Source organism: Mus musculus, chromosome 2 (assembly GCF_000001635.26).
Source record: "Mus musculus strain C57BL/6J chromosome 2, GRCm38.p6 C57BL/6J".
Classification (NCBI taxonomy): Eukaryota; Metazoa; Chordata; class Mammalia; order Rodentia; family Muridae; genus Mus; species Mus musculus.
The window spans coordinates 163,651,454-163,791,289 of NC_000068.7; the positions used below are offsets into that span (position 1 = coordinate 163,651,454).

General features: G+C 47.7%; 2 protein-coding genes and 1 long non-coding RNA gene across 15 annotated transcripts, besides 23 other annotated features; 1 reads left to right on the forward strand and 2 right to left on the reverse strand.

Moving 5' to 3' along the window:
* Positions 1-6,757: 6,757 nt before the first annotated feature.
* Positions 6,758-74,705, forward strand: Pkig (protein kinase inhibitor, gamma). 12 transcript variants are annotated; one of them, XM_006498926.4, is made up of 5 exons: positions 6,911-7,206; positions 7,697-7,782; positions 52,033-52,102; positions 69,675-69,848; positions 74,004-74,700. In XM_006498926.4, the coding sequence occupies exons 4-5, from the start codon at positions 69,698-69,700 to the stop codon at positions 74,081-74,083; spliced, it is 231 nt and encodes a 76-aa protein (XP_006498989.1). In that variant the 5' UTR covers positions 6,911-7,206; positions 7,697-7,782; positions 52,033-52,102; positions 69,675-69,697; the 3' UTR covers positions 74,084-74,700. The 12 variants fall into 12 exon arrangements, 11 of the variants coding, with proteins under 11 accessions (XP_006498989.1, XP_030104342.1, NP_001034479.1 ...); NM_001039390.2 differs by having other exon boundaries at positions 6,933-7,039; positions 74,004-74,705; XM_030248482.1 differs by lacking the exon at positions 52,033-52,102 and having other exon boundaries at positions 6,911-7,039.
* On the reverse strand, positions 34,263-40,654 carry Gm16316 (predicted gene 16316). The gene is made up of 2 exons (NR_166168.1): positions 38,994-40,654; positions 34,263-35,110 (listed from the first exon to the last, which is right to left on the reverse strand). It is a non-coding gene; the product is annotated as a predicted gene 16316 (long non-coding RNA).
* A 412-nt stretch (positions 74,706-75,117) lies between the features above and the next one.
* Positions 75,118-98,786, reverse strand: Ada (adenosine deaminase). 2 transcript variants are annotated; one of them, NM_007398.4, is made up of 12 exons: positions 98,606-98,786; positions 86,710-86,771; positions 83,896-84,018; positions 81,401-81,544; positions 80,804-80,919; positions 79,652-79,779; positions 79,028-79,099; positions 78,845-78,946; positions 78,559-78,623; positions 76,664-76,793; positions 76,091-76,190; positions 75,118-75,595 (listed from the first exon to the last, which is right to left on the reverse strand). In NM_007398.4, exons 1-11 carry the CDS (start codon positions 98,636-98,638, stop codon positions 76,107-76,109), a joined length of 1,059 nt encoding a protein of 352 aa, NP_031424.1. In that variant the 5' UTR covers positions 98,639-98,786; the 3' UTR covers positions 75,118-75,595; positions 76,091-76,106. The 2 variants fall into 2 exon arrangements, with proteins under 2 accessions (NP_031424.1, NP_001258981.1); NM_001272052.1 differs by having other exon boundaries at positions 75,118-75,598.
* Positions 84,386-84,885: a DNAseI hypersensitive site, noted in NCBI's record as "intron 2 weak 1.0 kb subband in decidua; the nucleotide coordinates are approximate for this feature". NCBI's record gives the evidence for it as "EXISTENCE:in vivo cleavage assay evidence [ECO:0001075][PMID:9000171]".
* Positions 84,386-94,826: a biological region, named in NCBI's record as "adenosine deaminase intronic regulatory elements". NCBI's record gives its function as "regulatory_interactions: Ada".
* Positions 84,986-85,485: a DNAseI hypersensitive site, noted in NCBI's record as "intron 2 strong 1.6 kb subband in decidua; the nucleotide coordinates are approximate for this feature". NCBI's record gives the evidence for it as "EXISTENCE:in vivo cleavage assay evidence [ECO:0001075][PMID:9000171]".
* Positions 85,715-86,123: a conserved region, noted in NCBI's record as "conserved region; region orthologous to the human ADA duodenal enhancer". NCBI's record gives the evidence for it as "COORDINATES:sequence alignment evidence [ECO:0000200][PMID:12213778]".
* Positions 91,483-94,826: an enhancer, noted in NCBI's record as "3.3 kb EcoRI (3.3EE) fragment". NCBI's record gives its function as "enhancer in thymus and produces ubiquitous Ada expression" and the evidence as "EXISTENCE:transgenic organism evidence [ECO:0001131][PMID:9000171]".
* Positions 92,752-93,078: a conserved region, noted in NCBI's record as "conserved region; CR4 corresponding to human HS IV". NCBI's record gives the evidence for it as "COORDINATES:sequence alignment evidence [ECO:0000200][PMID:9922386]".
* Positions 93,098-94,826: an enhancer, noted in NCBI's record as "1.8 kb ME fragment". NCBI's record gives its function as "weak activator of the Ada promoter" and the evidence as "EXISTENCE:reporter gene assay evidence [ECO:0000049][PMID:8566789]".
* Positions 93,236-93,735: a DNAseI hypersensitive site, noted in NCBI's record as "intron 1 weak 2.0 kb subband in thymus; the nucleotide coordinates are approximate for this feature". NCBI's record gives the evidence for it as "EXISTENCE:in vivo cleavage assay evidence [ECO:0001075][PMID:9000171]".
* Positions 93,360-94,074: a transcriptional cis regulatory region, noted in NCBI's record as "deltaNN0.7 region". NCBI's record gives its function as "necessary for thymic enhancer activity but not for ubiquitous expression of Ada" and the evidence as "EXISTENCE:transgenic organism evidence [ECO:0001131][PMID:9000171]".
* Positions 93,708-93,980: a conserved region, noted in NCBI's record as "conserved region; CR3 corresponding to human HS III (thymic enhancer)". NCBI's record gives the evidence for it as "COORDINATES:sequence alignment evidence [ECO:0000200][PMID:9922386]".
* Positions 93,719-93,954: a conserved region, noted in NCBI's record as "conserved region; 236 bp mouse enhancer (ME) region conserved with the human enhancer (HE) region". NCBI's record gives the evidence for it as "COORDINATES:sequence alignment evidence [ECO:0000200][PMID:8566789]".
* Positions 93,818-93,862: a transcriptional cis regulatory region, noted in NCBI's record as "deltaT region corresponding to the human ADA-NF2 binding site". NCBI's record gives its function as "necessary for thymic enhancer activity but not for ubiquitous expression of Ada" and the evidence as "EXISTENCE:transgenic organism evidence [ECO:0001131][PMID:9000171]".
* Positions 93,830-93,857: a conserved region, noted in NCBI's record as "conserved region; 28 bp sequence corresponding to the HE critical core region". NCBI's record gives the evidence for it as "COORDINATES:sequence alignment evidence [ECO:0000200][PMID:8566789]".
* Positions 93,937-94,436: a DNAseI hypersensitive site, noted in NCBI's record as "intron 1 strong 2.7 kb subband in thymus; the nucleotide coordinates are approximate for this feature". NCBI's record gives the evidence for it as "EXISTENCE:in vivo cleavage assay evidence [ECO:0001075][PMID:9000171]".
* Positions 94,333-94,420: a conserved region, noted in NCBI's record as "conserved region; CR2 corresponding to human HS II". NCBI's record gives the evidence for it as "COORDINATES:sequence alignment evidence [ECO:0000200][PMID:9922386]".
* Positions 101,963-104,854: a biological region, named in NCBI's record as "adenosine deaminase upstream regulatory elements". NCBI's record gives its function as "regulatory_interactions: Ada".
* Positions 101,964-103,098: an enhancer, noted in NCBI's record as "1.1 kb HindIII-EagI enhancer fragment". NCBI's record gives its function as "developmental regulation of Ada expression in forestomach in a copy number-dependent manner" and the evidence as "EXISTENCE:transgenic organism evidence [ECO:0001131][PMID:10187819]".
* Positions 102,003-102,014: a transcriptional cis regulatory region, noted in NCBI's record as "putative AP-2-binding site". NCBI's record gives its function as "necessary for forestomach enhancer activity" and the evidence as "EXISTENCE:transgenic organism evidence [ECO:0001131][PMID:10187819]".
* Positions 102,904-103,103: a transcriptional cis regulatory region, noted in NCBI's record as "200 bp region of the 1.1 kb forestomach element containing a cluster of putative transcription factor binding motifs". NCBI's record gives its function as "necessary for forestomach enhancer activity" and the evidence as "EXISTENCE:transgenic organism evidence [ECO:0001131][PMID:10187819]".
* Positions 104,083-104,854: an enhancer, noted in NCBI's record as "770 bp PstI-XbaI fragment". NCBI's record gives its function as "developmental regulation of Ada expression in placenta" and the evidence as "EXISTENCE:transgenic organism evidence [ECO:0001131][PMID:8999942]".
* Positions 104,096-104,120: a protein binding site, noted in NCBI's record as "FP3 RUNX1-binding site". NCBI's record gives its function as "necessary for placental enhancer activity" and the evidence as "EXISTENCE:protein binding evidence [ECO:0000024][PMID:16338472, PMID:8999942]".
* Positions 104,460-104,478: a transcriptional cis regulatory region, noted in NCBI's record as "contains two consensus GATA motifs located 7 bp apart". NCBI's record gives its function as "necessary for placental enhancer activity" and the evidence as "EXISTENCE:transgenic organism evidence [ECO:0001131][PMID:8999942]".
* Positions 104,583-104,614: a protein binding site, noted in NCBI's record as "FP1 AP-2gamma-binding site". NCBI's record gives its function as "necessary for placental enhancer activity" and the evidence as "EXISTENCE:protein binding evidence [ECO:0000024][PMID:9765260, PMID:8999942]".

Genomic DNA, 139,836 nt, shown 5'->3' on the forward strand with positions numbered 1-139,836 from the left:
CCGTAAGTATAGCTTTACAAGGTAAGTCTGGCCTTGAACTTTCTAACGAGATTCAAGACAGTCTATCAGAAGTAAAGTGTAAAATAGCTTTACAAGGTAAGTCTGGCCTTAAACTTTCTAAGGAAATTCAAGACAGTCTATCAGAAGTAAAGTGGAAAATAGCTTTACAAGGTAAGTCTGGTCTTGAACTTTCTAAGGAAAGTCAAGACAGTCTATCAGAAGTAAAGTGGGAAATGGCTTTACAAGGTATGTTTGGCCTTGAATTTTTTCTAGTGTTAGGAGCCCTTTTGTTCCTTTTCACATGTTATCAAGTGATTAAGATAGGGCTAAAAATTCTAGAGGAAATTCAGGACAATCTATCAGAAGTAAAGTGGGGAGAGAGAGTAAGAATAAAGAGAAAATATGGTACACAAAATAAGTATACAGGCCTTTCCAAGGGTCTTGAACCCAAGGAAAAGTTTAGGTCAGGTAAGAATACCTGGGGAGAGATTAGAAGGAAGGAGAAGGAAAAAGAAAAGAAAAAAGATCAATCAGCGGAGGTCTCTAGGAGAAGGAGCCTATACTCATCACTAGGTGAGCTCAGGGAGCCAGTTCTTAGTAGTTCTGAATCAGATGAAAAGGCTATTAGGGCCTGGAAGGCGCTCTCCCGAGCAGGTGAAGCCACTGCACAACTTAATAAAGATCATCCAGGGACCTCAGGAGTCCTTCTCAGATTTTGTGGCCAGAATGACAGAGGCAGGCTCTTGCAGCCTACAAGGTCTTATTGTCCACCCTGGAGTTGTAGATCAGGATTATAAAGGGGAACTTCAGGTTCTCTGTTCTTGTCCTCAAGTTGTCTTTTCTATATCACAAGGGGATAGAATAGCTCAACTAATAATTTTGCCAAGCCTACATGGCTGTTTTTTCCTTCCTCTGGTATTCCTTGAGCTGCCAGAGGGATTGGTTCTACTGAAAATGATTCTGATTACTTAATAATGCCTTTAGATTGTTGTCAAATTTTATCTACTCACGTAGGGGTAAACCCTCGTGGCGTCAGGCCATTACAGGTCTGACAAATAGATGTCACGCATATTTCCTCCTTTGAGAGAAATCAATATTTACATGTTTAGATAAGAAGAGATCACCTCCATACCTTAAATGATTTTCAAAAGCTGTTGGGAGATATTAATTGGCTCAGACCTTTTTTAAAGATTCCTTCCGCTGAGTTAAGGCCTTTGTTTGGTATTTTAGAAGGAGATCCTCATATCTCCTCCCCTAGGGCTCTTACTCTAGCTGCTAACCAGGCCTTACAAAAAGTGGAAAAAGCCTTACAGAATGCACAATTACAACGTATTGAGGATTCGCAGCCTTTCAGTTTGTGTGTCTTTAAGACAGCACAATTGCCAACCGCAGTTTTGTGGCAGAATGGGCCATTGTTGTGGATCCATCCAAACGTATCCCCAGCTAAAATAATAGATTGGTATCCTGATGCAATTGCACAGCTTGCCCTTAAAGGCCTAAAAGCAGCAATCACCCACTTTGGGCGAAGTCCATATCTTTTAATTGTACCTTATACCGCTACACAGGTTCAAACCTTGGCAGCCACATCTAATGATTGGGCAGTTTTAGTTACCTCCTTTTCAGGAAAAATAGATAACCATTATCCAAAGCATCCAATTTTACAGTTTGCCCAAAATCAATCTGTTGTGTTTCCACAAATAACAGTAAGAAACCCACTTAAAAATGGGATTGTGGTATATACTGATGGATCAAAAACTGGCATAGGTGCCTATGTGGCTAATGGTAAAGTGGTATCCAAACAATATAATGAAAATTCACCTCAAGTGGTAGAATGTTTAGTGGTTTTAGAAGTTTTAAAAACCTTTTTAGAACCCCTTAATATTGTGTCAGATTCCTGTTATGTGGTTAATGCAGTAAATCTTTTAGAAGTGGCTGGAGTGATTAAGCCTTCCAGTAGAGTTGCCAATATTTTTCAGCAGATACAATTAGTTTTGTTATCTAGAAGATCTCCTGTTTATATTACTCATGTTAGAGCCCATTCAGGCCTACCTGGCCCCATGGCTCTGGGAAACGATTTGGCAGATAAGGCCACTAAAGTGGTGGCTGCTGCCCTATCATCCCCGGTAGAGGCTGCAAGAAATTTTCATAATAATTTTCATGTGACGGCTGAAACATTACGCAGTCGTTTCTCCCTGACAAGAAAAGAAGCCCGTGACATTGTTACTCAATGTCAAAGCTGCTGTGAGTTCTTGCCAGTTCCTCATGTGGGAATTAACCCACGCGGTATTCGACCTCTACAGGTCTGGCAAATGGATGTTACACATGTTTCTTCCTTTGGAAAACTTCAATATCTCCATGTGTCCATTGACACATGTTCTGGCATCATGTTTGCTTCTCCTTTAACCGGAGAAAAAGCCTCACATGTGATTCAACATTGCCTTGAGGCATGGAGTGCTTGGGGGAAACCTAAACTCCTTAAGACTGATAATGGACCAGCTTACACATCTCAAAAATTCCAGCAGTTCTGCCGTCAGATGGACGTAACCCACCTGACTGGACTTCCATACAACCCTCAAGGACAGGGTATTGTTGAGCGTGCGCATCGCACCCTCAAATCCTATCTATTAAAACAGAAAGGGGGAATCGAGACTCTACCCCGAGTACCAAGAGTGTCTGTGTCTATGGCACTCTTTACACTCAATTTTTTAAATATTGATGCTCATGGCCATACTGCGGCTGAACGTCATTGTTCAGAGCCAGATAGGCCCAATGAGATGGTTAAATGGAAAAATGTCCTTGATAATAAATGGTATGGCCCGGATCCTATCTTGATAAGATCCAGGGGAGCTGTCTGTGTTTTCCCACAGAATGAAGACAACCCATTTTGGATACCAGAAAGACTCACCCGAAAAATCCAGACTGACCAAGGGAATACTGATGTCCCTCGTCTTGGTGATGTCCAGGGCGTCAATAATAAAGAGAGAGCAGCGTTGGGGGATAATGTCGACATTTCCACTCCCAATGACGGTGATGTATAATGCTCAAGTATTCCCCTGCTTTTTTACCACTAACTAGGAACTGGGTTTGGCCTTGATTCAGACAGCCTTGGCTCTGTCTGGACAGGTCCAGACGACTGACACCATTAACACTTTGTCAGCCTCAGTGACTACAGTCATAGATAAACAGGCCTCAGCTAATGTCAAGATACAGGGTGGCCTCATGCTGGTTAATCAACTCATAGATCTTGTCCAGAAACAACTAGATGTATTATGGCAAATAGCTCAGCTGGGATGTGAACAAAAGTTTCCGGGATTGTGTGTTACTTCCATTCAGTATGAGAAATTTACTAGGGCAGCTAATTTGTCAAAAAGTCTTTTTCAGTATATGTTACAGAATTGGACGGCTGAATTTGAACAGATCCTTCGGGAATTGAGACTTCAGGTCAACTCCACGCGCTTGGACCTGTCCCTGACCAAAGGATTACCCAATTGGATCTCCTCAGCATTTTCCTTCTTTAAAGAATGGGTGGGATTGATATTATTTGGAGATACACTTTGCTGTGGATTAGTGTTGCTTCTTTGGTTGGACTGTAAGCTTAAGGCCCAAACTAGGAGAGACAAGGTGGTTATTGCCCAGGCACTTGCAGTACTAGAACATGGTGCTTCCCCTGATTTTATATGCTTAGGCAATAGGTCGCTGGCCACTCAGCTCTTGCACCACCACGAGGCTAGTCTCATTGCACGGAATAGAGTGAGTGTGCTTCAGCAGCCCGAGAGAGTTGCACGGCTAAGCACTGCAGTAGAAGGGCTCTGCGGCATATGAGCCTATTCTAGGGAGACATGTCATCTTTCAAGAAGGTTGAGTGTCCAAGTGTCCTTCTCTCCAGGCAAAACGACACGGGAGCAGGTCAGGGTTGCTCTGGGTAAAAGCCTGTGAGCCTAAGAGCTAATCCTGTACATGGCTCCTTTACCTGCACACTGGGGATTTGACCTCTATCTCCACTCTCATTAATATGGGTGGCCTATTGCTCTTATTAAAAGGAAAGGGGGAATTGTTGGGAGCCACCCCACATTCGCTGTCACAAGATGGCGCTGACATCCTGTGTTCTAAGTGGTAAACAAATAATCTGCGCATGTGCCAGGGTAGGTCTCCGCCCCATGTACTCTGCCTTTCCCGTGATGTCAACTCGGCCATGGGCTGCAGCCAATCAGGGAGTGATGCGTCTGAGGCAAAAAAAGATAACTCTCCGAAATAAGGACAGGGGTTTCGCTTTCGTTTTGGGGATGATGAGGGGCTTTCGTTCTTGGGGCTTGGGGCTTGCGCTCCGGCTCCTGAAGATGTAAGCAATAAAGTTTTGCCGCAGAAGATTCTGGTTGTTGTGTTCTTCCTGGCCGGGCGTGAGAACGCGTTTTTAAGAGTCAACCATTCTCCAAAATGGCGACCTCAGACAAAGGCAGGCAGGCCTTCTCATAGGGGACTGAGAGAACTGTCTAGAAGGATTAAGTCATCTAACATTTCATTGGTGGGTGCTAGGGGATCACAAGAGGTCAGTGGTCTGCATTCCCATGTCATGCATGTTTAATCACAGGATGAACTAGGGCTGCCCAGTGCAGGTGGCCCATTCTGAGATAAGATATTTCCCCATCTTAGTGGCTGTCCCTAGGCTGTTCTTTGGGAGGGGGTTTTATGATCTTGTTCTGGATTTTATGGTCTGTTCCTGGAGCTGGTGTCTTAGGGCTTAGTTTCTGGGATTTATGGTCTGTTCCCGGAGCTGGTGCCTTACAGTCATTTTTGAAGTCATGCCTGGTCCTTACATGGAGACAAATGGGGTCTATGTCGTCCTTTCAAACCTTGGTTGCCATTTCTCAGGAACCAACCATCTTGTCTTTTGAGACAGGGTCTGCTAATGGGATCTGGGGCTCTCAGCATTTAAGCTAGGCTGGCTGGCCTGCACTGAGAGCCCCTGGTCTCTCTCTTCCCTGCACTGGGATTATAAGCAGATGACATCACACTCAGCTTTTTATATGAATGCTGGAGATCTGAACTCAGGTCCTCATGTTTGCACTTTACCAACTGAGCTATCCCCTCAGAAAAAAATCTTATCCCAAGCTTTCGATCACAGTTTCAGTGTCCAAGTGAGCATGCTCAGATCAGAGTCTGATCTCTGTTTTTTTTTAAAAAGATATTTAAAAAATTCTTTTTATTTCATTTCATTTCTTTTTCATTAATTTATTTATTCACTTTACATCCTGGTAATAGCCCTCTCCCTCCTCTCTTCCCAGTCTCACCCTCCTCTTCCTCTCCCCATTATCTTCTCTTCCCTTCTCTTCAGAGAAGGGAAAGCCCTCTTTGTATACCAACCAGCCCTGGAACACCAAGTCACAGCAGGTGCTAAGTATATCCTCTCCCGCCGCGTGTGGGAAGCCCCACCAGGCAATCCAGCTAGGGGAAGGAGATCCAATGGCAGGCAGCAGAGTCAGAGACAGCCCATGCTCCAGTTGTTTGGGGACCCACATGATGACCAAGCTGCACATCTGCGACAAATGTGTAGGGGAATTTTATTTTATGTGTATGAATGTTTCGTCTACATGCATGTCTGTGCACCATGTATGTGCCTGGTGCCCACAGAGGCCAGAGGACATAAAAATCCCCTGAAACTGGAGCTACAGACAGCTGTTAGGTATCATGCAGTTGCTGGGAATTGAAACAGGGTTTTCTGGGAGTGTGATAGGTCCTCTTAACCACATAGCCCCAAGTTAGTGATATGTTTGTTTGTTTGTTTGTTTGTTTCGAGACCGGGTTTCTCTGTGTAGCCCTGGCTGTCCTGGAAGAAACCACTCTCTCAGTCATTAATGACACTTTCCATTTCCCCTGAGTGGTCTAGCTTGTGTGACAATTTATATGTGACTCTCCTATAATAACTAAGGAACTTAAGGTGTACCAAGAACTCCTTAAATAGCTTAAGAAGCCATTCTGACCTAAAATGCAGGAGAATCCTAGGGGCCTACAGGCCTTCCCTATGTGAGACAAGAAGAGGAAACAGGACATTGCTTCTGTGAGGTAGTCAACCCCTTTGCTCTGGCTTCTGTAAACCTGCTTATGGCTCTGGGACTGGGATGAGGCGGACCCTTTCCCTCTGTACAGTGGGATGAGAAACAACTGAGAGGAGGAAAGCCAGTTCTTCCCCCAGCTGTGGGTTCCACCAAGCATGAGATAACTGTGATGCCCACTGCTGATGTCCATCTTTGTAAACCCTTCCTTTAGCCACTCCTTGGCAAGGCAATCTTTTGATTTGGCTCTAAGGCTGCCATCCAAGGCTGTGATTCTGTTAGTGGTAGCAATCAACTGATTTAATCTGAATTCAGATTTAGTCTAATTCATAGTTTTTCCCCCAAGTGGATACGAGCTCCACACCAGCTAGGAGCACCCTTTGAACTTAGGGTCCCTTATATTTGCAGGATTTCCCCCAGGAAACCTAATTGCTGAATATGAATTAATTATTTCCCATGCTGAAATTAATTCTGGTGTTTAAATTTTCGTGCCCCCCCCCCCAAAAAAAAACAAAAACAAAAAACTTTTACTTTTTTGCCACACCCCTTCGTTTCAGAGATTATGACAGAGGAATTTGTCACTCCACATCAATTTTTCTAGTCTTTATTTTCAGTCAGAGGGCTGGGCTTGTAGCTCAGTAATAGAGCATGTGTACCACCATCAAAAAAGTAATTAAAAAAAAAAAAGCTACATCTGGTGGCATAAACATCCGAGGGACAAGCCCTCACCTAGAGCCTCGATGGCCTCCATGCTCATCTTTCACTGGCCACCTCTCTGGAGAGCTAAGACCCCAGCCTCAGGACCGCTTTCCTTCCTCCGCCCATTGCTCCCAGTCGCGTCCCTTCCCGGCCGCCGTAGAGCAAGCGACGCGGGAGTTCGGCAGTCGCGTCGCCTAGGCAACGGCTCGGCGGCGGGCTGCGGGCGCCAGGCGGCCCCGGGGAGGCGCTCGCGCCGGCGGCCGGGGCTCTACGAGGCGACAAGGCGGCAGGTAAGCGGCGGTAGAGCGGGTGAACGTGACCCGGAGAGGAGCGGTCCGCCGGGCGACCGGCGAGGAACGGGTCGCGGGGACGCCAGGCAAGGACAGAGGGCCGGACCTTTGTCCCTTGGGCCCGCGAGCTGGCGCCTGCGACGCCCTCTGACCCCGGCCGAGTTCGGGTGGGTGCGCTTTCCGCTTTTATTCCTATGTATCTCTGGAGCCTCACTCGAAAGTTTTCCTTTTAAATAGTAATTTTTAAAAAGCTCCTATTTTATGAGGGTTGGTCGCGGAGTAGCTAGGAACTGAAGAGAACGTCTGCGTGTGTCGCTCTTCGTTGGTGGTGGTGGTGGGAGGTCGGCGAGATCGGACTTATTTCTGAGTCAGTTTTCTCACCTGCACAATGGGGATAATAATACCTGTCTTATAAGATGATCAAAACGTGTTTTTATATTTAAAATCCTCACTACATGGGCGCTTTTCTTGTTACTACTACGAGGAGCATCATTGAGTATTTATTGAGAACCAGGGCCTGGGCTGATCGCCAGCGGTTTAAAAAAAAAAAAAAGTGAATGAGACGTCTTGTCCTTAGGGAACTCCACTCCTGCCCGTAGGAAACTGACCTATGGACTGGTTTTTGGTGTAATTTGAGCTATGGTTTTACACGTACAGGAAGCTGAATGCAGTGGAGGCTGTTGTAGACCTTCAGAGGTGATCAGAGAGAGAGGATTACACTAGAAGGTTACTTCCAAAAGGAGGTATGTAGCTTGCCTTTTGTCTTGGCCAGAAGACTAGTCTGGTGTGTGTGCCTAGTGTTAGGAAAACGGTGCCTTGAGGAGACAGCCAAACTTCTAGAGACTCTCCCAAGAATTTCAGGCTGGAAGGGAGTCCAAAAGGTAGCAAGAGTGTCTACTTGATGTTTGAAGGATAAGCCTCGGCTCTTCTTGACAGACTTTTTTTAGGGTCGGAGGTGGCGTTATGGGTAAAGTTTTAGGATGTTTGCTTTTTATTTTTTGTGAACCCTCAAGGGATTTGTTTGTTTTAATACAGGATTTTGTGGCCTACAGTCTGGTCTTGATTAATGCTGCTGTGTAGCTGAGGCTTTGCCTTGAACTCCTGACTCTCATGTCTCTGCTCCTGAGTTTGTGAGCTTGCAGAGGCGTCTAATTAGAAGCGGGTGAGCGTGTGCGCATGCGCTTCCGCGATTCTATGCGCGCCCTTGATCAGAAGTAGACCTCTCACCCTCTTTGGTCTCCTTGCTATTATTTTTTGCTTTGCAGCCAGTTCTTTATGGCGATTCAAAACAAAAAAAAAAACAGATATTGACAATTATCTTAGACCTTTTTTTCATTATTAAAACTACATACTCGCTTTAGCAAGATTAGAGGTTTCGGGGCAGGCGAGATGGCTCAGTGGTTAAGAGCACCGACTGATCTTCTGAAGGTTCTGAGTTCAAATCCCAGCAATCATCTGTAATGAGATACGATGCCCTCTTCTGGTGTGTCTGAAGACAGCTACAGTGTACTTACATATAACAATAAATCTTTAAAAAGAGAGAGAGAGAAGAGGTTTCTTTAGCTTACAGTTCTGGAGATTCTTGGAGCCCACTTCTGACCATGTTCTTTTTATGGCAGAGTCCTGAGAGGGCTCAGCTTGTTGAGCATATCACAAGATGGGGAGTTCAAGGGTTCCTCTTTTTGTGATGTGGGGGTCGAAGAGACCCTTGTCCACAGCAGGCAGGGGTACTGCCTCAGAGCTGTTTACCCATGACCTTCTCTCAGGCAGTTCCAGGATCCAGTTACAACCTCTGACCTTATCTGATGCTGCCTTCTTCCTCTGGACACTATGTCAGTGTGGTTTCCCCTGTCTTCACTCACCATCTGAAGCAGAAATGTCAGCATGTGAACCCTTGGGACGTGCACACAAACTACATCTAACCCATAGGAAGTGTGAGGTGCCAGGCACTGGGCAGAGCTGGATGAGAAAGCTGGTTCTTATCGTGGAGATCAGGGCCTAGTTGGGAAATTAGGCTGGCAGTGGCAGTGTAATGGGAGGTGTTGCTGGGTGTTTCTGATCAGGTGAATACAATCTAGTCTGGAGGTTGGGGGAGGGAGTAGTGAGAATTAGCTCTATCTGGAGAGATGGTGAGAATGGAAAAAGACAGTATTTTACAATATTGAAAAGCAATGTCAAGCCGGGCATGGTGGCACACGCCTTTCATCCCAGCACTCGGGAGGCAGAGGCAGAGGCAGGTGGATTTCTGAGTTCGAGACCAGCCTGGTCTACAAAGTGAGTTCCAGGACATCCAGGGCTATACAGAGAAACCCTGTCTCAAAACAAAACAAAACAAAACAAAAGCAATGTCACTGAGCCCAGCGTGGCACCTGCCTGTCTTTCCAGCAGTTGGAGGTGGAGGCAGGAGGACCAAGAGTTTAAGCCCTGGCTCCAGAACAAGTTCAAGGCTAGGCTGGGCTGAATGAGACCTCATCTCAGCATGCACATGCACACACAAGTTTATTTGTGAATTTGTTTATTTTGAGACCTTGTTTTGTAGGTCAAGCTGGCCTAAAACGTACAGTGGCTCCTCTGCCTCTGCCTCCAGAGTACTAGAATTAAAGGTGTGCTACCACACTGGGCAGTATTAGTGTGTTTATGGAGGTGAAAGCAGTTCACTTCAGCTCCAAGAGGAATGTCAGTGCTGAGCAGCTGTGGTGCTTCACACCTGCAATCCAGAACTCAGAGGCTGAAGCAGGAGGGTCAGGAGTACGGGGCCAGCCTGGACTCCATAGCCAGGCCCTGTGTCAACGAAACAACCCGCTCTCTTCCCCCAAACCCCAATAATACTGGAAGATAATGAGAGATTTTTAAAGGCCCAGGCTGCTGCTTTGCAGTCTTGGAAGAACCATTCATTTAGGTGACACCAAGAAGAAATGGCTCTGGAAGTAAGAGGAAACCAAGAATGTGTGGTCAGGTGGCCAGCAGCTGCAATTAAAGTCAGAAGGTTCCATCTGAATAAATCAGTTCCAAGGTCACTAGAGCCCTGACTGAGCAGATGTGGCGAAATGGCGGGGGTGGAATCTCTAATGTCCCAGCTTCCAAAGCTTCAGTGTAATGGATCAGTGGGAAGAGGTAAGAGTGGGATGTGAGAAGACAGAGCGGAGGCAGCTCCCTGCAGGGTGGCTGTGGAGGGAGGGGGAGGCTGGAGCCCGACTGAGAGTAAGGGAAGGGTTTTCTTTAAAGCATGGGAGACAACTTAACTGCAGTTGGCACAGAGCTGGTGGGAGGAAAGGCTGAGAAGACCTGGGAGTGGAAGGGAAATGCGATAGCACAGCCGTCTCAGGAAGGCAGGAGTGGAGAGGCTCAGGCAGAGAGGTTGGTTATTGCCAACAGAAGTGCACCAGTGGCAGGCACCAACCACAGACAAAAGGTGTTCGTGTGGAGCGCAAACGATGCTCTCGTTATTGGCAGGTAGCAGGATATTTCAAACTAGTCTATGAAGTGCTTGTCATGCACTAATCTCAATATAACCTTGTCGTATGGGGCAGGTTTCTAGGGGTTGAACTGAGTGCCTTGTGGGTTCTAGGCAAGCACTCTATAATCCCTCAATGATATAATCATTATAAAACCTTTATGAGACAGGTTCTGTTATGATCATCGGTTTATGGATGAAACTATGGTAAAATGCTTACCCCAGATCAGGGTATATTTGGGTTCTGTGTTTTAGTTTGCTGAGGAGTCCAGACTCATTGTGTGTGTGGTGCGTGCACCTGTGTGTGCAGGTGTGACGTTCTACTCCATCACTCTCTGTCTTTCACTGAACCTAGAGTTAGGTTGGCAGCAGCAAGCCCCAGGGATCCCCTTTCCTCCATCCTCCATAGTGCTGGGGCTACAGGCACGCACAGCCATGCTTATTTCATGTACGTGTATATGTATGTATGTAGGTATGTATGTGTGTGTGTATGTGTATATATACCTGTATATGTAGCTGGACTTGTGGGCACCATGTGGCTGCTGAGACTGAAACCTGGGTCCTGAGTAGAGTAGCGGCTGCTGTAACCTGAGCATCCCTCAGCCCTGTGGTCTACTTTCCTGTGGATGCTGGAGGTTCCAAGCTCAGGTCCTCCTGCTTGGGCAGCTCCCCACTCAGCTTTTACTCTTGGTCACAACCTGGATGCTGTCAGTTTATACTTTTTATATTATGTGCTGAGATAATTTGAGAAATAATTTAAAAATACTGGTGGTACATGGAAGGCAAAAGCAGGCAGATCTCCAAGTTAGAAGTCAGCCTGATCTACAGAACAAATTCCAGCATACCCAGGGCCACAGAGAGAAACCCCAGTCTTAAAATCCACACCCCCCCACCCCCACAAAAGAGGAAGAAAAGCAATTGTTGCTTCCCCAGAGGACCCAGTTTCAGTTTCCAGTACTCACGTGGTGGCTCACAACCATCTGTGACTCCAGTCCCAGGGGATCTGACATTCTCTTCTGACCTTTGTAAGTACCAGGTGTACCCATGGTCCACAGACATATATTTAGGCAAAACACTTATATACTTTTTTTTCTTCAAGACAGCAATTCTCTGTGTAGCCCTGTATGTCCTGTAACTTGTTCTGTAGACCAGGCTGGCTTTGAACTCGAGATCTGCCTATCTCTGCCTCCTGAGTGCTGGGATTAAAGCTGTAACAAGCAAGTGCTTCTAACTGCTAAGCCATCATTCCAGCCTTCCCCCATAACTCAAATTTATACTTACTAAACAATCTCCATTTCCCCTCCCCCTCAGTTCTGACAGCTTGCTTGATTTTTTCCCTCCCTCCCTCCCTTCTCTCTTCCTTCCTTCCTTCCTTCCTTCCTTCCTTCCTTTCAGATATCTCAATAATGAAGTCACACATTCACACATTCACTTTGTTTTCAGTGATCAGTTATTTCACTTAACATAGAGCCCTCAAAGTTCAGCCTTGTTGTATATAACGTACCAAATTTTCCTCTTCAGTCTTACTATGTAGCCCCAGCTAGTCACAAACTCAAGGCAGTCCTCCTGTCTCAGCCTCTTGTATTCTGAGCTTACAGGTATATGCCACTGTAGTGGCTAGTCCTGTTTGTCAAGTTGACTATATCTGGAATAAACTACAATTCAGAATTGGAAGGCTCACCAGTGATCCTGATCTGGAGGCTGGGAGATACAAGTTTCTGACCTGGATCTTGGCATGGAGATCTTGAGGCATAGTGGCTATGAATTCCAGAAGATTAAGATAGGGAGATTTCTGAGTTTAAGGTCATATGGGACAAAGCAAGTCCCAGTTCCAGGCTTGGTGGCACACACCTTTAATCTGGGCCATACCTTCTACTGGAGACCTACAGAAGGACATTGGAAGAAGGAAGATTCTCTCTTCTTTGCCTGCTTGCCTTGTGGGACTGAGTAACTGCTAGATCCTTGGACTTCCATTCACAGCTGCTGCTGACCATTGTTGGGGAGTTGGACCATAGACTGTAAGCCATCAACAAATTCCCTTACTTTATAGAGACTATCATAAATTCTGTAACTCTAGAGAACCCTGACTAATACAGCCACGAAGCCTGGTTCCTTTTTTTTAAGGTTGAATAATGCTTCATTGTGTGCTTCTAGCGCTTGGCTTATCCATCTCTCCATGGGGGAGTCTTGGGTTGCTTCGTTGTTTTGGCTCTGATGACTAATGCTGCTGTGAAACATGAGTGTGTGAGGAAGAGAAGCACTTTATGTCTGTGTTGTAGGTTCCTGGGGGAAAGTGCCCTGTACTCAGTGCCTCATCATCATCATCCTCATCCTCCTCATCCTCAAGACAGTCTAACTATGCAGCCTTGGCTGGCCTGAATTCACTATATAGACCAGGCTGGTCTTGAACTCAGAGAGCCACCTGCCTCTGCTTCTGGAGTACTGGGCTTAAAGGTTTATACACCAGGCCATGCTACCATATTATCTCCCTACCCCACACCCTGTCACCCAATTTTTGGAACAGAGTATTATGTGGCTCAAACTGGCCTAGGACTCTCTTTGTACCCAGGAATGACCTTGAACTCTCCTTATCTTCCTGGTTCTGCTTACCAAGTGCTGGGCATTTCAAGGAAACAAAACTTCTCAGGATCTGGGCTGGAAAAAGGGCTGGGGTTAAGAATGGATGGTGCTCTTCCAGAGAATCTCTCCCTGATTCCCGGTGCCTGCATCAGGAGACTCCTAACAGCTTGAAACTCCAGAGGGGCTGCAGTCATTCTTACACACACAAAACCATAATTAAAAATATACATAAATCTTAGCAGGGTGTAGTGGCACACGCCTTTAATCCTAGCACTTTCAGGGCAGAGGTAAGGGGGATCTCTGTGAGTTTGAGGATAGCCTGGTTTACACAATGAATTCCAGGACAGCTAGAACTACATAGTGAGACCCTGTCTCCCAAAAGCAAAACAGAAACATTTTTAAAAATCTAAAACATAAATCTTAAAATGAATGAATAAAGAAAAAAGAATTCACAGGGTCTGGATGACCTTAGCCCATCCCCTCCTCTAGACCTATATCCTTGAGATCTGCTTCAGAGCATCTTGGAGGGAGCCAGGTGTTAAACTGACATTTGTAAATAGCTCAACACTTCAAATTTCTGAAAGATGCAAGCCCATAATCTCATGTCCCCTAGGCAGCAGCTCTGTGAGGTGGGGAAGATCCTCCCAGTTTTCAGAGGGGAAAACCTTAGGTGAGAGGATTCTGGAGACTCTTGGAAGCTGTGACCTCTAAGTCCTAGGGTTTAAAATTTCAGCTTTCCTCCTATGCCTTTCTATATTTTTCTTCTCCCTTCCTCCCTCCCGTTCACCTTTCCTTCTCAACTGGAGATTGAAGGAGCCCAGGGCTAGGCAATGATAGAATGCTGAGTAATAAATCCCTCAGCCCTAGCCCAATGCTGCTTTTGAGACAATCTCTAGCCCTGGCCGGTAGTGAATTCCCACTAAGTAGGGGGAAATGTCCTTGAACTTCTGAACCTAGAGGGATGCTCCACCACGCACAGGTTTCTGTAGTGCTGCGACTCACACTCAGGGCTTCCTGCATGCTAGGCAAGCACTCTACCAATTGAGCCACACCCTGAGCCCCTATTCTTCAAGTACTTTTTTGGAGAGATTGCAAATACCTTTTAGAAAAAGGTACCTTGGCATTACAGTGATCTTGTCTTGCTTCATTTGATGGTTACAGCTTTTCCCCAAGCTGCCCAGCTTTTCTGTTCACAATGATTCACTCTGGGAGAAACTGTTCAAAGATGGCAGCATCCATGATTCTGTGTTCTACAGAGTAGGTACAGTCAAGTGTATATCCTGTCCTTAACTATCCCTTCCCCAGTCTCCTAATGTCCCCAGCACACCTCCTCCTACCTTCCTGTCCTTTCTGTGGTGTGAGTGTGTATGTGTAGGGGGGGTCAGAGTCTGAGACGAGTGGTGCTGCCTGGTGCAGATTGGTGGGGATGTTGTTGACTGAGCTTGTTGCCGGGATCGTATGCAGGGTTGTGTGTGTATCCACAGCTGGAGTGAGTTCATGACAGCCATGTTCTGTCCAGAAGACAGCACTCACATGACACTTCTCCCCTCCAGTAGTAGCTCTTACACTCTTTCCCCCTCTCTTCTGCAGTGTTCTTGAGCCTTGGGCATAGGGAGTATGATACAGATGTCCCCTTTAGTGCTCAGTGCTCCTGGTCGCTTATTCTCAGCATTCAGACAGTTAGGACTCTCTCCATTAGCCACTGCCTACGACAGAAAGAAGCTTCCCTGACTAAGCTAAGAGCAGCACAGATGGACAGATGGAAACATTTAGAAGGCAGTTTGGCAACATGAAAAATTTAGCAAAAATAACAAAAGTAGGTTCCCCTGTAGAACCTACAATCTCTCTACCATGGCTTTTGACCAGGTTTATAATATCAGACATCAACTTCCTCCTGTGGAGCAGGCCTCAGATTCAGTCAGAAAGTGGCTGGTCACCTCCTTGACAATCATGCCACTATTGTACTAGGTTGATATTGTAGCATCCAGGGTCTGGTGCTGGGTGAAATCCTTTCTTCTCCAGCAGCCTGAATAGCACTGTCTGGTACTAGAAAGCTAGAAAGTCAAAGAATAGCAGGCACTCTTTTTTTTTTTTTTTTAAATATTTATTTATTATATGTAAGTACACTGTAGCTGTCCTCAGACACTCCAGAAGAGGGAGTCAGATCACATTACGGATGGTTGTGAGCCACCATGTGGTTGCTGGGATTTGAACTCCGGACCTTCGGAAGAGCAGTCGGTTGCTCTTACCCACTGAGCCATCTCACCAGCCCATAGCAGGCACTCTTAACTTAGCATCTCTAGCCCCTTAAAGATCTTAAAGAAAAATGTCAGCTGAGAGATGGCTCAGTGAGTAAAGTGCTTGCCTGGTAAGACTGAGGACCTGAGTGCAATCCCCAGCACCCATGTAAAAGCTGACCACGTATGCCGGTGATCTCAGCTCTAAGGACATGGACACAGGAGAATCTCTGGGGCTTGCTGGCTACAGGTGTAGCTGAATCGGCATGTTCCAATTCAGTGAAAAACCCTGTCTTAAACACACGCACTCACAACTGCTAGGTTGTGAATGTGTGAGCACCTATATGTGCACACACACACATACACACATCTTCTCTAATCTCTGTTTTGTCTGGAGACTGCAGAAGAATTTACACACCTCCAACCCCTCTCTGCAAGCCACCACAATGGCATAAAAGAGAGGATGTGGCTTTCCAGATCTGGTTTTGTGTTTGGCACTCATCCTTCTGTGAGCCACTTACTGAATTGAAATAATACTTGTCAAAAGTTTGGACTGCCCTGGAGAGTTCTGTATAATGGAATTTCCTTCTTTACTCCTGTAGCACTTTGAACTCTTTTTATAGCATTTCTCATGAAGACTAGTTCCTTCCATAGTTACTTTTGCTGTGTGTGCAAGTGTGTGTGTGTGTGTGTGTGTGTTCAGTTCTTAGCTTGGTGAGAATAAGAATTCCTCCATGGACCTTTACCTAGCCTTACACATAATTGGGGATCAGGTCTTTGTTCTCAGAACTAGTGAGTGAGTCAACACCCCTTTCTTTTACTGCAGGGCCCTCTTTAGAAACACTGTCTTTGGTTTTTGTTTTGTTTTGTTTTTTTTGGTTTTTGTTTTTTTGAGACAGGGTTTCTCTGTATAGCCCTGGCTGTCCTGGAACTCACTTTGTAGACCAGGCTGTCCTCAAATTCAGTAATCCGCCTGCCTCTGCCTCCCAAGTGCTGGGATTAAAGGCGTGTGCCACCATCCCCCGGCGAAACACTGTCTTTGAATTCACTCTTAGTGGAGGCTAGTCATCGGGCTTCTTCAGTGGGTCAGATTTTATGTTAAGGGAAAACCATAAATGTTTATAAGGTAATTTCTAAACTAAATAAAATAAGAGCAGATAGTAAAAAGCAGTCCTCATTACCCACCATCCAGCTTTAATAATTAGTAATATTTTAGAATGAGTTATGATTGGAGATGAAAGTGGAGAAAACATTGGGGTTCTAGGGTGGCCATTTTGATTTTCTGGGTGGAGATGCAGAGCATCTAAGATGAGCAGAGTAGACAGAGAGGAGGCTGGTGGCCCACAGATAGGCCAGCTTGCCTTTAGTGAAAGACTATCATACACACTACCTGAGTTGGCATACACAAGTGCAGAGAACAAAGCCCACCTCGTGGCGAGTGAGACTCAGGTGCCACTGCTGCTGGTGCCGGTGGTCAGCACTGCCCGGCAGCAGACAGAAAGGCAGGTGTGGTAGTCGAGGCACTAATTAGACTAAAAATGACCTTAGGTGCCACCTTTCCAAGCTAGAGTTTCTTCACATGAGAATGGGGCTAAGAGTATCTAAGCCATCTAAGCCATCAGAACATCACAAGTAATAAATGTAAATGCATTCTGAGTTAACATTAAGGACAATTTCCCAGGGTGTTCTGATCTCGAGGGGATCAGACCCTTGGGACATCAGGGCTGGGGTGTATGGTTTTCAATTTGGAGACCTCATGAGCTTTCTCAGAGCTCCATTTGTCAGTCCAGCAAATAAACTCTATAACATAATAAGTTCTCTTTTTCATTCGCAAAAAAAAAAAAAGGTATGTTTTGTTGTTTATCTGTGAGGTAGAGTCACTCTATAGATTTTTGATTGGTCTCAATTTGCTATGTAGACCAGGCTGGTCTCAATTTGTGGTAGTCTTCCTGCCTTAGTTGCCTGGGTACTGCAATTATGGGCATGCACTATCGTGCCTGGTCAAATGTTTGTTTTTCCTTCCTTCTTTCCTCCCCAACCCCTCTCTCTCTCTCGTGTTTTCTTATTATGTATTTATTTATCTAAATTATTTTTATTAGATATTTTCTTCATTTACATTTCATATGCTATCCCCAAAGCCCCCTATACCCTCCCCCTCCCTGCTTCCTAACCCACCCACTCCTGGTTTCTGGCCCTGGCATTCTCCTGTACTGGGGCATGTGATCTTTGCAAGACCAAGGGCCTCTCCTCCAATTGATGACCCACTAGGCCATCCTCTGCTGCATATGCAACTAGAGACTCAACTCTAGGGGGGGTACTGGTTAGTTCATATTGTTGTTCCTCCTATAGGGCTGTCGACCCCTTCAGCTCCTTCCTTACTTTCTCTAGCTCCTTCATTGGGGCTCTGTGTTCCATCCAATAGATGACTGTGAGCATCCACTTCTGTATTTGCCAGTCGCTGGCATAACCTCACAAGAGAGAGCTATATCAGGGTCCTGTCAACAATATGCACATTGTTGCAATATGCAATAGTGTCTGGGTTTGGTGGTTGCATATGGGATGAATCCCCGGGTGGGGCAGTCTCTGGATGGTCCTTCCTTCCATCTCAGCTCCTTCCATGGGTGTTTTGTTCCCCATTCTAAGAAGGAGGGAAGTGCCGGGCAGTGGTGGCTCACGCCTTTAGTCCCAGCACTTGGGAGGCAGAGGCAGGCAGATTTCTGAGTTCAAGGCCAGCCTGGTCTACAGAGTGAGTTCCAGGACAGCCAGGGCTACACAGAGAAACCCTGTCTCGAAAAACCAGCCCCCCCCCCTGCAAAAAAAAAGGAGGAGCAAAATATCCACACTTTGGTCTTCCTTCTTCTTGAGTTTCATGTGTTTTACAAATTGTATCTTGAATATTCTAAGTTTTTGGGCTAATATCCGATTATCAGTGAGTGCATACCATGTGTGTTCTTTTGTGATTGGGTTACCTCACTCAGGATGATATCCTCCTGATGCATCCATTTGCCTAAGAATTTCATAAATTCATTGTTTTTAATTGCTGAGTACCACATTTTCTGTATCCATTCCTTTGTTTAGGGACATCTGGGTTCTTTCCAGCTTCTGGCTATTATAAATAAGGCTGCTATGAACATAGTGGAACATGTGTCCTTATTACAAGTTGGAACATCTGGGTATATATGCCCAGGAGAGGAATTGCTGGATCTTCCGGTAGTACGATGTCCAATTTTCTGAGGAACCGCCAGACTGATTTCCAGCTTGCAATCCCATCAACAATGGAGAAGTGTTCCTCTTTCTCCACATCCTTGTCAGCATTTGCTGTCACCTGAATTTTTGATCTTAGCCATTCTGACTGGTGTGAGGTGGAATCTCAGTGTTGTTTTAATTTGCATTTCCCTGATCATTAAGGATGCTGGATGTTTTTTCAGGTGCTTCTCTGCCATTCGGTATTCCTCAGTTGAAAATTCTTTGTTTAGCTCTGTACTCCATTTTTTAATAGGGTTATTTGATTTTCTGGAGTCCATCTTCTTGAGTTCTTTATATATATTGGATATTAGTCCCCTATCTGATTTAGGATTGGTAAAGATCCTTTCTCAATCTGTTGGTGGCCTCTTTGTCTTATTGACAACTGTCTTTTGCCTTACAGAAGCTTTGCAATTTTATGAGGTCCCATTTGTCGATTCTTGACCTTACAGCACAAACCATTGCTGTTCTATTCAGGAATTTTCCCCCTGTGCCCATATCTTTGAGGCTTTTCCCCACTTTTTCCTCAGTAAGTTTCAGTGTCTCTGGTTTTATGTGGAGTTCCTTGATCCACTTAGACTTGAGCTTAGTACAAGGAGTTTATTTGTCTATTTATTTAGTATAGAGTCTTTCTTCCTGTGTAGCCCTGGTTGGCCTCCAACTCAGAGTTCCATTTACCTGGCTCTGCTGGCAAGTGCTGAGATGAGAGCTGTGTGCCACAAAGCTCTGCTCCGATGTTTCTTTCTTTCTTTTTCTTTTTCTTTTTTTTTGGTTTTTCAAGACAGGGTTTCTCTGTGTAGCCCTGGCTGTCCTGGAACTCACTCTGTAGACCAGTCTGGCCTTGAATTTAGAAATCCTCCTGCCTCTGCCTCCTGAGTGCTGGGATTAAAGGCGTGCGCCACCACGCCTGGCCACAATGTTTATTTCTAAAGGATGAAAACACTTTCACTTTTCAGCTTGTCCATATAAGCACTGGAGTTGGAATTCTTCTCAACCAAGTTGATAAAGGAATAAAAATAATTTTCCTACATCGTACTTGGCTAAGGAGCAGTGTTGGGAAATTTTTGTAGCAGCATCTGATTCACTATCTTTGAAATATAAATAGTATCCTTATTTGTCCACATTTCTCACGGTCATTAGTCAACCCCTAATTAAAGATAACTCCATAAGCCACATACTACTGTGTTACTCTCCCCAAAGCCAGGGTTTCTGTAGGAAAGTCAGTCTTTTATTTTTCTCTTAAATGAAAATTGAGTTTTAAACCAATTGCCTTCTCCTCAGCGCTACAAAGAATTCTGATCATGCAGAACATTCTTCCAAGCTCGCACAGACTTCTCTGTCCCAGATAAGCACTTCATTCTGTGGGAAGAGAAATGGACTACTCCTCGTGTTCTAATAAACGTCTGCAGTGTTTGTTTGGACAGGACAGTCAGCGGTCACATCCCTGGGTCACAGAAACCCAGGCCAGAAGGCCAGTGTACGAGACCCAAATTCTCAGGAAGTCTGAAAATTTTCTCTTTTTTTATTATTTCTTTTTTTTTTTTTTAACTTGCTATTTAGGCTTAACTTTTAAAATATTTGGTTGTTTTTGATAGTATAAGTTTGGCTTTTTAGCATTTGTCATTCATACCATCTTGTAATTTATGAACTTCAAGGAGATTAAACCCCAACAAACAAGAAGCGCAGTGTCCCATGGCCACTGTTTAGCCACACTGGCATGTAGATGTCTTCGTTTCCCACCACAGACTTGTGTCTCCCGTGACTTCCGTGTACTTTGTGGATACTTGTTGATCGTCTCTGGTCCTCTTCTCGTGGTGTCTTCCCGGAAGGTGATTACCTGTAGTTCAGTCTTCCTTTCCAGGAGGTTGGTTGATTTGCTCTGACACAGGGTCTTTCTGCATAGCCCACACTGCTTTGGAACTCATTCTTCTTTTTCCCTTCCCATGTATTGGCGTTTCAGGTCTTTCGAACCTCTTGCCTGTGTCCATGAGTGCTAGGTTACAGGTCTATAGTACTTGTTATGGACTGCTGGAAGTTGAACCCATGGCCTCATGCAGGCTAGGCAAACACTATACCAAGTGGTGAGCTACATCCCTACACCTTTTTGTTTTGTTACTGAGACAGTCTCAGTCTGTGGACTTCTGCATCTGAGTTTGTACTTCCAGGAACTTGAACTGGAATCATTTTTACTGACTCTGTCTCTCAAAGCTGATTACAGCAATGAGCCACCATACTTGGCTTCTTACCCTTATAGGATTTGCATGTATGCATACTGTACATATAGAAAAATCTGTTCTTTCCATAGCCGGGGTAAACTTTTTTAAAAGTCTGTTTAACTGTATACTCACATGCAGTTTAAGAAGTGACACAGAGGGGATCATGTGTCCCCTTTGTTAGTCTCCTTTAATAAGAGCATCTTCATGATCAGGATGTAGCACAGCTGTGGTTTTTACTTCTCTTGTTGCTGTGACAAAACGCCTGGCAGGAACAAGGGCAGAGCAGTTCCTTTTGGATCACAGTCCCAGAGAGTTGCAGTCTGTCACATGGGGAAATCCTGGCAGAGCTCATGGTTATGGGAAGTGTATAGTGGGCCTCCTCACATGGAGGGACCAGCCAGCAAACACAAGATAGAACCTGGGTGGCCGGCCCACCAAATGACTCTCTCTCTCTCTCTCTCTCTCTCTCTCTCTCTCTCTGGCTTTTTGAGACAGGGTTTCTCTGTGTAGCCCTGGCTGTCCTGGAACTCTCTCTGTAGACCAGGCTGGCCTCGAACTCAGAAATCCACCTGCCTCTGCCTCCCAAGTTCTGGGATTAAAGGCATGCGCCTCCACTTTTTAAAGCAGAGCTACTTTTTAAAATAAGAGTTGAATCCAAGTTACATACAAGCATGCTGTGGTAAATTAAGATTACTTATGTATAATTTTTAAAAGCTACCAACCTGTTTTTCTTTTTACAAGTTTTAAGATAACTTTTTGTTAAAGATTGTACAGATTTTAACTTTACCCAGTGAACTTAAAAATCCAGAGGTACAGAAGGTTTATACTTTAGCAAACGTTTTAGAGATGTGGGGAAGTGTCAGAGAGTTAAACATACCCAGGAAGAGGGCTTTGGGACAAGCAGCAGCAGTGTCCCTTAGGGAGTAGTTTACTTCTTAGTTGTTTTAAAGCACGTAGTGTCTTTGTGAGGGGGGGGGGAAGGGGGGTGTTGTTGTTCTGTTTCATTCTTCTCTGTCACAGAATCAGGTGACCTGCCTGATCCAGGACAGAGATTTTGGAGGAAACTTTTTAAAGAAGCATGCTTGGGTCTGGAGAGGGAGGACCATAACCCAACTCTAGAGCTAGGGTTTTTTTTTTTTTTTCTTAAAGATTTATTTATTATATGTAAGTACACTGTAGCTGTCTTCAGACACACCAGAAGAGGGCATCAGATCTCATTACAGATGGCTGTGAGCCACCATGTGGTTGCTGGGATTTGAACTCAGGACCTTCGGAAGAGCAGTCGGTGCTCTTAACCGCTGAGCCATCTTGCCAGCCCTAGAGCTAGGTTTTTTTGTTTGTTTGTTTTTGTTTTTGTTTTTTAAATAAAGTAGAACACCGTGTGACAATCTTTAATATTATCCATCCCCAGGAGACATTTGAAACCTTGCAAAACTGGAGTTAGGATCAGAGAGAGCAACTAGAGTGAGCAGAGCAAAGACTGCTCAGAGAGAAGACAAGAGCAGCGAGCAGAGAAGGCTTAGAGAGGAATTGTGGGGTTGTTTGCATGTGCAACAGCAGTAGCTACAGTTGTCTAGAATTTGGAAGTCACGGGTGCCATTTTCTGGTGTTGAGCTGTACTGGGGCCAAGCCTTTTGCAGAAGCACAGTGAGGCTTTAATGGAATCCCTATGTTTGAAGAGGAAAGACTTTAGAGGAGGCAGGTGAGGAGTGGGCGACTCTAATTCTGAATGAGAGAGCTCATGGATAGAGAGCAAGCAGGAAAGAAGGCAATCTTTAGACTGTAGAGCAAAGGGGAGGTGGGAATCCATCAGGATTCCAGTAGAGGGGTCAGGGGTCCGTGCCTTAGCAGAGAGATGCTCTGAGCCATAGTGGAGAATCAAACAGCAGACTCCAGTGACCCAACAGTAGACATGGCCTTTCTATATGGTCGGTGCCCAGCATATCGGAGTGGCTCCAGGAGCCAGAGACCAAGAAGATTCTGAGTAGGAGAAACAAGTGGTTGGAGCAGATACGAGAGAAGAGGCTGAAGAGGCAGGCCGACTTTAGAATTTGGAGTCAATTATGATATGGTGGGTGGCAGAAGCCAGCAGAAACAAATGATCCATACCTTAGGAGAGTCAAATCCGGGGTTCCCACACCATATGTGTATGAAGGGGCACAATAAAGAAGCTGCTAACATGACCAGATCATAGTTTAGAGACAGAGAATAGCCAGACACACCTGGGAGAAAGAGACTGGACATGCCCAGAGCTGTCTGTGAGAGAAGGGAGACTAGCAAGAGAGGCAGAGAGAGATGGCAAAGGGTAGCAGAGGGCGGGGAGGAGGAACAGATGTTATAAAGAGAGCAAATGGGTATCTGGGAGGAGGGAAGCCTGGGGAGGCAAGGTGGACGTTGAAATATCCACTGCTGATTTCACCAGACTGATCCTTCGAGTAAGGAGTGCAGGCTGAGTGATGGGTTTACTGGAAAGGAAAAGAAGGCAGCATGTGTTGGGCTTTGGCTAGGTTTGGGAGGCACCGTGTGGCGCCCTGATCTGTCAGCATGCCCTGATGATCCTATAGTTTTTGGGATTTATTGGGTCTACCCTGTCCTTTATCTTGGTACAGGAGTTGCTAGGGGTGAAGCATCCTGTTTGGGGTGAACCCTTTATATGCCTGCAATCCTAGCATTGGGAGGCTATGGCAGGAGGAATTGGCCGGTTAAAGGTTAAAGTGGTTAAAGGTGCTCATCACATAAGCCTGAGAAACTGAATCTCAGTCCTCAGAGCTCACATTAAGATGGGAGGCAAGAACCAGCTGCAGAGTTGTTCTCAAAATTGACATCCAGAATGCACCCTATGACACATGCCTCCCCCAGTAACAATAAATGAAAACAGGCAAAAAGGAGAGGGCATGGCAGCAGGGTTGCTTGAATGGGAGTTCTAGGCTGTGTGGGCTTCCTGGTGAGGCCCTGCCTCCCAGCTGGGGGTATGTCTAGCTCTGGCGGGGATAGCCTGGGTTCCTTCCACAGTGGGAGGGAGCAAGTGCAGAGGCAAGTGTAGGAGCCTCTGGCTGTGAAGAGTTAAAGCTGGAGGACAGAGCAGTGGGGCGCTGAGGGGCCTCATCCTCCCTTCAGTGGAGACATTTGCTCATTCCTGGGGCTTCTCCAAGAGTCAGGCCTGGCTGACTCTTATTAACTGTTCTCTTTTTAGAGTCAGTGGCCAAGGCTCTGTTTTGGAAGCACTTATATAATGTATACCACCTGTTATCTGTGTATTTTTAGCAGCGGGGTTTGGGTAAATCCTAATCCTGTCTGGAAAAGAGCAACTGTTTACCAGAAGCGCTTTCTCTGCGCTTTGACTCAGGCTGAGTCACCCTCATTTTCCTTCCCACTGCTTCATGAGGATCTTGCCTGGGACGGAATTTTTTTTAGGGAATTCAGTTAGCTTTTTTCTTTTTTAAAAAACTCGACAAGGTTGAAAGCTATCACCAATTTCATCTCAAGGGAGTCTAAAGTTTATGCCACCCTGGTATAGTCAGTGTAGTTACGTAGCTAAACATATTCCATAGAATTTTGCCTAGATGAGTTGGCTGAGTGATTGGACAAGTGGCAGAAGTGTACGTGGGAACAGCCTCTCACTCATAACTGCCGCCGCCGTAATTTCTGTTGGACTTGGGATTTTCTTCCTCTAAGATAGGAACAAGAAGCAGAAGTGGAGCCAGGGCTTTGATGTCCTCATGATGGGCTTAAGGCTGCAGAGCAGACTTCTGACAGCCTATCAGAGGAAAAAATTCCTGAGCAGAATGGCTAATTTCCTTATGTCTTCATTTACCATTTATTAAATGTGTTCTGCTGAGCATCTGAGACACACTAAACCCCAGGGATGCCTGCTGTCATGCCTGACAAGCGAGAATGCCTGTCTCCTTTTCTACTGCCCATACCTTGAGCTAATTACTGGTACAGTGTTGTGAAGATAGGACCCAGGACTTCTTGCATGCTAGGACTGCATTCTACCATTGGGCTACAACCCCAGTCCACAGGTTTTATAAACATAAAGGGGAGCATAGAGTCATTTTGGCCTGCACATGTGCTTTCTATGTGGCTGAAGTGAAGGGTTAAGGCTTCCTGGAGGAGAAGGCACAGAAGCTGAGACCGATGGGCCAATAGGCGGTTAACTAGGAAAAAGGGTGAAGGTAGGGCTAAGATGGCTGAAGAAGGTTCAAGGGTTTAAAAGAGCTATAACTGTGACAGCCTTGAAGTAGAGGAGGGGAAGAGCTTGTTTTGGGAGGAACTGAAAGGAGGTGAAGTGACAGAAGGACAGTGAGTGTTAAGCGGAACACAGATATATACACAGACACTAGCAAGATCAGGCCACAAAGAGAACCAAGGCCAGGTAGTAAGTGGGAAATTTTATTAACCTGAGTAAACCTTACTTATGACAGAAAGCTCATGGCAAATACACAAGCACCCACAGAGCCAGCAGCCCCGACTTAACCTGCTGCAAGGCCATTGGGAAGGAGCTCTGCCTTACTACTAACTGCTGGTTACAAGCTGGGAACACAGCCACAGGGGACAGGGCTGAGCTGGAGGGGCCCATTGCTTCTGGGTAGGCAGGGATTCTTGCTTAGGAACACACCAGCCTCTTGGCTCTTGGGCAGTGTTTTGAGGGCAAACCCCTCAATGCTTTGTAGGAGCCCAAGTGTCGTACAGAGCACTGCAGACTAGTTCCTCAAGGTGTCCCTGAAAAGCCTCCACAGAGTCTGCATTTTGAAGAATGTCTCATAAATGAGGAAGCTGTTGAGATATTCAGTGGCCAAAAGCACTTCCTGTGCTTGGCTGAAGAGCTGAGTTCAATCTCAACATCCACAGTAGAAGGCTGGAACCAACCCCTCAAGTTACCTTCACACGTGTACCATAATACACACATGGACACGCACAGGACACGCGCACACACACTGAAACAGAGTTGCCCAGGCTGATCTGGAACTCCTTGATTTCCTATGTGGCCAAGACTAGCCTTGAACTTCTTATCCTATTCCATCTTCCAATAGCTAGGATTATAAGTGTGCATCACTATTCCTGGTTTAGGAAGTATTTCAATTTCTGTTAAAATTAAATTAACAAACATTTAAATGCATTGAGAGGGGTATAGGACTGTTCAACTTCCCAAAAAACAACAACAACAACAAAAACAAAAACTTATAGAAACAGTATTTTTTTTAAAGATTTATTTATTTATTATATGTAAGTACACTGTAGCTGTCTTCAGACACTCCAGAAGAGGGAGCCAGATCTCGTTACAGATGGTTGTGAGCCACCATGTGGTTGCTGGGATTTGAACTCTGGAACTTTGGAAGAGCAGTCAGGTGCTCTTACCCACTGAGCCATCTCACCAGCCCCTAGAAACAGTATTTTTAAAACACTACAAAATAACTGAATTCTAAGAAGTTCCTGTGTCTCCAAAGACTGACAGACTCCTTAGGCTTTTATGTCTCTGTAGAACTGGTTATATATGCAAGCCTTGAATCTAAGTGTGTAAAGTGCCTCTCACCTTGGCTCAGTACTCCTTAGGGTGTGTCTCAGGCTCAGAAGCCCACTGGCTGATTCCTGCTCACCCTCTACTGTTTCTACCTCGCCTTTCTAGACATCCTTTTTTCTTTTCTTTCTCCAGCACCTACTCTGCCTTTCCCCTTCTTTCCCCTCGTGGGACTGGGTCCTTCCCTCCAGGGCAGCCTGAGTTAGAGTTGGAGTCAAGGACTCTTGCCTCTTCTTCATTCTGTCTGCCTTGGGTTTCCTTTCTGTCTCAAATCTGACATCCTCCTGCCTCAGCCTCCCAGGAGCTGGGTTTATGGTTGTGGGTCACTATGCCCAACTCAGTTTGTTTCTTGTTTATATGCAGTGCTAGGCACAGGCTGGGCAGAGCAAACTGGGCCAGGGGAGTGTTGAGTCTAGGCGTACCATCCAGAAATGGGTTAGAGGATACTGTGGCGTGTGTCTCTCCATAGTTAGAGTAGCCACATGGGTTTCCATTTTATTGTATCACAAATAACTCTAATAAAATTTGCATTTATGTCAGAGAATGCACATGCTTGTAACACACAGGCATATACTGCCTGCCCTAAGGAACATAAAAACAACTTTATATACGTATGGCTTTAATTCTAGCGCTAAGGAAATAGTGGCAGGTGAATCTCTGTGGGGTTTTTGTTTGTTTGTTTTTTGAGACAGGGTTTCTCTGTGTAGCCCTGGCTGTCCTGAAACTCACTCTGTAGACCAGGCTGGCCTTGAGCTCAGAAATCTACCTGCCTCTGCCTCCAAAGGGCTGGGTTTAAAGGCGTGCGCCACCACCGCCCAGCATTTCTGTGAGTTCAAGGCTAGTTTGGTCTACAAAGTGTTCCAGGCCAACCAGGGCCAAATAATGAGCACATGTGTAGTGGTTGGAATAAGAATGGGCCCCACAGGGCTGGAGAGATGGCTCAGTGGTTCACCCCCCTCTGCCCTCCACAGCCCATGCCCATGGATTAGGATGGAGAGCTCTGAGCACCTTCTCTAGCACCATGTCTGCCTGCCTGCTGCCATGCTCCCCACCATGATGGTAATGGACTAGCCTCTGACTGTAAGCCAGCCCCAATTAGATGCTTTCTTTATAAGAGTTGCCATGGTCATGATGACTTTTCATAGCAATAGAATAGTGACTAAGACACCATGTCTCAAAAGATAAATAAAAGAAAAATAACCCTATGAATATTTAAGTTTTGTTTACTGTGTGCATGTTTATATATGTGATGTATATAGGGGCACATGTGTGCCACAGTGTAGAAATTAGAGGGCAACTTGCAAGAGTCAGTTCCCTTTTTTTGCCATCTGGGTCCTAGGGATCAAACTAAGGTTTTCATTCTTGTGGCAAGCACTTTTACCTGTTATGCCGTCTCACCAACCGGTTTAGTTTTTCTTTGAGATGGTATCTTACACTGTTGCCCTGGCTGCTCGGGAACTCACTGTGTAGTCCAAGTTGGCATGGAACCCTGTGATCTGCCTTCCTTCCTCCATGCCCTATGTGCTGGGATTACAGGTGTATGTCACTTTAACCAGCTGATACCATATGTGTGTATTCATATGTGTGTGAATATAGGCACAGTGCCACAGAGTCTGTGGAGGTTAGAGGACTGTTCCAGTTAGGACAAGTGTCTGTCTTTACCTTCTGTCCTGTTTGAGACTGGGGTCTCATGTTCATTGCCTCATAGACAAGGCTAGCTGGATTATAGATGCACATGACCAGACCCAGCTTTACGGCACTTAGGAGGTAGAAGCAGGAAAATCTCTAACTGAAGGCCAGTGTTGGCCACAAAGGGAGTTGGAGGCTACCTTGGGCTCTGTAGTGAGTCAATCTGGGCTATAGGACAAGACCCTGCCTCAGCAGGCCAAGAAAAAGGTTTATCTTTTTTGTTGCTGTTTGTTGGTTTTGAGACAAGGCCTCATTCTTTTTCTTCTTCTTCTTTGTTTTTTTTTTTTTTTAATAATTATTCATTTTTATTTTATGTGCATTGGTGTTCTGCCTGCATGTATGTCTGTGTAAGGGTGTCAGGTCGTGGAGTTACAGACAATTGTGAGCTGCCTTGTGGGTGCTGGGAATTGAGCCCAAGTCTTCTGGAAGAGCAGCCAGTGCTCTTAACCACTGAGCCATCTGTCCAGCCCCAAGGCCTCATTCTTTAGCCTAGGTTAGCTTCAGGCCGATGGCAGTATGTCTGCTTCAACCTCAGGTATGTTGTAGCTACAGTCATGAATTATGATGTCTGGCTTTTTTCCATTTGACTTCTATTTTCCATGTCTTCACAACACCAGGAATTATTATTAAAAAGAAATCTTTGATAGTGCACATTCAAAGCAGAACACCCACTCTAGTCAACAAAAGGCCGAATTTTCATCCTCTAGAAGTGTGCATTTGTAGTTCATTCATTATAATGTATTGTAATGATGGCTCTTCCCCTCTCTTTGACAGCTCAACAAAACAATAAAAGAAGTCTAAGTACACAGAAATAAACATGAGATAGAGTGAGAGTTGCCAGGCCTGGAACCCCATGATAAAATTGATCAACTTAGTGACCCTCTCCAAATAAATACATATTTTAAAGGTTTTATTATGATATATATAATATTTTTGACAGGGGTTGTGAGCCAGCTCTGCCAGCTTCGGTCTCCCTAGTGTTAGGATGAAAGGCATGTGTCACCACTGCCAGCTTAATTTAAAATGTGTGTCTGTGTGTGTGTCTGTGTGTGTGTGTGTGTGTGTGTGTGTGTGTACATGTAGGTAAGTGCTCATGCAATTCAGAAGTGACAGATTGCCTGGAGCTGGAGTTAGAGATGGTTGTGAGCAACCTGGTGTGGCCACTGGAATTGAACTCCAGTCCTCTGCAAGAGTAGCAAGCACCTCTAAGCAATGAATTATCTCTTCAGCCCCATGTGCAATTATTTTTTAAAGTGTTCTCTTGAGCAGGTGAGGTGACTCAGTAGGTAAAGGTGCTTGTTGACAATCTCTGATATCCACATGGTGGAAAGAGAAAACTAACTCTCAAAAGTTGTCCTCTGGCTTCCACACATATATATGTCTGCACACACATACATAAACACCCACACAGTAGGTGATATATTATTAAAACTTCAAAAGATAGGGACAGGAGAGATGGCTCAGTGGTTAAGAGTACTAACTGGAGCTGGTCAGGTTCCATTCCTAGCCCTAACATGGTACCTAATTCCAGGGGATCTGACATCCACTTCTAGCCTCCCTCGGAGATTGTCACACAGATTGTCATACATGCAGGCAAAACACCAAAACATATTAAAATCTCTAAAGAAATTTCCCTTTAGACAGCTGCTAACTTGGTTTCTTTGGCTTGAAGGACGTGCAGCTTTATACATATACTGTGGATGCCTTGTACCCAGGGAAGCCAGAAAGTGTCAGATCCCCAGGAACTGGAGCTCTGGACAGTTGTGAGCCACTATGAGGGTGCTGAGAACTGAACCTGGGTCCTTGACAAGAGCAGCAAGTCCTCTTAACTTGAGCCATCTCTCCAGCCCCAAATTCCTATTTCCTGAAGTACCACTTAACAGAACATGTGAATCTGAGTGTGTTAGCACATGCCTTTGATCCTAGCACTGAGGCAGAAGCAGAAGGGTTGCTGTGTGTTCAAGGCCAGCCTCCATCAACCCCAGCGCTGGGATTGCAATCACTTGTACCCCTGGCTTTTTCTTTTAATCGTGGTTTAGACCCCTTTGCTTGTGCAGCAAGCACTTTATGGACTGATTCAGCCTGTCATCACCAAGAAACCTATTCTTATTCTTGTTTTGAGATATTCTTAAATAGACACAGGCAGAGCAGCCTGGGTATTTAACAGTGGCACCATAGTGTCTGGACTAGTTACTGCTTTCTTTTCTGTTCAGTATTCCTGTCAATCATTTCTACCTGTTGTTTCATAGCTAGTAAGTTCGGGAGCCAAAGAGGAAAGTGAGGGGTGAGGCCACGTGGATGAGGTGCTCTGATACATCCTGCCTATTATTTGCTGTTGTGTGTTTGCTCTGCTGGTCCCCTCAGTCCCTCGTTAGCCCTCTAAGGGTCACACTGCATGTATCTGATGTCCTTGTGATCCGGTATACGTAGCCCAGCACACATTTATAAATGAATGAATGGAGATTGGCAGTACTGTGGTGCCTTTTGTATACACTGCAAGTGGCTTGATATCCATTACCAACAACAATCAATGAATGTTCATCTTAACTGTTATAGTTTTCCTAAGGATCTGAGAGTTCTCGGATGTGATCTCTGACAAACCTAAAGATGATTGTCAGATTTCATTGATCCCTTGAAAGAAAAATTGTTTGAAAATATACATTTTCTGTAGATTCCCAAAGGGACACATACTATACAATAAGTAGGGAACACTTCAAAGTACAAAAGTGTTTCACCGGTGAGGAGGAGTCTCATTAGTGTATTTTTGCACATTCGTGCATAGTAGTTACTTTTATGTCATAGGATTAAATAACTGACATGAACAATTAGTCATAAGGGAAGAAGGATTTCAGAGTTTCAGGAGCTTGCTCAGTCCACGGTCACTTGGCCCTTTGCACTTGGGCAGAACCTGGTGATGGTAGGAGTGTGTGGCAGAGGTTCTCAGCACACAGAAAACAGGAGAATACAGGAACTGGCCAGGGCAAGATACAGCCTCAAGGTCATGCTTCCATTGACCTACTTCTAACTAGCTCCACCCTCTACCTTTCACCAACTCCCAGTAATGCTATCACACTAGAATCCATCAAAAGATTAAACCATTCATGAGGTCAGAGTCCTCAAGATCTAATTGTCTGACACACACACTGAGAGAGAGAGAGAGGGAGAGAGAAGAGAAGAGGGAGAGGAGAGAGGAGAGAGAGCGCCAAGGGCCAGGATATAGAGTACTTGCCTAACTTGCACAAAGTTCTGGACTAAATTCCTAACACTGAATAAATGGACTATGGCAGGCCACACCTGCAATCCTGGCGTTAGAAGTACAAGGCCATCTTTAGGTATGTAACAAGTTTAAGGCCATTCTGGACTATATGAGACCCTATCTCAAAACTAAACAAATAACTGAAAAAAAGTCTTATGATCCAGGTACCTCAGCACTTTGAGATCTATACTCTTGGTTTCATGCCTTGCAGAAGCCAAAAGCTTCCCCAGGATTCTATAGATTTCCTGGAGAAAATGTGGCATGTACTTCTTTAGGTCACCTCAGTCCCTTCCCTTCTTTCTCCACCCTTCCCCTCCCCCTTCTTTCTCTTCCCTTCTTGTCAGTTTTGGGGGTTGAAGCTGCAGGGTAAGTAAGCATTCCAAATGAGCTATGCTCCCCACTACCTTTCTCTCTTTCTTAGTTTGTCAGCTCTGAGTTGAAGCTATCTTCCTCCCCTTATTTTCATCAAGAACAGAGAACACACTCATTGTAAGCATTGAAAGGATAGTTGGCTGGTAATTTTGAGGCCCCTAAGTTTCTGCCACAGTATGGCTCCTGTTCATAGTCTTGTTTATAACCCACAGATTGACCCTGGAACCCTAGTTTTTCCTTCTGGGTCCTGCAGAGCTACTTTGAAACCTGCAGCTTTTATTTCTATTACATTTTGCAGAGCTGAACTCAAATGGTGCTTAGCCATGAGATCCATCTATTTGACAGAAGCCTTTTTAGCAGACAGATTGATTATAAAGAGCTTCTTTCTTGTATATATGTTATAATATCTTCTTGAATTTTATGAGACCATGCTAATAAATCTCCTATGTGGTTTTGTTTGTTTTAAAAGTAATGTTCTGCTGGGCGGTGGTGGCGCACGCCTTTAATCCCAGCCCTTGGGAGGCAGAGGCAGGCGAATTTCTGAGTTCAAGGCCAGCCTGGTCTACAAAGTGAGTTCCGGGACAGCCAGGGCTACACAGAGAAACCCTGTCTCAAAAAAAAAAAAAAAAGAAAGAAAGAAAGAAAGAAAAAGAAAAAACAAACGAACAAACAAAACAAAACAACAACAAAAAAGCAATGTTCTTTGTTACTGTGTTAGCCCTCACAGTGAATAGGAGCAATAAATACTTCCGAGATCTTGTTTTTACCTAGAACAAAAGAATTAACCTCTGTGACCAGCTGCTCTCTCAAATCCCAGGAGGAACTGTGTGATGTGGGTTTCTTTGTTGTTTGTTTGTTTGTTTTTGTGTCAGGGTTTCTCTGTGTAGCCCTGGCTGCCCTGGAACTCACTATATAGACAAATGTATCATCAAACCCAGAGATCTGCCTGGTTTTGACTCCCAAGTGCTGTGATTAAAGATGTGCACCACTACCCTCTGGCTAGGAACTGGGTTATGTTTTGAGATCTCCTAAGCCAGTTCCCATTATTGTGCCCAAGTGGTTTCTCCTCTGCTTAAGTTCCTTTAGTTTTAGTCTCTCCATCCTTTCTTTGTGTTTCTTTTTGTGATGCTAGAAGTTGAACCCAGAACCTTGTGGATGCTGGGCAACTGTTCTGCCCCCAAGTTCCCCCTCCACCCACCCTCTTGTCCTAAAGAGAAATGCCTTATTTTTTTCATGGCTATAGCCTTAATATGCACTTTATAAGAATTAAGGTCTTGTGGAAATACATAATTTAGTGAATGCCTCGTGCAGCCAGCTGTCTAAGAGATATTGTGTGTGGATGGATGGAATTTCTCTCTCCCTCTCTCTCTCATTCATACACACACACACACACACACACACACACACACACACACACACACACACACACACACCATCCTTTTACAGAGGTGAATGGCCCTGGGAACCATAACTATGAACTGGGTACTTCGACTTGCCTCAGTTAATCTTGACTCTGGTATGAGGCTCCTATTTTACCAGTCAGTAGACTTGAGGTTTCTGGATAGCTGGTGATATGTCACCGATGCTTGCTTTGTAAACACTGATGGATGCACCTACTTCAGGTTCTTGTCTGGTTATCTTTGTGTGATAAATGTCCACATTGAGAATCACTTGGCCAAGAAGTGCTCATTGAAAGCTGGGGTTGCAAATGATAGAACATTTACCTAGCATGCTTGAGGTCCTGGGTACCGTCCTCTGCATTATCATAAGTATAAGCTGGTCATGGGGGCACATACCTTGATCTCAGCACCCTGGAGGAGGCTGAGGCAGGAGGAGTGCCACAGATCTGAAGCCCACTGTTCTGCACAATCAGCTTCAGGTTAGCCAGGGCTATGTAGTAAGATTCTATTTCAAAGCAAAAAGTAACAAAAATTCAAGATTTGCTTGAACCTTTCATTTATCTTCTAGTAAGTGTTATTAGCAAGAGGAACGATTTAGGAAACAGGACAGTCCTTTCAAAGACAAGCCGTGTTCCCTCTCCATACACTGCTGGTCCAGCACCACTCCTCTTACTGATCAGCTGTTTACGTTTGAATGCAGCCATCCTGCATATGGACCTAACAACCACCATTTTTCTTGCTTCAGAGTGAGACAATGCCTAGTTCTAAAAACAAAGCAGCTTTTAGAGGTAGCTAGTTTTCCCAAATGGACTCATTGGCTATGCTGTTGGTGAGTTAAAGCTGCAGAAGTTTCTGCATGCCTTTTGTTGCAGCCCACCTTTCTCCCATGTGGCATGCGGTGAGCTCCAGGGGCCTCTGTAATCCTGCACTGACTGCTTCTGCTCTGCAGTCGGTGGGGAATGCTTCTGCTGTGTGTTTGGCACGGCTGTATGGTTACATATTTGTAGATCACTTCTGAAAACCTTTATCCTCCTACACAACTGTGTCATAAGAAATGTTCTTTGTGTAGGTCTTGAGCTGGGCACGACAGCATTATAGCAGTGCAGAATATGCTGATTATAGTCATTCAGATACTGTTGGCAGTTTATGGGATCTTTGGAAACTATTAAAGAATGTGCATGGATTGAGATTCATGATCCAAGCCTTAAAGGAAATATTATGTATTTCAAACCCATAGATAAATGAATTAAAAGTCACATGCTCTTGAAATGTGATTTCTTTTTATAATCTTTAGAAGCTCGGCAACTCAAGTTAGACATCCTGAGGGCAACACGTGTTGGGGGACCTGGGGGTGGCGTGGGGAGGGAATGTGTTTGTTGAAATTGTCCAGGAGCAAAGCTCGGCTCACTTGAAACCCAGAGATTTGTCATCCAAATATGTGCAGATTGCTGATGCTATAAATAGTTTGAACTCAAGTAAACAGCCTCTTCCCCTAGCTGCTGTTTGGCTATTATTCACATGCCAGAACAGGCTGGGAGCAGTCTGTACCTCGGTGCTTTGCACCCAAATCCTGCCCTGTCTGCTGGTGGAGTCTCCAGCTTCTGTGAGCTTTAAGTGACTGGATCAGGTGTTTGCCCATTTACCTGCACTCATGGGACTTGACTCCGGGCCCTCCGGTTGTGAGGCTCTGTCACCCTACTCAACTGCTCTAGACCAGCCCTAGCCAAGATTATTGGCAGAATTTAAAAGCCCTGGACCGCGTGGCTGGAATAAAGCAGATTTGGGAGGCGCAGGTGGTGTCTTTCAGAGCAGAGACATGCATGTTTCTTTTAGAACCCAACAAAAGTGGCATCAGTTATGAGAAGAACTCTGAGCTCTCTGTACCAGCTGTCTGAGCTGGGTCAGGTTCTGGCTGCTGGCATTTCCAGAGCCCCTTGAAGACTCATACAGAATGCTGACAGAGCAACCGAGGACATTCCATGCTTGATTACTCTGCTTCCTTTGTGGTGGGCTCTCTTCTCCATAGTCTCTGCCTGCTCTTATCTCTCTTCAGCGGTATTCATTTACTGCGGCTGCCAGTCAAAGGCTTGTGGCAGATGAGAAGGTCTGGTAGAAAGAGCGATAGATAGGGGTCAGGAATCTGAATTTTTGAGCAAATACATTACTTACCTTTTTACTCTTCATTTTTCAAATGAGGATAGTCCTGGACACCCCACCCCCTTCCATTTTCATGGATATGATGAGAAAATTTACATGAAATTGCTTTCTGGTTTCTACCCAAGTAGCAGAATGTGAAGGAGAGTATGACTGGGTCCTGGGGGTCGTCGAGACAGTTAGGACTAAGAATGCACACAGTGAGGTGTCAGGGACAGCAGCGGGTTCATTACTGTCCCTTAGGTGATTGAGGGTTCCAACCTTGGAGTTACATTGGGCGTAGAGATGGTGACCTTAACACAAGGACCAGCTGAAATGAAAGCTGATGTAAATGCTCTTGAAATGCTAAAAGGTAAAAATTTAAAGTACAGGTAAGACACAACTGAGAGAATGGGTGAGTTGTTGCTTTTGAAACAGAGGCTCATTATGTAGCCTTGGCTAGCCTAGAACTTGTTGTGAGCTGGCCTTGAGCTCCAAATTGCTCATATTAAACCTTTGTGCCTTTGTGCCTGGCCAAGACCAATTTAAAAGACAAAACAAAATACGAGGCCAAAACGGCCTCATTCTCCTGTGTCCTCTCACTCTGAGTCAACTATTTATGTTAGTGTCACTGGCCTTTAATTTTATGTAGTCTCCTATAGTGTAGGCTGGGCCCAAACTCACTATACAGCTAAAGACTGACATAAATTTCTTTTCTTTTCTTTCTTTCTTTCTTTCTTTCTTTCTTTCTTTCTTTCTTTCTTTCTTTCTTTCTTTTTTTTTTTTTTGGTTTTGTTTTGTTTGTTTTTGGTTTTTGAAGACAGGGCTTCTCTGTGTAGCCCTGGCTGACCTGGAACTCACTCTGTAGACGAGGCTGGCCTCAAACTCACAAATCCACCTGCCTCTGCCTACGAAGTACTAGAATTAAAGGCGTGTGCCACCACTGCCTGGCTGACTTAAATTTCTGATCCTCCTGCCTTTATCATAGTGCTTAGATGGCAACTATGTTCTACCATGCATGGCCTGTTTGTTTATATCTGATGCCTGGATTAAAGCCAGGGCCTCACAGCAGCTAGGCAAGCCTTCTATCAATCACTGAGCTACCACACACCAAATAACCCCACAAACAACAAAAACACACAGTTTTTTTATGTTTAGTATCTCACATGCAATAATTAACAAAGATCTCCCCTTCACTTACATATTCACTTTTCTAGTCAGAGTTAAACAAGACCTTATATTTCTATATTACTCTTTATCAAAAACGCTTCACTATATAGCCCAAGTTGTCCTTGAACTCAACATCCTTCTGCCTCACCTTCCCAAGTGTTGGGATTTCAGACCCGGGCAAGATTAAGTGGCTGTCAACCATGCACTCTACTCTCTTCTTGAGCTTGAAGACTGTCTTCCTCCATCTCTTGAATCTTCTAAAATTTTTTTTTTTTTTTTTTTTGTGGTTTTTCGAGACAGGGTTTTCTCTGTGTAGCCCTGGCTGTCCTGGAACTCACTTTGTAGACCAGGCTGACCTCGAACTCAGAAATCCGCCTGCCTCTGCCTCCCAAGGGCTGGGATTAAAGGAATGCGCTACCGCCGCCCAGCCTCAATTTTTAAGGATACTTTCCTATCTTCTCCTTTTTTGCCCTTTCTTTCCTGGAATTCCTAATTAGTGGCATGTTGAACTTCTGGGATTGTTCTAAAATCAAGATCCCTTTTGCCTTGTGTCTCCCTCTCCATTGTCTTTTCCTGTGTGTGGTGTGTGTGTGTGTGTGTAGTGAGAGTTGTTTGAGGCACTTGGAATGACTATATCAGAGATGTTTTGGTCTTTCCACTCTGGTAGGAGAACACAGCAGGCATCTGCTAAGAGGAATGAACTAACCTAGACACTAGTGTGGATGCCAAGAATTGCATGCTGAAAGGAGCCTGATATGGCTGTCTCCTGAGAGGCCCTGCCAGAGCCTTACAAATATAGAGGCAGATGCTTGCAGCCAACCAATGGACTGAGTGCAGGGTCACCAATAGCGGAGTTAGAGAAAGGACTGAAGGAGCTGAAGGGGTTTGCAATCCAATAGGAAGAACAACAATATCAACCAACCAGACCCCCCAGAGCTCCCAGGGAGTAAGCCATCAACCAAGGAGTACTCATGGCTCCAGCTGCATATGGAGCAGAGGATGGCCTTGTCAGCCATCAATGGAAGGAGAGGTCCTTGGTTCTATGAAGGCTCGATAGATGCCCCAGTATAGGGGAATCGAGGGCAGGGAGGTGGGAGTGGGTGGGTGGTTGGCGGAACACCCTCATAGAAGCAGGGGGAGGGAGGATGGGATAGGAGGGTTTTAGGAGGGGGGGAAATCGGAAAACATTTGAAATGTAAATAAAGAAAATATCCAGTTTAAAAAAAAAAAGCGAAATAAGCTAAGAGCATGGAGCTAATGTGACTCCAACAAGGCCTCCTCAAGAAAGTGGCATTTCATGTAGGATCTGATTAATCAGAACCAGAGGGTAGGTAAGACCCAAAGCAGACAACCTGCATCCTGTTAACCTGTAGGTTGTGCAGCCCCAGGAGAACCTTCTGCCTTCTGGAAGGACACTACCAGGTGGCTTAGTAAAGTGCTTGCTCCAGCTGTGAGGACCTGGGTTCAATATCCAGAAGTCATTTAAAAAGCAGGGGTGGTGGCATGTGTCCTACTAGCCACAGGGAGAAGATTGAGCCTTGGAAAGTCAAGGGCTAGCATGGCCTATGTACAGAGTTCAAGTAGATCTACTGAAAGTGTCTTTGTGACTCTTGTGGGGTTGACTGCACTGCTTCCCAAATGATTCAAATTTCTGATTCCAAACCTGATTTTGAGATCTATATGCTGTACACTAGGAGGCTCTCTGGTTAGGGCTGCATGCTAGGCTGACAGTTTTCTTGCCTTTTTTCCCTGTTCTTCTATAGATTACCATTTTTTACATAAGCAGTTGTTATAATTGAGAATATAATGGCAAGAAGCTCTCCTTGCAGTTGTAAATCTCGGTATGTTTTTCTGTTGTCTAGAAAAAAGGCGTTGCCTTTGTAGCTTTGTGGCACAAAGAACAAGTAAGCTGTAATCTGCAGCCTGCCTTTGATAGGGCACAGGCTGTACAAGGTGCAGTTTTTCTTTTTTAAGCATGCACAACTGGGTGTAGTCTAGCACACCATTAATCCCAGCACTGTCAGGCTGTCTCTGTGTATTTAAGGCCTGAATTCTCAGTAAATTCACAGACAGCCAGAGCTAGTGAGATTCTGTCTCAAAACAAACAAAACAGCATGCGGTTTACAGCAGTTCTGTGCATCAAGAAAGTGAATAGTGATAGCCAGAATCTATTCATGTATACATTCCTGCTAAGAGATAACTGTGGTCAGCTGTGGTGGCACATGCCGATAATCACAACATTTGGAAGCCTGAGGCAGGAGGGTTGCCACAGTTTAGGCTAGTCAGGATTACAGAATGAAACCCAGTCTAAAACATTAGGAGACCCCCACACCACACCACCACCGCCAGCCCTCAACACACATACACACCAAGACAGACATACAGACAGTCCTCAAGTGCCAAACAAAGAAAAAAGAAACACCAGTGTATTGTTAACTAAACAGATGGCCCAGTTGACCTGTGTAAGTGGAGGGAAGAGTCCTGCTGCCTGCCTCACATGAGCTCTGTGGGGATTGGGGAGCTAATATATACAGAAATATAGACTGTCACCTGCATACTATAAACATTCGACAAATGTTTTTGTTTATGAGTTTTCTTATGCTACTAGGGGGTCTCATAATCCATACAAAATATTACTCAGAAACAGATCTTTTCCTTAAGACTCTAGCAAAGGAGTAGTACTCACCTGGGAATAAAAGCTGCTCAGAGGAGAAGAGGCTAAGGCAGCACTGAGGATGTTGAAAGGGCAGGGTCAAGGGCAGCTTCATTGTGAAGGGCTGTGTGAGCCTCAGTCTGCACCGCTTTCCTCCCCTCCATCCTCACATGGGGCTGATACTCTGTCTGCAGAGAGGCCCTTCAGAGGCAATGGCATGAGGTGTGAGAGCATCAGGCCTGGCCCTGGAGATCCATCCCTGAGCCAGAGCACAGCCTGGGCGGCTTCCTTCCTGGGCTTTTGAGAAACTCGCCGCCCCCCCTCCCCCCATCAGCATGCTTGTCCTACTGAGTACTCATGAGAGCCCCTGTCTGACCATTTGATCATCACTCAGATGATGTGAGATGACATGTGTGTGAGGCTTGGCTGTGCGTGATCCTGGTTTATATGTGTGTTCTACTGTTGTCAGCTGTGAGACAGCGTGAGTGTGCCATGCCTGTAGGTTGGTGGTGTTAGCATTCTCTCTTCATGCACTCTGCCACAGATCCACAAGGCAAGTGCCAGGGGCAGCATGCTGAAGAAATTGATGTTTTGTGAATGAGCTCCTATTATTTTTGTTCCAAGCCAGAGAGGGTAGTGTCAGTAAAGTGAACTTTCTTACAAAGCAGCCTTATTTCCTGATGCCCCTTGTGCTTGTGGGATAAAGGCACAGCTAAACAATGGGTTAGTCTTCAGCCCCTCCAGACAGAGCACTCCTCCCATCCCCCAGCAGCTCTCAGAAGACCTTTGTGCAGGACTCAGTCTGACATTCTGGAGAAGTCCAGTGCCTTCCTCCCAATTCCTCTCACTCAGCACCAGGGCGGAGAACCACCACGAAACAGTTAGAATTAGAAAATTGTGTCTTTACTATTAAGACATTGGGCGTTGTTGTTGTTGTTGTGACAAATATTTTTGTACTTATAGTATGTGTCAGTCACTTAATCCTCACAAGAAACTAGAAGGGTCTGGGAGATGCCTCAGTCAGTACGATGCCTGCCGTGACGGCATGAGGACCCTAGCACCCACATAGGAGTGAGGCATGGCTGCATGCATCTGTTCCCCAGTGCCTAGCCAAATCAGTGAGCTCCAGCTTCAGTGAGAGCCCCTACCTCAGAAACTAATGTGGAGGGCGGAAGAGATTGCTCGGTGGTCAGAGCACTTGCTGCTCTTACAGAGAACCCAGGTTAGGTTCTCAGCACCCTCACTGTGGCTCACAGCCAACCATAAACTCCAGTTCTAGGGGATCCAAAGTCCTCATCTGACATATGCATGCAGGTACCACCAACACACATAGAACACACATATGCATGTAGGCAAAGCACTTATATACATGAAATAAAATAAATCTAAAAAGAAATAAGGTGGAAAGTGATTGAGGAAGATACCCGGCATGCATCTCTGGTTTCCATATACGTGTGTACATTTTTACACACACACCCACACAAACATGTACTCACATACAGCACACACAAAGAACTTATTGGGGGAAGTTATGATCTCATCCTCCATTGGACAGCCAAGGCACAGACGGATCTCTGTAGGTTATCCACAGTAGCAAGAAGGCAGAGCCTGTAGACCTCACATCTCTCCCCTCCTCTCAAGCTGGAGGTTTTTATTCCATCACAGTTCACCAACTTGTCCAAAGCCTTCTGGTTGGCAAATACACTCCCAAGAAGAGCTTGTTTGCTTGAGTTCTGATAAACATCAGAGTTTTCTGAGAACTAATTAAAATTCCTGTTAAGTTACAAAGGGCCACAGCCTCCCCCATCTACCATAAAGAGCTGTGACCAGCAGAGTTCCAGCCCTAACTTCCACCCCCATGGAAGTAGCTATACACAGGTCTGCTCTGCCCCTTTGGGGAGAGGCAGTTAAAACCACCTAGTATTTTGGTTACAAGGTCAGTAGGCCCTCCCTCTGATCTGGTAAGTACGTCCCTTATCAGCTGGGTGGGGCGTTCTATAAGAATAGCATTGGCAGTGTGTGATGCTCATCTGACTTAGGAGGTAAGAGCTTCAGTTCTTTCTAGTTCTGAACCACCCCCCCCCCCTTTTTTTTTTTCCCAAGACAGGGTTTCTCTGTGTAGCCCTGTCTGTCCTGGAACTCACTTTGTAGACCAGGCTGGCCTCGAACTCAGAAATCCGCCTGCCTCTGCCTCCTGAGTGCTGGGATTAAAGGAGTGCGCCACCACACCCTTTTGTTTTCAAGCTGTGTAACTTTAAGCTAATCATATAACATCTGCTTCATTTTCTTATTGAGGAAAGAGAGTAATAATAATTCTCCTAGGGGTGTCGTGAGAATCAAAATAGATGATGTATCACAATGAGAACCATCATCTGTCCATGAGCTAGCATACTTGGTCTGTACTGACGGCTGTCTCTGTCCCTCTTTGAGTGTTTCTTCTCATAATCCTAAAAGCCACTAGCATCTCATTTAAGTTAGGAAAACTAAGAGGTGGAGACTGGGGTCTAGGGAGTGGGGGTATGTGTCATGTCGGACCCAGGTTCTGTCCCTGACTCTTCCTGGTGTTCACAGTCCCTGCCTAGGTCTCCCTGCTTATCACAGGCAAGAGAGAGAGGTTTGCCACATCTTCCTTGGTGGAGCACACTGCACATGCAACATTCTTGTTATCTAGCCTAGTGGTTGCTGGGTTTGTCCCTAAGGACAGTTAAATTCTCTTACTGTTTATCTTATCTAGTAGTTTTTGTTGTATTTCATGCCCTCTGGGACTCCTTCACTAAATTCTTTTGGGTTTTCTCACAGAGAAATGTTTTAGTTCCCCTATAAAGGGGACCCCGGGAGTCCACAAGGCCAGGCATCTTGGGCCAGGGTTTCTTCCTGCTCAGGCATGTGGCTGTTAGCCTGGAATAGAACACTCCAAGATTCATTTGATAAGAAGCTCTGCACACACTGGCTTCCAGTGGAATTTCAGGCAGGAAAGACACCCATGTTACCATTTTACTGATGAAACCAAAGACCTGTGACTTGCTTAAAGCAGGGCCCAAGACCTGAAGCCAGTTCTCCAGTCAACAGAGCAGTGTTGTGTCCCAGCCTTTCCTGTGTATATTCATAAGAACAGAAGGACACATGCACGTACTGTGCCCAGCACACTCCTAGGAAGCCAGAGTGATGAAACAGTTTGGAGGACTGGGCAGAGGGCAGAGATGGAGAGACACAGAGAGGGCTTCTGCCTGGTTAGCACATCATACCCCAAAGAAATGAATGGAAGCACAGCCACACGCAGGCAGCCGCCGTCCTCCCAGGGACTAAGAGGCAGATTTATGTGGGGAATCCTGGCCACTGACCCACTACATAGGAAGCCTTTTGTCACTGAGGCCGCAGCATTGAAAATTGAAGGAAGGATGTTTGACAAATGTGACGGGCCTGGGATGCAGTTACAGCCCTCTGGCTCATTGTCCAAAGGAAATGGATCTCTCTTGTGGACAGAGAGGTGGAAACTGAGCAAGTGGGGTGAGTGGTTGACATCATCAGACCGGGAATTGGATTACAACAAATGGAGACTTACTTGGCCAGAGACTGGGAACACCCACTAAAACCTCGAAGTGCTTTTCATTTAGGAGACACAGGGAGAGGGAAAGGGCAGGAGCGAGCTAGCTGCCCCAGCCTGCACTGCCCTTCTGAGTCCTGGCTTCTTGTTCTACCTTCCCATCTGACCTAGGATCCCTGGCCTTGGAGACTTGGCTCCTGTGAGTACTATCTTGCCTTCTGTCACCCTAGCCTGCTGCCCACAAAGGTCTATTTCTATCTTCCGACGCATGGACGATTGCTTCCGACATTACAGCCTTCCCTGCAGCTGTCCAAGGCTGTAGAATGTGAGCCTCATTCTCACAGGCTGGCTCCATCCTCACTGGAGATTTTCTCCACATAGTTTCAGTAGTCTCTACAGCCTTCAGAGCACCCACTTGCCCACATACAGGCTAAAAAGCCAAGTCAAACCTTAGAAATTGCGGTCCGTAAAATTTTAATGGTTATCTGATTACAGAGGGTTTTTAAAATTCCAATTAAAAACGTTTTACAAATTCTAGAAAGACTTGTCTCACATATATAAAATTGGTATATTAAAACTCCCTGTCTTCCTGCCTCTACCTCTCAAGTGCTGGTAATATGTTAAATGCCAGTTTGCTTAGGTTGTGAAGTTACCTCCCATATGTTGTAGCAATTGTGTGGAGAACTCTAGGCTCTGAAGGAGTGATGTTTAGCCTTGGCTTTGTGGTCTTTTCCTTGCTTCCTTTTAAAACTTTGTGTCTAGAAAGTAAACAGACATGTAAGCCCTTAGGCTTTCTTGCTCTTGGAGCCTGTTTTCAGAACTTTCAACAAGGCCAGCCACTTTGAGCAGGGGGTGGTGGTGGGGGCTTGTTCCCTCTAGGTCCCTGTGCAGGGGGTAGGGGGGCTTGTTCCCTCTAGGTCCCTTTGGTGGATCTCAGCTGAGGTCCTCAGAATTGGTTTAGAGTTGGTGCTAGAGTTGGTTTATGGCATGCTGTGGCCCATCTCCACAGTTAGGTTGAATATACTTAATATATTTTAAATTATATATTATATAGTTTATGTGTATAAATGTTTATGTGTATAATGTGTGCCAGAAATGGGCACAGAATCCCCTGAAACTTGAGATACAGATAGGTTTGAGCCAAGCAGGTTAAATATATTTGAGAAGTTATAGCTAGGAGGGAAATGTTCCAGCCTTGGAAGGCAAAAAGCAGAGATGGAATAGGTGGAGCCCAGGTGGAGCACTTGCCACCGAATACATGGCCTTTCTGGTTTCTGTCTCCAGCATCACAAAACGATAAATTCACCATGTAGAAAAGTCACCCAAGGAAAGTATGTGGCCTTGGGCAGCATCTCATACACTTGGACCTGAGGTTTCTTTTTTTTTTTGGTTTTTCGAGACAGGGTTTCTCTGTGTAGCCCTGGCTGTCCTGGAACTCACTTTGTAGACCAGGCTGGTCTCGAACTCAGAAATCCGCCTGCTTCTGCCTCCCAAGTGCTGGGATTAAAGGCATGCGCCACCACACCTGGCCTCTGAGTTTTCTTATTTGTACCGAAATGAGGGAACAAGAGCAGACAAACTTGTGGATACTTCTTTTCTTTGAGGCTGACCATTACAGCCTTTGGGCAAAGTGCCCTAGGTTTTTAGTATTTCAACATGGCTAAAAACTAGCCAGGTGGGAAAATCAAGAGGACACTGGGCAAGAGGCATGGCTCCGTGGATAAAGTGCTTGCTTGTTTAAAAGCACAAAGACCTGAATTCAGATCCTAGCTTATATGAAAGTTGGGTGTAATGGTAAGTGCATTTGTAATGCCAGAGTTGGGGGCATGGAGACAGATTGCTCTCAAGAGCTCACCAACAAACAGCTTAGCCCACTTAACTCCAGGTTTAATGAAAGACCCTGCCTGGAAGAAGAAGAGTGGGATAGAGGAGGTCCTTGAGGCTGGCTTCTGGCTTGCATACTCATGCACACAGAGATACAGGCAGACGGATACAGTTCTGGCTTGCATACTCATGCACACAGAGATACAGGCAGACGGACACAGGTGAATGCCCCTCCTACACATGAACATGCATACACAACACATACACAGGCAGTATTAAGTTGCTTGTGAATTTTTACGGTTTTCTACAGATTTGGTGTGCCTGAAAGAGGGGAAAAGTTGGTGTCTACAAGCATTTGTATTTAAGAGGGGCTTAGAAAAAATGACTTTTAGTCAACACCCTGTCAGTGGTCAACCCTTTACCATAGTCGATGGTTACTGTGAATCCCCTGCCCATCTTTGCAGAGGGTAAATATTTCCATATTCTTCTGAACTCCTTCCTTAAGTCAGCTGAGCTCCTTGTACGTAATTATTGGCTAACTTCAATTCCTGTGTCTCCATTAGCCTGTCACTGTGATCTGCAATCTGTAGAAAGTCTGACACATAGGTGAAGGAGATAATTCTGTTTTCATTTAAATTTACTTTTACTAATGCAACTGTGTATGTGTGCCTGTATGACTCTGAGCCCCACGTACCCTTAGAGACCAGAGGGTGTTGATAGGATCCCCTGGGACCAGAGTTAGAGGTGTTTCTGAGTAGTTACCTGATGTGGGCACTGGGAATCAAATCTGGTCCTATGGAAGAGGGGACCATGCTCTTAACTGCAGAGCTGTTTCTCCAGCCTGAACAATTCCACTTCCACTTAAAACCTACCACTCTAGTTTTTAGTTTGTCAGGAGAGATGAGCGGAGGAAGGGGGAAGTGCCCCTGTACTTGCCTATGTGCCCTTTCTCTTAACCTAGTGTCCTGGCCACCACTGCACAGAAAAGGGACGTCCACAGCTAGGATGGAGACAAAAGCCAAAGTCAGCTGTGTTCCAGGTCTTGTTAAGTCTTTGTCTTTAAGGCCACCAGAGCCCCTAATCCTCAGGAGGATGTATTGTTTGGAAACTCTTTGAAGTAAGGTCAGGGTTAGAGGGAGTTCTCAGAGGCCCTTGGCATATCTTAAAGCTGCAGACTTCCCCAGTGGCTGTGTAAGGTGAACCTGTAGCTACCCTGTAGCAAGGACAGTGGGAGGCCTAGATATTTTTCTGTGCCTCCCCCCCCCCCCCAGCCTGGTCCCAAGCATTGGTGACTCTGGACAGAAGCCATCCTTCTTTCTAAGGTGGTAATGAGGCCATGCTGCTCTGAAAGGGTGGAGTTTGGGCTGCCGGGTCCCTGCATGGAAACTGGGGTGGAAAGAGGTGGCATGTCTTCTTCATATGCAAGGTGAGGGTGGCTTTAGTTTCTTGTTTGTGCTACCATAGTGCCATTACAAGGCTTTCTTGACGTGTTCCACCCTGGAGGCGAGTTTACAGCATCTTAGGAATAGAGGTGGGCAAAGCTGGGACCACATTCAGATCAATCCCACAGGGTGTTGTGGGGGTAGATGAAATACAGTAAATTAGCACCTATATATTAGTACCAAACTCAGATGGGCATGGCAATTCACACCTGTAGTCCTAGCACTTGATGCTAAGGCAGGAGGATAGCCATGAGTTTCAGGCTATTCTGAACCACAAGCCTATATAGAATGAGTTCCAGGCCAACCTGGGCTGTGAAACCTTGTCACCCAAACAAACAAATAAACAACAAGATAAAAACAAAACACAACACTTGGGAGGCAGAGGCAGGCGAATTTCTGAGTTCGAGGCCAGCCTGGTCTACAGAGTGAGTTCCAGGGCTATACAGAGAAACCCTGTCTCAAAAAAACTAAAAAAAAAAAAACCCAAAAAACAAAAACCACAAGGCCATAAAGGTGGCTTAGAGGGTGAAAGAGCTTGCTGCACACATCTGTCCATCTGAGTTCAGGTCTCAGAATAATGAGGAAGGAGAGAACTGACACGGCAGGGTGTGCTTGTGTGCACACACACACCACCACCACCAGCAACAAGACAACAAAGTAAAATCAAACTGTATGCTCTGGACTGCTGCTGTACCACAGGAGGGAGAGTGCTGGTGTGTGCACTCACAGGGCAGTGTGTCTGTGAGGACCTCAGGAATGCCTCTTGGCTCTACAAGCCAGGCTTCAGGGCTGCTTTCTGTCACCCGGACCCCAAATGTTCAACTTGAAGTTAGCCATCAACACAGAGGCCGAAAGAAGTGGTGCTTCTCTCGCGGGGGGGGGGGGGCGGGGGGGGGCCGAGGGCCCTGGCCTGGCAGCTGCAGGGAGACGCTGCTGAGCACCCCCAGTCTCCTCAGCTGAGGGAGAGGCGCCAGAAGTGATTCCTACAGAGACAGAGGTGGGAACGCTTGGAAACAGTTATTACTCATGGCCCACAGCTGTGCTCACCATCGCCCGGAAATGCTTCAACACTGGCCTGGCTTCCTCTAAAAGGCATGGTTTCTCCGAGCGCTGCACTCAGCTCTGAAGTGCACATTAGAACTTAGCACTCTGTGGAGCCAACATTTCCCAGTGTAAGAGCTTTGTCGATATTCGAAAAAATGACTGCTTCCATTTGGCTCTTTGGACAGGATAAGGACCTTCAGAGCCCCAAAGAAAGGAAGTGTCTGGTAGTTCATGCACACTTATGTCCCAGGCTCTAGGTCAGCTCTGTGTACTTCAGAGATGCAGCCTCTACCATTTGGTAAATTTGTGCTCAGGGCTCCCCTGCTGTTGGGGAGTTTGAATCCACTGGCAAAGACCAAAGACTTAGACTCAATTCAAATTTAGATGAACTGAATTTATTCTTACTGCCAGCAGGATGGCAGCCTTAGAGCCAAAGGGTGCTAAAGGAAGGGTTCATAATGGTGGGCATCACAGTTACCTCCTGCTCATTGGAATCCACAGCTGGGCAAGAAAATTGCTTCATGGCCCTCAGTTCTTCTCAGCTCCATTGTACAGCAGTAAAGAGACCATTTCATCCTGCCCACAGCTAAGGTGGGTTTACAAAAGCCACAGCACGGAGTTAGTTCACAGCAGCAACACCATCTTCAGGCCCCTAGGATCTCTCATGCATCTCAGGACAAAAAGGTCAATGACTACTTAAGGGGTGCCCGGTACAGCCTTAAGTTCCTTAGCCACCATAGGGGAGTCATGTATACATTGTCATACAAACTAAACCACCCCGGGAAAATGGAAAGAAGTGACATTAATGACTGGGATGGAATGGTTTCTCCCTGGGCAAGCAATAACACAGTGCCATCAGGTCGGGCTGGCCGTCACATTCCCACAATATTAAGCACTAACGCAAGGACCATAGACACAGCTTTTGTTGTGTCCTATCCTCCACCCACTTTATTTCTGAGACAGGATCTTATCTAGTCCAGGCTGACTCACACTCACTAAATAGCTGAGGCTTGCCTTTACCATGCGTCTTTCCTCTGCCTCTGTCATGCTATAAATTAGAGGTGTATGATACCAGGCCTGGGTCAAAATTCCACATGATTTCTGGGTTGTTGGTGGTTGTTTTTTTGTTTGTTTGTATTGTTTGTTTTAAACAAAGCATTGATGTTTAAGCCAAGTTCATGTCAGGCAAACACTCCACAGTGGGGTACCTCCCAAGCCCTGTGATCCAGGGAAGACAGCAGGGGAGTGAACAGTTACTGCGTGTGCCAAGTGGAGCAAGAGAAGTGTGTGGCAGGGCTATGATGTGCTAAGTCAGTGGATCCAGCAGAGACTCTGAGTTCGGCCGCTCTCTTAGCACGTGCTTGCTCCCTCCAGTTCCTGTACTTACAGCTTTGCAGCGCTAGTGCTGGAAGCAACTGGAAGCTGCAGCCACCGCAAGGCACTTTCTCATTTACCTTCCTGTCTCCCACGCTTCAGAGGACTGGAAGGAACCCTTCCTCACAAAGTGCAGTGCCCCCCCCCACCAGGGATAGCCTGGATTGGGGACCCCAACTAAAGGGATGGGTGACTTGGAGTCTAAAGTCATCAGTGATGTTCTGATGATTTGTTTCTATAGTGTGCATTGTGATGTTCCCTTTCCTCCAATTACAGTCCATGTTCTGGACTGCATGACAGACAGACATGAGCTACCATCTGAGAGAGGAGGGGCTGCCACCTCCATTGGTCTTGACCTCTAGTCAAAACTGTGGGTGTTAGGGCTCCTGCATGGTGTTGTGGTAGGAATTTGAAGGGGGATATTATGACCTTTAAAAATTTTTTTTAAAGATTTATTTATTATATAAATAGCTGTCTTCAAACACCCCAGAAGAGGGGCATCAGATCTCATTATGGTTGGTTGTAAGCCATCATGTGGTTGCTGGAATTTGAACTCAGGACCTTTGGAAGAGCAGCAGTCAGTCCTCTTAACCACTGAGCCATCTCTCCAGCCCCCAACCTTTTAAATTTTTATTTATTTTGGTTTATTTGTTTTGAGACAGAATCTTACTGTGTAGCCCTGGCTTGGCCAGAACTTGATGTGTAGACTAGGCTATCCCCAAACTCAGATCTGCCTGCTTTTGCCTTACTAGTGCCGAGATTAAAGGTATGCATTACCCTTCTTGTCCCTGGCCAAGATATATATATTTTTTAAAGTCACCAGCCAAGATGGTAGCTAGCAACCATACAGTTACTGAACATTTTTGAATTGTGACCTAGAAAGTGCATGGACGATAGCATCATAACGCCCCTCTCTGTTTCTGTCTTTCTCTCATTCTGTGTGGATGACAGCATCAACTCCCTGTCTCTGTCTCTCAGTCTCACACAACATTGACGCACACATAGGTACACACAGGAAATGTGAACACAGGGACACATTTAAAAAAAAGATATCAAACTAAATGTGTAATAAAATAACAGAACAAGAAATTAAAAGCAAACATCCTCCCCACCCCACCCCCCAAGGAAAAAAAACTTTCTTGGGATTAAAGAAATAAAAGGAAGCCAGGCGTGGCATGATACACACACCTTTAATCCCATCACTCACAAAGGCAGAGGCAGATGGAACTCTGTTTTGGAGGCAGGCCTGGTGTAGGTAGTGATTTCCAGGGCTATGTAGAGAGACCCTATCACAGCTAAGTAAATGAATAGAAAAAAAATTAATGTAAACATAAATATAATTAACGTAGAGTAAAGCAAACATATTTATACATATATACATGCACACACCACACACATAACGTGTGTGTGTGTGTGTGTGTGTGTGTGTGTGTGTGTGTAGGTGCCCATGGAGGTCAGATCCCTTGGAGCTAGAGTTACAGGCATATAGGCATTTGTGAGCTAGCTGGTATGTACTCCAGGATCTGAACATAACTTCTAAGCCAGCCTCCCAGGAATAAGACTTTTAATTACACAGTCTGATAGAGGAATAAGTGTTCAGTTACAAAAAAACTTTGTCCCAACAAAACAAACCTGTTGTCCTGTGTCCTGAGAGAGGCCCCAGAGAGTGGTGGCAAGCCTAAAAGGCATTGAAGCCACAACACCTTTAGTTCATGTTGGGAGCATTTTCATGTGGTCAGCCAAGATTCATTCATCACCTGTACTGGGCGAAGTGACGGATGCATGATATAAAAGAAAAGAGGAAAAAGTGCCTCGGGGCCTGGGGATGTGGGCCTATGGTTCACAGTGCCTTGGGGCCTGGGGATGTGGGCCTATGGTTCACAGTGCCTTGGGGCCTGGGGATGTGGGCCTATGGTTTGCAGTGCCTGGGGATGTGGGCCTATGGTTCACAGTGCCTCAGGGCCTGGAGATGTGGGCCTATGGTTCGAAGTGCCTCGGGGCCTGGGGACGTGAGCCTATGGTTCACAGTGCCTCGGGGCCTGGGGATGTGGGCCTATGGTTCACAGTGCCTCAGGGCCTGGGGATGTGGGCCTATGGTTCACAGTGCCTCGGGGCCTGGGGATGTGGGCCTATGGTTCACAGTGCCTCAGGGCCTGGGGATGTGGGCCTATGGTTCACAGTGCCTCGGGGCCTGGGGACGTGGGCCTATGGTTCTCAGGGCCTTGGGATGTGGGCCTATGGTTCTCAGGGCCTGGAGATGTGGGCCTATGGTTCACAGTGCCTCAGGGCCTGGGGATGTGGGCCTATGGTTCGCAGTGCCTCGGGGCCTGGGGATGTGGGCCTATGGTTCTCAGGGCCTGGGGATGTGGGCCTATGGTTCACAGTGCCTCAGGGCCTGGGGATGTGGGCCTATGGTTCGCAGTGCCTCGGGGCCTGGGGACGTGGGCCTATGGTTCTCAGGGCCTGGGGATGTGGGCCTATGGTTCACAGTGCCTCAGGGCCTGGGGATGTGGGCCTATGGTTCTCAGGGCCTCAGGGCCTGGGGATGTGGGCCTATGGTTCACAGTGCCTCAGGGCCTGGAGATGTGGGCCTATGGTTCACAGTGCCACAGGGCCTGGGGATGTGGGCCTATGGTTCGCAGCGCCTCGGGGCCTGGGGATGTGGGCCTATGGTTCGCAGTGCCTCAGGGCCTGGGGATGTAGGCCTATGGTTCGCAGTGCCACAGGACCTGGGGATGTGGGCCTATGGTTCACAGTGCTTCAGGGCATGGGGATGTGGGCCTACATGGTGGTCACTGCCATGAAGAAGTGTACAGGGCAAAAAGATTGAATGCAGTGAGAGGCAAAGCAAAATATGCTTTTAGGATATGTAGAGATGGAGGCGTTACTGCTCTTTCATTGGAATCTTTATCAATGGAGCAAAAGCTTGAAGCGAGGCGCCTCCAGGGGACTGACAGGCTACAGCACCTGTTGTGAGTGCTCGGCCTCTTTCACTTCACTGTCGCATTTCCTCTGTCCTCTCCTTCTGGCTAAACGGTTCAAAAAGTGTTCACATTTCTCTTCTCTGGCCTCCTGCTCTCACGTCTATGGAAGCCAGGGCATCTGCTGGGTGCAGCTCCCAGTGAGCAGAGATTCAGTGGTTTGAAGCAGCCAGTTCCCAGCAGCCAGCCACTCCCAGGGCTGGATTGCGGGGGTTTCTGTTTTAGACTTTTTTTCTATTTTTCACTTTGTGGCCTTGGCTGACCTAGGTTCATAGAAACCTGCATGCCAACACAAAGAATTCCAGCTAGCCAGCAGCCTGTCTGAAAAACCAGAACAGGAAAATGGATTGGAAGACAGACCTGTTCTGTTTTGATTCTCCCCCTCCCAAAACAACCTAAGCCAAATGCAGCTTACCGTCCCATATGTAGCAGTGTGTAGGGTCATCCGCCTGTCGCCTGCCTTAGCACTGAGGGGGAGATTGTGAGGCTAGTTGGTACTACATAGGAAGACTGTCCCCCACAGAAAAGCAGAAGTAATACATGCAATTTCACAATATTCTTTTAAGCAACAAAGCCTATCTTTCCGTGTGAGTATTTTATACTCTGAAATGGCTGTGTAGCATCTTGGCATGCTGATCCCCAAGAACTTAACTCCATTCCCTATCTAGACAGTTAATTCCACGAGGTGCCTTTTCCTCGCTTGAGTGTATCTGTGGAATCAATTCCCGGACATTGGGTCCACTTGAAGGTTGTACTCATGGCATAGTAACAGATGCTGCAAACTAGTCTCCAGAGGTTAGGTTAGTTTACAGCCCAGAGTGATTCTGGCTCTAATCTTGTTTTCTTTTCTTCTGGTTCCTTAGACTTTCTGCACTGGCTAATCAAGAGTGAAAAACCTGAAGAGATGCAGGCAGGAAAACGGAATTAAACTAGGTGGGTAGCTGTGTGGCTCACACCTCTGTGCCTCTCATCACATTTGCCTACACACCCTTTTCCTTTTTTCTTTTCTTTCTTTCTTTTTTTTTCTCTGCTTGAAGAAAAGAAAGCCAATAGAATAGATTCTAAATGAAGTTCGAGGGGGAATTTTAGTCACCTAAAGAAAAGGCAGGGTGACTCTTAGCAGCAGTTATGTAATGTCATGCTGCAGAGCCACAGGCCTGATTCCCATCCAGGCAATTTTCATAGCACTGGAAAGACAGCTTCCTTCCGGTGCCTTAGCAGGTTTTTCAGCCATGTACCCAAACAGAGGGAGTCTTACATAGCTGATTAGCAACATTGGGTGTGACTCCAATTTTTTCTGCATGTATCAGTTATAAAGGAGTATTTACAACAACAAGGGCATGTTATGGGAATTGTCGTTTTAAGACTAGTTACCAAATGGGCCCAGCCTAGCGGGCCTGTTAGAAGGGATGGGGCAGGCCCCTTCTATCTGGAGACACACTGTGCACACAGTGTAAGTGGGCTGCCTAGTGGTGTGCAGCCTAGGGTCAGTGCTCAGTTTTTGTGATAGCCAGGTGTTCTGGCATAGAGGTGTAGCAGTGCGTAGTCTAAAAGAGCCAGCATGATTGTTGGTTCTCTCTCTCCCTCTTCCTCTACCCAGCCTTCCCTCCTTCCCCCTTCCCCTTCCCTCAACCCCTCCTCCCCCCTCCCTCTCCCACTCCCTCTCTTTCTCTCTCCAAGCCATACCATTTTATTCTGGCTGGCCTCTGCCTCCAAGTGTTGGCAGGAGATGTGAGCATCACCTTCCCACACCTGGCTTTTCATCTAAAACAGATCTACAATTCCTGTGACTCACAGCAAATTGTCAGGTTGGGAGTATGTGGTCCACAGACATCTGCCTACCCATGAATTTGTCCTTGTAAAGGGAGTAAGAAACAAAGGTCACCTGTGCCCAGCTGACCCATTTCTACCAGGTCTGAGCCACAACCAGAGTGGTCAGAAAGGATGTGGGAGCCTGGTGGTGAGTTCATCTCTTTCTGAAGAGCTCATTGGACTGTTGTGCTTTCGTTGCTCAACCAGGGATGTGTGAGGAGGGTGGTCTTGTAGGAAGCGTGCAGCTCTAATGAAGTTCAGCTTAGAGTCACTCAGGAGATTACCTTTTATCTCAGCTTATCAGCAAGGGTGAGGTGGATACTGGATACCACGGCAGAAATAGCGGACATGGCCTTGCCTTCAGAAGCTTCAGGGTCTGGTCACTAGATGCAGAGGCAGGTGAGGAATGGTCTGGAGAGGAGTGTGCCAAACAGGCTGCAGGTCTCGGGCCTTCTGGAGCAGCACGGGGAAGGCCCAGAGGCTCCAGAGGGCTCTGCGCGCCCCTGTGGAGACAAGCTGTGCTTGGGCTTGGTAGTGTAGAGCAGGTGTCAGGGCTGGAGCTTGCAAATGGCTTCGAGTCAGTCCAGGCTTTCTCCTGTTGCTTCTAAGCAGAAAGTCACTGAGTGATCTTCCAGGAGCCATGTGAGTTAGACATAGAAATTTCTGGAAAGTGGGCCATGTTAATTTTCTTACCCTCTCCATCTGCTATCATAACCTCTCCTCAGGGCCTGTGGTCCTCCTGCTCGTGGACCCTGATGAGGAGCGGTGACAGAGTCTGGGAGAAACATCTCCTTGGAGAGAATGAGGAGGCGGGTCATTCAGTGTACAGCACTGAAGTAGCCTTACAGAGGCCCTTCATCCCTGTGAGCACGGCTGTTGTCTACTAAAGGGTGATGGACTCTCTCTCTCTCTCCTGTCCCCTTCCTCTGTGGACATTTTACGTGCCCAATTAGGGCTTCAGCAGAATCCTGTTTGTCACGTCATGTACTATTGAAATCCTCACAGGGATGTTAGGGTTTCACTAGCTGCTATATGTCCTATGTCAAGGGCTTTTCTCCCATGATGTCACTTTTAGGGAGGAACAAACAAATGCTGACTGAAGACTAGGTATGTGCTTGGCCATGGCACAACAGAAGGCTTTTAGAACTAGTAAGCCTATGGTAAACACAGCCATCCTTTGTTGTGTGTCCATGGTTGTTCTAGAACTCACTCTGTAGACCAGGCTACCCTCAAAATCAGAGATCTGCTTGCCTCTGCCTCCTGAGTGCTGGGATCAAAGGTATGCACCACCATCCCTGAATTACTTTAGTACATCTTAATCTCATTTAGTTTAATCTTGTGAAGTATCCAAATATTACAGATAAGGGAACTGAGCTCAAAAAGGTGACAGTTCTTACCTTTGGCGATGCAAGGTGAAGTTGAAGAGCCCATCTCTGACCACAGTTGACTTGCCATTCTGTACGTATTCCTGTAGACAGTTCAGACATGACAGAGGCCATGGAGAAACAGAGACACAGCTCCTTTGTTCTTTCCAAAATTGTAAGTTCTTAGCAAGGCCACTGGTGACTAACATGAGCTTTAGACCTGAGCTCTGGCGTGGCTTGTCCAGTTAGTGTTTTCCTAAGACCTTCCTCCACGTGCATTGAGGCCACCTCTGTGCCCGTAGGTCACTTCCCTAGCAGCTGGGAGTGTCTCTGTTTACTTCTTCCCTGGACAGTTTTCTTTTGGTTTATAGCCATGCTCACAGAAATGGCATTATTACTCCCATGAGAGAAAGAGCAGTGGCTTGCTTTAACCCAGTATGCACACTGAAGGCGCCTTTCCCTTCATCTTATGAGGAGCCATGGCTGCCAGGGCAGTTCCTTTGAGAGGAGTCACTAAAGCGTGGAGAGGGGCTCGGGTGGGAATTCTGTTTGCCCAGGACCGTTTGTATGCTAAGCTGTCTAAAGATAAGGATTTAAGTAGAATATATTAGACTCATACATTAGACTTTTATAACTCCGTAACAAAACAACAAGCAGAAAAAACAACAGCATCGTATGCAGCCTGCATTGGCTTCATGCTCCCGCCATAGCTAAGGGCCTCCTCTTTTTTTTTTTTTTCTGAGACAGGGTTTCTCTGTGTAGCCCTGGCTGTCCTGGAACTCACTTTGTAGACCAGGCTGGCCTTGAACTCAGAAATTCGCCTGCCTCTGCCTCCCAAGTGCTGGGATTAAAGGCGTGTGCCACCACGCCTGGCCACCTTAATTACTCATCTTCTGCCTCCTGCTTCCAAATAGTGGCACTAGTCATGTGCTATACACATGTCTCTTATACCTGGCCTTTAAAATTTTCCTTTTTTGCTTTCTTGAGACAGGGCTTTATGTTAGCCCAGGCTAGCCTTTAATCACAGTGCTCTTGCCTTTACGACCCTAGAGCTGGAACTACAAGTTTGTGCTGCTCCACCCAATAATTAGTTTTCTTAGGATAACATACAAATGGCTGACAGACGTCAGCCTACAGTCATCAGAGAAATGCAACTTAAAGTGAGCGAATTAGCTCCTTCATATGTGTTCAGAGCACTGTTGTAAAAGGCTCAGAAACTCAGAGTGCTTGTTCCTTATTGTTGGCATGTAAATTAGCATAGCTGTTATAGAGAACTGGAGAGGTTCTCAAAAAATTAAAAGTAGCCAGGTTTGGTGGTTCACACCTATAATGCTAACATTCCGGAGACTGAGGGAGGAGAGTTGCTGTGAGGTTGAGGCTTGGCTTGAGATAGTGAGACTATCTCAAAAATAAAATAACACCCCAGATTAATAATAGAACTACCACAGGATCTAGAAACTCCCGTGTATTTCTCTAAGAAAATAAAGTTGGTCTCCTAAGTAGATGTCTGCAGTCCATGTTCACCACAGCATCATGGTTCACAGTAGCAGGGTGTGGAAGCAGCTAAGTGTCCAGTGATAGATGAATGGGTAAAGAAAAGTGTGTGTGTGTGTGTGTGTGTGTGTGTGTGTGTGAGAGAGAGAGAGAGAGAGAGAGAGACAGAGACAGAGACAGAGACAGAGACAGAGAGAGACAGAGACAGAGATTGCGTTTGTGTCATGTGTCGTATATACATGCATATTACTTAAAATGGAAGGATAGACTGTAGGTTGTAACAAGGATGGACATGGAAGATGTAATTATCTTGGGTAAAACAAGCCAAGCAGAGGAAAAGAAGTACCACGTGCTTCCTTTTCTCTGTGGAGTTTAAAGAACTCAGAGAAACAGAGTGAGGGGCCAAGGAATGAGATGGTGTTGGCCAAAGGCTCCAAACTTGCAGTTATAAAATGAATGACAATAACAAGGCTAATATACAGAATGACAACTGTTGTTAGTAATAAAGTGTTGGGTTCTTGCCAATTGCTAAGAGAACAGGTCTTAGGTGCCTCTTCACAAAAGTGAGGTGATAGATATACAATTAGCTGAATGTGGTAAGCATTTAGGCAATTTAATATTTAAATATGTATGTTTTACTTTTGAATTTTAACACCATAATGCTGGAAAGGTTTAAATATCCATCCAGTTCATTGGAAGCCATCATTCAACCCTGTTGAGCTGTTTGCCATCTAGAAAATGTTTACACTTTAGCACAGAAATAAGAGTGCATCATGGGCCATGTTCTTCCTGACATCTTACTCAGCTACTCACGTTATTATCTGTGGTTTACGGAGTGGGAACCCTAGGCTTCTAGAAATCACAGCATTTGGCCAACGATCAAAAGCCAGAAAGTAGCCTGGCGTGGTGGTGCACGCCTTTGATCCCAGCACTCGGGAGGCAGAGGCAGGCGGATTTCTGAGTTCGAGGCCAGCCTGGTCTACAAAGTGAGTTCCAGGACAGTCAAGACTGCACAGAGAAACCCTGTCTTGGAAAAAAACAAAACAAAACAAAACAAACAAACACAAAAAGTGGCACAGAAAGTGGCACAAGCAAGATTTCATTTCATTCCAGCTCTATGCCTTTCATTTTTCAACTACTCAAAAGTGGATTTTACTTCACTTTTTGGATGAAAGTAACTCCTGCCTTGAACGTCTTATCTGAGCCAAGCACTATCCACTCACTATTTTTAGGTTCTAGTTGAGCCACGTGGGGAAGTTGTTATCCCCATTTCACAGGCAAAGAATTCGGGGTTTGAAGAGGTTCAGAGTCTCCCCGAACTGTATAGTAAGACCAGGCTTTGAACTCTTGGCAGAGAAAACTGCCAATTCTCACCCTGTACTCCTGTCCTGTGCTTCTCCACAGCCGTAGAAGTAAAGGACTTAGAGAAAGTAGCGCCCATTTTCTTTACTTTGGCAGCAGTCCTCCATGGGGACTGTTTTTACAGGTAAAGAACCCACGACTCAGAGATGGTCTGTGCTTTGCTCCCTCGGCATCATGTAAAGTGGAGCTCGTGACTCGGCTTCTTCCCCACAGCCCCCCCCCCCCCCACCTCCTCTCAGCACCATCTTCTTGCAACCAGGGCGGAATCTACTGCCTTTTTTTCTCTTCTGCTTTCTAGTAATCCCAGGATTTGGGGGATTTCCACCTCCCAGCCCCTCTGCTGAGACTCTTCTCTGCTTGCAGAGCCAGGGTCTCTAGTGGGAAGCCCCCATGAGAATAGAGCTCTCCTGCTTATCATCCTGCATACCCTGCCTGCCAGCTGCTTCCCAGGACCCCAGGCTGTGTCCTCTTCTGACCCAGGGCCTCTGGGAATCCCTAGATGCATATTTACAGCGGCTTGGTTGCAACTGTTAGTTCCCAGAATGTTTTTCCACCCAACAAGTTTAAGAGGGTTAGCCTCTGCTCCAGCAGCTTTTAGAACACTGAGGGCCTGAGCCCCGTGCACCTTACACTGCTGAGCTTTGTGGGAAGAGCAAGGACACCAGGGTTCCTAGAGTCGTGGGCACACCTTGATGTTTACAGATACACATTTTCTTGGGATATGCCCATAGTTTTCTTTTTGCTATGGCTCCTAGCTTCCAACACTTGTGACATTTTAAAGGTTTATATATGATATCCTGAAATATTCCTAAACTCTTCCCCCTTACCAGGTATATAGAGTGTCATGCCTCCCATCAGTAAAATGTCAACAAGGGCTACTGTTGTACCAGTGCCCCACCCTGCCTGTCATTTGCAGACCTACTGAGGGAGTTTGAAAGCACACCCAGTGCTTCTAGCAATCCTACTGTGTGCCTCTTGTGCTATAATTTGTGAAGAGTTAAGGTATTTTCAGTCAGTCTCTCTCGCTAGACCTTCAGCTTCTTTAAGGCCATATTTTTTAAAATATTTATTTATTTATTTATTTATTTATTATATGTAAGTACACTATAGTGTATCTTCAGACACTCCAGAAGAGAATATCAGATTTCATTATGCATGGTTGTGAGCCACCATGTGGTTGCTGGGATTTGAACTCAGGACCTTTGGAAAAGCAGTTGGCGTTCTTAACCACTGAGCCAGCTCACCAGCCCCCGTAAGGCCATACTTGTGTCTGGCTGTTCTGTGTACACAGCATGTAGTCACAAATCTGGTACTCAGTGAGTGGTCGGTGAGTTTTTTGGATGAATGGATGACTATAAGAGAGATGATAATATCTTGTTTCTTTTCACCCTCCTCAGTGTATTTTGGGGTGACTTTGACAGGACTCTTAGAGGAGCTGGAGAAAAAACCTAAACCGGAAGCGACTCCTTTGTGCTAACTCTGCAGTGTTGCGTGACACATCACCTCGATGCCCACAAGTTCGGCAGCGGTAGTAACTTACTTTCTCGCTTGGCTGCTGCAGGCAGGACTTGGGACAGTGTGCGTCTGGCACACATAGCTAGTGCCTGGAGTTGGATTAACAAGGGGTGTGCAGGAGTCACTGACTGACAGCTGCATCGCCACCCATGCAGCTCTGGCTTCTTCATGTGTTCACTTCCCAGAGTGTGGGTTCCTCATGGTGTGGCAGCCTCTGGTTTCCTGTATTTCTTAACTGCTGGAGACAGGTATCCTAGGAGAGCCAGGTGGATGCTGTATGAGGTCCCCTAACTTCATCCTAGAGTCAGACACCATCCTTCATTTTACGTTAGACATCAGATACTAGGGTATGGCTCAGTGATAAATGGGAGGCCCTAAGCTGAATCCCCAGCACCTCCCAAAAATGAAAGAGGAGGAAACGGAAGAAAAGGAAGAAAAGAAGTTCTAAAGCCAGCTCACAACGCATCCAAAAGGATTTAAATTAAGCCTCACATCCCCTTCTGTATTTTCTTGATGGTACTGAAACTTCAGCCCAGGACTGTGTTATGCTAGGCCAGTGGTTTGTCACCCAGTTACACTCCCAGCTTTTTAGATGTCAGTGTGTTAGGCAGAGTGCCAAACAACTTGTAGATACGTTGCAGAATTACTACAGAGATAGGTGGCTGCTTTCCCTTTTGTTTGCACATGGGACCCCTAAGGTTGGGGAACTGTCCCCAGAGGCACCCACCTGATACCAACAGAGCTAGAGCTTAGCCCAGCCTGGGACCTTGGCAAGCCTGCCTGGAAGTGATTTCACTTTCCCTTCCTGCCCCTCCCTCCATAGGAGAGGGAGGCTGCCCCTTTCTGGAAGTTCTGCTTCGAAGCTGAGCCCCCAACTAAGCTTAGAAATGACACAAATGGCAAAAGAGCTGGGGAGAAGCGTGCCTGGCCTCTAAGAGATCTATCAAGACTTCTGCTTCTTCCCAGTGGCCCCTTAGAACCACGGATGGTAGCCCCTACCCACAGAAGTCACAGTATGCTGGGTAGAGCATAGTCGCTAAGAGGGTGGGGCTTTAAAATTGATATCCCAAATTGTTGGTTTTTTTCCTATTGCTGTGGATTAGGAATTTTGAGGTAGGTGGGGTAAGGAGGGGCTGATATTTGGGATGTAAAGTGAATTGAATAAATTAAAAATTTTTGAGGCAAATTCATAGACTCAACCAAACATCAGCGAAAAGACTGAAGAATTTGATCTCCAGCACAAAATCCAATGAAGAGGATTAGCACGAGGGAGGCTGAGGCAGGAGAATCAGAGGTTTGAGGCCAGCCTGGGATACATTATGAGACTTTGACTCGAAACCAGAAACTACAAGTGAGAAAATTCAGCAGAGAACTTTGCTTAAGCGTGGTGAGTGCATCTGGTGTTTGTGTTGGCGAGCACAGTAGAATATTTTCATGCGCCTTCCCTGTTTCCTGCTCTACTTTTTGAAATTCTTTCTTTGAGGCTAAGACTGGGGTGGCTGGGTGGGCAGGGGACCAAAAAAAAAGGACAAAGGAAAGAGACTCTTCAAAAACTCTTATTAGACACTAGTGCCCATTGTAGGTCATTTCTATCATTTCCATGTGTTAGCCCAGTTACAGACATTACAGACTAGCTCCTGTTCCACATACGCCGTGTGACCTTGGACAAGCTATGGACCTCTCTGAACCTCCCCTGTCTGTAGCAAAATAACCACAATAATGATTTCTTTGTCTTAGACTTGATATACAGTCAGAGAGAGACCACCTGGACCTCTGCTGTCAGCTTTGAGAATCCCACAGCCACATTCAAGGCAGTATTAGCACCCATGTTTCTTGGTTGTCCCTTGGTCAGGTAAATTGGCCAACACCATAAAGGGCCACACTGGGGACAAACATTAGCCTCCAAAACCCTAGTTATGTCCACTGTGTTAGCCTCCAGGCACCAGGCCTTATTGACTTAGACAGTGAGACAGGAACCCTGGTGGTTTTGAGTCTGCAGACCTCAAAGCAGTAACCTTTAAGAACTCCAGGCCCGGGTGCCACCTGTCTACCGTGTACAGGAGCTGAGAGTGTCCAAGAGTGCTTCAGGCAAAGGGAAGAGGCTTAGAAAGGTCAGGAATTACATTGGATTTGAGCATTAGAGGGTCCAGCGTGACAGAGCGAAAATAGACCATGAAGAAAGTAGAAGGGAAGGACAGAGGGGTGAGGTCAGAGTGGGATTGACAGCAGGATTGACAGGGGAGGTTAGGGTTATGTTGAATGGAGCAGAGGAATCCCACAACCCAGTTTCTGTTTCAAGAACAACTCTAAATGGAAAATTGTTTTGGGGTCGAGGGCCTCTGCATAGATAGCACTTAGCGGGTAGGCAGTTGGCACACTGCAACTGTTTTGCAAGCAGAAACGATGGAACCTGGTGACAAACTGCAGGTAGCAGAGGAGGATGATCAAGAAAGGCTCCCAGCTCTCAGCTCCAGCCACGTGTGAACAGGGGAGGCTGGCAAGGGGAAGGCAGCTGGGAGGGGTGAGCTGATAGCTTGCACATGAGGTTCACTGTGTTGATGAGGAAGCCCAGTGTGATACACAAAGTGGGCAGATCCACACGTTCTAAGCGAGTTTGACACGTTTTGGAGGCTCTCAGCAGAGTATTTAAAGGAAGGTCACAGGACTGAGGTTTGGGGGGAGAAGCTCTAACATTGGTCCAGGTGGAAGCAGGAGGCCCAGAGGGTGTGGTGTCAGGACACGCTGTGGGAAACATGACTGGAGAAGTAAGAAAAGTGCCCGTCCCTAGCAGTGCAGAAGTCACCGATGGCCTTGTCTGCACAGCACCCTACCCTTTCCTCCCATTGCACCATTTCTGACCAGCAGAGTCTGGGCTCTCCATGTGCCTCTGATCAAAGCCTCGCCCAGGGGTGCTCTCTGCACGGATACTAAGCACTGTGGGGCTCGGCACTGCATGTGCCCTAGGGCATTAGGGAGCACTTTGATGCCAGCCCTGGTGGCCTGTCTGCTTCCAGCTTCCTTTACAGAGATGATTGGAGAACTGCTGGTTTAGTAGATCCTGGCCTTTCTGTTAGGTGTCTAAGCTCATTCTGGCCTTAGAGATGCTGGGCAGTTTTGTCCACTCTAAGAAACAGGATTTCATACTCTTGTACCCCATGTTCTCTGTTTAAAAAAAAAAAAAAGTCTGATTGCTTTTTCTGTAACTTCTGCAAAATATTTCATCTTTTTAAAAAGGAAAAAAAAAAACAGGAAATGACCTTTCAAATGTATTTGGAAAGCAGTTAGGAGTTGTAATGGAATCTGCCCTAGCAATGGGGACTAAGCTGCAGGCTTAAACAGACTGTAGCTCTTGGCACAGCCCAGGGCCTCTTCCGTCTACATAGCCCAGGAAAGCAGCAGAGAGACCTGAGGGAGATGCCATCCTGTGGGGACAAGAGCAAGCACCTACAGCGAGTTTGGTTTCTCTCTTCTAGCCTGGGTATTCAAGGTCAGGTTCCCTGTAAGCATCCAGGTCCCACAGAGTTCCCCAGACTCCCAGGGTAAGGCAGGGAACTTGGTGTCCGGCAGCCCATGGAGCACAGGCTGAGACAGAAGCTATTAGACACATTGGCTGTTGGCTCTGCCTGGACGACTCCTCCTCCTCCTCCACCTCCTCCTCCTCCTCCTCCTCCTCCTCCTCCTCCTCCTCCTCCTCCTCCTCCTCCTCCTCCTCTTCTTCTTCTTCTTCTTCTTCTTCTTCTTCTTCTTTCCTCCTTCTTTCTTCTTTCTTCTTTTCTTCTTCTTCGTCGTCTTCGTCTGAGTGCTCTGCTGCATATATATCCACAGACCAGAAGAGGGCATTAGACCCCTTTGTTGATGGTTGTGAGCACCACGTGGATGCTGGGGATTGAACTCAGGACCTCTGGAAGAGCAGCCATTGCTGTTAACCGCTGAGCCTCTCTCCAACCCTGCCACCTTCATTTTGTGTGAGGGAGGGTTGTTAGTTTGGTCATCTGGTTTCTGAGACAGGGTCTTCCTATGTAACTCTATGTGTAGACCAGGCTGGCCATGAACATCTGGGAGTGTTCATGCCTCTTTCAAGGTTTAGGATTATAGTCAGATGTCTCCACGCCTGGCTCTCCACCTTTTCCCTCCTTTCTTTCTTTTCAAAGAAAAGCTTCTTCTCTGACCGTCCCACCTTTTGTTTTGTTTTGTTTTGTTTTGTTTTTTGTTATTTTCAAGAGAGGGTTTCTCTGTGTAGCCCTGGCTGTCCTGGAACTCACTTTGTAGACCAGGCTGGACTCAAACTCAGAAATCCGCCTGCCTCTGCCTCCCAAGTGCTGGGATTAAAGGCGAGCGCCACCACGGCCCGGCGACCTTCCCACCTTTAACTGAACCACATATACCACTGGAGAGAGCCTTTCCTCTCCTTCCATAGCCAGTATTAGAATCTGCCATGGTCGATTAACATACCCATGCAGTGCTTTTTCTTGTGTCAGATTGTAAATCTTGTCTCCAGTGTGCACCTCACATCTGACAAGGTGCCTGGCATCTCTGGCGCCATAGACAATGAAATGTCCAGGCTGGAAGAGACTTAGAGATCAGACTCCATTATTGTTCAGATGGAAAAAAGGAAGCTAGGAGAGGAGGGGGGTTCTGGGAGTCTGAGGACCGTGAGGGTAGGGTCAGACTTTTAGCGCTATTGTGGCACAGGGTCCATCCCTTGTTCCCTCTACCCTAGAGTCTAGAGCAGTTCAGCAGCCTCTGAGCTAGGTCTCACAGGTAAATAGTGCCCATGCTGGCCAGGATGCCAACTGGTGGGATTCCTGTTCACCTAGCAGCGAAAGCACAGGAGGAGGGGTAGGGTTTTGGCTCTCTGCAGCACCATTAAACAGAGAGTAGCCAGGCAGTGGTCACACATGCCTTTAATCCCAGCACTTGGGAGGCAGAGGCAGGTGGATTTCTGAGTTTGAGGCCAGCCTGGTCTACAGAGTGAGTTCCAGGACAGCCAGGGCTACACAGAGAAACCCTGTCTCAAAAAACAAAACGAAAGAGAGAGAGAGAGAGAGAGAGAGAGAGAGAGAGAGAGAGAGAGAGTAAACAAAGGAGCCAAGTGAAATGTCAGAAGGGAAGGTTTACTGATAGCTCAGCCACAGTGGGGCACAGTAATGGTTTATTAATTGGTGCTTCTCATGTCTCATGGAACTTTCCAGCCCTTCTGAGCCCATATGCTCACCTCATCTTCACTTCAGCCCATGAACTTCAGGGTGCTTTGGTTATTCCCAAGTGCAGGGGCAAAGGGTGATGGCCAGTGTGTCCCAGGCGGTAAGAGGGGAGGCTGGCTTGACAGAGGCATTAGATGAGTTGCCCTACAGCACACCTGCAGTCCCTGAACTGGTGATGTCACCAGGGACTGGTGATAGCAGTGAGTTCTGCACTAGGCAATAGGGCCTGTGGAGTCTAGAACCTTGGGTGGTGGTAGTGGTGGTGGTGATGTTACTACTTATGATCAGGTCTTACTATGTCACCCTGGCTGGTCTGGAACTCTGTGTAGGCCAGGCTGGCCTCCGACTCACAGAAATCCACCTACCTCTGCCTCCTGGAATTGAAGGTGACCCTCTAGCAATCTTTGAGCTTTAGTTTTTCCAAGTAACAACAGTCTTTTCTAGATGGACTCTCTCTCTGGAGAGCCTCTCAGTTTAACTCTCCATAACTTTTTGTTAATTGTTGAGCACCTGCTATGGACCAGGCCCTGTCATTTCCTGAGTGCATCCAAACTGCTTCTCTGCTGGAGATGTGCAGTGGGCCAGGGCCGAGCAACACAGACCCCCATGTTGGTGACGGTTTATCAAGAACATTCTTGTGTCAGTTGATATGAGCAGATCAGTGTGCGTGTCGCACTTTATGGGTCTCCTGTGGCCCGGGTTGGCTTTGAATTTACTGTATAGTCAAGAATGCCCTTACACTTTTGATCCTCCTGCCTCCATCTCCTGAGTGCTAGGATTGCAGGCACGCACAGTCACACTCAGCTTTGCTTTACTCTCTCATTGAACGGTTCTGAGTCAGGTGCCGCCACAAGCCTGACTACTTTCCTGAGTGTCCCTCTTGCCAACAGAGGAGGACCTGAGGGGGAGCCAGAGGTAGAGTTAGGCCAGCTTGTGTGGGAAAAGGGCAGGTTTAGGAGACCAGGGTGCTTAGGCCTATGCACCCAAGTGAGTCCTGTGAGAGAGGAAACTAAGGGGAGGCCAGAGCTGAGGGCCATAGAGTTTTCTCTCAGGCAACAATTGAGGTTGCTCCTTGCCCAGGAAGGAAGATGCTGCTGCTGTTCCTAATGGTGTCACCCAGGTGTCTCACCTCTGCACGAGAGAGTCGATGCTGAGCGAGTGGATGGGCAGGCCATGGGACAGAGAGGTGGAGAGTGTGAAGGACAGCGTGGGTGCCGGCCAGCTGAGAGGAACGGGGATGAGCTGAGAAGTCACTCCACTCCCCAGCTTCAATTTCCTCATTTCTCAAGTGGAGGCTAGAGGACTTGTGTGCACAGTGTGCTGTCAGTGATCCAGCCTGGCCACTCAGGAGGAGGACTTAGGCTATTAATAGTTAGTTTTAATTCAGTAAGTATGAAGTACCCACTGCGTGCAGGCACTGGAACAGCCTTGAGGGTACAAAGACAAGAGCAATGGTGTTCACTCTCGGTGAAGGAGACTACAGAAGAATGAAAGTGGTCTTTAAACTCTTGAATCTGTATAATAAGGTCTGTCTTGTGCGGCTGAGCGTGGTCCACTCAAGTCTTGATTTAGCAGCACAAGGTGGCTTGAAATGGGAGGGAAGATAAAAGAGCCTCTGGACTGAGAGCACAGAGCCTTTGATGTGGCCGCTCTGCTTTTAAGGGAAGAAACTCCAGGTCTTTGGGGAGGGTAATTAAATCAGTCTGCAGCTGTGCCTGCCCGCAGAGGATCCTGCAGCTGCTAACGGCAGCTGAAGGCTGGGTGGACTTTGGATATGTTTGTAGTGTTTTGATATAATCGTTGCACAGAGTTTCAGGGTAATTTGGATTTGTTTTTAAGACATATGCTTGGATGAAGAAAAGCAAGATGAAAAAGAAAAAGTTTTGGCCAGTCATGATAGTGCATGCCTATAATCTGAGCATCTGCAAAGCTGAGGCAGGAGGATTGCTGTGAGTTGGAGGCCCACCTAGGGTATATAGTGAGTTCCAGCCCAGCCCTGGTCCACAGTGTGAGACCCTTTCTCAAAAAGAAAAGGAGAGATGCCCAGCAAAATGGTTTAGTGGGGGAAAGGCTCTTGCGTCGCAGGCCTGACAACCTGAGTTCAGACCCTAGAGTGCACAGAAAGGTTCCCCAAAGAGGTCCTCTGATCTCCATAGAAGCATCGTGCTCCACACACATGCCATGGACACACAGTAATAGATGAAGAAATGGACAAACGAGAAATTTCTTTACAAAAGACATAAGAAAGAAGGGAGGGGTTTTGTGTATCACACAGACATTTCTGGAAGGACCCAAGATATAGTGTGCTGAGGGAGAGTGTCTGGAGTAGGTGGAGACACCCAGGCCTTGCATCTTTCCATTTGTACCTTTTGAGTTTTATTTCTCATCCACACATAATTGATAACTTATGGGCTAGAGTGTAGTTGAATGATAGAACAGTTGCCTAGCATGCAGAAGGCCTTGGGTCACATCTCCAGCACTAATAATAATAATAATAATAAAAACAAAGCCATTTCCCAAAAGAAGATTGAAAAGGTAAGTCAGGTATGGTACATATTATCTCAGCAGTTGGGAAATAGAGGCTGGAAGATCAGGAGTTTAAGGCCAGCCTTGTTTATGTTTTGAGTTCAAAGCCAGCTTGGGTTGCATGAGACCCAGTCTCAAAAATGTAGAGTAATATTATATATATATATGTATATATATATACACACTTAAAAATCAATCTTGCTGGCTCTGGTGGCCTGGTGCACACTGGTAGGATTTGTTGGAGGATGTGGAGGCAGGAGGATCCTGAGTTTGAGGAAAGCCAGACTGTAGTAGCTCATACCTTTAATCCCAGCACCTGGGAGGCAGAGGCAGGTGGATCTCTAAGTTTGAGGCCAGCCTGGTCTACAGAGTGAGTTCCAGGACAGCCAGGGCTACACAGAGAAGAAGTTTTGAAAAACAAACAAACAAACAAACAAACAAACAAAAAAGTTACTCATATATGACTATATGATTTTATTTCACTTCCAGCATAAATGAACATTTTCTCATGCTTGTCTGTCTGTCTGTTGGGATGGCATCTTGCTATGTACCTCAGGCTAGCCGGACCCAAGGTCATCCTCCCTTGGCATCAAGTAGCTGTAATTCTAGGCCTAGGCTACCATAGTGTGAAGAATACAGTCATGGAAGACAGTAAATTTGAGTGTTTGTGTGTTGAGCTGGAAACTCCCCAGAGCTGTGTTTGGAGCCATGGTCCCTAAGGATGAATGAAGATGGGTGCTTTCCAGGATTGGGTTTGGGACTTGGCAGTGCCAACAGCATCAGCTTTCTGCCAGGGTGGCTCAAAGGTCAGACATAGCAAGAGCAAGTTTAAAGCCCTAGGGAGTCTGTCCTAGTGAGAGGCCAGCAGGTGGCTTAGCAGGTAATTCATCTTCTGGTGTCAGATCCTGGAGAGAGCAACAACGGTGGAGCACTCCGGCAGTCAGAGCCTTCCCTGCAGTCCCTGGGGTCACTCTGTCATCCCACAGATAGGGAATGGAGGAGAGGATGGGTGGGTGGGCAGGTGGGCGGGTGAAAAGCTGTGTGATCCAGGTGTATTTATAGCGCACTCCTCTGTAGCAGGTGCCGAGCCCAGCATCTTGGAAGGAAGCAGCAGAGTGGGTTTGGCTCAGCTGCCAAGATCAGGCCTCTCAGTCTGGTGCAGTGACAATCCAGACACAAATCTCTTTTCATGGAACTGACGTTCTCGATGGAAAAGAGCTGAGCAAAGAGGCTACAGCAGATGGTGTGGGCTACCCAGGGTTTGACCCACCCCATGGGCAGCTGGTGTCACCTGGGGAAACATCTGAGCCTAGGAAGCACATGGACTGGCCTGAGACCTTTCCAAGTCAAGTTATAAAGTTACACACACACAGTGCTTATCTACGGGGTGGGGCCATTGAGAGTGATGGACGTGAGCAAGTGCCTGGTGACTGTCCTCACCACTCTTTGTGCTGCAGTCTCATCATTGTAGAGTGTCATCACCATTGCAACAGGCTCTGCCGAGGCTTTGAACAGTTTCCCCAGAGGAAGGGGAGGCAGTGTGAGCAGCAGAAGGAACCACCTCCAGGAGTTCGCTCTGGTCTCCCCACACACTAAGAAAGACAGGCAGGGAGCGCCATCTGCTGGGTGCAGAGGGCACTTCCTTACACAGAATTTTGCTTCTGCCTCATTTGGAAACCCAAAGAGGGGCAGGGTCTTTGCTTGAGAGAATTGGCTATGAAATCTAATGTATGGTCTGGTCCCTGGATAATTACCGAGTTCCTTCCTTAGAATCATGGTTCTCTTCACTCTAGACTATTGTCCCCCACAGGGACATTCCTGGTCTCACGCCTTTGTTCCCTCTCCAGCCTCTTCCATGTGCCCTCCCCACCATCCCATTGGAGGGCTCATGGGAGCTTGAAGCCAGCAGGGACTTAATGAACCCTTGAATGGTTGCTTTCCATCCATCTGGCGTCCCAAATGCTTCCCTCTGGGTCCCATTTCAATAGCCACACCTCCTCTTACCACCTGACTTAAGTCAGAAACCAAAACTCCCTGTCAGACAGAAGCTGCCCACATATTTGTTTTCCAGGTTGTGTCTAGGATCCAGCTAGGTGTCTGCTTGGTCCCTGTTGCGTTCTCACCTCTGACCTCCCCAGAAGCCTAACCTAACCCATCCACAGCTGTCTTCATGGTCTTACCTAAACCCCTCCAGGGTGTGTCTTCCCTGCCACTGTCCCTCATGTGTGTCCTTTCTGCTCTGCTCCACCCCATCTTCCTTCCTCAGAGCCTCAGTACCCGCCTGTTCCCTTCCTTAGGGCCTCCTTGTACCCCCATTCCTTCTTCCTGCCTTTTTTTTTCTTTTTATAATTTTTGCCTCTCTTCATTTTATAATTTTACTTGAGACATGGTCTCATTCTTTTATCCCAGAGCTCACTATTCAACTGTGTAGCTCAGACTGGCCTCGAGCTCACAACAGTCCTCCTGCCTGAGTCTCTTCAGTGCTGGAGCTTCAGGTGGAAGCTACCATGCCCAGATTCTTTCCGTACATCCTTGCCTATTGGCTGATGTGCTGCTTTCCATCTTGGGTCCTGGCCATCCCTCTAGCGCCCTTGAAGCCCTGAACACGCAGTCATGAGCTAAGTGACCCAGTGTGCAGTGAACTCTAAGCTCTGTGAGGTGGGAGCGATGCCGGCTTGCTGTGCTCCCATGTGGGGCAAGCTGCTCAGGAGCTGGACTTTGAATCAAGATGGAATGCATGGTCTTACATGTTTTCACATTTATCTTGCTGTATGTGTGTGTGTGTGTTTACACAAGGTACACAGTGCAGGTGTGAAGGTCATAAAAGAATGTGCAGGAGTTCATTCTGTCAGGCACATGGTGTCTGGGGCTTAGTGGCAAGCACCTTTACCCACTGAGCCATCTTCCTGACCCTCTTGCATGTCTTATCTCTCTGTCCTCCCTCCTTTCCGCTCTCCCTCCTCTCCTCCCTCCCCCCCCCCCTTTTTTTTTTGTTTCTTAATTTTAAAAATAAAACAGGGTCTCTCTATGCAGCCTTCGCTGTCCTATAACTGATTAGGTAGACCAGGCTAGCCTAGAGCCACAGAGCTCTGTCTCCCAAGTGCTAAGATTAAAGTCATGTACCACCATGCCTGACTTCATGTTCGTTCTGTAAGACGTGAGTAGAAGTTGTCTAACTGTGGCGTTACAAAGGACGTCAGTGTCTCACTTCTGCTCCTATCCCAACAGGCCTGAGGAGCGATGAGACAGGCATGATGGAAGTCGAGTCCTCCTACTCGGACTTCATCTCCTGCGACCGGACAGGCCGTCGGAATGCAGTCCCTGACATCCAGGGTGACTCGGAGGCCGTGAGTGTGCGGAAGCTCGCTGGAGACATGGGCGAGCTCGCACTTGAGGGAGCAGGTCAGAGCTAGTGCCCCCACATCCTGGTGGGCAGCTGGGGAGGTAGTTTGCCAGCTCTGGTGAGCCTCCAGACCCTACACCTTCCTCAGGGAAGCAGCTGCATCTAAATTGGGGCTGTTTGCGACTGTTGGCAGAGCCCAGCCAATGTCTAAGATAGAGAGTGCCAGTGTCCTGGTTCTAAGGGCTCTGATGAGTAGCTGGGGCCTTTCCCCTTTTCCCTGCCCCAACTCCAACAAATCCTGTTAGATCTCTGTAATGGATCCTAACTCCCAGTGCTCCATGCCTTAGCTTCTCCACATCTGCACAGCCACCATGTTTACCTGCTGTTCACTTGGACTTCATGCCCTTCCTGCACAGCAGACAGCAGGATTAGTTAGCCTGTCCTGTCCTGTCAGCCTTCTGCCCCAGACTCTATGGTAACATCTCAGAGCCAAGCTACTCTTCAGTGCTCCCCAGGAGTCATGCCCTGCTGGCTAGCCTGCCTGGCCTTGGGGTCCATCCACACCCTACCCACTTTCCCCCCACTCGCCCATCTCTGTCTGCTTCTCTATAAAGGGTCAGGGCCTCCTTGTGGGGCCTTCACTGCACTCACTGTTACCTCTGTCTACAACCACAGATGCTCCCAGAGGCCTCCTCAGCTAGTGTGCCCCAGGCCACATCACTCTCAGAGGCCTCTGCTCAGCTTAGGTCCACAGTTAGCCTTCCCTACCACTTCTCTGCTGCAGGCTCAGAGCCGTGCTTGCTGTATCACTTCCCATGGTGCACTGCAGCTTCCTCTGTGCTACTCCAGGAGCGGATCCTTGCTGGGCCAAAGCATTGTCTTTGCCTGTGCGGCCCCAGTCTAGAGTTCTCAGTCCTTATTGCCCAGAAATGACTTAGGAACACGGAACAGGGACAATGTTGGGGACAGGGACCCAGTTTCTCATGTAATAGATTTAACTGAGGTCAAGGGAAACTGGAGTCTTCTTAGGCTCGCCCAGCCAATGACCATCATTGGTATGACAGTCTCTATGCCTCGGGAGAATACCCTGCCCCTTACCTCCATAGCCTCACAAAGTTTCCCAGGCTGAGGCCCTTTGGCCTTCCTTGTGTTGGTCCCTGCTTTCTGTTCAAGTACGGAACCTGCACAATGCTCCCCACCCCCTCCGCAGCCCCAACTCTTATTCCCCACTTTTTCCTTTCTCTTTGCAGCTGGAACAAAGGCCTGCGGGCCCTGCTTCTGGCGGTTGCTTCTCATTGTGGTGCTTTTAGTGCTAAGGCCTTCCCAGACCACAGCTTGTCTCTGACAGAGGCGCCCCTTTCTCCCCATCTCCATGGCCCTATGAACTGAGCTGTTCCAGCACAGGCTGTCTCATGCCCTCTGTGACTAACAGTGTTTGGCACGTGACGGGTACCTACTCAACGGCTGCTCACTGTCCAACCGAATGAGCAGTGGACCCAGCTGGCACACCGGGCACAGTGCCAAGGGGCTCTTCAAGGCTCCTGTGCTCTGCTCAGCTCTCATCAGCTTTGTTTGCTGCCTGCCTTCATCCTTAGCCATCACTAGTCCCCTCATGTAGGCCTTTACAACACCGTTTGCCTTACTGAGAGTCTTTGTGTATTTGGGTCCTCCCAGTACATGATGCTTGCTAGCCACCATGACTGATGTCTGAAAGGGAGGCATAAGGACAGAATGTGCTTGATGCTGGGGACTGGAATGCCTTTGATAGAATCAAGGCAAGGTGGCCAGCTATGAGAAGCCATCACAGTAAAGTGTCCCCAGGCATTTCTGAGCCCAGCAGACTCTCATATGCTGAGGACAGAGCCTTAATCCTATCCCCCAGATTCTGACCCACAGGCCAAGGCCCCAGAGTTTTCTCTGCCACGCCTTTCAAGGGCTGATGCATAGACTGAGTAGAACAGGACTGTGGCCCCGTAGGGTATGGGCAGGCAGAAGTGTCCTAGCTACCTAGTCTCCCCAAGCCTGTGGCCTGCTGGATCTATCAGTGTCCTCCAGCATGTAGTGCACACATCTGTCTGTGCCTGCCATCTTCTCAGACAGGGAGCACACATTTGCTTTACTCTCTTAAGAGGAAGAGAAGCCAGAGGCCAGCCATGGAGATGAGGGTACACTGACCCTGGGCAGCAGTTTCTTTTCTCCCAAGGACTGATGGGATAGGACCTTCTCCCCAACTAAGGGAGGGTTGGGGCTGGTACAGAGGAAGTATGATTGCTAGAGAGGACTTAGGGTCACAGCCTACGTTCCATCAAGCCAGATTAAGACATCAGTTCTCAATAAGCCAATTAAAAGAGCCAAATTAGGAGCTGGTGGTTAAGTTCAGTGGTTAAGACCACTTCATAGCAGCTTACAACATCTGTAGCTCCAGTTTCAGGAGATACAGTACCATCTGACTTCCAGATGTGCCACAGATGCATGTGGTTCACAAACATACATGCAAGCAAAACACTCATGTACATAAAGAAAAAAATTAAAAAGCCAAATTAAAATGAAGAACAACAAAAGGCAATTTATTCAGCATGGCCACATTGGGAAGAGGGACAGAGAGGTCAGATGATCCCTCCAAGTTCATCTTTTGGGCTCTGCCATGAGGGTAGGTTTAAGTAGAGGCCAGCGTTGTGCACACCCAGGCTGTCCTCACAAGGTGTGGTCTGCCCATCACTGCTCCTTCATTGTCCAGGGCCCACTATCCTCAGTCACTGGCAAGTCACAGAACCCCTTCCTGGAGAAAAGTCCCCGTGGTTGGCTCAGGCTCAGGCTTTTCTTCTTCAGCAGGAGATCCTTGGGAATATATAATTTCTTGGGGGCCCAATGTTTCAATAGTCTGACAGCCAAGGTGAAGGACAGAGTCTCTTCAGGATATCTTCATCCCTGCCAGGTTGGTTACTATAAAGTGCCTTGCCTGTAGTCTCGAGCAGTGGAGTGAACAGCAGAGACAATGGGGGATTTAAAGGGTCTCAGTTCACGGGGGCTTCACAAATGAACCTAGTACCTCAGGGGTGTTAGGCCTCCAGAGACCAGGAGAACTTTGTGGCTGAATCTTGGTTCAGCCCCCATCCTCAGAGGAGGCCGCTTCAGGACAGGCAGGCTCAGATTGGCACATACTTGAGCCACAGTACCAAGTTCTGTCCACACTATTTACTTCCATGAGCACTCAGAGCCAAAGACTGCTGTGTAGGGCAATGGGAGGCCGTCCTGCCAACATGCCTCTATGAATGCAGGAGAATGCAGCTTAGAGGAAGAAGTGGGGCTCAGCAGTAAGCAGGCTCTCCCCTTTGGTTGCAGGTATCTTGCCCCTCTAAGCTTGTTTCCTTATGGGTGTCATGACCTTAACCACACCTTCAGGTTGCTGTGTGGATTGTTTGACAGAATTCCAGACCCAGAGCTCAACATAGACTTAAAGACAGGCCTAATGGCAGAATGACATGCACCTTCAGTGGCACCAAGATCCCTGGGGCTTGAGACTGCATTGCTGGTTGAGTTTTGTCCATAACCAGCATCTGTGGAGGATGCTGGCCCTGAGAGGGCTGAATAACAATACAAGCTGCTAGCAAGTGGGTGGGGCAGAAGCTGCTGGTCCCACCTTCCATCAGGGCTTCAGAGAAGCTTCGAGTGAGGACCAGATCAGGTAGGGACTTGGAGGCCAGGCCAGGTGGCTCCCCAGCCTGCTGCTGTCCCTTATTCCAGCCCATGTTTCTGGCTGGCTGGAATAGAGCAGGGCTGGATGCTGCCAGTGGTATTCAGAGTCAGGTATCCTCTACCTTAGGATGTGCAGGCCACAGTGGGCACGCATGAGCTGCCCACTGGTTTCAGCTCCTATATGGTGTTTGAGGAAACTCCCATTTGCTAAGCACATACGTCCTGCTGGGAACTTAACATTCTCCCTCTAGAGAGGACATGCTGATCAGCAGGTCTGTAGTCCTGACCTGTACTGAGTTTTAGTATACCAGCAGCCCTGGCAGCCTTCCCATGGTAAAAGGAGACCTGAGAGCAGGTTAAATGTCTCTCCGGCCTTGGCCACGCCCTCCCTAACGAACCCATTAGCCTACTTCCAAGGCTGGCCCCGGTCATCAGTGTGGCTGCTCCTTCCAGGCCCCCTGTGCTTCTCACATGTAAATGGGTGAAAGAAGAAAATGCACTCTTCTTTTCCCCTGCAGAAGGACAGGCAGAGGGAAGTACCCCCGACAAGGAAGCCAGCAGCCAGCCTGAGAGCAGTGATGCGAACACCTCATCCTGAGTCTGCCTGTGGTCGCAAGGCTGGAAGAGACCTGCTGTACCTCTCGGACTGGAGCCCTGGCCAGCCAGGCGGACTGAGAGCCTCATGGAGTCCTCTGTGGCCCCCACTCCAGCCAAGTCCTCCACCCACAGCACAGGCTCCACCCTTCCCCACCTCCCCACGGTGCCCAGGTTCACTCTGAAGACACCAGCACCATGAGATGTTATTTATTCAGCTAGGCGGGGCTCGAGCCAGGCCCTGCCCCTAGGTGAGCAGCCGCCACCTGGACAGGGACTGTCCTGTCACCACTCACCCTCCAGCCAGCCTGTCTGTCAGGAAGATCTTCCTAGCCCTTTTTTAAAGCCTCTTTTACATTTTTTAAAAACATAACTTTTTCAGAGAGAGAGGGGAGCTGACAATCACTTTTCTTCTGTTTTGGTTTTTGGTTTTGGTTTTGTTTTGAAAGCCGTTTAAAGCTCAGTTCTGATGATCTATGCAGCTCTAAGTTTCCTCATGGAGCCTCACAGATCCAGTTTTGGGAAAGGATTTGGACTCAAAACTAACTGACCAATTCTTTGCCCTTTGTACCAAGAGACTGATACTTAGGCCCAGGAAATAAATGCTGGTGGTTTGTGTGACTGGCTTATGATCTTTTCTTTTAACTATCAACTGCACAGCTGGGCTCTGCATCCCCACATCCTCACCCTGCAGGGCCCCACTGCTGCCCTCTATCCTGTGGTGACCAGCACAACCCCTCATGTGGCATCTCATGAGTCCTTCCTCACCTCACCCACCCACAGCCCACACCTGCCACAGCCTGAAAAGGGCCTGTGAGATGCTCAGTGGGTAGAGACTTACTACCCAGCCTGGCAGCCTGAGTTCATCCCTGGGGCTGACAGGGTAGGAAGAGAGAGTCGGCTCTCACTTGCTGTCCACTGGTGGGCACATGGGCACATGGTGGGTTAGAACTACCTAAATTCCAGTACCAGGGGAGGTGGTACCCTTTTCTGACCTCTGGCACCAGGCACACATGATGCATATACATACAAGCAGGCAAAACACCCATATACATAAACATAATTAAATATTTAAAAATAATAAAAATAAATCCAAAGGACTGGTTAAAGGGGCGGAGAGTTCAGGAGCATCTGCTCCAACAGCCCCTCTGGGAAAGAATCGCTTCTGCAGGAAAGAGACCCTGGCTCCCCAGCCTGACACTCAGCGTAGGGCCCAGGGCTCCTCCTTTCTTAGCATCCTAGCCAGCAGCCCCGAGACCATATTCACCATGTGCTGCAAGATACCAGTCACCAGCTGCTTTATTGAACACCATAATTTTAGCTTTAGAAGGAAGGTTTTCAATTCATGTGCATGATTGTCAAGTCCCCTGGGACCTAGCCAGGATATCCAATCAGAGGACAGACCTGGCCTCTCCAAGGTCTGGAAGGAATGAAGGTCAATATGTCAGAGTTGTAAAGACTTTATCCACAGGATGAGGCTCAGAGAAGTGGCCTTGCCATCTTCAGGGGACCCGCCCTGCTGGTCAAGTCAGAGAAATAGAAAGGTCAGGTCTCATGACATGTAAGGCATGGTAGAAAGCACAGAAATCCGGGCCAGAGAGTAATAACTTCCTTCCATAGACAGCAAGACGGGCTTCAAGCAAGGGAATGTGTGGCTTGCCAAGGCCATAAGGAAATAAAGGGACTCATGGAACTGGGACTGGGCCAACTGCTGTTCAAGTCACACTCCAGGCTGCCCGAGCCTATCCTGCATAATGATCAGGAAATAGCCACCCTGACAAGAAGCTGAGCACTGTGCCCAGAAGCCAGACAGTCTCCATTTTTTCAGGGCTGTCCCTACTCTGGGAAAGATTTCTGCTACAAGCCACACAGAAAGTTGTGGAGGGACAGCATAGGGTGGTGGCTGTAACCCTGCAGAGGTGTGCTCCTGCCCAAGGACTTCTGCCACAATCGCACAGAGTTAAGGAGGGACAGTGTGGTGGGGTGGTTATTGCGCCCTGCACAAGCGTACCGTCAGTCTGTGGTGGCTATTGGTATTCTCTGTAGAGCCGTTCCAGAAGTTCCTTCTTCTCTTCCTCTGGGAGGAAGCTTGACTTCGCTGCGTTGATGTTCTAGAAGGGGGAAACATGGAGTCAGGACAAGGAAGGAAGCAGCCCTGTTAGCAAGGGCAAGGGCATCATAGTGGGGGAAACAGATCCTTGCAGGGACTCACTCAGGACATCAGAACCCAAGACCAAGGTCTGAGCCTACAACCAACCTAAATGTCACAAAAACGTCCACAGTCAGACCTGTCTTGGGAGAGGGGTCTTCTAAGGGGCTCAACCCAAGCAAAGGCTAAGTTGCCTGGTCCCTCAGCCAGCATGCTACTGCCAAGGCATCTCTGTGGAAGGCTTTTGGTACTAGGCTGAGCTTGGCATGTCAGGCCAACCCATTCTTGGTCTCCAGAGGTTCTAGGCAATCTACACACAATATATGCACTCACGTGCGTGTGTGTGCACGCGCGCGCGCGCGCGCACACACACACACATATACACACACACACACACCTGGGCCAGTGTCAGGCTCATAGCTCACACATACTCACCAGTCGCTTGAACTCCTCCTCAGTGAAGCCCATGTCTTTCTTGGTCATCTGGTAGTCAGTGTCTAGGGTGGACTTGAAGATGAGGGGGTCGTCTGTGTTGAGTGAGTAGTTGGCCTTATCATTCTTGAAGCTGGGGGAGGGGCCAGGCAGGAAGAAAAGAGAGAGAGAGAGAGCCTCTTCACTCCAAGAACCATCACTGCCCTTCCACCACCTCCCTCTTCCATCTTTATACAACCTTAGACAACACAAAGGGTTGCATTCTCGTATTAAAGAGGAAACATTTATAAAACTGGGAAAAGCCAGCTCAGAGGCAGAGGCAGAACAGCCTGAGGTGACAGGGAGACGGTGACAGCCTTAAGCTACCATGCTCTCTAGCCTTCCCCCTCTCAGTGGTGGAGCATGGCTAGCATCCTACCCTCCTCTCCTAGTCAGTCCTCAGTCCCTTGCCACAAGGCTCTTCCAATACAGCATGGAAACTTCCTGGCACAACCCTGCCCTCCATCTTGTTGAACTTGACTGGTTTCTGGCAGCTCCAACCTTCCTTGCTCGGAGAGCAGTTTTCAACGCTTTCAAATTCTTATTTATTTAAGCATGCCATGGGGCATGAGATTGGAGGTCAAAGGACAATTTATGGCCGTCGCTTTCCTGTTTCTACCATATAGGTTCCTGGGATCAAACTCAGGTTGTCACGCTCTGAGGAAAGCACCTTTACCTACTGAGCCATCTCACCAGTCCCAGAATTTGACACTTGACTTTTCTCAAAGCATTATACCTGGATATCTCTGACCCCATACTTTTTAAAAAAGTCATTTGCAACTTTGGTTTTTGTGGTTTTTGTGTGTGTGTTCAGGAGTGCATGGAGCTGGAGGAAGACATTGGGTGTCTTTCTCTGATAGTCCTCACCTTACTTCTTTGAGATAGGGACTCTCATGGAACCTGAAGCTCACTATTTTGAGGCCAGCAATCCTCCTGTCTCCACTCCCCTCCCTAGTGCTAAGGTCACAGGTGTGCACGGCCATGCCTGGCTTTTTATGTGGGTGCTAGCAGTCTGAACCCTGGTCTCACGCTTGCACGGCAAGCTCCCTTATCCACTGAGGTGTCTCCCAGCCCTGGGCACCTTGACAGGTCTTTGGCTTTCCTTCTGTTTCTGCCTGTCACTGTTACAGGTTCTCTTCCCTCCTCATCTTGATCCACCATCTCCCAGAGTCTTTGCTCTTCAACCTTTGTATTTGCGCAGATGATTCGACCCTTCCCCAGCCTGTGTGCAATAGGCTTGTGTGCCTCCTAGAGTGACCATTGAGCCATTCCACAGGCACCATGCACACTAAGAAAGCCCACGAGCCTCTTGTTATAAGAGCACAGTCCTTCCATCTGTGTAAGTGTAGCTGACAGACCAGTGCTGTCCTGGCCATTGGCAGCCCACCTCTATCCTGCCTTGGGAAAAGACAACTTTGTTCTCCTCCTGAAGCCTGATAAGGTCATTGGCCAGGAAGGCCTTGTTTTTAGTTGCTGATGGGAGTCAGGTAGCATGGGCAAGGTGCTCTAGGGAAAAGCTTTCAAGCTGGCCTTCAGGGGACACCTGGCTGCATCAATAAGAGTGAACATCCAGACAGATGAGACGCATCTTCCCGCAGCCCAAAAGTCAGAGTCGAGTAACAAGAAGGTAGACACTCATGGCCGATGGGCAATGGGGCCCAGCTCTGTTAGTCAGTGGGTGAGGAGTCAGGTTGGCACATCTGAGCTTCACGGTCCTCAGTTGTTGGACAAGGACAGCAATGCCTGCTTCCCAGCCAGTCAGAGTGACTCCATGACTAAGAACCAGGATGGTCAGGTCCCCATCCCCTCCCCTTCCTTTCCAGATCAAAACCAAATGGGTCCCAGGAACCAGATCTCACCGAACAACCGCATGCGTCGTTTTGGGATCCCAGGCGCCTGTGAGGTAGCTGGACCAGGGGCAGACCTGCAAGGGGCAGGTGTGTGGCTGGCATAGTGGGCCCGGGGCCAGACTGGTCAGGGCTGAGCCACCTGCTGAGGTTCTATTCTGGATAGCTTTAGTGCTTCATTGCCTCAAGCCCCACGAAACCTCCACCATGTGGCCACTCCCACTCAGCCTGCCTGTCCTGCCTCTGTCTGAAAGGCACGGGGTAGCCAGAGCTCACTCTCTCTGCCTTGGCGTCTCACCTCAAAGTGCATGTTTTCTTTCAGTAGTCTGTTGTAGAGAGCTTCATCCTCGATGGTGTGATAACCATGTCCCACCCTCTCTGTCTTGAGGATGTCCACAGCCTGTGGAGAAGCAGAGAGGAGGTGAGTCCAGGGACAGGAACAGAATCAGGAAGAAGAGGCCCGGGGTCACTGGCTCCTTACCTCACGCACAACCTCAGGAGAGCCCACCTCGCCAGCGTGGACGGTCCGATGAATGCCATTCTTTACTGCGCCCTGGAAGGGGAAGAGACAGTTTGGGCGTGGCTCTGAGAGGACCCTAGCGAGCTCTGTCTCTGCCACATTTAGGGGTCTGACTTTTGGCAAGTGTCACTGTCCCCAGAATCAGGCTAGGCTACTTGAAGAAGTGTATAGGACAGTGTGGTCTAGTTTCCCAAGTCAGGAGTAGAGTGGAAACGTTTTACTCTGTAGCTTCTGTGCACTGATGCTGTTTGAAGGGTTTAAACACATTGTCTAATAGTCCAAAGCAAATGCTATTACACTGCTTTAGGGCGGAGCTCAAGAAAGCCAAGTTAACATGACCAAGGCCTAACAAGAAGTTTAGAATCAAGGCAATGAGGTCCAGATAAAAAGCAGCCCTGTCCAAGGTCACACAGGAATACATAGGCAGATGCAGACTCAAACATAACTCTCCCAACACCTAGTGGGGCTTTAGGTAATGTCCTGTTTTAAGTCCAGAGCCCCAACCAAGACATATCTAAGGATTCAGAAGACCCCAAGCTTACTACCCAAGCTCCCCCAGGGCCACCCTCCCCTTCTCAGGCCCACCTCATAGGCTTCCACGTGGCCTGGGAAGAGGCTACTTCCTTCAATGGTCTCATCCCCAGCCAAGTCCATAGCCACCACGGTCTTCTGATTGTACTTCTTACACAGCTCCAACACCTCAAGGGACCAGCCTGCAAGAGAGGTCCAACGGGGCCACATCAAACAGGGATGGAGTAGGGCCTGCCAGCCACCCACTGGCTGCCCTAATTCCTCATCTGAGGCCAGAGAAGATATAAGATCCAGTGTCTTGTCTTCATATCCTGACTGCTGTGTCCTCCTCACCCATGCCTCAGAGTGCCCTTTCCCAGAGGGACACCACCAACCACTGCACAAGGTCATGGCGAGTGTCTGCTGACGTGGGCTGGGTTCAGTAAGTGATGGACAGGCTAGACCAGTGGCGCTTACCAACTCCCATGGCATACTTACCCCACTGAGAAGATAGGAAATCAGAGCCTAACATTTAGCCTAGAATATAATTCATGGGAATATTCGTTTATTTCTAATGCATCATGCACTTTTATATTAGGAGCCTCATAAAGTTATTATGATGTGGGCCAACAAGATGGCTCAGCAGTTAAAGCCCTAAGCCTAATGACCTGAGTTCAGTCCCCAGGCTACACTGAGGGTTAATGAAGAGACAGACAGGCCATGCCCTATTATAACAGACCCTGTAACCTAACATCAGCCCGGGGCTTTGGTTCCCACTAATCCTTAGGGTGGGGGCAAGAAGTGAGTGTGACCATCACCAGACACTGTGTGAAAGAGCTCACGAGGGGTGATGTGACCTGCCCTGGGTCACAGAAAGGGCTCTGCAGGTTGAGCCTTGGAGACTTGACCGGTAGTGGGGGAGGACCCCCGGATACCTCAGAAATCAGACCCATCAAGAGTCTTTATGGCCCAGATAAGGCAGGGCCAGACCATAAGTCTTAAATGGTATTACACGTTTTCCTATTGTTTAGGTTCCTTTGGCTGTGAGCTTCCTGTGGATCACGTGGCTGTCAAGTCCCAGATTTCCTGTTAAGGAGACTCACCAGAGTCACCAAAAGTTCACAGGTGTTTTTTAGAAAACTCTAGAAATACGAGGTGGGGGACGCTGGGATAGTCGGTCCAGCCTTGTTCTAGGCCAGGCAGCCAGCAGGGTGCGGCGGTACTCACTGGGCTGGTGGCGCATGCAGCACAGAATGGACCGGACCTTGATGCCAAATGCTTGCTCTCCCTCCTGCAGGCCCTGGTTCACAAGATCCACAACGTCATCAGGGGTGACGTCCCCTCTGTGTGGAGAGAGGAAGAGGGAGGACTTTAGGCCAAGGGAAGACCATGGGCAGCCATGGAACTGGAGCAGGGATGTAGTGACGTCACACAGCCCTTTCTATTTCTAGATGGAGAGGGGATTGAATTTGGGCCTGTTCAATTCCCACTTCCCATGTGGTGTATCAGAATCATGGCTCAGAGGGAAGGAATAGGGGGTTCAAGAGACTTAAAGGTGCAAGGGGTCGACCAGAAGACCGCAACGGGCCAGACTCATTCATTGAGCAAATGACTTTGGAAGTCACCGGCTAAGCCAGGCAGAGTCATGGCAACTAGCTAGTATTCACTTAGGGGAGAGACACAGCCTCAAGCAGAGGAATAGGGATCGTGCACTTAGGACTGAGCTGAGTCGCTCTGAGTCCATGGACCAGGCCAGGGCTCTAAGCACTCCATCCTCAGCTCAGAGCCCCGCTCAGCACAGCCCCCTCCAGTGATGTCACTCACTCAGTCTGGTTCCAGGGCATTGGGTCCACCTTGGAATTGGCCAGCAGGTGTGGGCTATAGCGCACTTCCACATAGACCACGCCCTCCTTTGCCTTCATCTCCACAAACTCGTAGGCGATCCTCTTGATGGCCTCTCTGCAGCCCCTGGGAAGGGAAGAACACAGGTTGGCAACCTTCCTCAGCTCCTTGGGAGCTCTAGTAGCCAACGAGGTAACTACAACTGTCCTCCGAGCCAGCCTGTTTCCAGCTCACAGGCTCTCAATGCCTGGGCACCTGCCCATGAGAGCCAAGCCTCCCGGGAAGCTGTACGTTTGAACTACAAACTCATTCTGACCCCCTTACCCTTGTGTGACCACTTTGCCTCTAACAGGCATGTCGACCAGTTTGTCCCAAAGTACTCCACTCTCCACAAAGCAGTGAGAGTGATTTAAAAAATGGTGTGTGTGTGTGTGTGTGTGTGTGTGTGTGTGTGTGTGTGTGTGTGAAACCAAAGTTCATTCTTCTCTTCTGAGCCCCCATGCCTGCCAGTTGTATAGCTCTGACTCCATGCCAGCCCAAATGTCACAGTCACCAGCTTCCTTGGCGCCTTGTGCTGCACTGCACAGTCTTCCTCTGGCCAAGGACCCTTGAGCTTGTCCCTCCCACCTCAGGACTTTGGGTCGTGGTCTCCCCTTTGCTCCAGCCTCCTGCACTCCACCTGCCCCCACCTAATGCCAGCTTAAGGCCCTCTGCCCGGGCCTCCTCAAACCACCTCCCCTCAGCATCCTTTCCCCACGCCTCAATCCCCACTTGACATTAGATGCCACATGCTTTTTTTAGGGGCTATATCACATCTCCCCTTGGCTCCTATGAGACAAGGATCTCTTTGTCTATCTTGTCATGGCTGTGATACCTCAGCCAAGGGAAGTGCCTAGGACACAGTAGCCATATATTAGATGAATAATGGACGGAAGGCTGGCAGGGAAGCTAAATGGTGAATCCAGAGGGACGCTGGGATGGGAGGACTTGGTCTCCAGTCATGGACTCACTATGAAGTCTGTGTGATCCTGGCTAGTCAATTACCCTTTGATGAGGGTTACTGTAAGGGAAGGGAGCATCCGAAACCTCACCCAGGCCGGCAGTTGGACAGGCAGACAAATGCTACCCTTGGTCTCAGCCAAAAGGCCAAGAAGTGATCAGACACAGCCCGGAAGGGTTTTAATTGCTGTTGCTGTCGAGTGTGGACTCCATGAGCAAGGCACAAGTTACCTGTGAAGGCCTCTGTGGCAGTGATCAAATGCTAGTGGATGGGCCTAGTTAGGACTCCCTCCAATGTAGAGAAGGCAAGCAAGTGCCCCCGACAGCCCTTGGGGGAGAAGAGAGGGCCTGTCTCTGAGGCAGTGGAGTCACTCCTAGGAGTGGGTTCCATGGGTGAGGGAGGATCGGGTCTCAGCTCTGCCATAGCGGGGAGCTTGCTCACTGTCTTTCCTAGCTCCATCCCCCCACAGCTCTCACATAGCTATCTACAGTCTGATCCGTCCTTCAAGTGGGTATTGAGCCCTCATGCTGGGCCAAGACTCCTACTAGACAGTGAACAGGAGCTAGGATCCCTGCCTTTCCATTGCCTCGTGACAGGGAAGCCAGGTGTAAATAGGGGGAAAACATACAATCTGTGACATAGGAATGCTACCGATACAGGTAAAGCTAGGAGGCCATGTGGCCTGCCACAGCACGGCCAGAAAGACCCCACCTGCAGAAGACAAACCGTGGGCTTTTAGAGAACAGTGGTGCAGGTTGAGAGAACAGGGACAGAGGATCTGAGGTGGGGGTGGGGTGGGGTGGGGGAGGAGTCAGCACCCATGAAAGCAGGAGCTCAAAGTTGTAGGGCTTGTACACCTGTCCTGTGGATTTTGGTGTTTGCTCTGAGAGATGTGGAGAAAGGTTGGTTTATTTGGGTCAGAAGGCTGGCTTAGATTTCCAGTCATGAGTCCTTTCTCTGGCACTCTCTAGTGACCATTCCTGGGCCTTCTCAGAGACTAGTAATGGTCTTCACTCACCCAGTGACTCAAGACATCAAAGAAAGACCCAACTCCACTTCCATGTCCCACTCCAGGGTCTCCCTTCCAAAGCTCTAGCCTGGGGAATGAGGGACCTGGCTTAGACCCTTCCCTGTTCTGCACCCATGCCTCAGTTTACCTTAAGACTAGGGCTCTTTCTATGAGATCTGGAATGGTGGCATGGGTCTAAAGAGCAGTGAATTCTGAACAGGACATCCTAGATAGCCCGGCCAGCACGGGGCTTCAGCAAGCAGAGCCTCCTCTGCCCTGAGACAGAAGCCACCTCTGGACGGAATGAGATCAGGAGCCCAAAGGCACAGGAGAGGTCGGCTCATGTGCACACTATGGTAAGAAGCAGGGTTAGAGGTGCAGAGTGCCTTGTACAGCAGCAGCTCAGGCCTGACCTTGGTTATAGGGATGGATGCTACTGTGGGGCACAAGGGTTGGGGAGCAACTTACGCAATCACAGGCATGTAGTAGTCAAACTTGGCCAGGAAGCCTGGGAGCGAGAGGGGCTTGTCCATGCCGATAATGTTGCGCAGCTCCTCCACTGTATCTGCCGGGAGGGCGATGCCTCTCTTCCTAAAAATAAAGTCAAGGGTGAGGGGCTGCACCAGGGCTTGGTGGGTAAGAGCACACTGGCTGTTCTTGCAGAAGACGAGACCCACATGGAGGCCCATGACCAGCTGTAACTCTAATTCCAGGGGATCCAATGCCTTCAGGCCTCCTTTGCTGGCATCAGGCATGTGTGTGTTACACATATACTTGGGGGCAAAACACTAGCAACACATAAAATGAATTTTTTAAAATACATGCATTTAAAAACAAAACCAAAAACAAATGAAAACAGTGAGATGCCAGGGCGGGATCCAGCCTGGCCCCCCAGGGCAGCATGGAACAGACTGGAAGCCCCAGTAAGAAACAGGGGATCCTTCCATCTACCTCCTCCCATGGGATGGGTGCGGACTCCGAACTCCAAGGCATAGAGAACAGAGCAGAGCTCCCCCCACCGCCAAAAACTTCTAACCAGAAGCCATGAAAAAAAAAAAAAGTCACTCATCTCCCATCCAAGAACAACCAGGCCCAGCTCTGCTTGACTTCCAGGATTAAATGCATTTGGGGTGGAATAGCCAGACAAGTCACTTCATCTCAAGGGACTAACAGGGTGAGTACCGGGGCAAGCCCGTGACTTCCTCATCAGGTCCAGGGGCAGGCAGAGGCAGTTGGACATATGCCCAGACAGAAGCTATCAGACACAATAGCTACTGTGCAGCGTCATAATTCCCTCCCACCCCGCCCCCAATCCAGCACCACCACCTCTGCCTTGGAGTCTTCTTCCTGCATCAGGGTCTCTGCCTCCCCATGGACTGCAGAAGCTGGTGTGAACTTGGGGAGGTTTCCTCCTCCTGCGCATGCACTGAGGTCTCCGCCCACTCTGATTCAGATCCAGCCCATTGGATCCCTCTAGGCCTTGGTTTCTTCTATTTTATCATCACTATTGTTGTTATTATTGTGTGTGTGTGTGTGTAAGCTATTGAGGGGCTTAGACTGTAGCTTCATAGCATGCAGAAGGCACTGGGTTCCATTCCCAGCACCACAATGAAATAAAATAAAATAAGCCCACATTCCTGGAATTTTCCAGTAGGAGACACCCATGTCTCCTGCTCGGGCTTGTGAGTCACGAATCCTCACCAGTCCTGCTAGGTTCCCATCATGCACTGTGGGAATACAGTACCTCCCTCTGCTATGGTCCTAGCACAAAGGGGGAGGTTCCGAATATCCACCTGGTCCCTCCAGATTAAACTTTTTGCTGCGGGCCAGATTGCCTCAGAGTCACCCTCCTATAGCCACATCCAGCCATGGTGATCCTGGGGAGCCTTCAGAGGGACACACTGGTAACTGTGTTTAGAAACAATGGTCAGACTGCAGCCCTAAAGCCCAGAGGATGGCTATGGTAGGCACCTGGAGACAGACTGCAGATAGACAAGAGAAGGGACAGTGGTGGCTCAGAGTTCTACAACTACGGCAACAGGGCGTGGCTGGATCCTCAGTGTGCTTTAGAGAGAGCCCACAGGGTGAAGGGCCTGGGAAGGAGGTAAGAGGCATCATGGAGAAAGAACAGAAGCCAGGGAGCTGGAGGAAGGCGAGATGGTTGACAATGCAGTCACCAAGAATGGGACACTGGCTTGGACACCGCAAGCCAGGGCCTCTTCTCTGCTGCTTGAATATTCCAGGGGAGCCGCCCCTCCCCTGTGGGGGGCCACTGAGGCTAGGAAAATCTCAGCAGCCCCCACTACCCACGTGTTGCTCTTTCACTCCACCCTACCCTGGCTGCCCACACCTCCATGACCTGGCTAATACATTATTAATAATGACTGCCTGGAACCCATCTCAGTGTCCCACCCAAGTGAGCTCAGCGAGGCCCTGGGGCGATATCGACCAGCCAAATGACCAAAGGCCACCCAGAGATAAGGCCAGAGGTGTTCCCCTGACACTAGAGCCATAGATACCCATACTAACATCTGGGAGTGACCTTTACGGGGCAAGCTAATATGTCCCGAGCCTCTCATTTCTCATGGCTGACCTCATAGAAATAGCTGGTTTCATTGGTGAGAGTAGCTGGGACTCTGTCGGACTCCTGAACTATAAAACCCTGCCGTATGCTCTGGAGGAAGCCTTTGGCTGCCATGACTCCATCTTCCTATCTACAAAGAGGATCGGGCCAGGCACGAAAACTGCCTACCTCACTGTGGGAAGGAGTCACTAACTTAACTCAGTGGACCACAGCCTAGGCAAAGCACACCATGACCCAGGGAATGAAAAGGCTGTGGAAGAACAACACGGAGGAAAGATGCCTAACAGAACTCTCCAGGGACTTGGGAGCTAAGCTCAAGAGTTGGGAGACAAATTCCCAAGTAGCACCTGGACACCTGTGAGGCTGTCTTATGGGACAGAGGCAGTCGAAACTAGACACTGGAGACAGTGGGAGACAGCTGGGTCCTTCCAGTCTACACAGAATGCTTAACAGCATGAGTGAAGATGCTGGGGGGAGGGGCTCACTTTTCCTGACCGCCCGAGAGGAAGGATGCTCCCTTCCCACCTCAACCTATGGGGGCTGGAGTGGAAAGACTCCAGAGCATCACCGTCTTCCATCAAGGCTTGGCTTGCTTCCCACAGGGAACGGAGAGAGCCCTGGGAATCTCCAGGGACCCCCAAGAAGAGCTGTACACGCTCTGCAATCCTGGGAAGGTCTGTGGTTGTCCTTGGACTTACTTGCCAAAGTATAAGATGGTTTCTGGCTTGATGGCTCCATCCAGGTGGACGTGTAACTCTACCTGCAAGGGACAGAAAAAGAGCGTGAGATACCACAGAGCCAGAGGACACCTCAGAAGCCACCACAGAGCCCGAGGAGCTCCTCAGAAGTCACCCTTTTCCTGGACCTTAATCAGTACCCTTAAACTCTTCACACACAGGCTTTCGCCTAAGCTCACCTGTAAGTGCGCTTTGGGGGCAGTCAAGGTGCCGTGTGGTTCACAGCTTGGGGTTCTGGGGTTCAGAGAGGTTTAAGCGCCTTGTCCTAAGTTACACAGCAAGCCACGAGGCCAGCCATGGTCTCAGTGGGGGTCAGCCACCACCACATCAGAGCCACTGCCGTAGGTGACTTCACTCAGTCAACTCTTGAGTTTAACAGAAAGAGCCAACTGCAGACTCACAGGCTCAGGGGCCTTAGGAGATAGCTTGGTACTTGCTGTACAAGCTGAGCTCAGGCAGCAATCACATCAAGTGTGGGGCTGCACACCTGTAATTCCAGAGGAGGGCAGATGGGGGGGGGGTCCCTGGGGTTCACTAGCCAAACAGTTTAGCCTAATCAATAAGCCCCCAGATCCCTGTGTGAGACCCTGTCTCAAAGAATAAGGTGGGTGGCACTTGAGTGATGCTGACCTCTAGCCTTCACATGCAGGCACATATGGACACGCTCACCCATACCTGCACTCACACGCACGTGTGCTCACAAACACACACCGAAATAAAAGACTCCAGTGGGGCATACGTGACATTTGCATGTGCAAGGCCCTGTGCTCCAACTTTAGCACTGCAAAGTAAATGCAAATATACAAATACCAGGCTCTGTTTCACAAACAGGTGCTAGACAGGCCCGTCTTACCAGGCAACATATTGACAACTACGTCTTTCTGATCCTCTAGAAAGGGTCTTGGTGACCATCCCTTATTTGGCCAGTCCTATGTGTGACACGTTGTTCACAAAGCTGAGGCCACAAGCAGGGGCTCTGTAGAGTCCATGTGTCTAGACTACAGATCTACATTTGTATGGCTGCTCTCAGATGGCCCAAGTGTCAACAGTGTAGGATAGCTCGCTCTCATACAAAAACCCTGACAGAGATTTTAAACAGTGAATGTGGAGAGGTGTGGCCCAAAGGAAGCATCTCTGGGAGATGGTGTTTTCAACAGCTATTACATTAAGGGACTTTGTCATCTTCCTGATCCAAGTCTTGGGGGAAGCTTCCTGGACTAAGGGAGACCCAGTAGTGGCGTTTGCCAGGGTGGGGCCATTTCTGGAAATTGGTGGCTGAGATAAGAAGGTTGGCAGGCCTGGCTGGAAGGAGGAACATTTGGGAGCTTCTGGTCCAAGGGACAGCCCCCAGGAACTGTCACTGAGCCTGCTTCCAGCAAGAGAAACCAGGGCCAGGGCAACAGGGGCCAGAGGTGCCAAAGCCTCTAGCTGGCAAGACCTTAGAGTAACCAGATAACTCCAGTATTTCACTCTGTGCCTCTGGGTTCTCATGTCACCTGGAGAAGAACAGTACACCGTCCTCTAGGTCTTCATGAATAGGGGCCATGGGGATGGTCAGTCACGAAGCTCTAGGCATATGGCAATAGATAAAATCGTGCCATTTATCACTTAAACAAACTATAGTATCATGTAGTTCAGGCTAGCATTAAATTCACTATAATAGCCAAGGATGACCCTTGGTCTTCCTGATTGTTTATCTCTCAAATTGTTTTCTGAGCATGATCTTACTCACTATGTAGCCCAGGCTGGCCCGAGATTCATTATTAGCTCAAGCTGGCCTCAAACTTGCAATTCACCGGCATTAGCCTGCCAGGTGTCAGGACTGTGGGCATGAGCCACCACACCCAGCACTTAGGAGCTTTTCATTTGAGGAAAAATAGTGAAGCCCTTGCTTGTTGCTGGGGCTACAGGAGTAAGAAAGAGGGACAAAGTCTTGTTCCTTCTGCACACACAGTCCAGCAAGGGACAAACTAAAGACACATGAAAAAATGTATAGTTATGAACCAAGATGCTCCCACAGGAAACACTAACTGTGCCATGAACTCACAGTCCGGCCAGGCAGCAAACGGACTCCTAGAAAAGCCAAGCCAAGCACTGAATGGTGCAAAAGAACCATCTGGGCAGGGGAAGGTGAGGAGGCGGGGCAGAAGAATATTCCATGGAGATAACAGTCTTCGCAGAAGCCCTGCGACAGGGGAAAGTGGGGGTGTACGGGAGGAAGGGAAACGCTGAGACTGAGCATAGTAGGGAAGAACCCCCCCGGAAGGGCTGCGTGACCACAGAAAGATGGGTTTTCTGGTGAGAGCACAGAGAGGCCAGCTTAAGGTACCTCGAGAGAAGTAGGCTGAGAGAGAGAGAAGCTACCACAGATAAGAGTTTGAGGCTGGGGTCTAGGACCAGGCCCTGGCTTAAGCCAGCACTTAGTGCTAGGGAGGCAGGGTCTGGAGAATAGAGACCAGAGATAGGAGGAGACTGGAAGACACAGCATATAGAGGCCAGTCCTGGTGGCTCATCAACGAGAAGCAGTAGCCTCCCTGGGTCAGAACCTTGGGCCAATCATGGGACCCTGGAGTCACATCTCAAGCCCCAGGACCAGTAGCAAGGACTTTAGATGGTAACACATGGAGTCATCCACTATCTTAGATGGTAGCACATGGAGTCATTCATAATCTTGGAAAAACCTATCCTAGACCCTCTGGGCAGGCCCTGAATGTACTCTCCTGTCCTAGTAGCAGAGGCAGAGAAGATCTGGTGCTCAGAAAAAGCAGCAGCTATGTGACCACAGAGGCAGAGATAGGAGCTGCGAGGCCATAAACCCAGAGTGCCTGACACTACCAGAGGACAGAGAAGCAAAGGTCTGACCCACTGAGCTTGTAGGGTGAGCAAGGCCCTGCCTGGCACTTTGATTTTAGACTTGTGGCCTGCAGAATGGCAGAGTGTGGGTTGGGAGCAAGTCATGTAGTAACTGCCTTTATTTGGGCTTTGTGGTGCTGGGGATGGAGCCCAGTGTGTTTTGTGGCTTTAGAGCCACTTAGAACGTGGTCACCTATTGCAGCCACCACGGGAATCTCATATAGCCTGAGGTCGAGACTAGGAGGACAGATCTGTGTCCCTTAGTCTAAGAACGCAGGCTAGAAGAACCCTTCAGGACACTGGTAGTGTTGGAAAGTTGATGTCTGGACTTCAACTGGGGTCAGACCTGCCTCAGCCCTCTGGGTGTGTTCAGGCACAACTGTGTGCTTCTGTAATTTTGGGGGTGCCAGGGATGGAAGCTAGGCCCTTGAGCAGGCCTGGCCCTCTGCTAAGTCACACCCTCAGCCCTGTTCCGTTTTAAAAATTTTGTTGTTGTTGTTTGTTTTTCTTAACATGCACTCAAGGTTAAGAAAAGTGGCCTGGAGCCCTGTGCCAGAGGCCTGAGCCAGGGCAGGCTAGGAAACAACACGGATAAGAAAGGAAGAGGAGAAAATCTTCATGGTTCTTCTATGAACCATGCTTTTGAATGGCTGACAGTTAGCTCAGGGGGATGCAGGGAGAAGATGTGGGTCATAGCGGTTCTGGTCTGTGAGCTGGGAGATCGGACATTGGGTCAGGGCAGGGTCTCTGGGTCCTGCGTCTTCATCAGTGGGTGTCAGGGGTCTGTAAGGTCGCTCTGGGGAAAGCACAAGTCAAGATGAGATGCCTCCACACTGCTCCCTGCTGTAGTGTAGCTGTGACAATAGTCAGGGTGTGACTGCTCTACCTGCCAGGCCCCAGGAGACCATTGTGAGCAGAGTGGCTCTGGGAAGCGCTAGGCAGACAGCCAGTGAGCCAGCTCTAGAAGCATCCACGCCCTCTTGGACTGTTCCGTCTTGTCCTGCTTAGCAGAACAAGAGCCCTCCTGAGGTTTGAGTCCCAGGTTCCAATGACCCACAGAACCCAGAACCACACAGTAAAGAGAATAAGCTATCAAGGGGTACCATATAGAATGTATGTCCGGAAGGCTGGTTCAAAGGAGACCTCCCAGGGCAGAGCAGGCTGAGAGAAGCGTGGATCCAGGAGTTACCAAGTGTTGGAATCAGGAGGCCTGCCAGTAATGGCTCACAGAGATGGATTTTCAACAAAAATATTTTCAAATAGGAGAGACACCTTTTAAAAGCTTTCTTTGGCTTCCAGGGTGGAGAACGGGCTGGAAGTTAACCTTCACAGAGGACTGCTAATGTGTCCAGATGAGAGCCAGCTCCTGCACAGAGTGTGCCACACTGTGCACCCAGTAGGTGCTTGGCAAGCAGGAGGAGTCCAACACATGACAGTTCCCAGAGGAGGGTCTCAGAGAAGCAGGCTGGAGCAATGGTCCCTCTGGGTCCAACTGCCCACCATGCTCCAAAGAAACTGCCATATGGAGCAGGCTGAGGGGCGAAGGAAGCAGAAGCCTGGGCCATCTCCACAGACAGCCTGTATTTTAAACAGTGAACATTCCAGAAAGCCGCCATGGAGAAGCCAACCTACCACCCCAGATGACCAAGGGGGGGCCAAGCTTTGAGGTACAAGCCTGTCCTCCGGGTCATATTCTGGGAAAAGGAACAGATAGGAAGTTTAACATTTGAGTGTCTATTGTGTGAGTATGTATTGTCTCCTTGAAGGCAAGGATTCCACACCCATTTTACACAAGAGAAAACTGAGGCTCAAAGGAATCTCTAAAGATTCAGGATCAGTCAGTCTGCTCTTGAGCTCCTGCCGGCCTCATGCAAACAAGAGGAATTCTATGGCAACGGTGCTGAGGCGTTCAGAGCCCTAGCTGTCATTAGACCCTCCATCTGAGTCTCTCTTCATCACTAGGCAAGGGTCACCTTAGACCTAGTTGCTATTGCAATTGGATTTGTGAAGCAAAGCTTAGAGCTGTTTAAGGACCTCCCCAGGCCTGCACAGACTGCCAGGAGATCAGCGGTTCTCAACCAATGGGTCGAGACTCCCACAGGGGTCCCATATCAGCTATCCTGCACGTCATATACTTATACTACAATTCATAACAGTAACACAATTAGTTATGAAGTAGCAATGAAAATAATGGTATGGCTGGGGGTTACCACAACATGAGGAACTGTATTAAAGGGTCACAGCATTAGGGAAGTTGAGAACCCCTGCAGTACAGGAAAGGCAGAGCCCAAGTCTTTCTGCCTCTAAGGCCAGGTCTAGTTCATGGCCACAGCACCACCCTGACCCTGGCGCCAAGCCTCCGTCCAGCCTCCTGACCTCCTGGAGAGGAGTATCATGCATCTCTCCATCTTCGTCACTCTGCAAGCCTGGCTCATAGTTGCCCATTATCTGTCAGAATAGCAGGAAGCCCTCCCACTGCTGCTGGGGACAGGAAACAGCTTAGTAACTAACAGATAATTACTGTGTCCAGGAACTGGGGAAGCACCGAGAGGCGTCAGCCACATAGGTGAGGGCCTGAGAAGCACAGTCACAACCCCCAGCGTTCCAGGTCACACCAGGTCACAAGACATGTTGGGACAGAACCAGGTCAGGAAGCTAAATCTCAGATTCCTTGGTCACAGGCTTCCATAGCTGGTTCAGGCCTAGAGGGAGTTTGTCCCAATAGGACAGTGTGGCTCATGCTTCCAGGCCCCTAAAACACACAACCCTGTTCTTTTTTTCTCGTCCCCCACTTCCGTTTCTATGTATGTATGTATGTATGTATGTATGTATGTATGTATGTATGTATGTATGTATTTTTGAGAGAGGGTCTCTCTAGCCTTAGTTGTTCTCAAACATACTGTGAAGACCAGGCTGACCTCTAACTTACCTGTCTCTCTGCTCTGGGATTAAGGGAGTGGCCACACCTGCTCCCTGTTCTGTTTTCAACCCACTTTTGCCTCTCAGAGATCAGGGACCTGTCTGTGTCACCCTGCTGTGTCTCAGGGTCCTAGCACAGCACCCGGCCCAGCCAAATGCGCTCTGCTTCTGGCGAGTGTCACTGATTCACCCCTCCCCCACCCCAGGCTCAATGTCAGCAATGGCAACTGTGGTAGAGACCCTGGGTGGGCAGAGAAGCCAGACCCTGAGCACTACAGCCAGATCACAGAGGAGCCACAGGTGCCCACAGAGCAAGCCCCAGTCCCTCCTTCCTATCTCTGCTTCTGGCAAGGGGATGAGTGGGGCAAGGGTCAGTACTCATGCCCTAGGAAGGGCCTCTCATCTAGCTTTTAAGATGAAACCATCAAACAAGGCAGCCTTGGGCCAAGAAGCTGTCTCAGCACCACCTCCTTCAGGAAGCCCTCTAAGCTCTGCCCTTTCTGGGCTCCTGTAGCTCTAAGTAGACTGGAAGGAGCCAAACAGCCTCTGTGTTTCCTGAAACCTTAGGGCCTGGCTGAGCTCTCCACTGCTATTCATGAGCTACCCCAGAAGTCCCCAAGTCACTAAGAAGTATCTCCATTTGGGAGAAGTCTTATGACTGACTCAACAGTCTAGAAATTCAGCCCATTTACCCCCACTTTATAGGTGATAAGACCAAGGCTCAACAGGAACTTGCCTTAAGTCACAACAGTATTACAAAATAATGAATGCCACAGCCAGAGACTTGTATGACCCTAAAGTTGGAGTTGGAAGCCCCCCCCCCAACTCCCACCCCCATGGCAATATGTTCCTACATCCTGCAATGCAAGTTGCTAGGCAGATGATGGGGAAATGCGACCAGGATGTTGCTGGTCCCTAGAGACAGCAGCTGCCAGTGGCATACCCATTCTAAGCAGGCCCACATGTGGTGTCTGTGAGCTGGGTACAGGTATACACAGCCCTACGGGCACTCTGGGGCACGGCTCACCCATATCCTTAGCCTCGTGGTAAATATAGCATTTAACCTCATTTTGAGGTTCCCCTTATTCAAGGCTATCCCACTGTGCTGCCTTCCCTAACCCTAAGGGGGTACCACTACAGGACACCTAGGCAGATGAACAATCCTCTCAGTTTGCAGGACAGCCTCCCTGGATGGGGTCTGGCTGGCTTCCCTGCCTTCCTGTGTAACCACAGACCTCTTTCCCCTTCCCCTTTCTGGCCCTTCATTCTGCTTCTGTCAAACAAAGGCTTCTATGAAACCAAATCTCCTTCTGTCCCCTCCCCAACAACTGCCACATGAGTCAAAATGGGTGAGCTGCTCTCACCCAGGGGTAGAACAGGTGGCTCTGGTAAATGAGAGACATCAAGAATCCAAAGAGGCGCACCTGGGGCTTTGTCTCGTAAGACACGAAATGAGGGTGTCCCGGAGTCCAGGAAGCACTCATTGCAACCTCCGGAAGGAAGCACACACTTGAGAGCCTGTGCTACCCACCAGGCACTGTAGCAGAAGCCATGGGCGTGTAGCTTTTCCCCAAAGCCCTCAACAGTTGTTTCTCTGTCCTGGCTGAGCTTCAGGGTGTGCCTGAGGACTTGATGCTGTCAAGCTGAGAAGCAGGGGGCTCTACCCTGATCTGTCTGAAGGCCAAGGTGCAGACTCTGACTCCTTGCTCTGTAACATCTTCCTACTCCCATGCCTACCCCCCCTTTTTTTTAACAAAAAGAAAATGAAAGATGAATTAGCAAAGCAGTTCATAGCACCAACTTCAGTTTTAGGGCAGTCTGAGTTGCAGGCCAGCTCAGCTGCTTTCTGGCCATGCTACTTTGGCAAGTTCTGAGTCAGTTTCCTCCTAAGTAAATGAAGATAGCAGGATCTATCCCAAAGGCTAGTGTGAATGAAGTGTGACTTAATGGTGATGCTAACCATCCTGGAGGCCTTGTTTGACAAAGTTCCGGTGCTTGGACAATCTGGACTGACCCTTCACTGCCCTTGATGGATATTCGCTGCACACCTTTTGCTAGTCTTCTGTTTCTGACTGTTAAAGGCCTCTCTCCGAAGGCTAGACCTGGGATAGCAGAAAGCTAGTGTAAACAAGAATGAAAAACTTAGGGACATTTTAGAAGCTGACCAGCTGTAATTGAATTGCTGAATTTTTAATATTCAGCTTTAGAAACTAGGAACTTGTATGCAGAGGAAGAGATTTTGGTCATGCAAGTTTATGAAGCCTTTGTACCTTCCTGAAGGCAAAAGCAAGCAGGTTTAGGAATTCTGATGTTCTGCTGTTCTTTACGAAGAGTAACAGATAGAAATTGTATTGAAACAAAGGTTCATGACAGAAACACAGGAAGACATCCTTTGTGAACCGCCTGTTTCCTGAATAGACTTGTCAGACCAGAACTTTACTGATAGACTGTCCTTGCTTCAGCAAAGGGGCTGTAGAATAGTTTAAGAATCAATGAAAAAGGACAGTGGCCTTATGCCAAATATAAAAGAAATATAGAAGAAAGAAAGGAAGAATTAAATAAGGGTTAGATACTGAACTCTTGCACAAAGCCAAGTTTGATATAATAGGTAGTAGGACATAACTTTTGAACTATTAATCTTATGCCAAACTGAAATAGAATCAAATTCAAATAGAGCCAGCCTGCCTAGCACTTCTGTAACTGCAAGGCGTTATGACACCAATCTTAAGGAAGGAGATACTGCATTTAAAGAAAATTGATTTGATCTTAATATTCATTTTTTAGTTCTCATAAATTTTCTGTTTGTTCTCTTTGTTCCTCTTTCAATATTCTTATGTGATCAAGGAAAACTTTACAAGAAAATGTATTTTGAAAAGTTGTGTAATCAACAAATAAAATTTCTGTATTTTTTTATGTATAAATAAAGCCTGAAAGATACAAAAGTTGTTGGCATAGGAGAAGCCATAGTGAGATGCGATGTGTGCTTTCTCTCTGTCCCGTCCCCCACATCCCATGTCTGATCCTTGCTTCCCCTTGCTGCTCTTGCATCCACCCTTCTCCAGACCCTGCCTGCAGCCGAGGCTGGTCCCCAGCAACTTAACTCACACAAATCAGCTAGAACTACACTTGGTACAGAACAAACCTCAAAAGTCTGAGAAAGCAAAGATTCACTGGGCTCATGCTCTCTATGAACCTGCATAGGAGGAAAGACCCAATTAGAAACAACCTTCCAACCTGGGCCAGTTCCCTCAGAGGTGTGAAGTGCACAGAGACTGTTGCTTTGAGGAAGCCTTTTCCCTCTCTAGTCCTTGGACAACTCCACTTGTGAATGGGATGCAGACAGCTGCCTGCTCAGTCATTCATAGAATTGTGAATGACTGCTAAAGGTTCCTGGTACTCACAACCACTCCAAAGAGCCTCAGCCAGAGGCAGGAGGTCAGCATGCATCTTTACATACAGCAGCAACGGGAACCATGGGATTTTCTAGTCCTGCTTCAAGTGGGCACAGAGTGATAAGGGTTACTGGGTCATGCATGCACGTGTACATACCACACACACACACACACACACACACACACACACACACACACAATCTTCAGGTGCAGCAAGTACTAAGGAAGCCAGCACCCAGTCAAAGCAGGGGTCTTTCTTCTCCACGCAGGCTGATGGACCAGCAGTTTTACATTGCTGGCAGGGCATGATGACAACAGTATCTCAGTGCCACCCAAGCCTCCCCAGTCACAGTTAGAGCCAGGTGACTTGCGTGTATATCTATATCTGAAGGGCAAGGTTGGGGAGAAGGCTCAGCAGGTAAAGAGCGTGCAACACAAGTGTGTGGATCTGACTTAAATCCACACAGCCCGCACAGAAGCCAGGCATGGTAACTGCCATTTGCCATCCCCAGCACCCCCACTGTGAGATGTGAGGCAGAGACAGGAGAATTCCTAGAAACCCACGAGGCAGCTAGCCTGGAGTTCCAGGGGTGAACAACCAAGACACTGTATCTCAAACATGCTGGAGGGTGAAACCTGACACTCAAGCCTGTCCCTACACAGTGCCTTAGCTCACACATACCACATAGAAGAAACAAAAACAAACGCTGGCCCATTTCATCTGCTCACCTTGAAGTTGTCCAAGCCCCAGTCCCAACTGGTGTAGGCATGAGAAACCAAAGAACCCAGCAAAGGCTCAGGTAGATATCCTCTTATCCCTAAAGCGTTTGCAGAGATCACCCATGAAAGATGGGGACATAGAATTTCTGCTTCTTAGGTTTTGTTCTTTCATCCAAAACAAAGGTCTTGCTATATAGTTCAGGCCTGGAACTCAAAAATCCTCCTGTCTCAGTCTTCCAAATAATAGGAATTCCGGCTCTGTACTATGCTGCCTGGCTTAGGGAATGGGATTCTGAAGCTGACCCTCAATGTGGGCTTCTCTCCCAGCTTGGCTACATCCTAATTAAGCTCTGTGCCTGCTTCCCCATCTATCCATGGAGACAGCATCAGCTACCTCACCAAGTCAGGGCACTAGTTGTGTGCAGTTACAGTATGCTGGGCCCCTGGTAGCATCAGTTACGCAGGCTGGCCAGGCGCTGACCACAGTGGCTCCTTCCCACTCTGCCAGCCATAGCAGCATTTCTTCCTCACCATGACACGAGACCTGTCCCACCTCAGAGGTAGCAGCCCAGCATGCTACCTTCCTGCTGACGTCACCTTCCAACATCCAGACACCAATGCTAACAGTCCTTTTCTCCAGGTGTGGAGTCTAAGAGCCCCGAGGGAAGGAATGACATCCCAGCATGGGTCAGATGACAATACCAGGGCTCATGATATATTGGCACTCCCCCCATCCCCCAAGAGCTGTTACAAAAGGGTAGGTGCCACAGAAGTGTAACCTGTCGCTCACCTTTAGTCACTCTCTTAGGTTTCCATCAGGAGAGATGGTTCCCCTGACCAAGGGTAGGGAGAATTCAGACCATCAAAAGAAAACTCACCCTTTGATGTCTAAGAGCACCAACTGTGGTCAGGAGCCACCAGACAAGATGTGCAGCAGGCATTGGTTGGGTAGGAAGACTTGCCCTGCCCTTCTAGCCTCTAGCTAGAGGGGCAGAGTGTGTTCCCTATGGTAAGTGCATGGAATACAGGCCCACTGCCCATCTTCCCTCCCGCTCCCTCCATGCACGCATATATGACACAACATGCACACGGGATTCATACGTCTGCCACCCCGCCCCCCACTCAGCATCTGTTTCTTGGAGGGGTAAGTCTAAGGGTGACTGTCTCTGATCCCTCCCCCTGAGTTCTCAGTCCCACACTCTGCTGACCAGTTCAATTTGCCTGGCTGACTAGACAGAATCTGTAAGGGCTGCAAATCTGGCCTTGGGGACCTGGAGTCTCCCTGTTTCCAAGAAGCCACAGCTTGCAGAAAGACAGATAAAGGGTTCTCCTCTGGGGTCAAGGGCTAAAACTTCATCCCAAATAAACCCATATGGCCAAACGGTCAGTATGTGTAGGGGTTCCTCCTGGCACCCTGAAGCCTCTATCCCTTCCTTTTCTGGTTTGGATCATAGATTTTCCCACGGGCGCACCCACAAACCTAGGTTACCTGTTGCCCACAAAGTAATCATAACACTTAAGTATAAAGCCATACACTGAACATTTAACAGCTAGAGACCCTGGGCCCCATTCTACTGGGGCTCAGACACCCAGGTCCTAGCCCAGTCCCACACAGCTGTGCAGCCCCGCCGCACTGGATGCCCATTGGCAGACAGCGAGGCTGAGACCTCCAGGGCACAGGGCATAGGCAGCAGCCGAACCCGAAGGCCGACTGGAGGCACTCCCAGGTTCGCATAGACAGCAGCCGAACCCGAAGGCCGACCAGAGACACCCCCAGGTTCTGGACACTCCCTGCCACATCGTCTCTCGCTCGACATCCCGGAAGCAAGCTAAGGCCTGGGTCGAGGGGAGATGCCTGCGGGAGTCCCCCTGCCACTCCATGCTTCTAGGTTAAAGGCGCCAAAGGCTGGGCCCCGCTAAGCCCCGGGACAGCCCGGGACAGAACCCTGGCAACGGAGCCCCTCGGTGCTTACTTTGGGTTTGTTGAATGCGGGTGTCTGGGCCATGGTTCCGAGCGTGTTCCCGGTTCTCTCCGCCGAAGCTCTCTGGGTCTGCGTTGGCTCGCTGGCAGGGTCGCTTCCCGATGGCTCTCAGAGACCGCGGCCCGCCACGCTCTTTTTTACCGGGCTGCCCCGGCACAGCCCCGCCCACGCTACGCCCACAGAGAGACCCCGCCTTCCGGAGCCACGGCCCCGCCCCCCCCCCCCCCCCCCCGCCTGCAACTCTGGCGCGCATTTCCCGGAATTCTGAACCCCAGACCTTCCCTGCTGGCTACACCCTAGGAAGCTCCCAGGTGAGCCCCCTGCAGACGCGACTCCAATGTCCTCACCTGCCCCTTCCGGGCCCCTTCAGTACCGAGGCTTCCAGTGTTGCTTGGGCGCCTACTTTGTGCAGGCTGAAGCTGGAGCCACACAGTCCTGAAGCCTTATGGGGCTGGATTTTGAGGGATAGACCCACTTGTTGCAGAATCACAAGGCAGAAGAAGTGTGTAATTAGGGAGATTTAGCGGCGACTGCCGGAGTTCACCAGGTGAGGGCGGGTGGGATGCAGAGAACACTGTTGTGTGTGAGAGAGACTCCTGAGAACTAAGTCTCCAGGGTGGCTGGAGACAGGGGGTGGACAGGAACACACAGTTCATCTCTCCTGGGGCAGTTACGCTGGAGAAATATGCCCACGTATCGAGATGTATTTAGAATGCTCACATCAGTGCTGTGGGTAAATACAGTGGACTGGTTTCTGCAGCAATAAAGCCAGTTTCAGCTACAAAGCACAGCACATGTGCTCAGACACAGTAGTGAAAGGGGGGCAGAAAAAAAAATACGCTGCAGAAAACTTCATACTATGGTCAACTTCTAGAACATATAAATAACAACATATGCATCAGGGAGGAGAAATGGGAAGCAAGGGAAACACTCTTAAATCTCAGTCCTGCCATCCCTGGGGTGGGCCATGCTGACTCTGTGGGAAGCCTAGGGCACATGGAAACATCCATTTAATGGTGGTATCCCAGAACTAGGTGAGATGCAATTCTCATCTGAAACTAAACAAACTTACAAATAAAGAGGAGGGGATGGGAAGGGGAGAGGGGAGCTGAGGCCAGCAGGCGAGGTGGAAGCTCAGAGAGATGTCACTGAAAGTTTGTCAGTGGTTTCAGGACAGCATCACACTTCTGTTTGGAAAACTCCAGCTGTTCCAAGTCTAGAAATTTAGCCAGGGAGACTTCACAGGTGAGCTGTTTAGAACCATACTCTAGGTTTGGTGGGATTTTGGGGGCGGGATGCAGGGCTATATTGTAGCAAGTTCCTTAAGTAACTTGTGCGCACCTTGAGGTGGGGATGCCCGGGTGTCCTTACATGAGGGGACAACATGAAAGGAGCTGGAGAAAGCGTGGTACACCAGGAAAGATCCAGGTGTGAGACCGTGGCGACTCTGGGCAAGAGGATGGACTCAGATCCCTGCTACTTGAAAGCAGCAGAATACAGATTTGGGATTCAGTTGTTTGTGGGAGTGAGAGAGAGGGTGGATCAAAATGGTACTTCTAAGACAGGGATGGGAATACTTGTGCCTGTAATCTTAGTATTCACCAAGCTGAGACAAGAAGATGCTGAGCTATTATTGAGATTTTTGAGATTCTGTTGCAAAAAAAGAGAAACATTTCCAACACATTGTAGCTTAGTGGGAGGTTTCTTTGTTACTTCAGATACATGACCATACACCATCACATGTGGACACACCCTCCCTAGCCCTTGTCCTGGAAGCACTTTGAAAACATCATTCCATTCAATCTGTCTACACCCTGTGAAGCAGAAACTGTTATCAGTCTACAAATGAAGTCGCCGAGGCCCCAAGAGGGCACAGGCCACTGGGCTCCTGGAAGATTAGTGCACTGCAAGGGAGGGTGGCACTTGAATTTGATTCTGACTCTATAGCTGGGCCTGGGCTGTGTCAAATCTTTCTCCAAAGTCCATCCAACTCATTCTTTGCAAATAACTTCCTGGTCCACCAAAAGTGACAAGCCTTTGCTGATCCTGTCTTTGCCTGATGGAGTCTTGCCCTGGGATGTCCTGAAGGACTTGCTCTTAGAATGTGGCAGAGGAGGCTACTGAACTTCCTTCTCTGGAGGGATTTGGGGCTCTTTCAACTTCCACTGGGACCTCTGGTTTTTGCTCTGGGAACTTGAGCCACTAGAAGACACCGTCACTGGTGGGAAATCCAGTTGGTTGCTGAGCCAAGCCCAGCTTTCAGACACCCCTAAAATCCCACTATGTCAGACACTGTAAAGTCAGCCCTTCAGCAACCCAGGTGACTTCAGTGTCCAGGGAAGCGCAGCCTTCATACCTTACTTACAAAGCTGTGGCAGGTGTTTCTCATCAGCCACCGTATCTGGTGGCAGGGACTTCCACCTGCCACAGCCCTGCAGAATGTGTGACTCCATCCTGACCAGATGTGGAAAGTGTCTAGATTCTGGAGTGTTTGAAATTCTGCTCTCTAGGCAGGACCAAACTTCTGGAAAATAGCTGAGTGGGGTGGGCTACAAGCCTTTGGTAGGCCTCACCACTGGGTACACAATCTGTCCTTCTGTCAAAGGAACCTTACAGTGTCCACAACACCATGGACTCTTTTGCCTGTGGCACAGGCAGGGGCCTGGGGGAAGGTGACAAGATGGAGAAGTGAGCCTGTTTATTCCCTGCACTCCCCAGTCATCAAGCAGAACTGTCTTTCTGGCAAGGCCATAACTTCGGACAGGCTACCCCTCCCTTCTATTCCCCCAACACCTCCCCTTTTTTCCCCATCTCCAAGGCAGTGACCCCAAGAACTGCCTCATGTGTGGCTGCTTTCCCTGGGCCCCCGTTGCCTCCATTAGGGTTTTCCTATTAGCAGATCCTGAGACAAAGTTTGAGGTTTATTTGAAGAGATTGAAGGAAACACCACAAGGAGAATGAAGAAAAAGGCAGGGCAATGAGAAAGCCTAGCAACAGATAGGTGATGAGTCTGAGCTCTGCACTCAGCCTCTGGGAGCTGTCGGGGTATGCAGTTAACCCAACTGAGGGCCTGGGGAGCAAGGGGCTTAGACACACACTCTCCTCCATCATTGGGTGTGTTTGTGTGTATATTTTTGCAAAGAACAAACCCCAGACTTCTTGAGTGGCAGAGAAGCACTGTATTTCCCTATCCCCTTCCCCACTGTTGTTCTGGTATTGTTTAAGTCTGATTTCACTCTCTTCTCAGTACCTGTAGTTAGTTCAACATAACTGAGCTTACTCCAGTGGGTGCATAGTACCTGCTGCAGAGACAGACTGGCCTGGGCTCATCCAGGTGTCAGTGAGAAGAAGCTTTCACCGTGTAGAGGGATGCCAGGGTTACTTGGGCAGCCCATAGGCATAGTGCACACCTTTGTAGACAAGTCTCTCAGACTTTCCACCATACTCTGAGTGTGTCACTTGGTCCTTCCAGTTGCTACAAGCTGGCTTTGATCTCCACACAACACACACCAGGCCCAAAGTGGGAGGAGGGATGGAGAGAGATGCCTTCCCCCAAACACATTTTGCTCATAGCACACTTTATTACTGAGATAGATTCTCAAGCACACTGGAACTCTGGCTCTCCTAGCCTCTGTGCAAAACCAAGTTCAAGAGCTAACCCCAACCAGGGTGGAGTGGCTCAGGGCTAATCCCAAACAGGACAAAGTGGTTCATGCCTGTATTTCTAGTGCTTAGGAGATGGAAGCAAGATTGCCACAAAATTAAGGGCTACCGAGTGAGACTCTGCCTCAAATATATGTAAGGCCAGTTCCAGTTAGAAAATTGCACTATGGAAATTGCTTAAGAGTGATTTCCAGCTAAGACAAGTTAGGCTTTGCTAATAACATTGGTAACCCAATAGCCAGCCAGTGTAACAAAGTAACAAAGTGTGGGGGTTGGGGTTGGGCAGGTGTGCTTCACTTTAAAAAATCTGCAATCTGCTAGGCCAGGCCTTTAATGCAAGCACTTGGGAGGTGGAAGCAGGCAGATCTCTGTGAATTCAAAGGCCAGTCGGTCTATGTGAGTTTCAGGACAGAGCTATGTAGAGAGAGAGCCCCTGTCTCAAAAACTAAAACCTAAAAAAGAAAAAAAAAAAAAAAAAAAAAAACCTCTACAATCTTTCACTGGTGACCTCTGTAGCAAAGAGGATGTATGCAACAAATACCAGGCCCAATGCTGATCCCTGGTCCCTGATCCCTGAGGGTCTTGCTGCTTCAGTATTCTGGGTGGGTGGTCCCCTCCAGTTCTGATGAATTTACAGCACTCGCCCTGGATGTCAGGTTGACCACAGCCAGTCAGAAGAGGAAGTTTGCGGAAGCCAGGCTCAGAAGAAGCACATTTAAGTCAGTAGGGGTCATTGTAGTAGGGTAGAGCTGGATCAGGGGTCACAGAGACAGAGACGGGTGGAATGGGCTGGGAAATGTAGTTTAGGAACATCTAAAGTCGGCCGAGTGGGAAGGTATCTTCCTTGAGGAAGCCCTTTTGTTCCCCTTCCCAGAAGACTTGCTATCATCTTCCTGAGGTCTGAAAGCCCTGTGGGGAACTGGATTCAAGAGCACACATTGGTCTTGCAGAGGTTCTGAATATGATTTCCAGCACCCTGTGAGATAGTTCACATTGCCTGTAACTTCAATTCCAGAGGATCTGACACCCTCTTTTGGCCTCTATGGGCACTTCATTTATGTGCACTCCCCATATCTATAAATAAATATAAAGGTAAACTACGGTCTAAGAAAAAGTTGGGTGTGATGGGGCATGCCTGTAATTCCAACACTTGGGAAGGGGAGGCAGAAGGAATGGGTCATCCTTAGCTACATAGTGAGAGCTGCATGAGGCTTTGTCTTAAAAAAAAAATCCATGAGAAGACTGAAATCATAGTGTTAGAAGGAAAACAGATAGAACCAAAGGTCTCCATGTTAAATTAAATCAAGTTAAGAGAGAAAAGTCCAACACAGGAGGTCACCTTTTCTCTCAGTCCAGAATATAAAGGGCAAATTATCATGAAAGGGGTTGGTCAGACGAGGGTCAGGAGGAGGAGGAGAAATGGAGAAGGTAAGAGGGGAGTGTTATCAAAACACATTACATGCATCTTCCCATTATTTTGTACAATTAATATACACTAATTAAACATGAAAGCCCTATGACTTTTGCTAGCTGGTGGGTAGGTTTGTTTTCTTTCCAGATCTCCAGGCAGAGGCCAAGTTCTGAGAAAAGTGAGCTTCCGTGTTGTGGGGTGTGTATGCTGGAGCATCAGAGGAAACTCTGGTCATTGTGACTCCCCTGAGACAGAGTGGAGCCTCATCTGAACGGGGCATTGGTGTGTCCCTACGCAGAGTCAAGATGGTGAGGGCAGGTGATGTTTCCCACTGTTTACCAACACATGTTATGTATGGTCTCATATGTGATGCCATCTGTTCCTCCCAGAGGCCCTGCAGTCCTGAGGCACAAGAACCACAATTGGTGAGCCCCTCATTGGGGGAGGAACCAAAGCTCTGAGTTGGCTGCTGATGAGAGACGCGCCAGAGTTGAGCATGAATGTTTTGTTGCTAAGTGATGTGCTTGGAGGAAAGCAGGCAAGGCCAGGCAGCAACCAGGTCTGGGGGAAGACCCTGGGTAGGGGGCAGCAATTCTGCTGGTTCTGCACTGACGCCGGGCGACTAAAGAGTGTGGCCTCCTCATTGGCTCAACAGAGCTCTCTAGGCTGGCTCTGTGCCAGGCTCTGAGAATATAGGGGATGATGCTTCACTCTGCATATTCATAGTTCTTCAGGTAAGCTGTCCCCTCCTAATGTGACACATGATGACAAAGATCATTAAGTTTATCTTCCTCCCCTGTGAGGCTGTACACACGTCCAGAAACCCAAGGGTTGCAGGGTCAATGCTGATAGAGCAGTTACAGAGTACAGATGGTCAAAACTCATGATGACCCGTGGCTTGTGGCCTCAGGCAAGCCTAGAGCTGCTGTTTCCTCTTCAACATAGAGGAGATGACACACGTTCGCTAGTTCATGGAATACTGAGCTATCCCTAGTGCAGCATACATGTGGACATATTTTGGCTCATAGTCTTGAGCCCTAGGAAAATCCCGTTCTTGAGCCAAAGAAAGCATCCTCATTTGATAAGAAACCACCACAAGGTAGTAGCAGATGCCACATCTAAATGTTCATTTTGACGACACACACTTATAGTCCTAGCATTCTAGAGGTTGAGGTAGGAGGACCCAAAGTTCAAGGTCATTCTCAGCTTTATAGTGAGTTAAAACCAACCTGAGCGACATGAGACCCTGTCATGAATAAACAGGCAGAATAATGATGTGCTGAAATATTGGTCCAACAGCCAGATCCTCCAGCCAGGAAAGAGGATCCAGAATCCTGGACTTCAACATTTAAGACATAGTCAAGGGCTAGGGATGTAGCTCAGTTGGTGCTGTGCTCATGGAACATTCAGAAGGCCCAGGGTTCAGTTTCCTGCACTGGATAAGCCAGGTGTGGTGGCATGCCTGTAACTTGAACACTCAGGCAGGAAGATCAGGAAATCATGGTCATCACTGGTCATATGGTAACCTGGAAGCCAGTCTGAGTACATGAGACCCTGCTTCAAACTAACAACAGCAGCAAACTAACAACAACAAACAACAACAACAACAATAAAAGCTCACCACAAACTTTAACAGCCAAATACATATTGGTGTTTTCTAATTCTTTAAACTTTGTAGGGGCTAAAGAAAACATCTGTGCTCCAGCTTTGCCCTGGATATGTGAACTCCATATAGCCAAGATTCCTGCTGGCTGATCTCCCAGGATCTCTGGCTGGGAAGAGAGCCAGGGAGAGGTTGGACCTCACTCGGGTTACAAAAGAGGATTAGCATCTTTTCACAGCAGAAAATCCCCAAATGATAGTGGCTACTATAAGACACTTTTCTCCTTCTCTGATGTATGAAATCCAGAGGCAGGCCATGACGCCATGTTTCTGTGAAGACAGCTTAGCCCAGTTTTGTTCTGTTACCTTTGGTGTAAAGTCCCCATGCTCAGTGTCCACTGTAGCTGCTGAGGTGCAGACTGCTGCCTCAACAGTTCCAAGATCAGAGAAGAAGCCACCGCCGCCTTCCTTTTAAAGGGTCAGTTCCCCGAGTCTCTGTACAGTTTTTATTTATGAAGTCCTATAGCCACATTTAACTGCGATGGAGCTTGAAGGAAGGTCCTGTTACTAAACGAGGATAATGGGGATCCAGCTCCGTGGTAGAGGCTTCCTTAGCCCAGGTATGGCCATGGGTCCCAAGCCCAGCATCTAGAAAACCGAGAAAGAGGATGTTACACAGTGGAAGGCAATGGGCCCTTTTCTATCCTGTCAAATGGCCTGGTGTACTGAGGAGGGTAAGGATAAATAAGACAGTATGGCAGCAGGAAGCCAGACCCTGGTGCCCACGTGATTTCTCTGGGCATGTCTTTGAGTCTCTTTGTGACTATAAAGACAAAACAAGAGAGCCAGCCAGGAAGAGGGCATTGATGTGAGCATCATCAAGGCTATGGGGGAAGAACGCTCCTGAGCCCTTTATGCACATTGAGGGAGAGTCTCCTGTCATAGTAGAGGAGATCCCATCCTGTCTGTGCCCATTATGAAAAGCTCTGTTTGACCAATTGTTCCTCAGAGCAATCGTCAACCAGCCCCTTGGCTGGCAGTCTGCCCCTCACCTCTGGGTCATCAAAGGTGCCTGGCTCCTCCAATCCCTGAGCCTTTCGGGAGCTCAGCAAGGCTGGGTCTCAGTACTCCCCCAAAACATCCATGTCTCAGGCACCAGGTTCCTTGCCCATCTCCACTCATTATTGGCTTTACAGCATCCACAGAATAGTTGATTCCTCCTGCCTGCTGTTATCACCTCAGAATGACCCCTCACAGGGTGTCATTGACCCAGTCAGCAGGGGTGAATGTGTGTGTGTGTATGTGTGTGTGCGTGTATGTGTGTGTATGTGTGTATGTGTGTGTGTATGTGTGTGTATGTGTGTGTGAGTGTGTATGTGTGTGTATGTGTGTATGTGTGTGTATGTATATGTGTGTGTATGTGTGTGTGTGTGTGTGTGTGTGCCCATGTTCCTTGTCACTCTCTCAGAATTCTAGAAAACAGTGACATTAGATACATAATTGCAGTCAGCTACAGTGAGCCAGTGACCTCTGGTTTATGCTTTTGCCTGCAGAAACCTTGGGGCTCTAGAACATTACGTAGTGTTCCTAGCCTGGCTGCTTCCTCCTCAGTCTGCTCGGGGAGCCCTTGGCATTCTCAGCACAGAGGAATTTCTTTCATTCTCTCTCTGCACCCAGTCATAGCTGTGTCCCAGCTCTAGCCTGAACCCCCACTAAGGGGCAGTTCCTGCCTATTCTTCCTGGACCCTGACTGGGACTGGGCAGGCCCCATGCTGCTGAATATGAGTTTCTGGCCTAGCTCACTCCTTAGATGTCAGTTTGGTCTTTGATGCATTAAAATTCAAAGGTGGGGGGGGGAGCAGAATGGGGGGGGGTATAGGTACCTTCTGGGATAGCATTTGAAATGTAAATAATGAAAATATCTAATAAAAAATTCAAAGGTGAGGTTGAGAATGTTATTTCTAAATTGGAATGCTACCATTAATCACTTTCCAGAGGTCCGTTTCCACTGGAGTGAGGATGAAATCCAGTGTCCATGCCCCCAGGGGTCTTCACAGCCAGGAGTGGTGGTACACACTTGTCATCACAGTGCATGGGAGACTAAGGCAGGGGGATCATGAGTTTGAGGGAAATCTGAGCTATATAGTGAGACTTTTGTCTCAAAAAGACTAAAACATGTAGACTGTGGTATGGATAGCATGTGTCTTCAGTCCCCAGAAACCCTCAGTGGCCTTTGTGATTATTACAGGGGAGAGGCCAAGAACTAGGTGGGTGGCATTCCCAGACTGGGGAGTTTCCTGAGGGGCAGGGTTTTCAATGCTAAAACCAAAACTGGGGCATGGAGAGCCAGAACTGATCATCCCACCAGAGAGCAAGCTCCTTAGGCACCATCTTGGGGGTGCCCACCTGGCTCCTTAGGCACCATCTTTGGGGGTGCCCACCTGGCTCCTTAGGCACCATCTTTGGGGGTGCCCACCTGGCTTAGAAGCTTACTCCAGGGGTGGGGGGCAGGAAGATGATTTAGTTGATAAATCATGAAGGTCTGAGTTCAGGTCCCAGAATCCACATGAAATTGTTTCTACAATCCCAGCCCGGGGAGGCAGAGATAGGAGCATCCCTGGGACTTGTTTGCCGACTAGTCTAGCCAAAGATGAGCTTCAGAGTCAGTGAGAAACTCTCAAGAACTAAGGTGGAAAGTGACTAAAGAAGATGTCTTACATCCCCCTCTGTCCTCCACAAGCACACACACACACACACACACACAGGCACACACTTACACACTCACACACACACACACATATATATATATATATATATACATACATACATAGACACAAGCACACACACACACACAGGCACACAGTTACACACACACATATATATACATAGACACAAGCACACACACATACACATACACTTGGGCACACGTATAGACACGGGCACATGCACTCATACACACTCATGCATACACACAAGCACACACACATGCGCTCATATACACAAGCATACACATACCCACACTCATACATACATATACACAAACACACACATACATACACACATTCAAACACACACACATATATACACTCATACACATACACACAGGCACACACACACATATATATACTCATACACACACATACACACAAACACACACCCTCATACACACACAGGCACACACATACTCATACATACATACTCATACACACAAGCATGTACACACATACATACACACTCATACATACACACAAGCACACACACATTCGCACACACACACACACACACACACACACACACTGCTTGCTATATGCCATCACATACCTCTCCCCACCCCACATTGCCTATCATTTTTATGACAAATGCTAGAGAGGTCCACAGTTGGCTCTGGAACCAGGGTGCCCAGTCCAGTCCTGAGCTCCTGCCCGTTCCAGCTGTGTTTCTTTGCACACACCATTTCAATGTACTTTTACTCTACTTTTCTCATGAACAAAATAAGAATAGAATCCAAGTTCCACCTCAGCGGATGACTGAAGGACTAAGTGACTCAGTGGACGAAAGTCCGTTGGAATGCTGTCTGCCTGTCGTCCAGCCCGGGAGGCTACACCCTTTCTTTATAGAGACAGGAAGAAAACAGTCTGCATTTCCTAGTCGGCCTGGAAGATATGAGTCTGGGGATAGTAGTTACAGCCTCCTGGATTCCAAAGTTTGATTCTATAATTAATCTGAACCTTGAGCCATTTCAGTCTAGATCCCTGTAGACATGTTGATGCCATTGGCATGTGAACTTATCACTGTAACTGCTTGGAATTTGTAGGTGAGCATTGACTAATGTGTTCTTATTGATCCAAGCAATGGACAAACAACCAGGGTTAGCCTTCCCTGTTCACCCTCTGTCTTGGTCAGGGTTTCTGTACTGATACACCTTCTTCTTCTGTAAGATTAGATCCCTTGGTGCCGCGTGGCACAGTTCATTGGAGAAACAAGAATGCGTTGTTTTTTTCCCTCCAGCAGCCACCCTCGTTATTGGTACAGAGACCTCCTTCAACCCTTCCTCTTTTCGCTTCTTTCTGGCAGAGGTTAGCTATGTACAGCAGCTTGGCCTAAGGAAAAGGTCCTCCTGCCTCGGTTGGCAAAGTGTAGGACTTTAGGAAAGGTAGCCCTGCCTCTTGCAGGATCCTCTGAGAGTCTGTTTTAGGAGGAGATTTCTGGTGACCACAGAGGGACTGTGAAATAAAGCTCCCCTTGACTTTGGTGGCCCACTCTAAGCGTGGTGATTGGTACCCATTTTAAGAGAAGTCACTGTGTTGTTTTCCTGTCACTGAACAAAAGGATTTGGGGGTTTTGTTTGTTTGATGGTTTAGGCTTAGTTTGGGAGGCGTGGGACCTGTGGCACACATCATGGTGAGCAGTAAGTAAATGAGAGTAAAAGAAGGGAGCCAGACTCTGTTATACCTTGTAAGGACACAGCTCCATGAACCTGCCTGATATCTTCTCATGAGGCCTAACTCCTAAGGCAGTGGTTCTCAACCTGTGGGTCGAGACCCCTTCGGGGTTGAATATCAGATCTCCTGCATCTCAGATATTTGTATTATAATTCATAACAGTATCAAAATTATAGTTATGAAATAGCAATGAAAATAATGATATGGTTGGGGGTCACTACAGCCTGAGGAACTGTATTAGGAAGGTTGAGAGCGGCTGTGAAGCCTCCGTCTTGTCTCGGGAGTACCACCCTGTGGAGCAAGCCTTTGTCACACCGGCCTTTGGGGGCTGCAAGACCAAAATACAGAAGTGACTGAGGCTGGAGTGGGTTTGCCCTGAGATGCAAACCTCCCATATATTTTGGAGGAAGTCAGAATATTTGTGCTGTTGTCGGCCTTTCTCTAGAGGAAGCAAGAGGAGTTGAGTTCTGCCTGTCTCTGGAGGGGGTTGGGCGCTGCTGTCCTTCCCCATAATAAAAAGGATTTAAAAGCAAGGCCGCTCTTTAAAGCAAGCAAGCAAGCAAGAAACAAAGCAGCACAGGGCCTCTTAGTCTAAGTTTTATTTATTAGCATGTGTGTGTGTCTGTGTGTGTATATGTGGGGTGTGTGTGTGTGTATGTGGTGTGTATGTGTGTGTGTGGTGTGTGTATGTGGGGGTGGGTGTGGATATGGTGTGTATGTGTATATGTGGTGTGTGTATGTATGTGGTATATATGTGTATGTATATGTATGTGGTGTGTATGTGTGGTGTGTATGTGTGTATGTGGTGTGTATATATGTATGTGGTATGTATGTGTATGTATATGTATGTGGTGTGTATGTGTGGTGTGTATGTGTGTATGTGGTGTGTGTATATGTATGTGGTATGTATGTGTGTATATGTATGTGGTATGTATGTGTATGTATATGTATGTGGTGTGTATGTGTATGTATATGTATGTGGGGTGTGTGTGTGTGAGAGAGAGAAAGAGAGAGAGAGGGAGAGAGAGAGAGAGAAAGGAGAGAGACTATAAATCAGAACACAACCTTATGAAGTTGGTTCTCCCCTCCACCTTTGTAACCAAAGAAACTTCGATTCCCTTTTGAAGTTCTTAGTCTCATTAGTGAGAGAATTTAGAATAGATTCAAATGGAAGCTCAAGAACTATTTGATTAGAGCCTAAAAGAAAAACACAGCTGGGCAGTGGTGGTGCACGCCTTTAATCCCAGCACTTGGGAGGCAGAGGCAGGAGGATTTCTGAGTTCGAAGCCAGCCTGGTCTACAGAGTGAGTTCCAGGACAGCCAGGGCTACACAGAGAAACCCTGTCTTGGAAAAAAAGAAAAAACAAAAAAGAAAAAACAAAAAAGAAAAAAGAAAAAAGAAAGAAAAAGAAAAAAAGAAAGACGCAGTACAGGTTAGGTGAGAATCCTAGCAGCCATCAAGGAGATTGAGGGAAACTTAACATCTTTTAAGCTAGGCATTGGGTAGAGATAGACACATTATCTAAGAAGGAGAAGGTAGGCTGGAGGGATGGTTCAGTAGTTAAAATGCTGACTGCTCTTACAGAGGACCCAGATTAGATTCCCAGAACCCACATCAGGTGGCTCACAATCACCTCTAACTCCAGCTCCAGGGGACCTAACATTCTCTTCTAGCCTCTAAGGACACCCACACCCACACCCACACACTAAAAACAATAATATAAAGGGCTGGAGAGATGGCTCAGTGGTTAAGAGCACTGACTGCTCTTCCAGAGGACCCTGGGTTCAATTCTCAGCACCCGCATTGGCAGCTCACAACCATCTGTAACTCCAGTTCCAGAGGATCTGACACCCTCACACAGACATACATGCAGGCAAAACACCCATGCACATATGCTAAAAATAAATCATTTTTGAAAAACAATAATGGAAATAAACAAATAGAACAGTCTCTTTCAAGAATAGAAGTGACAAAAGAGCCCACAATAGCATCTGGCTACATGGCATATTGTCGTTTATAGCCCCTACCTCCTGTTTGCATTCAGATGATGCTAGGCTAAGGGAGGGTTTCCAGTCTTCCTCAGACAACTTTTACATGTTAATTTTGATTTTTAAAAGATATTATTTATTTATTCAATCATTTATTTGTTTGTTTGTTTGAGATTGGGTCTATATAGCCCTGGCTGGCCTAGAGCTCACTGTGTAGACCAGGCTATCCCTAAATTCATGGAGATCTACCTGCTTCTGCTTCCTGCATGCTGGGATTAAAGATGCTTGCCACCACAGCTGGCCGTATGTTAGTCTGGATGTCGCTGGTTTAGTCCTATTCTGTCATCACACCATATGGTCACCGTGCTTGCACAGAAAAGGTGTCTTTTCTGAGTCACCATCGTGTCACTCCCAGGTGAGGATGTGCATAAAAGCAGTCACGTATTAGACACATCCTCAGTCAGTGACCCACCGTTTGTTTTGCTAGTTGTTTGGTTACTACAGGAGAGCTCTGCTCCGAGAGGAAGAAAAGCTGCTTCTTACAGACTAGAAGAGCACAGTATTGATTGACATTGATCGGTGACCTGCAGTGGTCTCTTACAGACCAACAGCAGAAGGACTCCGGGAGGGAATTTCTAGCTCACCTGGGAGGTGCATACGGAAGCTGCCCATGTGTCTCTTCAAGGATTCCAGTCAGTGATATTTCAGTCACCTTAGTGACTGGGTTTCCCAGACACACGGAAGGCCCTCTTGACTGTGAGGTGACACTCTGAGAAGCTTTGCCCATAAACCACACACTCAACTCAGCGCTTTCTGGACCCAGTCTCTCTTCAAGGAACCCAAATTAAGGAAGCCAGTTTCCCAAAGCTGAGGCCTTCTCCACAGGAGAGCCTCCTCCATCCCGTGCCCCAGCTGGTTCCTTACATGCGTGACACAGGGAAGAGTCTTCTTGCTAGCATTTAGGGTGACTGCAGGGAGCACGGGTCTGGAAGGGTCTAAGAGGTGCCCAGCACTTGGGCGACTTATCCCTGAAGCCCACTGTGAGAAGAGCCATCAAGCCAGGCAGCAATGGCTTTATTCTTGCTGAGTCAGTGCCACTCATCAGCGCTTGGCCAGATCCCAGAAGGACACCTGGAGAACAGGGAATGTTACACGGTCCTCCCCAAGCTGTAGCCACGACCCTCCCAAGTGAGGGTGGCCTCTAATCTCAGGTCTTCAATCACCCAGAAAGCAGGGAGGGACTGGATAAGCCCCGGCTTTTCTTTTTTCTTTGTGTCTCTCTGCCCACACCCTACCTGTACTGTGCACTTGACCGTGGGATCTACTCCACCCCCATCTCTTCCTTTCTTCTGGCAACTTCTCAATCATTTGATTCACAGTTCAGAAAAAGCCCTCTGGCAGTTATTCTGACTTCTGTGGATATAATCACGTGTTGTTCAGGCTCTGACGAGGCAGCCTGTGGACCTCTTTCCCCTCACAGTCCCCTGAAGAAAGGGCAGTCCCCGTCTTCACAGTTCACTCCGATTTCCACTACAAAGCATTTAAGAAGCCGGTCACCAGATGACCTGCCCAGTTTACTTCTTGTCCATTGCTAGCTCAAAGGAGACAGTCCTCATGGTCTGAAGGCCTCACCCAGGCCAGGCATGCAACCCACATTTGTATTCTCAGAATCTCAGTGGTAGAGGAAGGAGGATTAGAGGCTCAGGATAAAAAAAAAAAAAAAAGCCCTGATCTAGCAAGAGGGGACTTCACTGTCTGGGAACACCACCAGCACTGGCCAGGCCGGAAGCTCTTTACCACTACAAATACATAGCTACTGTCCCCAACACGGAGGACACTCAGGCTCCAAATGGAATGCAGATGCCAAATCTTGGGGTAAGGTCATATGGTCATAAGGTCATATGAGTTCCGTATTTGGGAGTGACTCTGTGCTTTGGTCTCCTTTACCCACCCCTTTTGAGTCACACACACACACACACACACACACACACACACACACACACACTGCAGACTCAGCACAACGGGCAGCCTAGCTCTCTAACCGCTGACTCCCCCTTGGGATGCCCAGTCCCATACTGGAAAGGTTTTGTTCTCAAGTGCTGATGTCTGGCCCGAGCCCTCTTGGATCCGTCAATAATTGGTTTCTGAACTAGGCTGCTCATCTTCTCAGGCTGTGTAAATGCTCTTCCCACAAAGCAGAGTTTAAACTCACGTTTGAGATTTGTGTTTTCCTGTTGTATAAATGTGTATGTATGTAGATGTGTACATATGTGTTGGTGCACATGTGTGCTTGGGCATGTGTGTTGCTGGTGTGCATACACATGTGTGAACATATGTGTGGAGGCCAGAGGACAAGCTGCAGTGTTTCTCAGGTGTCACCTGCCTTACTTTAAGGCAGGGTCTCACTGGTCTGGAACTTATGGATTAGGCAGGCTAGTCAGAAAACCCCAGGGAGCTGTCTGTGTCTGCCCCCTGCCCCAGTGTATGGGAGTGCAAGTGCATATTGCCAGGCCTGGCTTTGTTTTACATGGGTTCAGGAGATCCAACTCAAGCCATCTTGCTTACAAGGCAAACACTTGTGAGCCATCTCCCCAGCCCCAAGTTTCTGTTTTCCGTAACCCCTCTGTGGCTAAAAAGGATGCTATGTTATTTAAAATATGTTTTCCACAAGTGTGTATAAATGTGTATGTATGTAGATTCAGTATGATTGTGTTCTGTTAGTTTCTTAGTTGTGCTCATGACCATGGTTGACGTCACGCACCTGTTTACATGTCATTTTGTCATTGTGATCATGGCTGATGTCACGTGCTTGTTTATATGTCATTTTGTCATTACTCTGACATTAGCCTTGGAACATGACTACTGACCTGATGGTGGCTAACAATGCTGATGGGGTCAGGCATGGCCCCTTTAGAGACTTATCTATATGAGGGTCTCCAGACCCCCAAAGAAAGGGGACATGTGCTTCACATGGCCTAGGGTGAGTGACTGCCAGTGACCACTAGGCTCTTACTGGAGGCATTGGAGTGTCTGATCATGAGCCATGCAACCCGCCCTCAGGGCCTCACATATCTCATCCTGGGTTGGAAGCAATTTAGCAACTCTCTGGGAGGATGCAGAGGTGTGGCTGTCCCTACCTTGAGCTACTTCAAAGCCCTTGCTGTTGTGGTTTTCTGAGACATCTTAAGGAGAATATCTGACCCATTGGCCACTCCTGGCCTCATAGTTTACTGAGCCCAAACACTTCCCTAACAGACTCTTGCTTCAGCCATCAGAATGAGCCTCTCCTGATGTAGCTTAAGGCAGTATTGAGCAACCTGCAGCTGCTTCAGTTTTATATTCTGAGCTCATCTTACATATCTAGGTTGACAGAGTTGTGAGTGTGTGCTTGTGTGCATGTGTGTGTCTCTGTGTGTATGTGTGTGTTCATGTGTGTGTGTGTGTGTGTGTGTGTGTGTGTGTGTGTGTGCTAGCCTGTATGTGTATGGGGGGGTTAGTGTGTTTATGTGTGTAAGTGTGTGTGTGTGTGTGCTAGCCTGTATGTGTATGGGGGGTGAGTGTGTTTATGTGTGTAAGTGTGTGTGTGTGCTAGCCTGTATGTGTATGGGGGGGTGAGTGTGTTTATGTGTGTAAGTGTGTGTGTGTGTGAGTGCTAGCCTGTATGTGTATGGGGGGGTGAGTGTGTTTATGTGTGTAAGTGTGTGTGTGTGTGTGTGTGTGTGTGGTGTATATGCAGGGCTACATTTGAGAGGCTTCTAATTTTTTGAGCTTATTCTCTTCCACTGTTTCTTTTGAAAATAAGATAACCTGTGACAAGGTGATCACAAGCCAGGCCTACACAGAACACAGACATGCAGGAGCAAATGCTCAAATTGGGGAAGGGTTCAAAGTGGCTTTTAAAGTCTAGGCAGCTGTGAGGCTTGCATAAGACTGGCCTCCAGCCAGACATGGTGACACAGATGTATATTCCAGCCCTGGAGAGGTTGAGGCAGGAAGAGTATGAGTTGGAGAAACCTCAGTTACATAAACCCTTCTTCTTGCTCTCAGAGAACAAAAACACACCACCTAGATAGAAATCAACTTATTTGTGTGCTTATATTACTTCGGGATTTGTTTATTTATTTATTGTTAGTTTGATTTTGAGACAGGGTCTCTGTATATAGCCCTGGTTGTCCTGGAACTTGCTATGAAGACCAGGCTGGCCTTAAACTTACAGAGACCCACCTTCTGTAACCCAGATGGGCCTGAATTCTCACAAGCCCTGCCTCACCCTGGGATTGCAGGACTGCATCACCCTGCCCATCTCCAACATTCCTTTCCATTTTGTTTTGTTTGTCTGTTTACTTGTTTGTTTTGTTTTGTTTTGTTTTTGAGACAAGGTTTCTCTGTATAGCCCTGGCTGTCCTTGAACACTCTCTAGACCAGGCTGCTCTCAAACCCACAGAGATCCAACAGCCTCTGCCTCCCAAGTACTGGGAATAAAAATGTGTGCCACCACCAGCTAGCACAATACTTCTTTTTAAAAGAGTAGATTAGTCTCACCACATGCCTTTGCCTTTGGACTCAAGTTTTAGCTTAAAGTCTATATAATCTCAGCATGTATGTGTATGTGCATGCATACGTGTGTATACACACACCTGGTCAAAACCCTGACCTGCCCCAGCAGAGGATATAGCTGCTAGAGGAAAGGTGACTGAAGGGGCCAAGGGGTTCTTCACACCAGTGACCCCAAGAGCCTCAGCAGACTTTGACAGGAAAACAAACAGGGCTGTGGGTGAATGTGAGCGAAGTCTAACAACACACACGTGAACATGTTGACCAAACACGTTAGTTTATGTGACAGCCTAAAGACTTTTAGGCAAGCCTGGGCTTCATAGTGAACTCAAGGTCAACCTGAGCTACCCAGCAAAACCTTGTCTCAAAAATACCAGGAACCTAGGACATAGCTCAGTGGTACTGTACTCACTTGCTATCTCTAGGCTGTGAGTTCACACCACAGAATGGAAAACAATTTTTATATTGATTATTTGTTAAAATGAGAATTTTAAAATGTGAAAATGTGTTATGTTAAATAGAGTACATTATTAGATTTAGAAAACTAATGTTTTGGGTTTTTTTTGAGATGGTGTTTTGTGTACCTCAGTCTGTCCTCAAACACACCTGTAGCTGGAATGGCCTTGAACTTCCCATCATCCTCCTGCCTCCACCCCCCAAGTGCTGGGGTCACAGATGTCCATCACCACACTGAGTCAAAAGAGAAGTTTTTAATATAAAGATTTCCAGGGTCTGGGAAGGCAGCTCGGTGGGTAAGGTGCACAGACATGAAGCTCAGAAGACCAGATGGCCAGCATCCATGTAAAACTGCAGGGCTTTGCAGTGTGTGCCGGTAACTCCATTGATAGGAGGCAGACAATGATGAACTCCAGGTTCAGAGAGAGACTCTGTCTCAAAAAAAAAAAAAAAAAAAAAAAAGAGAGCAATTAGGGAAGACATCCAACTTTGCCTCTGGCTTCTACATGAGCACACTCTACATGAACACACATGTGTGCATACAATTGTCATGTATGCACATACAAATGTCATGTATATGCACACTGCTTGGCCTTCATGGTTCAGGCTGGCTTTGAACCTGCAATAGTCCTCTTGCCTCTCTCTTTCAAGCACTGGCATTACAAACCACATTGCCCAGTAAATTCTTATACATTTTGCATCTTCTAGGATCAAAGCCTTACATATCAATATGAGGGTTCCTTTAAAACAACAACAACAACAACACTGTATCCCCTAAAAAAAAAAAAAAAAGCAACCCTGGATCTCCAAAGCAGGCCACTAGATCGTTCCATTTAAGATTCAGCCAGAAGTAGTTACAGAAAATGAACCCTCACCCTTCAGCAACTTCTTAAAAGTTAGGAGGTAGGAATCTGTAAGGGAGGGATGGAATAGTGACTGAGGAGAGAGGAGAGAGTGGTCAAAGGTGAAGACCTGGGAGAGAAACAAGAATGTATACAAACACAAGAACGTGTGACCCACAGAGCACACAGAGCCCATGCACAGATGTGCCCAACCCTGTGACACTGCAAAACAATCCACAAAGCTCACACTCATGATGCGGAAGATGTTGTTACAACAAAGTTGCAAAACAAACGACAACAGAACGCCTGGGAATGTTTGAAATACGCTTACCACTTTGAGTTGGGCTGCACTCATAGCTTGCTTACATCCAACTAGATGTGACCTGCAGGCCATGAGTTGGACGTGCTTGCATATCTAGACATGAAAGCAATAACCACCAGACTGGGGATGGGGGTGAGAATCAATTTAAGTTGCAGATATCACATCTAACCTAGCGCTCATCCGGACACAGTAAAGGAACATTTTTTTTTTTTTTTTGTCAAGCCACTCAGCGCACTTGTGCTGGCTGGTTTTGTGTGTCAGCTTGACACATGCTGGAGTTATCACAGAGAAAGGAGCCTCCCTTGAGGAAATGCCTCCATGAGATCCAACTATAAGGTATTTTTCTCAATTAGTGATCAAGGGTGGGAGGGCCAGTTGTAGGTGGTGCCATCCCTGGGCTGGTGGTCCTGGGTTCTATAAGAAAGAAGCCGAACAAGCCAGGGGAAGCAAGCCAGTAAGTAACATCTCTCTATGGCCTCTGCATCAGCTCCTGCTTCCTGAACTGCTTGAGTTCCAGTCCTGACTTCCTTGGTGATGAACAGCAGTATGGAAGTGTAAGCCGAATAAACCCTTTCCTCCCCAACTTGCTTCTTGGTCATGATGTTTGTGTAGGAATAGAAACCTTGACTAAGCCAGAAAAACTTCCTCCCATGGGCTGACGAGATAGCTTAGTGGATAAAGGAGTTTGCTACAAGGCCAGGTGACCTGAGTTTGAACACTCAGACCCACATGATAGAAGAAGAGAACTGACACGAAAGTTGTCTGAAGTCTGAGTCATGTCTGTCTTAGAGATCTCCCTGGCCAGCATCTTAGACTCCAAAAGACACACACAAAGCCTCTATTTCCATCAATCCTAATGTGAGGTTCCCACAAATCTAAAATTTCAATGTCTGATTGTTACAAGTCCTAATTCCAATGCTGACGGGCTGGATGTCACCAAAACCAAATTCCTTTGTGTTATGAGGTGTTGCCAGCCCTTCACTCATGGCCATTTAAAATCCTGCCCATCACTTTATTCTGATGCCCTCTGGGTGATTTCTGGAAATAACAGTAATCTTCATGTTTCCAGGAGGTTCAGGGAAGGGACTGAAGACATACTGGGCTGAGGATGAGTTTCTGATGACACTGGGACCACATCATAGGAGGGCCATGGTTTCCAGACCTTTAAGGAGAGGATGGATACTGGGCTCGTGAAAGAGCCAGGCAGAAACAGGCAGAACGGGAAATACTGAAGGCAAGGCAGCTTGCTTTCAAATAATGGGCTGTGGGTTTCTACAGCCTTTTGCTTCAACCATTGATCTATTGGTTCTAGTGGCCAAAGACCAATCAGACAGGACTTTCAGGTGAGAAGCAAAGAAAGAGGCTCTGCTTCACCTCTGTCTTCTCAGCTCCTTGGGAGGGACATTTATTCACTGTAGACCTGCAGATTTCAGATTCCTAGGTGAGAACAGTGTCACCCCCTCCGCCTCGGGCTTTAGCTAGACACCCTCAGATGCAATATTTACCTGGTTGTCTCTAGCGGCTCGGGACCCCTGGGGATGTGTCTTTGTGGGTGGAAGCTCACCTAGCAACAAAGGAAGCCCTGGGTTCCGTTGATGGCACGTAAACTGCACGTGGTAGTGCATGCCTGTAAACCTGGCACTCAGGAGGCAGAGGCAGGAAGTTCAAAGGCACGCTTGGCTCTGTGGTGAATTTGAGACTGGTGTGATATGCATAAGACCCCCATCTCAAAAAGAGGGAGATGGGGAGAAGAGGTGGTGATATTGTAAGTAAGGAAAAGAGACCAGTAAGTTCCTGTTGAGCCTGCTAGACTTGAGGGCTCTGGAATCTCATGCTCTAGTTGAGTTGGATCTTAAACCATTTCACCTCAGTTCGTCATGGACACGCGGCTACGTGAGGCAAAAGCTTCCTCAGGTATGCTTTCCTCTAGCTTCTCTTTATCTTACCTGAGCCGAGGGACCAACCAACACCCAACATTCTTGCTACCAAGAGCCAACCAGCCGTAACTGCCATCTGGTTCTTGTTCAATCTGTAACCCCAGAGCCTTGGGATCTGTTCCAGAGTGTGTGCGTTTCCCAGGCGAGCCCGGCTCAAACTCCTCTGACATGCTTGTGTGAGGGTCTACATTCTAGGTGGCGATAAATAGATCCTCTGCTTAGGTTTGTGACAACAACCCCGGTGTCTCAAGGTACCAGTGCATTTTGGGATGTGGAATGTTTTGGAGTTCATGATATATTTTATTTACCACACCAATGAGATCTAGATTAGTGTCCTGTACTTTAATACATTGATATTCCTGCAAAGAATAAGTTTTTAATGGTCTTCCTTCCTTCCTCCCTCCCTCCTTCCCTCCTCCTCTCTTTCTTTCTTTTGTTCATTCGTTCTTTCTGCATGTGTCTTTTCAAGTTAGGACCTCACTTTTGTTTGCTTTTGGTCTTTTGAAGCATGTGTTCCAGGCCGGCTTTGAACTCACTCTGTAGCTGAAGATCACCTTGAACTTCTAATCCTCCTCCCTCTACATCCCAAGTGCTGGGATTACAAGTGTGAACCGCCATGCCCGGCTCCTGCAGTGCAGGGGCTCAAACCCAGGGCTTTGGGCATGCTAGTCAGACACCCTACCAACTGAGCCGCACCTCTGGACCATAGGTCAGAGTTTTGCTGTCAAGTGAGTCTGACTAGTAACTTCCTATATTTAAAATGTTTATACCTCAAAGCTGTATAGATTGTTGCAGCGCGGTGTGAGCACTTGTTATTTCTCTACTTTAATGGACATTGTGTGATTGTCATGTGCTCAGTCAGCCCTAGAGGACAACTCAGAACCTTTGTATACACAATGCCCTCGGATTTGTGGAATTTTCCAGCATGGCCTTTCTAAATTAAGTTTGAGGACCAAGGACCTCTATCTTTTGTCTCTACCTAATGTCTTCCTAGTCCTTTAAGTGTGGTGGTTGTATCTGGTGGGAAGGGCAGGGAGCAAGTTCAAATCTCTGAGATTTCAACTTTCTCAGTAGAGGTAGGAGAGCCAGCAGACCCCCAGGGAGGAGGAAGGGGAGGAGCAACAATTCTGCAGTGTTTCTGGCAAAGTTGCTGTTACTCCTGGGCAGAGCAGTCATCCCATCTGTTTGAGGGAGATACCAGAGTCCTAGGAGGCTCCCAGCAGATGCTGCTGCCCACTGTCTCCTTGGTAGATGCTTCACAGAAAATGTCTCTGAGCAGCCACTAGTGTTTTCTTTGAGCATCCCAGGAAATGCTTGTTTCCACCGGCCTGTGGGGATCGCCGTGGCTATGAGAAGAGCTGGACCTCCCCCTGCCCCCAGCATAGCCACTGTGAGAATCCCACAGAGAACACGTTAAGTTCTCCAGCTCTGCCCCACACAGAAATGGCTTCCTGACCTCCACCTGGGATTCTTTACCAATATATTAATTTTGAGTTCTTGCTATCTGCCAGGGGATCGGCTTCTGCAGTGAAGGCCATGGCCTTGTTTGAGAGTGAGGAAGCAAGTCTGGTTTTCCCAAGGTTTGCTTCCTGCTCCTCTACATCCAGCATGGGTCATCTGGGGCTCCACTGGCCGTGGAATAGCTCTAGAGACTCTCAGTTTATGAGTCTCCCCGAGGCCTTCTCTGTCTGGCCAGCAGCAGAGGAGGATTATGGTGAGGGAGGTTTTATGCACCGGGCAACATCATATTTCTGTCCACATCCCTTTGGCTGGAACATAGTCCCATGGGCCTAATTGCAAGGGAGCTTGGGAAATACCATCTAACTCTGCCAGGAGGAACATGGACACAGGTGCCAATGTCCACCACAAAGCGAAGGTTTCTGCACAGTCTTTTCTGATTTTTACAATGTTACTAAGACGTCCAAGTTTTCTTTTATTATTACTTTTTGAGACATGGTCTCAGGTAGTCCAGGCTGGCCTTGAACTCATTAAGTAGCCGAGGATGACCTGGTGACGTTGAACTTCCGCAGTGCTGGGATTGCAGGCATTTGTCACCATAGCTGGTTGTATTCAGTGCTGGCATTGAACCCAAAGCCTTGTGCATTCTGGGTAAATAGTAACTGATGAGCTATATCTCCAGCCCCTAGAAATTCCACTTCTAAAATGATAACATGTAGATTAAACAACTGTTCATGGTCCACCTGACTTACAGGCTTCCAGTTTTTGCTCCTTGGGCTGGTTGGGGCTCATCTTTTGAGCTATCATTCTACAGACAGACGAGTGACAGGTGAAGTGGTCGTCAGTTATTCAACAAACATGTCAACTTCTATCCCATACTGACTGACAGGGGTGAACACTTGGGATAAGTTCTTGTTTCTTTGATACGGAACACGTGGCTATTTTCACTCCTGGCTAGAAAATAATGTTAGATTTAAAAAACTAAATTGTGAAGTCTGGGACTATAGCTCAGTAGTAAAAATGTTTGAGTAGCATGGTTCCCAGAACTGCAAAGAAAGAGGAAGGGAAAAAGAAAGGGAGGGAGGAAGGAAGGAAGAGAAGAAGAAAGGAAGAAGGGAGGGAGGGAGGGAAAAGGGGAGAAGGGAGGGAAGGAGGGAGGGAGGGAGAGTCCTTCTATTTGCTGGAGTTACTTGCCAAGGTGTTAAATTTTAAAAGAGGAATTGCTTAGCTGAGAAGAGACTCCCCAGATGGGAGCTATGCCAGGCTGCACCTTGGTTTCTTTCTCTGAGGGATAGGGACAATGCCAGCTACCTTATAGAGAGAGATGGAGAAGTGTGACACATAGGAGGTGCACAGCTCAGCTCCCAGCTGGCTCCTCGGCTGCCACTGTCGTGAAGCGGTGGTGATGATTTGGGGACAGGAGACACTATGACCCCTTCCTGACTCCCCTGCCGCATTACTTACTTACCTGGGACACTGGCTGAGGACACGGATGGCAATGTCTTAGTTCCTTACAAGAACTCAAGTGCAGGGACAGTTGCAGGACTCCTGAGCTCTCCTCAATGGGTACGGGCCCATGCCCGTCACTTCAGGAGGGAGGAAAGAGAGCTCACTCTAGTGTTGCTTTATAATGACAAGCGTCCATCTTCCTCACTGACATCCACAGAGAAGCATCAGCCAAAATGGTGTGAAGGTGTGGGCTTGGGACAGCCGGGCCTGCACAGGAGGAGAGCTTCTGCTCGGGCTTGTTCCTAAAGTTGAAACTCCACCACGCTTCTGTCTCCATGGCCCGGGCACTTCCTCTGACCTCACATGTCCTGTGTACCTGTGGACTGTCATCAGTCCCATTTCATGGGTGAGAACGTCAGATTCCATGATTTTTTTTTAATAGCTGAGCAATACCCCAGTATGTAAATAAACGTTCTTCATTTTCTTTCCTTTTTTTTTTTAGTCTTCTCAGCTTTTGAAAGGATTCTTTTTTTTGTCCCTCTATAGAGTTTTTTTTTATTACGTATTTTCTTCAATTACATTTCCAATGCTATCCCAAAAGTCCCCCACTCCCCCCCCCCACTCCCCTACCCACCCATTCCCATCTTCATTTTCTTTATTCATTTGTCTAGCTTGTTTCCAGTTTCTGGCTGTTATGAATAACACAGCAATGATCAGGGTTGAGCAAGGTCTCTGTGGTAGAATGGAGTGCCCTTTGGGTACACACCCAAGAATGGTCCAGCTGGATGTTGAGGTAGATCAATTCCCATCTTCCCGAGGAACTGCCAACTGATTTCCATAGGGGTTGTACAAGTCTGCATTCCCACCAGTAATGGAAGGGTGTTCCTACTCCACATCCGCACCAGCATGAGTTATCTTTTGTTCATTGATCTTTGCCATTCTATCAGATATAAGATAGAATCTCAACTAGTTTTGATTTCATTTCCCTGTTGGCTAAGGGCATTGAACATTTTCTCTTCTCTTCTCTTCTCTTCTCTTCTCTTCTCTTCTCTTCTTTTCTTTTTTCATACTTCTCTGCCATTTGAGTTTCCTCTATTGAGAATTCTCTGTGTGCATCTTTATCCCATGTTTGAATTGAGATTATTAGTTTTCTTGATATATAGGGTTTTTTTTTTTTTAGTTCTTTATATGTTTTGGATATTAGCACTCCCTTGTATGTGTAGTTGGTAAAATCTTTTCCCATTCTATCAGCTGCTGCTTTGCTCAAATGTATCCCTGTTGGACTGGACCTGTTAAGTTCTAGCTATGCCAAGATATATATGAGTCCTAAGGTGTCTACCTACAGATTCAGGCTAAAAGCCTTACCACTCTTATATTAATGCTCATTCAGTTTCACTTTCCATGTTAATTTTCACACATTCTATCTGTTTCTCTGTCACTGTGTCTGTTTTTCTAACTTGGAAATAACTTAAAATCAAGTGTCCAGCTTTGACGAGTGTCCATGGTATACAAACTGTTTCCCCAATCAGAATGTTTTAGGCTTCATCTAGTTTATATTCCCAATATCTAACACAAAATCTACATTTAATAATCATAAAATGAAAAATGATTCAATATATTTTAAATGTTTCACTATCCTTACTACGCACAATCTATTCTAAGATCCTGTCTGCACTTTAAATGAAAACGGCTGATCAATCACCTGAAAGGCTTAAGCAACATAATCAATTGATTTCGTCTAGTGAGGCCAACCTGCCCAGAGAAATTCCAGCCCAACTGTATATGAAAAGGTCGTAGCGAAAGCCCCGACATAGTGTGCTAACTACAATGATTTTTTAAAAAAAGATTTAAGTTCAGAGGATAAGGGGCGTCTCAGTGGTAGACCCCTGGCCTGAAGTCTTGGATGTGAACCCAAATACTGTGAAAAGGAAGACAAGATTCTCACACTGGTCTCCACACTCTTCCGTGCTTCTTGATATGGGGGACAGGGAGGACACTTATGTTGTACCCAGAAGACCTCCTCCTGGGGTCCCTGACCCGGATGAGTCACAGTGGGACACAGGCAGAGATCAAGGGTTCTGCCAAAAAGTTACATTTCCCTGCCCAAGTCTGGAAAACTTGAGGTCATCTGATGGCTCATTCATTTGTTCATTCATTCATTCATTCATTCAGGGTCAGTTCCTAGCTCTGATGGTATTATCTGGGAATCCTAAGCAGGCTACTTCAACATTTCCCAACTCGAGTCTATTATGAATTAGCCACTATTCAATATTTTATTTCAGATGTATTACAAGCTTGTGTGTGTGTGTGTGTGTGTGTGTGTGTGTGCGTGTGCGTGCATGTGCGTTCAGGAATCCACTTTCTTTGAGACTGGGTCTCTCACCAACTGGGCCAACCTTCCCAGCTCTTATGATGCAGAAGCTCGTCACACACCTGACATTATTACATGGGTTCCGGGGATCCAGGTCCTCATGTTTGTGTACTTGAGTGACTGGGCCGTCTCACCAGCCTTTGTCTTACGAGGGCAGAACAACTAGACACAGGGACTACCAGGGCCATAGGGCTGGGTAGTGGCATGAAGAGGACAAGAGGCGGTCGCTGGTGTTGAAGCGTGGGAGTGCAGGGCTTTTGCTCTGAGGAGAAGTAGAGGTGGATTTACTGTGAAGTCAGAGGCTTAAGCCTCAGAGCAGCTGTCGGTGCCTCCTAACAACCCGAGGGAGCAGGCCCAACACACGCATAATCACGGGCTTTTGTAGAATCGCCAAAGCCAGGTATTTTAACAGTAACAGATTGAGAACATCAGCTCTGTCCGCTCCAACTTCCCTCCACCGTTTCCTCTCTCCTTGGGTATCACGATATATCTGTGACATTTTCAGAGATGTGGATAAGGAGAAGTCTTGAAGTGGTGCTGACTATGGCAATAACTAAAGTCAAAATATGCTAATCCCAAAGAGGATGTTGACACGGAGCTGGTGAATAGGTGGCATCAGTTTGAAAAGTCCTCAGGATTAAAGATCAAGGAAACACAGCTTGAAAGCACGAAGCTTTTGTTTTTTTGTTTTCACAGGGCTGTGAAATCTAAGCTGACAAGCATTGTCTTTGAGTTGTTTTCATTGTGAATTAGAGACCTGCTGTGTTGACAAGGCTGACCTCTGGTCCTCAGGGCTCAAATGATGCTCCTCCTGCTCCAGCCCCCTGAGTACCTGGGAGGAATGGGTTCCCAACTGTGCCCAGCTGGGCTTAAAGCTTCACCATGAAAGACATTTAGCATTCCCATAATGAGCGGAGATGTTGAAACTTTCCCAAGTGCCAACAATAAAAGTTTGATCACCTGCTAGAGAGAAGAAGAAATTATCTCACTCTTCGGTAGAAAACTGACATCACAAAATTCATATACAACAGGAGCTTATTCTGAAGGTTCACAATGAAAAGTGCAGCGATTGAATCATTATAGAGATGTGTTATACTAATGTAAGCATTGGTGCACACTTAATTTACCTAATTGCCTACACAAATGCAAAGTCGGTCTCATATAAACTTAATGTTTATTGTTACTATGCAGCTCTAGCATGCTTAATATGTTTTATTATTAGAATGGTGTAAACTCTCGCTGGCCGTGCTACCAAACATGGAAGGGATTTGGGGCACTATCTAGTGAGATCAAGGCCAAAAAAGGAGGTGAATGTTATTTCCTTCAATATCCCAGCAGAGCAGGAATCCTCTCCCATGAGCCTCAGCGTCACAGGCTTGGGCTCTTCTCCAGTCCTGTGCTGTCTCTGTCATGGGTGAAAGCCCTGGCCACGGAAAGTTCTTCTGTCAGGCTGATTGTTGTCTCCAGTTCCCCTTTGGCCCTGAGCATCCATCCACAGGACTGCAGACACAGCTAACTCTCCTTCCCACTTCACAATAGCTCTGCAGACACCTGAGGTACAGGGCTGAGGTACCTTGTTCTTGCCTAGGGTAACCTGGCATCCTCCAAAGATTTCTCTGATGTCTTGGCTTCCGAAGTCCAGACTATTCCTCAGCCCTGTTTCAGGGCTATAGCTACCATCCATATCATGACAATGTGGAGACAGGTGCCAGCTCGCATGGCAGATGCTGTGTGTGGGGGTCTCTGCTTTATGACAATCCTAGAAGCAGGTAAGGCCATGAGGCCCAGTTTATAGATGAGGAGAGGTTAGGCCACCTGCCCAGCTTACAGGGTACTTGTGTGTGTGTGTGGGGGGGGGGGTCTCTGGACTTTTTGATTTCAGAGTCTGTGTCCTTAGTCACCATTCTCCATGTTTGGAGTTTGGGAGCTGCAGGCAGTGGGGTGGAGACTAAGGCCACCAATCTTCCCTGAGTAGAGGTCCACTGATTGGATGTCTCAGTAGTTACCGCTACACATGTGTCTAATGAGGGAACTTCAGGACGCACCAAGCAAGACACAGTGGCATTAGAGAAACAGAGTTCACAGTGATCGGCTTAGAGCTGTCCATATTTAACGATGGACTTCTACTTCCTTCCCCCCAAACCTCTGGCAACCAGCATCCAACCTTCTGTACCAGAGGAGGGGAGCGAGTCAAATCTTTGGCCACTTGCAAAGTAAAAGGGCATTTGACAGCCCCCTGTTGCCTGGCCCAGGCACCCAAGCTTGGTCTGAGAGAAGCCACTATCAGGCTCTGACCCATACAGGCCCCACTCTTTCCAGCCTCATCAGGTCTCTGTGAAAGGGTCAGGCCTTGCCTGCTGACAGGGATCTCAGAGCAGGACCTGCCAGATCCAGCTGGGCCCAGCCTGGGGCCTATGGGAAATAATCATCTTTTGTCCTTGCTCCTACCCAGTTCCTACCTTCCCATCCCACCGGGAAGCTGGGTCCTCTGCTTTCAATGCCATTGTAATAACAGCCATTCATAGCTACTGTACCCTGTACGCTTCACCAAACAGACTCCGCCCAGGCTTCACAGAATCCTCACAGTGGGATCCATGGGAGGGAGGGGGAGAGGAGAGGTGGAGTGGGCTGTGGGGACTGGGTAGATGGCCATTTTGAAGGTGAGAAGAACAGGACCTGGGGAGGATCAGCCAATACATCTGCTCGCTTTTTTTTCCCCATGTTGGAGAACCATTTTAAAGAGTCGTACAATTGGGGAGCAGAGCCATGAGAAGAAACGGATGCGGTAGAGATGTGGGCTCCAGCAAAATCACGTGAGGCCTTGGAGATCATAAACAGGAGTCTTCCCTATAAGCTGGGCATGGTGTTGCAGGATTGTAGTCCCAGCACTTGGGAGATAGGAGCAGGAAGATCAGGGGTTCACGGTCATCCTCCATCCACAGTGAGTTCAAGGCCAATCTGGGATACGTGAGACTGTCTGGAAACAAAACAAGCAAGCAGACAAAAAACAAAGGTGCTTATTTTTCTAGGCACATTGAATAGAATTCTCACTAACCCAAGAGAGAGTTCACAGTCTATGAAGTCTGTCAGCTGCTACCCAGTGCTGTCCAGGCCAAGCCTTGTGTGCCCCATCCTCTTGCTACTCTTGAGCTGCACCCCCCTATGGTTACCCAGAAGTCACTGGGGGCTGAACAGACACAAACAGAGAAAACAATAGCCATTAGGGCATTATGTTCTCATTGTCTGCTGTTCCCAGAAGGTTGGCAGTGCAGCTCCAAGTGTGACAGAGAACAGAGGAGGGTGGCCTCAGGGGGCTGGAGAGGTTCCCAGGAACCTCACCTGAGGGTAAAGCAGGGTTAGCTAGGTTGGAGGGAGGACCTAGAGCAGGCTGGAATATCCAGATTCCAGGATGGGAAACAGCAGGAACAACAGTAAAAACAGACAAAGCCCAAGACTCTTGGTGATTAGAGGAGTTGTCATCTGGCTGGATTGTTAGCTGGGTGCCAGGCAGCAGTGCCCAGGGGTCTGTTCTGCCCCGCTCCCTTCATACATTGTGAATACTTCTTGATGGCAGCAAGCCTTTTTATACAGTCTCCTCCTCCTCCTCCTCTTTCTCCTCCTCCTCTTTCTCCTCCTCCTCTTCCTCCTCCCTCCTCTTCCTTCTCCTTCTCCTCTTCCTCCTCCTCCACCTCCTCCTCCTCCTCCTCCTCCTCCTCCTTCTTCTTCTTCTTCTTCTTCTTCTTCTTCTTCTTCTTCTTCTTCTTCTTCTTCTTCTTCTTCTTCTTCTTCTTCTCTCTCTCTGTCTTTCCTTCTTCCCTCCTTCTCTTCCCTCCCTCCCTCCCTCCCTCCCTCCCTCCCTTCCTTCCTTCCTTCCTTCCTTCCTTCCTTCCTTCCTTCCATGTGGTGTGTGTGTGTGTGTGTGTGGTGGGCGGATGACAACTTCGAGGAGTTGGTTATTGCTTTCCACTGTAGGCTCCTGAGATGGAACTCAGGTCACCCGACTTGTGTGGTGAGCACTTTTACCTGCTAAGCTGTCTGGTCAGGCCCAGATTTCTTTTGTGTTTATTGCTTTTGTATTTGGAGCAGGGTCTTTCTCTGTATCCAGCCTGACCTTGAACCTACACCCACCCTTTGCCCTAGTGCCCCAAGTTCTGGCCTCGTAGAATTCAGTCTGGACCTGGCTTTCTTGCAGGCTTCCTTAGAGCTCTTCCTTTGGTGTCTTATATCCAGCCTCCTGGTGTTGGGTATTGAGACTCTTTCTAGTTTTTCTTTATTATAAGCAAGGGACGAACATCTTTGCCCACATGCCTCTATGCAAGTGTATTATCTCTGTACAATAATGGTGGGAAGTCCTGAAGACCATGTGGTAGAGTTGAACTTGCCTTGGAAGGACTGAGTTGGTTCTGTTTGAAACCAGCCTGGGGACCACAAGGGCAGTTCTTGTCTGGGTTTCTCTTCTAGGGGCCCCAAGCAGGGACATTCTGAGAGAAGACTTGAGGAACAGATAACGAGCTTTGACCATTCGCTCCATGGTCTCTGGCTTCCTGGGCCAGATAATGAACATGGGAGAAAGGAGGCCCAGCCTGGAGAACTCATGCTCTCTTTCTTGCTGTGTACCTGTCCAGCCGCTGACTTGGTTACCAGGTGCCAGTGCCTTCCCAGGAGACGATAAACAGTGCTTTCAACTGAGCGCGGACTTGGGTTCAAACCACAGCTTTACCACTGAAGAGATCCTGGGCCAGTTTCTCAGTAGCTCTTGGATTTCTTGCAAAGTATGGGGAAATAATCTAATATGGGAAAGACCTAATAAGGATGAGCAAGTTGACTAATAGCCCATGCTTCCAGAAGTCATGGTCTTTATTTTCATTGTCTTGTAGGGTATCCATTCTCTTTTGAAAAGAGTGTTATTGGGGGGATTGCTCAGTAGATAAAATGCTTTCTGTGTAAGTGTGGTAACAGGAGCAGAGATCTCCAGCAGCCATATAAAACAGTCAAGACGATGTGGTGGCCCAGCTGTAATCCTAGCACTTGGAGACAGGGATTCCCCAGGGCTAGCTAGGAAGCTACATTAGCTGGAATCAGTGATTTCCACAATTGGCAGGAGACCCTGGCTCAATAAATAGAGTGGAGAGCCGTGTGTCTGCACACTGATGTTTTCACTTGTATGAGCATGCACATACACATGCATGCACACAGTGCAAATATATAATTATAGCACACCATATGAATCACACATTTGAAATATTTAGTTCAATGTACACTGAATTTTGTCATCCCCTAAAGAAATCTTGTACCCACAGTAGGCATCCCTAGTCCCCAGGAGAGCCCTCCAACCCCCCATACCTGCTAACTTACTTTCTATGTCTATGGACTTCCCTTGGCCAGACAATTCATACCATCAGTGCAGACAAGCAACACATGGTCTTTTGTGACAGCTTCTTACACTTAGCATGCTTTTTTTTTTTTTAATCAAGGTTCACCTATACTGTAGTATGAATTGGTTTGACTAGGTATGGTCTCCACTCTGTGTTTGAATGCTTGGCCCATAGGGAGTGGCACAGTTAGGAGGTGTGGCCTTGTTGGAGTGGGTGTGGTCTTATTAGAAGAAGTATGTCAATAAGGGGGCAGGCTTTGAGGTTTCCTATGCTCAAGCTCTGCCCTGTGTGGCACAGTTTCCTTCTACTGCCTACAGACCCAAGATGTAGAACTCTCAGCTCCTTTCTCCAGAACCATGTCTGTCTATATACCACCATGTTTCCCTCAAAGATGATAATGGACTGAACCTCTGAAACTGTAAACCAGCCCCAAATGAAATGTTCTCCTTTATAAGAGCTGCCATGGTCATGGTGTCTCTTCTAGCTGAGACAACCCCATTTATTCATGAATAATATTTCATTGTGTGGACTAACTGCATTTAATATGCCTTTCTCTCTGTTGACAGACTTTTGGGTCCTGTCCATCTCTTGGCTCTTATAAATGACGTCATGAAGAACATTTGCATGTAGACACTGGGCACTGGACCATGGGATCTGATGGCCCAGGGACAGTAGAAATGAGACCAAGTCACCTAAGATGAAGAAGAAAGGCACAACTCTTTTATTGAAACTTCAGCCCCAGCCGTGAGAGTGCTGACCATAAGTGGGCAGGTTGCTTGCTTCACAGAGTCAGCTGAAGAGGGTCTGCTAAGCATGGTAATGCTCTAATAGTTACAGGTACAGCTATGCATTTTTGTATCCATGTGTGTACACAGGAGTGTGTGTGCATGTGTGTGTTGATGTCAGATGTTTTTCTCGGTTTCGATCCACTGAATTGGAAGTTTGTGGATTGGACCAGGGACTCTCCTATCTCTGCACACACACTCCACCCAACATGGGGTAGCAGGTGCATACCAGCACACCCGGCTCTTTTTATTTGGGTTTTGGGGATCAAACTCAGGTCCTCACACTTGCAGGCATTTTGCCAACTGAACTATCGCCCCATGGACATGGTTTTAAAAGAAACTCTACATTTTGTGGGTAATGGTACTTTGTTTGGCCTTGTACTTGGCAATAGCCAAATCGGCGCAAGAACACCTGACTCTCTCATCTCCCTCTTCCATGAATGCCCTCTGTTTGTGATAAGGCTGAAGGACTCCCATGTTTGAGCTGCCCAGAAAGTACAAGGGCATTGTAAAAGACACACATGCCTGCTCCAGTTGGGAATGCCCAAGGTCATTCTGCAGTACAGTCTTGGAGAAAAAGCTTTTCCCAAATGATCAATGTGTGCACATGAAGAGCGGAGCAGATTGGCTCAAAGTCTGCACCAGCAAAGGTTTGAAGACAGACACGCTAAGCCTTTTATCCCATGCTGGCTATCTGTCAGTACCTATAGGTACAAGCAAAGAGTGTTTTTAGCAAGAGCAGCTTTCTACAAAATAATCTAGGTAACTCTTATCGTACCCACCCACTCAGAGGTGTAATCTACAAAGTCCCTGGGGGTTTTCATATCCAGCTTCTCAGAAGCGTTATCTACAGTGGGAGCTGAATACTGCATTGCTCGGGGTGTGGTCTCCAAAATCAGTGCTTTTAAAACATACCAAGAGTCCATGAGGATAGAGGGCTTATCCAGTTTTTGTTCAGTGACAATGGTCCTTTATTTTTCTTTATCGTGTATGTGTGTATGTGTGTGTGTCTGATTGTGTGTGTGTCCGTGTGTGTCTCTCTGTTTGGGTATGTCTCTCTCTGTCTCTCTGTGTCTCTCTTTCTGTCTCTCTGTGTCTGTCTGTCTGTCTGTCTGTCTGTCTATCTCTGTGGTCTGTGTGTCTGTGTATGTCTCTCTGTGTGTACATGGGTTTATGTGTGTCTGTGTGTCTCTGTGTATGGACATCTTGAACTCTACCAGTTTTATCTCAGCCCTGTCATGGCAGCCTCCTAGCCGGTGGACATTCTGACCTCATGGTCTAATCAGCAGTTCTGTGACAAAGCTGTTGAGAGCACTGGACAGAGCCTGGAGCCAACGCATACTGTGTTTTGAGCAGTAACACAGTTTATTTGCCTTTTGTCCCCTGTGGCAGTCCTGAGCTGGTTCAGACATCTGTTTTAAGCAGAAACTCTGGGTCCGAGGAGAACTCTGATTCTCTGGGGCTTTGGGAGGGGCCGCTGACTGGCCAGTGGTTCCCAAAGGAGCTGCCCTGTTCTGTCACCCAGATATAGTGCAGGAAAACTCAGCTTTCCCCACATCCTCAATGATTCTTGTTATGTCTGTCTTGGCTGTGGCAGTCTCCATGATAGGTAGCTTGTTGTGGTTTTGATTGACATTTCCTTGATGGCCAACTTCTGTCTCCTTCATGTCCAGGTCATAAATCCTGGGACAACCTTTCCTTATTTGGAACTACTAACTTAACCCCTCTCTCTCTTCTCTCTGTCTCTGGCTCTCTCTCCCCCCTCTCTTTCTCTGTCCCTCTCAATCTCTCTCTCTGTCTCCTCTGTCTCTCTCTATTTCTCTGTCTCTGTCTCTCTCCAAGATTTATCTGTTCATGCATTTTAAGTATTTAAGTATTCTGTCATCATACATACCAGAAGAGAGACTCAGACCCCATTACCTATGGTTGTGAGCATCATGTGGTTACTGGGAATTAAACTCTAGACCTCTGGAAGAAGAGACAGTGCTTTAAACCATTGAGCCATCTCTCCAGATCCCTCTCCCCGCTTTTAAATTTCAGTGGGAAAAGATGACTGAGGCATCCCCAGAGCATGCCTGAAAGGAGCCTTTCCATGGAGACAATTATTTACCGGCTTTGAAGCACTGCAAAGCCCCAGTGTTCTGATCTCTAATAATCACAGAGACGGGGTAGTTACATGACAACACCTATGCATGGGAATAAAAGTGGGGTGAAGATATATTTATTCAATGTACACTTAGTCATAGTTAAAGAAGCACGTTAAAGAGGCCGAGGAGACCGTGCCTGCATGAGATGCTGAGTTCAGTTCCCAGTACCCACGTAGTAAGATGGTTGTGCAGTCATAATCCCAGCTCTTGGGAGGCAGAGAGATCCCAGGGGATCACTGCCCAAATTGGCAAGTCCCATGTCCAATGAGGAAATGTGACTCAGAAAGGAAGACAGGTTGACTCTTGGGGAACAACAAACACCATGCTTTGTCCAAGCACATGGCCCCAAGCAGTCATGGACAGTGGCCTCTGACCCCATTTGTGAAACAAATTGAGTTTCCTATTGTACTGGCTAGTTTTGTGTCAACTTGACACAGCTGGAGTTATCACAGAGAAAGGAGCTTCAGTTGAGGAAATGCCTCCATGAGATCCAACTGTAAGGCATTTTCTCAATTAGTGATCAAGGGGGAAAGGCCCCTTGTGGGTGGGACCATTTCTGGGCTGGTAGTCTTGGGTTCTATAAGAGAGCAGGCTGAGCAAGCCAGGTGAGGCAAGCCAGTAAAGAACATCCCTCCATGGCCTCTGCATCAGCTCCTGCTCCCTGACCTGCTTGAGCTCCAGTCCTGACTTCCTTTGGTGATGAACAGCAACATGGAAGTATAAGCCGAATAAACCCTTTCCTCCCCAACTTGCTTCTTGGTCATGATGTTTGTGCAGGAATAGAAACTCTGACTAAGACACCTATCTATGACAAAACACCCGGCAGAAACAACTCAGAGGAAAGATACGGCTTCAGAGGGTCAAGTCCACTGTGGTGGGGCGGAGCTGGCAGGGCTGAGCAGCTCCTCCGGGAGCACGGAGAGGAGAAATGCTATGCTCCCACTGCCTGGGGCTCCCCCATTGTGGGATGCTTCCACCCACACTCACAGTGAGCTTCCCACTTCTGTTGGTCCTCTCTGGAAAGGCCCCCAGCTGTGCCTCCTATCCAAGTGAGTCTGTCACATTTAGGGACGGCAGGAAAAGTGACAGTCCAGTGGTAAATGTTGACCTGATGGAAAGCCACAGGAGTAAATATGACATTCCTCTACCTACAATCAGTAGTGTACTAGCTAGTTTTGTGTCAACTTGACACAGCTGGAGTTATCACAGAGAAAGGAGCTTCAGTTGAGGAAATGACTCCATGAGATGCAATTGTAAGGCATTTTCTCAATTAGTGATCAAGGGGGAAAGGCCCCTTGTGGGTGGGACCATCTCAGGGCTGGTAGTCTTGGTTCTATAAGAAAGCAGGCTGAGCAAGCCAGGTGAGGCAAGCCAGTAAAGAACATCCCTCCATGGCCTCTGCATCAGCTCCTGCTCCCTGACCTGCTTGAGTTCCAGTCCTGACTTCCTTTGGTGATGAACAGCAGCATGGAAGTGTAAGCCGAATAAACCCTTTCCTCCCCAACTTGCTTCTTGGTCATGATGTTTGTGCAGGAATAGAAACCCTGACTAAGACAAATAGCTTTTCTTTTCTTTCAGAATAATATGTGTGTGTGTGTGTGTATGTGTATTCATTTTTGACAAATAATTTTCATTGCCAATCTACCATTGTTAGGGATGAAAATCCAACAGATTCCTAACAGGCAAGTTGAAAAACCAATAATAAACAACAACAATAAACTGACTCTAAGGCAAGGTGGTGTGTAAAAACACCTTAACGGGTGAGGGAACAAGGCAAAAACGCAAACACAAATAATTAAGATGCAAAACAAAATAAATGTTAAATGAAAAACTGTCTCATGTGAGAAAAAAATACAACCATAAACCAAAACTCTCAACACTTGGTTGGGTCCAGCACGTGGGAGGTAGAGGTTCCAAATCCCAGGCCAGAAACAAAACAAAACAAAACAAAAATCCCAAATGGGCATGATGGGGCCAGGGGGATCAGGAGTTGGAGGTCACCCTTAGCTACGTTAAGTCTGGGGCTATCCTAGGGTACATGAGCCCTCTCAGTAAAAGAAAAAAGAAAGCTGCAGCCAAACATCTGGAGAGTTGGGAGTCAGGTATAGCCCTGCAGAGTCTGAAAATGGCCCTCTCTATAGATTCAGGAACCCATGGTGATTGGTTCATTGTGTGACTTGCCATCTCCACCTTGGTACCCAGGTTTCCAGGTAGAGACTGAGAGCTTCCTCTAGACTGCCAGAGCTGCCAGCATCCTGGGGACGTCAGCGTCTAAGGAGGACTGCCTCTGGACCCTGAGCTTGTGACACTAATAAAGGCAGCTGTGCTCCCTGACCGGAGGGAAGGTCTCCTCTGGACACTGTAGGAATGCTGGGCTCTCCGTCCTTGCTTCAGGCAGCGGTGATGAAATATCTTGTAATGGTGGAATGGGAGGCTGGGCTGGATTCCTGCTTGTATCTGCATCAAAGGAGCCAAGTCTCAACGTGCCCTTTCAGGTGAAGCCTGGTTGGTGGCCAGGGCCTTACAAGCCTCACCACCAGGCTAGGGATAGGAAAACATTTGGAAGTGTTTCATTAGCTCTAATTGCTGCTCCCAGCTGTAGCTTGATGTTGATAACCTTGGACATGACAGGTGAGGATACAGAGGTTCCTTGACTATATCCCAGGGCAGGTGTTGATACGTATATTGCATAGCAAAGGAAGCCTAGGCTCAGAGAGGTCTAGGCACCCATACAGACAAATGTGAAGAGCTGGCTTCAGAGGTCAGCTCTTTGCCCACACCCAGTGCCCCAGGCAGTGGTATGCAGCCAGGGAGAGGACTTGTGCGCTCTGGACTTGATGAGCCAGCAGCCTTCTGAGCTCCGGAGTTCAGAAAACTTATATGGATTAGTGCAACCAATCCTCATCACTTGTGGCTGGCTCAAGGGACATGGGACAGTTACTGTATCCTTGGCCACTAAGAGCCACTTCTGAGCCAGAAAGGAAGCTATGCTGATTGTGCCCATGAGGACATTCTAGCTAGAGCAGGGCAGGTTAGTGATGTCTAGGGGGCCCTCTAGTGGTCAAGAGAGCAAAGCTCTCACTACTTCCAAGCTGGGAGTCCAGGTTCAGATCAAAATTATAACAACCCCATTAGGCAAGAGCTGAACGTCAAAGAGAATCAGGCCCCATGGTAGGGGTCAGACAATGTCAGATACACTCCTCTCACCCAGCGCCTCCAAAAAACCATGGCAGTGGGCTTCACTGGGTACCCTTGGGAAGCAAGAGTGTTTGCACTACCAAGTGTCCTCTGCTCCTGGAGAGGGTGAGACTAGTGCCGCAGATGTCACTGAATGGATATGGTGTGCCTTACCTGAAGTTGGGGGAGAGGCCAAGCCCCTGCTGGCTTGGGCATGGGGAAGAGTTAGTTATACAGGTGCGAACATATCTGTATCCCTCTTGTCTATGCCCTTTGCTGGACAGTGAAGGGGCCATTCCACAGAATAGGAAACTGGGGTCTAAACACTTGGTGGATAACTGTGGGGTCATGGAAGTACAGCCATCCATCTGTCTCCTTTCCCATCTTTGGACTCTTGCCTTCAGAATGCCAGCAACCCCAGGCATCCTGTGGCTTGCCCTGGCTATCCATCACATCCTCTAAATATGCCACCGCCTAAACACTCACCCCACAAGCCTGTGAGTGGCAAGAAAGGTCATTTCCATTTGACAAACAGTTGATGCTGCTTACCTGGACTCTAGAGACCCTCTACTGGGATCCCAGCTGCCCCAGGCTCCCTGCTATCCAGGTCAGTATTGTGAAACTCACTTTGACCAGCAGGGGGTGGCATGTACTCAGAGATAACACCCAGTATCCAGCATTATGTCCGGCAGAATCCACAGGCTGGTGAAGTACCAAGCCTTCACCCATCCCAGGCTCCAAGAGGGCCTGAGGAGCAAGGAGAGAGGTGCACACAAGTGAAAGGCAAGCTGATGGTCCACAGCCAGACGATGCCATGCCTGCGAACACAAAAAAGACTCCACCTTGTAAGAGATCTGTATGTTAGCCCTGTTCTGCCCAGGTGGTGTGTTTAACCAGCAGGCAGAGCTACCCAGGATGGGATGGACGAAGGCTGATAAGCTTGGGAACCGAATATTCAGCATGTAATGGCTGCCCAAGTGTTATTAGACGCGTTCTCACGACCGGCCAGGAAGAACACCACAGACCAGAATCTTCTGCGGCAAAGCTTTATTCTTACATCTTCAGGAGCCAGGGTGCAGGAAGCAAGAGAGCAAGAAGCAAGAGAGAGAGAAAACGAAACCCCGTCCCTCTTAAGGAGCATTCTCCTTCGCCTCGGACGTGTCACTCCTTGATTGGCTGCAGCCCATCGGCCGAGTTGACGTCACGGGGAAGGCAGAGCACAAGTAGTCATAAGATACCCTTGGCACATGCGCAGATTATTTGTTTACCACTTAGAACACAGCTGTCAGCGCCATCTTGTAACGGCGAATGTGGGCGCGGCTCCCAACATCTCCCCCTATCCTTTTAATAAGAGCAAATAGGCCACCCATATTAATGAGAGTGGAGATAGAGGTCAAATCCCCAGTGTGTAGGTAAAGGAGCCATGTACAGGATTAGCTCTTAGGCTCACAGGCTTTTACCCAGAGCAACCCTGACCTGCTCCCGTGTCGTTTTGCCTGGGGGAAGGGAACTAGGACACTGAACCTTCATGAAAGATGACATGTCTCCCTAGAATAGGCTCATATATGCCGCAGAGCCTTTCCATTGCAGTGCTTAGCCTTGCAACTCTCTCGGGCTGCTGAAGCACACTCACTCTATCCCGTGCAATGAGTCTAGCCTCATGGGATATAAGAGCTGAGTGGCCAGCGACCTATTGCCTAAGCATAGATAACCATATATCAGGGGGAGCACCATGTTCTAGAGCTGCAAGCGCCTGGGCAATAACCACCTTGTCTCTCCTAGTTTGGGCCTTAAGCTTACAGACCAATCAAAGAAGCAACACTAATCCACAGCAAAGTGTATCTCCAAATAATATTAATCCCACCCATTTTTTAAAGAAGGAAAATGCTGAGGAGATCCAATTGGGTAATCCTTTGGTCAGGGACAGGTCCAAGCGCGTGGAGTTGACCTGAAGTCTCAATTCCCGAAGGATCTGTTCAAATTCAGCCATCCAATTCTGTAACATATACTGAAAAAGACTTTTTGACAAATTAGCTGCCCTAGTAAATTTAACATACTGAATGGAAATAACACACAATCCCGGAAACTTTTGTTCACATCCCAGCTGAGTTATTTGTCATAATACATCTAGTTGTATCTGGACAAGATCTATGAGTTGATTAACCAGCATGAGACCTCTCTGTATCTTGACATTAGCTGAGGCCTGTTCATCTATGACTGTAGTCACTGAGGCTGACAAAGTGTTAATGGTGTCAGTCGTCTGGACCTGTCCAGACAGAGCCAAGGCTGTCTGAATCAAGGCCAAACCCAGTTCCTAGTTAGTGGTAAAAAAGCAGGAGAATACTTGAGCATTATACATCACCATCATTGGGAGTGGAAATGTCGACATTATCCCCCAACGCTGCTCTCTCTTTATTATTGACGCCCTGGACATCACCAAGACGAGGGACATTAGTATTCCCTTGGTCAGTCTGGATTTTTCGGGTGAGTCTTTCTGGTACCCAAAATGGGTTGTCTTCATTCTGTGGGAAAACACAGATAGCTCCCCTGGATCTTATCAAAATAGGATCCGGGCCATACCATTTATTATCAAGGACATTTTTCCATTTAACCATCTCATTGGGCCTATCTGGCTCTGAACAATGACGTTCAGCCGCAGTATGGCCATGAACATCAATATTTAAAAAATTGAGTGTAAAGAGTGCCATAGACACCGACACTCTTGGTGCTCGGGGTACAGTCTCCTCAAAAGTTCCCCTCTTCTGTTTTATAAGATAGGCTTTGAGGGTGCGATGCGCACGCTCAACAATACCCTGTCCTTGAGGGTTGTATGGAAGTCCAGTCAGGTGGGTCACGTCCATCTGACGGCAGAACTGTTGGAATTTTTGAGACGTATAAGCTGGTCCATTATCAGTCTTAAGGAGTCTGGGTTTCCCCCAAGCACTCCATGCCTCAAGGCAATGTTGAATCACATGTGAGGCTTTTTCTCCGGTTAACGGAGAAGCAAACATGATGCCAGAACATGTGTCAATGGACACATGGAGATATTGAAGTTTTCCAAAGGAAGAAACATGTGTAACATCCATTTGCCAGACCTGTAGAGGTCGAATACCGCGTGGGTTAATTCCCACATGAGGAACTGGCAAGAACTCACAGCAGCTTTGACATTGAGTAACAATGTCACGGGCTTCTTTTCTTGTCAAGGAGAAACGACTGCGTAATGTTTCAGCCGTCACATGAAA

Coding starts and splice junctions, on each gene's coding strand:
- Pkig (XM_006498926.4), top strand. CDS start 69,698: ATGATGGAAGTCGAGTCCTCCTACTCGGACTTCATCTCCTGCGACCGG. Junction 69,849..74,003: donor GCTCGCACTTGAGGGAGCAG/GTCAGAGCTAGT, acceptor TTTCCCCTGCAG/AAGGACAGGCAGAGGGAAGT.
- Ada (NM_007398.4), bottom strand. CDS start 98,638: ATGGCCCAGACACCCGCATTCAACAAACCCAAA. Junction 80,920..81,400: donor ATGCCCTGGAACCAGACTGA/GTGAGTGACATC, acceptor CTCTCCACACAG/AGGGGACGTCACCCCTGATG. Junction 78,624..78,844: donor AAGAAAACATGCACTTTGAG/GTGAGACGCCAA, acceptor TGCCCCTTGCAG/GTCTGCCCCTGGTCCAGCTA.